This window comes from Carassius gibelio, chromosome B20, assembly GCF_023724105.1.
Source record: "Carassius gibelio isolate Cgi1373 ecotype wild population from Czech Republic chromosome B20, carGib1.2-hapl.c, whole genome shotgun sequence".
Classification (NCBI taxonomy): Eukaryota; Metazoa; Chordata; class Actinopteri; order Cypriniformes; family Cyprinidae; genus Carassius; species Carassius gibelio.
In genome coordinates, this window is record NC_068415.1 from 4,375,876 (window position 1) to 4,520,054 (window position 144,179).

The following is a 144,179-nucleotide window of genomic DNA, read 5'->3' on the forward strand; positions in this document are numbered from 1 at the left end:
AAGAGGGACTTGAATGGGTTGAAGTTGCCATACACAAGTGAACAAGAATGGAAAATATGTTCTTGTTCCGATACCGAGCCCAGATAAAAGCAGGTGTTTCAGGTGTTTTGGATAACTGATTTATTTTAACCGGTGGAACATCCTGTTTGCCAAGTAAATTCTGAAAGGCCAAGCGTTCACCCGGTGTTCCTCTCAAAAATCAAAGTGTCTCATTCTTCTTTATCTTCATCTTTTATGTCAGCCAGCTGTTTATCTGTCTTTTCAGCTTCATTCTTAGGGACTAGTACACTCAAAAATGAATGTTTAGTTATTTTTTTCTGTGAAAGATAAAAAGAGAAAGTTTTAATAATATGATGCCAATTTTTCTATGTAATTATAATGAAGGCATACTGGTTTTTTGAAATATTGATAAAAATTGCCATAAAAGTAGTCCGAAAAAGCTTGTGCCCTGTATTTTGTAGGCACCTCTGGTGATTTGGTAACTATTGTGATCGGACTGAATCACTGAGTTGAACTTGAGAACTGAATCAGTCTGATTTGTGCATCATTCAGATGGTTTCAGATGCGGTGGTGTTGGCGCAGTGGATAAGACACATGCTTTTAGACCTGGGTTCAAATCCACTGTGAGACACCAAAGTGTCCCTGAGCAAGACACTTAACCCCTAGTTGCTCCAGAGGTGTGTGACCTCTGACATATATAGCAATTGTTAGTCGCTTTGGATAAAAGCATCAGGTAAATGTTTCTGTGAACATTTCATTCAATTGGTCAGACTCAAAAGGATGATTTTATGATTCACAGATTTAATTTATTCAGATAAGTTTCTGAGTGATTAATGACAAAATTTTGAACCAAATCATGAACTTTCCAAGAAAATCCAGGGTGATTGTAAAGCTTTTCTTGTTATCATGTTGTCATATTTTAGTCATATTCATTGTAATATTTGATTTAATTTTATTTTAAACTATATATATATATATATATATATATATATATATATATATATATATACATATTTACGTACTTTGGCAATATTGCATGTAAAAAAATCATACTGATGAAGTACTTCAAAATTTAAATGTACTTTTAAAGAATAGTAACTATCATATTAATCCAGTGCACAATTCATATCAACCATTTTTTTTTTTTTTTTTTTTTCGTGTATGGGTCCTCATTCACTTCTAAAAATGGCCAGGATATCCTTTAAGAACTGACATTTATATTCCACAGAAGAAAGTAATACATTTTTGGAATAAATAATGGCAGAATTTTCATTTTGGAGTGAATTATCCCTTTAAGCAGAAAGCATGACGTATTCCTATTCCTAAAATGTCTGCTTTGAAAAACCATAACAAGAACTTGAGATGTTGCTTCACCATCATAATCCTCTTAATTTTTTTCTCAGGCAGCCAACTTTTCCCTTCGTTTCCAGACTAATCTATAGTGCTAATAGTCCAGTTAATCTGTTTCACTTCCACATTTTTAATCACTGAACAGCAAGTCTGCTTCTATTGATCCTTTAACCCCACTAACCCCGCCGATGACCCCCGGAAGGGATAGCATGACACGCAGGTGATGAGTGGAGCGGTAGGAAGAAAAGAAGCCTTACAGTCATGGGGGAATCTCGTACCAGAGAGGTCAAAGTCATGAGGGACCACTATTATCCAGATGAACTCTGTTGTTTGTGACTTCAAAAGCATTTAAATACAACAGTAGACTCTCTCAGAGAACCTTTTGTGACCCGGGCCCTTTGTGCCGAGGTCTGGAGGGTGACTGGTTTCCCTCAGAGCCGTGACAGGTCTGGTGCTCAGAGACGTTTAAGCGTCTAATGTTACCCGAGCAGCTCCGGTATTAGAGCCTGATGACGAGCGAGGAAAACAGCGAGGCCGCTTCATTTACCCCTAACAAAAACACAAATAAGAATGAGCGGAGGGACACAACGGTTAAACAGTCTTCAATCTGGACTCCTGTTATTGGAAAATAATAGCTTTGTGAAAAGGAAGTAATCTAGAGGGCCTTTAATCAATTTCTGCTAGATGAGCGATCGGGATGAAAGCTCTGGGACGGGGTCGCCAGCTCCAGACATTGTGGGCTGGTTGGTGTATAGGAAGGATGGGCTTTAATTTGTCTTTTCAGAGTGTCCAGGCATCTTTAAAGGCTTAATTGTTACCATAGACAGCCTTGATGCCATGTGTTTGCGGAAATGGTTTCAAGGCCCGCTGTGGTAAAATCACAGTCCGAGTGACCACTGACTAAACGCAGAGTGCTTTATAGGTTAAAAACCCATTGCAGCGCCATTACGCAAATAGTTCGCCAGGTTCCGGTTTCTGTGTAACATAACCCAGGCCGAAAGCAGCAGAAGAATAAAGAGTCTGTGAAATCGTGGATCGATGTGTTTAATCGCTAACTTTAAAGTGAACGTAAGCTTTAAACATTAACTTCGAAGGCTGGTGATGCCGCGAAAGCTCGTTTTGCTTTCTTCATTCAACAACGCGACAATAAATGGCACAACAAAAACCGTTCTGACGCGTTGTACCCCGAGGACCATCATTCAATCGCTCAGTCCTCTCTTGTTGCATACACAACTAATGAAAGTATAAGAAGTCACTTTGTGCACGATCCCGCGAGGTCCAGGGTCAGGTAAACATGCATTGTTTGGTGAGACATCATTTCTTTCTTGTGGTTATGATGTAAACTCCCATTGTGGGATTTGGTGCTGAGAGGGGAAACTCGGTCTGGGTTTTGTTCAGCACACAGAAGAGCGGTAATCCCTGCACCTGAGGCTATTTTCAGGGAGGTTCCTGTAAGCCGAGAGCTACCCCAGAACATCTCAGATGAGCTACTACAATAAAGACCTGCCAACTTGAGATCCATTACCTGAGCCGGCTCTGACAGGAATGTCAAGAATTCCAATGCTCTTTCACTTGAAGAAAAAAGGAAAAGCTGATAAGTCCATTGTTGCTTAAGTTTTATTTGCGATTCCAGTGGTGGGAACTGCATACGTCTGCAGGCGTTTCTGATAACCTCCATAATGCTCAAATGTTAGTAAATGCTTTGTACTGAAAATACGTAGTTGCAATTGTCCACAACCATTTCTGACAAAAATCTAACATGCAATAATTTAGCATGGTTGGAAGCAATTTTCATCTAATGATTTATAATGAATTTCCAGGAACTCCAAACTCCATGGTGAAACTTGATCATTCAACATAGTTGAGAAGCAATCATTAGCAAATGTGTTGTGGTGAATATTTCACATTTCAAGTGAAATCCTGATAACTTCTTTGTTTCTTGTGTTTTGTGTGTGTGTGTGTGTGTGTGTGTGTGTTTCCATTGTCAAGAACCCCAAACATCTTCAAACGTTTCTGATGAAGACTGTGGTAAGTCACCATAACCATTAGCTAATGGTTTCCAGTCCAAATTTCTAGTGTAAAGCTGAAATTATGTAAGTTGGTGTTTATAGTCCAGTGGAGGAAACTTGAGAAGCCATTGTTAGAAAATGCTTTCTTCAACATATAATTTAATGAAAATTCTATAATTACTTTCTTCTTGACATCCAAAAATGAAAATTTTAAACATGCGACATCATAATTCAGTCATGAAAACATTAGCAAATGATTTATAGCGATTATTTCCACCTATTTTAAGTGCAAAGCATATGAAACCTGCATTGCTTATATCTTATTTGTGAATCCAGTGGCAGTAACTGCAAAATGTTTCCGACAAACTACGTAATGTGATGCGTAATTGAGAAGCAATCATTAGCCAAAGCTCTTTAGAGAAGATTTCAGCATATAACGAAGGGGGAGGATAAAATAATTTCCTCTCCGCCAGCCAAAGATAACATCCCATCAACGGAATATACCATAGCAATATTTCTTCTTTAGAGGACATAGGAAGGGTACATGAATAATGAAGTGAAATTGCTCCAAGAGGTGCTAAATCGTTTGTGATAGGTTCAACTAGAGGACACCTGTGAGTTTTGTTCCTCACGAGCGCACTTCAAAGTTCTCAAGGCGGGCTTTAGGCAGACTAAATGTGTCTACCTGATGGACGTGCATTCAAGGAACAGATGAAAACAGTAGCTTCTCTGTGTATTTGAGCAGCATGTCATGATGATCCTTAATGCGACAGTAATTGCTCCTTGATGCCTGGCTTGCCAGCAAAGAGAGCAAGACCTTTCTCCAATGAGTCAGAGAGAAAAGATTTCGAAATTGGAATGTCAACGGGATAATCCCCATGTTGCCGCTGATGGATCCTCTTGACCTTTGACATCCAAATATAGGTTGAATATTTTACAAACAGCTTACGTTAATGATGCTTTCCTTAAATGGGGAATGAAACCTTTTAACATGTTTCAGGCGGTGCATAAACACAAAGGAGGTGTTGCCGGAGGCGTTCGGCTCGTTTGAAGATGACCGCAGATGAGTTTGGCATGCCAAGGAGTCTTGCTATAGGGCGGCCCGAAGCATGTGGAGAACACTTGAATACATATATCTGAATATTTAATCTCAAAACAGTGTGGGCCGGGGATCTTTCAATGGTTTGAATTCCTTCTCCATGTGTGAGAAATCTGCCCTCCGCAACCTGCAGTTCAAAACTCGCAACTGTAACAAATCTGTGGATTAGTTGGCTGTAACTATGGCTAAAGAAACAGGAAGGAACCACAGCTCCAAAAGCACTAGAAACGTCTAAACTTGCAGGGCATGGCAGAAATTCAACCGACACTCGATAAAGTGTGCGAGACATTCAAATATTTACTTTTATTCCAAGCTTGGAAACAAATTTAAAATAGAAGAATAAATTACAACCCATAAATCTTATTTCCTGTCACTTCTTGCCTCAAGCATTGCAGCTAACAGTTTACTGTTTTTGTGTTTGTGTGTGTGTGTGTGTGTCTCAGGTGCCCCTATATATGATTCTTTATTTCAATATTAGCTTTTTAAATAATTTTTCTGGTGAATTATGGCTATTTTCATTCCAAAGAACTTCAGTATCCATTGGTTTGCTTAAATGTCTTCCTTTAAGCCATTGCATTCATTAAACCAGTCATTGTGAAGGACATTTTGATTGGCTCTTGTAGTTTTTTCTATTGTATGAATGTTTTAAGTTAATTAGCATCCCTCCCTATTTTCTGTTGTTTATCATAATAAATATAAAAAAGTCAAATATTGACAGTAAGCTAAGCAATTTCAAAATTGCATCTAATAATTTTACCTCAAATATAAACATAGTAGCAAAAAACAAATTTATTTTAACAATAAAAATATTTTTTCAATTAGATTAAATCATTGGACATTCTACCAAAAAAAAAAAAAAAACACTATTTACCACATTTCTTGAGGATCCCTGTGCTGAGAGGAGCCCTCAGAAGTGATCTACATTTCAGCATGCATGGAGGGCTCTGGGAAGCCATGCCAAAATGTCAGGAGCTTGTCAGCAATTCTTCTGATTTGTCATCAGGCTTATCAGATTTTGCTGTGCATCTCCTTTCTGAGTGTGAATGGAAAAATGGAATTCATTCATTCAACATTGGAAACTGTATGGCCGCTTTGAGTATGTGTGTTTTTGCCTCTAGATAAACAAAACTGGATTTTGAAAAATGCCAGATCTCTTCCAGATGGCTTGAACCAACACCTCGCTTTGCCATTTCAGCCCTGCGTCTGAGATCACGACTCAGTGTGGCACTCTGTGCGTGGCATCCCTTGAGACATGTACAACAACAAATCTTTTTTCACAGCGATCTTTTGTTTAGCACAAACTTGACGCTGAGATATATGTGAACTACTACAACAAACAATTAAAAACCATTTGAACATTAACTCATTTGTCAAGATGTTTAAACAAATCCAGTGGCTTATTTACTGGGCTACTCTAATGAGTAGTTAAAGCATTTTGTCACATTGGGTTTGTTTGTGTTTGTCATTCCAAACCCTTTATTTCTTGAGTGGACTGTACTATTAAAGTTTCAGTTGCTTTTTTATGAAATTAATGGAGCTTGCAGACTTCAAAAGGGATATAAATGCACCATAAAATGGTGCTAAAAGTAGTGTTTTATGGCTGTGCTGTTATGACAAAATCTAGTTTTTTAGTCCAGTGTTTTTAATGAATCAGTTGATTAAATAATTCATTCATGAACTTCACTGAACTAATGATCCGTGGCTCTGAAGTTCTCACTGGAAGGAGAGATTGTAGTGAACATATTTTTTGAATAAATTTGCCATATTGACATTCATCCATTTGGCCAATGCTTATGTCCTAAGCAACTTGCTTTAGAAGTATATTTTTTAATAGTTCATGCAAACCATGAGCTTGGCATCGCTGGCAACACTATTTGAGCTTCAGGAATGCTTGCATGCAAGCTGAATGGACCATTTTTTGTAGTGCTTTTAACGGAATAGTTTGCTGACAACTTATTAACCTTCAGGCTATTCAAGTTGTAGGTGAGTTTGTTTCTTTAGTGGCATATTATTTGGAGAACTTGCAATGTGTGGATGGGTGCCGTCATTAAGAGAGTCCAAACAGCTGACAAAAACATCACAGTAATCCACATGACTCCAGTCCATCAATTAACATCTTGTGAAGTGAAAAGTTGCATGTTTGTAAGAACCAAATCCATCAAGACAATTTAAACTTAAAACCTTCTGGTCAAAATGCGGGTCCCCTGTCCATAATATTGCTTTCTTCAGAGAAAAAAGTCATCTTGTTTGAATCAGGAGAGAAATATGCACAGATTATGCACTGTTTACAAGCGAAAATGGTCCAAAATAATTATAAACAAATATGTTGGTCGAATTTGATGTGGCAACAGAATACAGACTTTTTCACTGAAGTGTTATTATGGGTTATGGACTCATTTTCACCAGAATCAATGATTTAAAGTTCAAATTCCTTAAGGATGGATTTGTTTCTTATAAACACGTAGCTTTTAATTTCACAAAATTTGAATTGAGGGATTGCAGTCATGTGGATAATTATGTTTTTATTAACTTTTGGGGACTCTCATTCTGACAGCACCCATTCACTGAACAATGGTGATGTAATGATGTTTTGTAATGAAGTAACAAACTCATGTACATCTTAAATGGCCCGAGGGGTGAGTACATTTTCAGTAATTCATTCATTTTTGGGTGAACCTCTTCTTTAAGTCCTTTCTGAAGCTTCAAAGATTGCGTCCTATTTCTTTGAGATTGCATTGTGATTGCATGACCAAATTATCTCCTTTTGTGCTCCACAGAAGAACATTATCAGGTTTGGAAAGGCATTAGGGTGAGTAAATGATGATAGAATTCATATAAAACTGAGCCAAATTCTAATTTCTTATTAAAAAGTTTGGTGGCCAGAAAGAATCTTGCAAGTAGCTCTAGTGCGTTTTGTCTCTGTATAATGTAGGAAACGTTTGCCGCAGAGCTCTGCTAAAGCTGCGGTTTGAGCCAGACTGCTGTGGGACAGGAAATGTCTGAGCATCACTGGATGAGAGTTCGAACCTGCTGGTCTAAGCAGTCCAGAAGTATGGACTGTCTTCACTGCCTTTCCTCACTTTAAGAACAGGTTAGAAAAGGAAAAAAGGCTGTGGATTTATGATTTAGTACCATAAGTATGTGCACATGTGTAAAAACAGGAATATTTATGTTCAAACAAAGGCGTTAGGTGATGTGTGACTGCTATATAAAGGCTTTGTTCGTTTACATCTGTAGCCATGTCAAGATAACGTCACAAGTCTAGTGTTTTTTTTTTTTTTTTTACTGCTGCTAAAACAATTTGGTGCACGAGCCTGCAGTTAGCTCCAAAAAAACCCTTTTTAGTTAAATTACAAAATATTTAAATGATAAGTCTGAATTATAAGGAGCAGCAGCACTTTTAAATCAATGCAAGCAGTGATGTTTAAAGTCTTATTTGCAGGCATAAGGGGACATGGGAAACGTGTGCCACCAGATCTGCGCTCACGTGCACAGACGGCATTACACAAATTCCTCCCTAATTGTACATTTGACATCTTTCAAAGCCGAAGAAGTGGCAGTCCAGCAACAGGGAATCTGGGGATAAGGCGATATACGGACCACATCCGTCCCGCTTCTCCCGTGGGCTATTTAAAAGTACAGTAGGCTGTATTTTCCGCTGCAAAGCCAAGCACCCACCCTTCCGTCCTTGCACCATATTGGAAACAGATGCCGTTGGATGCAAGGCTCGGCTAATTTAAGTGGACAGGCCAGATGGAGGAGAATGATTGCACACTACCCCCTGTTGGCTTTCATTTCGTAAGGTTCTGCAGAGAGGCAGTGAAGAATTGTTTTACTGTTGAACGTTTCAGCCCCGTATAGCACTGGATCCAGCGTGGGTAGCCGTTTCCTAAATTAGACTGTCACACATACAGGTTTTTATTGCTTTGAGCACTCAGAGACTAGCATGCAGATATGCAGGAGGGAACGTTTTTTTTTTCTTGTTAGAAATAGAATCAAGTAAAACCCACTGGTTAGTGCATTTCTGTAGTGTGTTGCATCCATCAAACTTTTAGTTTGAAGTTTTTTGATAAATAAATGCATCTAACAGTTCTTTTTTTCCAGAAAAAATTTAGCTAGTCATTTCATTTAGCTAGTAAATTTATTTTAAGGAACAGGTAAAAACTCATTCACTGATGCATGTTTGGACATCTTTTTAGAATTTTAGGAAGGCATTAGGTTAAATGCTGCTGTTTACTAGGTTTTTTACTCTGTTATATACTGTAAATTATCTTGTTTTGTTGTTGTTGTTGTTTTTGTCAGTTGTATTTAGTATAAATTTATCACTTCTACCTACACCACGCCCGTTTAAAACACCTTCAAAAGCATATAAATCATTCTTAAGAGGCTGTCCAGCAGAATAGTTTATGTTTAGGAATAACTGTGTCATCATTGCTCAAACCCACATCACGTTTTTTTCTTTTTATCTTCTGTCATTGTTTATCATGTATATAAATAAATGCTGTACTTTTGAAATTTCTATTTATCAACAAATATTGACCACAGTTTCCACACAGATATGAAACACCACGACTGTTTTTTTAACATTGATAATAAGAAGAAATGTTTCTTGAGCAGCAAATCAACATATGAGAACGATTTCTGAAGGATCATGTGACAGAAGCCTGGAGTAATTATACTGAAAATTCAGCTTTGCATCACATTTTAAAATATATTCAGATAGAAAACTGTTATTTTAAATTGAAATAATATTTTGCATAATTTTGGCTGTATTTTTGATCAAATAAATGCAGTCTAGGTGAGACTTCTTTAAAAAAAAAACAATTACAATAATAATATTTTGAACCCTCATATATTTGAAGTGTTATCGTGTGTGAATGTATAGAAATATAAATATTGACTACTTTAATAGTGCTGTTTTGAAATTTTTTTAGTGTGACAGTCCAGATTCCCACTTGCTTTTATGGTGTAAAAAAAGAACAGCTTCTGCAAAATATCTTTGTTTATATTCCACAGATGAAAGAAAGTTTTCCATTTGGGTTGAACTATTGCTTTAAGGGTTCTGTAATCTAAATATTAAGCTCCTCCAGCTGAAATTCAGTCCAGTAACCAAGCATGTATCATCATACGCGTGGTTGTACTATGTAATTTGTGCTTGTGTGTGCGAGATAGAGACAGTTAGCTCACTCAGTGAGGTCTGTGAAATAATTGCACGGTGTGCGCACATGCCAACGTCACTACAGCAAACATTTGCTCGTTTAATTCTATCGTAACCTGAGCCGGGCTTTATTTTCACTACAGGCCAGCAATATTTACTTTACCAAGCCTGATCCGTGCACACAAGTGATCTCAACTGTTTCCTAAGCCATGTTGACATGTTTGACTTGAATTAAATCTGTGGCTGTAAATAAGAAATCTAGAGGGGGTTCTTTGCTAATCGAGAGCAGAGGCACATTGTAAAACTGAAGTTGTACACAAATAATGAGTGTGGGAACGTCGGGACGGCATAAATCAGATTTAACTAGAAAGTACTGCAATGCTTAAGAGTCTGTAGACCGTAATTCTCAGTGTCGGCTCTCGGTACACTACATTTGCACTATGCCATATCACTCTGCAGAGTGAGACTTGTAGCCCACTGAACTAAGCAGGGTTAAGCCTGGTCAGCACCTGGATGGGAGACCTCCTGGGAAAACTAGGTTGACGCTGGAAGAGGTGTTAGTGAAGCCAGCAGGGGGTGCTCCCATTCCTTGAACGCCAAACAAATAACATTTTTGTTTTGAGACCATTATTAAAAACCAGAAACTTTCAGCAAACATTACATTAATTTTCTTGGAAGAATGTTAGTTTGTGATTGTGCGTGTGTTATTATCTACATAGTTTTACTTCAGTTTTAGTTTTGGTTATTTTAATAAATCAAGTAAAACTAAATTAAAAAGAGATAAACAATGTTGAATTTTCGTCTATTTTATTTTTAGTAATGTAATTTACTGTAGTAATTTTAGCTTTAGTAAACTATAATAACCTTGCCAAAACATTAGCCAGTGTTCCAAGAACGTTCCCTAAATAAGACTTCAAACAGGTTCAGAGTTTTTTTCATCTATTTTATGTTAAGTAACACAATTTACTTTAAGAATTTTAGTTTTAGTTTTAGTTAAATATAATAACTCTGCCAGAAGGTTAGCCAAGGTTCTGATAACGTTCCTTATTAGCAGTGTTGGGAATAACTATGTAACGCAATTATGCAATTTAATTAGAAAATAAACATAATTGTAATTAGTTAGTTACTAAGAAAAATGTGTAGTTAAATTACAGTCACTTATGAAAACGTTAACGATTACAAAAGAGGGTTACATCTGAATTTTTCCACTCACATAGAGATTTAATTCACTTCTTTCATAACATGCATTGACTGATCTAAAATGAGACTTCATTGGAGTTGAGTACACAGAATAGGACACATGTTTATTCGATAACTGTTTTATTTCCTATTTGGGTTTATGTATATGCTTTATTTACCCCCAAAAAAAGTCTGATTTTGAGGTGGCTGTGCTGTAAAATAAATGATTATAATCTTAATTCAAGTGATTTCAAAAGTCAGTAATCAGTGTTGAGTCCTACTCTAAGGTAACCCTGACAGGTTTAAATGTTTCAAAATGATTGAACAGTTGAAAACATTAGACATTTAGAAAAGTAATCCAAAAGTAATCAGTAATAAAGTAACAGATATTTTTATTACATTTTAAGTAGGGTAACTTGTAGGCTGATCTGTAACATATTACATTTTCAAAGTAACCTTCTCAACACTGCCTATTAGCTACTAAATAAGACTTCAAACAGTTTCAGAGCTCTTCATGTCCTCTCTCGGTTTCCTGTGGCTCTGCGCTCGTGCTTCATCCCGCTGTGGAAACCCATTTGAGCGTCAAAACTCAAGTTCATACGAAAGGACCTCGGCGAGAGGCCCTCCCGGCGTTCGTAATTATTAAAATAACATTTTCAAAGAATCATCCGCCGGGTTCGCTGGAAGAGACAGCGCCTTTAAAAGGCTAGAAGAGAAAATGAAAGGGCTGATGCGCAGATGGAGTGGCATCCATCACCTCCCTGAACTCTCAGGTTAAGAAGTTGTTTTGTTATCTCCCGCTCGCCCTTCGGGTGTGATTAAGCCTTGTTTTCCCTGTCCGCCTCGTGTACTTGCGCTTAAATGTCAAAACTATGACAGGAATGCTTGAGCGGAGAGGTCAAATGAGGTCATACGGAGGATGTAAACAGCAATGTTTTCTTTTCTTTTTTCTTAATGGACTGATCCACTTAGGGAAAGAGCGCACCGCGAGCGTAGCTTGATCCCACCGGCCTCTGTGTGTGGATTCCGAGCAGGGATTTAGGTTTAGATCGCAATCAGACCCGACCTGAGTTTGAACACTGGATGGATCTAATCATGCACACAATAGACTCTCTATTTGACACACAGATGCCGCTGACTGCCTGATCAAACTATAACAAACCGTGTAATTGCGCTGAAAGGGACATCACCTGTCCTCTTCTTTATGATGAATTATTTTCGCTGTTGTTACAACAGGAATCTGAACACAAGTCTCAACGTTTTCAAAGAGACAACAAAAGATCATAAGCGTTGGACATGGTTTGAATTAGCATAAACGTAAGAGGACGCTTCTCCCGCGGGACACAATTTAGCCTGAGCCTGATACTTGATATTTTGGTCAAGTCTACATTCCGTGTTAGGTTTACCAAACCAATAAATAACGTCCATAGGGAGACAGAAACTATGCGAGTCTTCAGCTGAAACTGTGGCTAAACTCTTGCAGAACACCAGTTGTACAGCGCCACCTGGTGTTGGCCAGCATATAAACATTTTAGCATTGATTCAAATGTCATGGAGAAGTTGTACTTGCTAAAGAACAAATTATAAGAAGGCCCATGTATTAATATGGAAATATTTTTAATAGCCTGTCTGTTTCTTCTGAACTAATAGTTTTCTCCCACTTAGTGACAAAGTGTGTCAGTGTAGCCTAGTCTATGCCTCTCTCTCATTAATAATAAGTAGCTAATATTTACGGTATTGCATGATTACTACATTATTGATTACTGTATAACATGTAGATATAAGATTAACATTTATGATTTGGACTTAACATTTACATTTAGATTTAAAATGAAGATTTAGATTTAGATAAAACGTTTAGATTTACCTTTAATACTTTATAGTAATATAGTCATAGAGTAAAAAAGAAATATATATATATATATATATATATATATATATATATATATATATATATATATATATATATATATATATATATATATTAAATTAAATTATTAAAAATATTTTTAAGTAATAAAAATATTGCATAAAGCTTTTTTTTTGTAAATCTTGCTTTGTATTTAAATCTGACCAAATCTGACCAGTTTTACACATTTTATGTTACAAACGGCGCCCCATACTATGTCTGACCTCTGCTGGACAGATGAACTAACGCACTCTCACAGATTCTAAAAAAAAAAAAAAAAAAAAAAAATGGAACATTAGTCATTTAAATTCAGTTTTCTGTCCATAAACTTGAACACCACCATCAAACATCTTCTTTACCATCACTGTTATATTTATGCTTCTAAGACTAGGACCTGATTCTGATTCATATTAAATAATCCCTAAATATGGGCCAAAATGTCTGTTATCATCTCGATGCTTTATAATATAGATTTAGGCTATTTGATTTCAATGACAAGTGGCCTGTGCCACACACTTCTGTAGTTTTTGTATTAAACCAGCCACTAATCATAACTGTAGTCTGTCTAGTCTTTATTTACTGCTGTATAATACGTTTTAAGTCTAACAGTTCGCTAGAATTGGTGTAAAAAATTTCACAGTCACAACACGATGCACAAGTTAGTCATTATGTGGTCATTATAGCTTAAGCAACAATTACAACTTAGTTAATGTTCAGCTATGTGCGTTTAGTCACTTCCGGTACGTGCTCTTCCTGTCCACACCGGGTGCGAATTAACTGACGGTACTATGGTGAAAACTCTGTTCTTTATCTTTATAACCACTGAGCTATAATAATATTTATGTATAGATTAATGTTTATAACCCAGTAGGCTATTAATAATAATGAAACAAGCCTTGAGCGTTGGAATCATAGACAGTAAAAGAAATCGAATCGCACAACGTCACACGCACGCAGTTAACATGCGCCATCGTCATTGGAGAGTTTGTAAGCTCTGCTGCATTACTTCGTGAATTATTCATGAGCACAGCCTTCGCCGTAGTAGTAGTCTGGGCGGGGTTTCCTCCAGCGCACACCTGGACAGGAGATGTGTTTCACTTTCCAAAGGGAAAATCTTCGGGAACGCATTCAGGTGAGTGAAATCATTTTGCATATAGTTTTATTTCAGTTAAATTCTTATAACCGTTTGCTGTTGCGTTTGCCCTTACTCAATTTTTATTGGACTAACTTGATTAAAATAAGTTTTAAATAGGCTATGTTAAAGTTTGATGTTAGATACCTAAAGTAAATGTTTCATATCATGAAAAACATCGGATTTTATACATTGCAATAGGCCCATATTATGTACTCTTGGCGAAATTAAGACATTTAGATCATTTCTTAGATAAATGAGGTTTGTTGTTGTATAGTAGAGCTATTGAAGACTACTATATATTTATATACGGCTTTATTTGACTGATCTTGAAACTCCTTGATGTTACATAGGTATAGGTCGTTCAAATCAGCGTTTCCCTTTTTGTTTTTTCCCCTCTCTTTCTCTCTAGCTTATTTTCTTGGCCCTCTTAAGTATGCTGCATATAAAAAAATGCTCTGTAGTCCTCATTTATTTGTTGCATATGATCTTCAAATGCAGTCATGACCTGATGAATTCATCTTAAACAAATGTCGTACTTGTTTATATCTGAATTCAGATCTGGCTGTTGCACGAGGAAGGTGTAAATTCTTTTTTCTACCCCTGTGGACATGTTAACCTATTCACGTACAAGGTTTAGCCTTGGGCTGCATTGATAGTTTGTCTTGTTAGTTCAGAGCATGTGTGTTATCTCTAATCTAGTCAAACATCTCGCCCTCCCCCGCACTTCTTAGTGAACATAGACAGACCTGATTTTTAAATAATAAAATTGTTGACTCAAATGCATCTAAAAAAAAAAGACACCCATACTTTCAGATCTCAAGTCACACTAAAAGACTCCTCTTTAGTTTACACAGCAGAACTTGACTGTGTTTTTGTGTGTAAGACGTGGCCTTTGTTGTTTTTTGATGTACAAGCCAGCAGACCACAGGATGACAGGTCTGTGTGAGTCGCTCTGTTCTTTCTGCCCTTTCTATCTCTGGTCTTGTCTCTGCTTGTCAGGAATTTTAAGCTGAAGTCTCCCTTGTTCTGTGATCCCACCCCTCCTCCACCCTGTACCTTTAGTTCCCTGTCTGTCACTCCCTCTTCTTTAAGATGTTGTCATTAGAGATTTTAAAGGAATAGTTTATACAAAAATTAAACTTCTGTCATCAAGTTTGTGCAGTGACTAGAGGTAAAAAAAACAAAAACAAAAGAAGCATATTCAAAGCCGCAGGTGCTCATATTCCAAATCACAGAAGCCATTCAACAAAGTGCTGATTATGATAAAAAAAAATATAGCAGAACACTTTTTTTGTGTCTTTGGAGTCCCCTACAGTTTCTGCTGTAAAGGTATGCTCAGAGTGTTGCCAAATCTGTGGGTTTCCCGCTGAATTAGACTAATTTTATACTTTATTGCCGCAGGTTTTTCACTATGAAGTATATTTTGCCCATTGAAAATGTTCCATGGATGCCAGTAAATAGGTTTTAGTAAGACTGTATGATGCAAGTGCAGCCTGGGCCTGTCGTATAAAATGCTTAGACTAGTCTTACAAGTAAATCGTCTGATTTTTTTTTTCTTTAAGACTGGACATACCTTTTTCCAGTCAGTTACTTAAAAACATAGATATGTGAAGATTTATTTTACACAATGAATAACTGCTAGTGGGTCGGACTAGTGCTTAGGAAACAGTATGTGGCGAGTGGGGCGGGGCCGAGAGGCGTGGGAACGAGGAGTGAGGCCAGGTGTAGTGATTGGAGATGAGCTACACCTGCGCCCCACCGCCGGTCTTGAGTCCCACGTAGGAGATGGAAGGATATAAAACTGGAGTGACGACCGTGAAGGACGAGAGAGGACCAGGCCTGGGACATTAGTTTATGTTTTGGCTTTTATTTGTGCGCGTCAGTCGCCGTGAGGGGCTGATGCGCTGTTTTGTTTATTTTTGAATATTAAAGTCTTTATTTGATTGTGCGCCGGTTCCCGCCTCCTTCTTCCCGATGAATATGGAGATTTGTATATCGTTACACAGTATTATCATAATGACTTTATTCAACTAAAATAACTGTTTGTGTTTGTCTGTGATTTGATTTCAGGCAGGAACATGGCCACTGCTGCTGAGTACGGACACAACTCCTGGGAGCTCAGCATCCAGGTGGACCAGCGTGAGGGAGATGAGGGCATGAAGTTTAAATTGCGGGTTAAGGGGGATCTTCACGTCGGGGGTCTCATGCTCAAATTGGTGGAGAAGATCAGTGAGTATTTACAGAGTTCTGTGTTGAAGAACAAGTACTAACCGTGAATATAAAGATCAGCTCCATTTCATTTCATGTGAATTTGAATTGGCACAAGGGATGTTGAATTGTGAATGGGAATGACAGCAAGTGCAATTTGCTAAATTGTAAGTTAGTCACACGTCAGAGCAGTTTTAGTTACAGTTTTGTGACAGAAAATGCATTTGTTTATGTTCATTTTTATTATTTTGTTATGCATACAAAACATCTTTCTCAACTGATGAATGCACTTATGCAACTTCAGTTCAGTACTATAAAAACAAGTAAGACATTTTCTTTTAATGCATGAAATTTTGCCATACAGTATAAAAAAAAGAAAACAACAAAAAAAAGATTTCACAAATTTGTAAATAAAACAATTATTGGAGTACGTTTTACAAGAAAATACTAAGTTTATCTACTTAAACTCACTTCAAAGTGTTACTTGGCATTTCTTTGTAATTTTTTTCTGAAATTTACTAGCAAATTTGAAGTGAAAATTGTATCAAAGTGATATATTTTCTAGCTTCCATATCATTTTATAGTATAAATATGGTAATAAAAAGGTTATGCATCACATAAAATGATAATTAATTATTTTTTAACAGCAAGAATTGGACATTCAAATAAAGTGTGACCCAAACCTTTATTATTCATATAATTAAATGTTTCTTAAAAAAAATACTTAATATGTTGTGTGTATAAAAACATTAACTGGAAATTTACAACATTCAATTTCTGTACATTTAATTCAATTTTTTAAGGTAATTCTGTTGCAAATTCTTGTTTTCTACTTGGACAACAAATTAAGGAATTTAAATTTAAAGGAGGTCTTAAAAGCACAACATTATTAGGAAGGGACACATCAAAAGCTTTTCAAAGTAAGGTTGGGAAAGGTTGAAATGAGTTGAAAGAAATCAAAACAGCAGTCAGAGTTTATGGCAAACCCATGTTTTAAACAACAAAAACAGCCAAATTAACCCAAATAACAGGAAACATTCTCAGAACTTTAACACAAGTTATGAACAAACTTTTATTCCGTAATGTTAATAGCACATTTAAGAACTTTCTCAAAATGTTAGCAAAAATACATTATTTGCCCATGGAATGTTTTTCTTCTAAAACATTTTAGTTTTTTAAATGTTACTATTTATTCAGAACGTTCGGAGAACAAAATAAGTAGTACCGATGATGTTTGCAAACTGATATAATAAACGTTCCGTTCAATTTAGAAACAGGAAAACATTTGAAAAAAACTAAATATTCTGAATGTTCAGAGACATAACAATTTCAGAACTTAATGAAAACATTAGATTCACATATTTTAGATTGCTGTGTAAAAGCTGAAATCCCAGTGCAGTTCTAGAGTGTAAACACTGGTTGAAACGCTCAGGTACGCCCATGTTTGCCTTGCGTATCTATATATAGTCTCGTGCTCAGAGCTATTGTTCTTTGACTCAGGTGTTGTTTGCCGTCGCGAGGTCTGAAGTTCACCAGAGAGAGACACTAGCAAAACATCCTGCTTTCCTCTACAGACTCATCAGTTGCTAAATATTATGGTTTGCCATGATGGTCATTTATTGGCAGTGGCCATTCATTTATTTGGTTGAACACAATGTGTTTATAGTCAATTTAATAGGTGCATTACAGTACAGACAGCCCAGGAATTTCTTTAGTTGGTAATTACAGGAGTGAGTCAGATGATGAGCACTGTGGAAGGATGAAGGAAATGTGAGTAAAAGAGGAATCATCGAGGTTTATATGGAATTGTGATGTCATCAGACATGTTTGTTTTTACTCAGGGACGACTGGTTTGAACTGATTTATTTAGGTGTAACGTCATGGCTGTTGTTTAACGACACATTAAACCACTTCACAAAAATATATTCCTGTTCACCGCTTTAATATAATAATAAACTTCATCTATAAAGCGGTGAAGTCCTACACTGATTTGAGCAAAATGCAGTGTTTGTGTGTTATTTATTATTTGGAATAGCTTTTATATATATATATATTCAGTGTAAGTAATTTTTTCTCTCAGTACTGTATGTGGTTGTCTGTGTGTCAGAGGCTCCTCAGGACTGGTCCGATCATGCCATCTGGTGGGAGAAGAGGAGCTGCTGGCTGCTGAAGACACACTGGACTCTGGATAAGTATGGAGTCCAGGCGGACGCTGACCTGCGCTACACTCCACAACACAAACCTCTCTGCATCCAGCTGCCCAACATGAAGACCATCCGGCTCCCTGTTAGCTTCTCTTGTGTGGTCTTCAAAGCTGTGGCTGAGATCTGCAAAGCACTCAGTAAGGACGCATACAAATGAAAATATTTATTATATTATAAATTTTAATGAATATAATATTTTTCTAGCATATGAAACAAAATGCTATCAAGAAAACATGATATATATTATATAAAATCAAACGCAAACATTTATAATTTTTGCAATTCCAAATTTTATACATTTCTTATATATTAATTTTGTACTTAATATTATGTGTATATGTCTAAATTTGTATGGGCTGCTGAATATTTATTGGTGATTCTTTACAATTACAAATAATTTGTTTTTACATGTTGAAAAATTGCAATGCAATTTTCCATTATTTCTTTCGGCACATTAGTCTATTCTCTACTAAACTGTGTGTTTTCTGTCTTTATTCACAGATATCAGACGATCAGAAGAACTTTCTCTTCTGAAACTATCAGATGATCAGAAAAAGAAAAAGAAAAAAGACAAGGGCCAAGAATCAGTCTTTGATGAGATAATAAACATGGACATGACAGGAGGTATTCACTGCTGTTTTTGAAGAGTTTTTTATTTCTGTGTAGCAGAAGCAACTGTGTTTAAATAAACACGTCTTGTTTCTAAGTTTGCATTCATACTTTGTACAGGAGCCCTGAGTCTGTACAGTAAAACCATGACTCCGACTTATGACCCGGACAGCGGCTCGCCTGCCTCTTCCACCAGTCTGTGGTTCGGTGAGAATCCTGTGACGGACTGCCAACCCAACCTTCCACCGGAGGAACTGGCCAAACTCTTCAAGCCTCTTACCATGGAAGATAAAGCAGCAATTAATGCTGGGTAAGAAAGGACAGACAAAGTTAGACTAGCATTCAAAAGTTTGGGGTCGGCAAGAGTTTTTCCAACGAAGTCTATTATAATTCACCAATGCTGCATTTATCTGACCAATACAAATAGAGTAAAAATGTGAAATATTATTACAGTTTAAAATAAAAAAAAATTTAACTAAAGGTACAGTTTGTAACATATTTGCAGTAAAATATCCAAAAACCACTAGGTTAGTGTTATGTATTTTTCCAGCTGATTACTAACAATATCTCTAATGTTTTCAACTACTTGTAAATCATGAGAAAATTCCCATTCTAAACAGTGACACGGGGCAGTGCAGTCGCCTGTCAATCATGTTAGTTAACCTTTGTTACCGCCTTTACTAACGTAGAAACCAAATAACAACAGTGTTGTGGACAAATGTGGAAGTAGCTTCGCGACAAACTTCAACTAGAAAGAGATGCCGTTCTCGCTTGTTTTACTCGACAGGTGAGTTGTTTTGATTTGTATCTTTACAGAAAACGTATGCTATTATAACAATCAACAAGATTAGTATTATGAGGCATACACGGCAAACGCGGGGCATCGCGTCTCTAGACCCGTGCGAGGACGTGTCTGATCCATCGTCTGATCGAGTCTTTGCATTGACTTTGTATGTAATTTACTCACACAAATCGTTGAACTCGCGTTAAATCCATGATTTATCTTTCCGTCTGATTGATGGCTGTCAGCGGTTGGGTAGAAGACCACAAATCCCATCATTCCACACTCCTTCTTAGTGTCATCAAACCACGCGATTGTTATTGTTTTGATAGTACGCCCTCTCGTGGCAGGTCCTACAAACTGTACCTTTAAAATATATTTTTTATGTTTATTTATCTCTAATCTTCAGTGTTACATAATCCTTCAGAAACCATTCTAATATGCTGATTTGCTGCTTAAGAAACTTCATTAGATGAATAGAAAGATAAAAACTTAACAACATTAATGTCACTTTTGATTCATTTCGAGCATCTTTGGTGAATTAAACATGAATTTCTTTTAAACTTTTGAATTGTAGTGTATGATGGTTTTAATAGACCTTATATTTATGATTAAGTTTATAACACTGATTTGTTTCAGTAGCCACACACCTGTGACCAGCTGCACCATCTGTAATGTTACACCTCTGATTGTTACATCGTTGACTTAGTTAAGCTAACAGACTGCAACAAGCAGTCACCGGGGGGTAATCCTTTTAAATAGTAGCTAATATGCACTTTTAAGGTACTAAAATGTACCTTTTAGGGATAAATAAGTTACAAAGAGCTTAAGGGCACCACGCCAGTGACAGAGTATTTAATAAAGAAGTTTTTTTAGCATATTGCTATTTCTGCTGTTTTATACTAGCTATATTTTGCCTCATTGCCCAGAACATCCATTTATTATGATAAAATCATTGTAGCATAGCATTTGATGGCTTATTGGTTATGTGTATTTCAGTTTTTATTTCTCAGTTGCATTTCAGTCTCTGCCCTTGTGTATTTTAACTGAGATGTTGCTCTGCAGGTGGCTGGATTCCTCTCGCTCGCTGATGGAGCAAGGAATTCAGGAAAACGACAGACTCCTGCTGCGATTCAAGTACCACTGCTTCTTTGACCTCAACCCAAAGGTGAGAAATGAACTATTCCTACATACCACATTATATGTTTGTAGATGACAATATTAGATGGCCCTGATATGTCTAAATCAGAAAGCATTTGGTGTTTTCTTTTTATAGTATGATGCTGTGAGGATCACACAGCTGTATGAACAAGCCAGATGGACGATACTGCTGGAGGAGATCGACTGCACTGAAGAAGAGATGCTCATGTTTGCATCCCTGCAGGTACAGAATGCCAGTTCACAAAATAAACTGATCGTATTCCATGCTTTTATGCTCATCAGTTGAATTCAGAGCTCCAGAAAGCAAGAAAGGTTCATCATTGGCTCCTGTGTTATTTTGAAATACTACAATAGTTTTATTAATAATTTGCACTGTGTTTAACAATATTTTTGATTTTGATTTTACTTAGTTAATAGTATTTTGTTTGTTTTCTGTATAGTTTTTAATCTTTTTCTCCTCTCAGTTTTGTTTTTACTTGCTTTAGTGCATGTAAGTAAGTAAATGAAAATAAGAAATGTTGCCTTGGCATTTAGCTGAAATTAAATATTTGTAAAAATATTTTCTTTAATTTATAGATGGTTTCATTTTTTGTTAACTGTAACCCCGATTAGCTCATCTGATTGGCATGCTTTAATGTGTTGTAGTATTTAGTTGCAGCACATAGCATAGATGGTGTTGAATTCTTTAGTGCCGTTCTTTCTCACCTGAAGCTATGAGATAAATTACTTTGAGGACAAAGGATGTGACATTCCACAGCTAACACAAGATAGCATTCAATTACACAAGGAGATTATGAATAGGTGAACATGGTGCTAATAATCCAAACCAAACCTAGAGAGGACTTCATGTGAGATTCTGTAGATCTGTAATAAAAAAACAATCCATGAGGGAGCAGATCAGGTATTTCACAAACTGCCTCTCAGATGACAGACTTATGCATTGCACAATTATTTGAGGGATTTTTTCCCCCATCCGTTTTCCACATTATTTGCTGCTTAACATCATTCATTCAAACTCCTGCCTCAAGCAGTGTTAAAGTAACTGCATTGAAAACCACATTAGTTGAAGTTAACACATGATAATGTTTGTTATCTGCTTGATTAGTTATTTAATGAGCACCATGTTAATTCTCCACTTAAACTCAATTTATTATATTACCATAAATTAAACATAAAAGTAAAATGTGTAATTTGTCAATCTCTTAATTACAGTTATTGCCTAATCAAATGAGTTATGGTTGCTGTTTTATTGTAATGCATCTAAATAGGTGTTTCAGAGGTAAATACTTGAATCTTTTCTAGTATCACATCTGTAAATTGACTTTATCAACGGAGCCACTGAACAATTCCAATGAACCAGAGATTGATGAAGTGGAGGCTGCGCTCTCAAACTTAGAATCTACGCTGGAGGGACGGAATGCTGATAAGATCCTGGTATCATGATTTGATGATATTATAGATTTTTTCATATATTGGTACTTACACCCTATTTTTTGGGATGTATCAACAACATATAGAGACTGATTTTAGATGAATTAGTAGCATCTGGTTTATCGTATCTGGAATCAATCTGGCTTAAAATTAAGCTAGTTTAGAAACTAACATTAAAAGGTTTGTAGTAAGTAAGATTTTTTTTAAATAAATTATTACTTTAATTCATCCAAAATGCATTATATTTATCAAAAGTGACAGTAGAGACATTTATAATATAACAAAATATTTCTATTTCAAATAAATGTTTTTTTTTTTGCTTTTAATTCATAAAATAATCAAATACTGATCAGATTTCCATTAAAGTATTAAGCAGCAGAGATTAGAATGTCTAGAATGATTTCTGATGCATCATGTGACACTGAAGACGATGCAAAAAAATTCAGCTTTGATCACAGGAATAAATAATATTTTTAATAAGAGACATAAAAGTCTTGCCAACCAAACTGTTTAATGGTTGTGTATAAGTATTCACATTTTATTTAACTTTTTCAGGAAGATATCACTGACATTCCAAAGCTGGAAGATACACTGAAATTGTTTAGGTGAGTTTAAGCTTATTCAACTTTTTTAATAAGAACTATAATTCCATGTATTCATCTTTTTTCAATGGCATTTGTGTCTATTCTGCAGTAAGACAAACTATAAAGTGCATTGTTCATTTCTTTGCTTCACAGGCCCAAGCGATTGACATTAAAGCCGTATAAGGAGTACTGGTTTGTTTTTAGGGACACCACCATTTCTTACTACAAAAACAAAGATTCGGCAAATAAAGAACCCATTGAGCAACTCCATCTACGAGGTGAGCGGCCAATCAGAGAAAAGATTATTCATTTCAATACAGCTCATGCATCAGTGGTAATAAATCATTGATTGTACAGGATGTGAGGTCATTCCTGATGTCAACGTCACTGAGAAGAAGTTTGGCCTCAAGCTGTTATTGCCAGTGGCTGATGGAATGAACGAGGTTTATATTCGCTGCAACAATGTGAGTTTTAGATTCGTTTTTATGCAGATTGTGGTACACGTGTGCTTTTGCTGTGAAATCTTTCATCTTAAATGTAAGATAATCTGTTATATTGTTTAACATATTTCAAGATGATAAAAGAAACTTGGGTTACTTGATTATCCATACAGTATTTTATTTTAAATAATGGTTAAATATGAGTATCAAATATGATTTTTCAGGTTTATTTGTCAGTGATCTGTCAGTCATTGTTATTGCATTGCATTATATGTTTTGCACCCCACAATTAAAACCGAAGGGTTTTGATAACAAAGCTAGCTTTTAAATGTAATATTATTAAGACATACTATTGGGAGATATAGAGTTACTGATATTTATAATCATTTAATGCAAGTAGTCTGTTATGCTGATATAAAAAAATCCAGATAAATATCAGCATCTGAACCATATTGCATGTTTTTGCAATAAATTTTGTATTATTTTATTTGTTTCTTTTGCTTAAAACAAACCGTCTCATGAAAACAGGAAACGCAGTATGCCAAGTGGAAGGCTGCCTGTATTTTGGCTTCCAAAGGAAAGACGATGGCCTACAGCTCATACCGCACAGAGGTGAAGAACATCCAGTCTTTCCTGCAGATGAAGAGTCTAGCGCCACCTCCTGGCCAGGCAGCGACTGACGTAGAGTCCATGGAGATGAATGCCGAGTGCTTTGTTTCTCCACGATATGCAAAGAAGTACAAGACCAAACAGGTGAAAACACTCACAGAAAGGACAAGATATGGCTTGAACCACTCATTTTCATGATGCCATGACACTACTGGATATCTGAGATCTGTATTGCAAAAAAAAAATCACATTTATTTTTCTCATTTCAGCTGACCACACGAATCTTGGAGGCCCTTCACAATATTTCCCATCTTTCCCTCATGGAGGCCAAAATGCGTTTTATCCAAGCATGGCAGTCTCTGCCTGAGTTTGGCATCAAGTACTACATTGTCAGGTAATTTTACTGATAGATCTATTTACAGATAGATTTCATGCCTAGAGCAGATACTAAAGCCTGAGTGACTTACCATTCATTTTTTTTTTTTTTTTTTTTTGAAGCTGTGAAGCTGTGGTTTACATACGTTTACATTGATGAATTATCAAAATGTCTTGTTGCATTTGGTTTATTTGCTGAAAAATGAAAACTAAGATTAAACTGTGTTCTGGTTGTTTTGACCCAGAGAGGACCCCCCCCCCCCCAATATATGGATAATTTGCATACCATAATCTAGTTTTTGAGTGAACACTGGCAAAATTATCCACAAATAATTCTTTTTTTATTTAAAGGTATGTAAGCTGTGATCGATGAGGCCTACGACCAGTCAGTTCCAAAAAGTATAAAAAAAAAAAACTGTGGTTACTGAAAGAAAACAAATTGACAAAAAGATTGAATCCACGATATGGTAATAATATAGCATCTTAATAAATATTTACATGCAATTTTTTAAAAGCCGGTCATTTCTGACTGGGAAAACCTAGTTAGTTTAAATATTTGAATCACTGCACAAGGGTTAATAGTGCTGCTGTTCCATTTAAAGTTGAAATGTTTTTCTATTTAATGTAATTTAGTTTTTTTTGGGTTATTTTGACTAAAAAATATAAAAATAGACTTTTCATTATGAGTCAAATTTTGGCTTTTTGCCAATTTCATACTCATGCGCTGACAATTGTCTTTTTTTAATTTTTATAAATTAGACACAAAATTGCCATATTGTCACACAGTTTTGCTGAACAACAGATTTGTGCCTTGTATCACTCAGAAACATCTTTCCAAATCTGTATATATATTACTCTGTTTGTCAAATGTTAGATTTGTTTGCATTAAACACATCATTAAAATTTAATAGCATCCCGTTGTTCCATTTGAAGGTTAATTTTCTTTATCAGTCACTTTCTTTATCCTAGCCCAGTTTTGGCTTTTTTGTCAATTTCATGATCAATTGCTGACAGTTTAGCATGCTTGAAATGGAATATGCAGATAATTCACAAATGTTTTTTTACTAAATATGTACATTATTGTTATTACACAATTATTATTACACTATAATTCAAACACTTTGAATATGAGTTTTCATTAATTAGACATAAAACTGTCATTTTCTCAGACAATTTTGCTGAACAACAGACTGATTTTTTCCTGCCTGGTATTGCTCAGAGACATCATTTAAAGGCTTCAACCATGAAATATGATTCAGATCTTTTCACGTTGTCCCACAGATTCAGAGGAAGCAAGAAAGATGAGCTCCTGGGAATTTCCTACAACAGGCTGATCCGCATCGACATGTCAACGGGTTTGCCGGTCACCACCTGGAGGTTCTCCAACATTAAACAATGGAATGTCAACTGGGAGATTAAACAGGTGAATAAAGTACTCCAAACAACCTTCTAACCAATCTGTGTGGCCGGTGTGAATATGATTTATGAGTGTGTCATTGCTTTTACAGGTGGCCATCGAATTTGACCAGAGCGTGTCGATTGCGTTCTCCTGCCAGAGCTGTGACTGCAAAGTGGTCCATGAATATATCGGAGGCTACATTTTCCTCTCGACACGCTCAAAAGACCAAAATGAGACTTTAGATGAAGAACTCTTCCATAAGCTCACGGGAGGACAAGACTGACCTCAAATCAACATCAACCTTTAGAAGAGCAAGAAAGAATTCATAGTGTTTCTTAAATTTGCCAAAGTCATTTTATATTCGTATTAAGACACACAAGCCGTGTGCACAAGAGAGTAAACAAATCAAACAGTTCAATCCATATTCTGGATCTGGACTCTTGACGTCTTTATGAATTGTTTGCATTTGAAAATTTGTCAATTTAAAGCACACATTTCCATACATTAATTTGTGTAATAAATATGGGATACGATGGGGTTTGGATTTAAATGAGTTGCTAGTTTCCCATTTCAAGATTCCTCGAAGTTGCTTTTTACAGTTCAGATTTTTCGAATGTAAATATTTTTACATTAAATGCTTCACTAAAATGTCTAGGTGCTTTTGGCTTGTTTTCTGGAAACAATGTATTTGCAGTTCAATTGTTCATTTTTAAAGACTACATTTTACTTTATTTAATGGAATTTTGCTTTCATTATGTTGACTGGAAAATCAGAAAATAGTCTAAATAAATCCAACCACTTTCATTATGAGGTCCAATTTGACTGAAATTCATAATCAAGTACTGACGATTTATGATACCTGAAATATAATCAACAGCTGTTTCATTTGTTTCTACAAATTATATATCAGTGCAGTGTTGTTTTTATAGTTCGATAAATGTTTTGTGTTTTCTTTAAATCTTAGTTTTATTTATTTTGTTGTGTTTTGTCACTTCTATTACTTTCTAAATATGTCTATATGGTTTTTATACATTTATTTGATATAATTAATGTTTCATTAGACTGTTTAGCTTATTGTAGTAGCCTACTTAAATGAAAATAAGAAATAACGAAAAGTTTTTCTTCATCATTTTAGTTTTAGTAAACTATAATAACCCTGCTACGTCACTATTTTTTTTTTTAAATCAGCCCTTTCGTTTTGAATAATTGTACCGAATAGGATATAACTATATTATACATACATAAACTACATGCAATATATGCACTTTTAAGTTGCCAATATGTTAGTAACGATAATCATAATATATCCAGCACTTTTTATTACACTTTTTACCTTCGTAAATACAGTGGCAATACATAATGACCTCACATGATATAGTCATTGTCTGTACATGTTCAGATAACCATGTTAGTATTTTTTGTTAGTATAAACCTAATGTAAAGTTAATTCATTAACTATTTAAGTGAGACCGACTAAAATCGCTTTGATCTGTGACTTGCTAGACTTCCTGACTGGCTGTGGCTCTGGAAATCAGCGCTCGATTAACTGGCCTTTCGGAACAGGAAGAGACAGAACACACGTGTTGAAAGAAGCATCGTTTGTGTGAAATTAGTCAAATTATTTCCCTATTTATCGTAATAAACATTACCACTTTTGTGTCAGGTTAGTTAAAGTGTCCACTAGTTTCCAAACATCCCTCGGTCGATCTTTATCCACGCTGATCGCAGTAAATGGCGGAGTGTGTAAAGGACAGTGATAAAGAGGACAGAATCAGTTACGGAGACTATGTAGTGCTGAAGAGAGGAGATATCTTCAAATCAGTGCAGATCGAAAATAAAAAGTGAGTTAACCAAATCAAACTTTAATTAAATGTGATCTTTTAAATTCAGTTTAAAGGCCTTGAGGTTTTGCGTAAAATGGTATATAAAATCTGAGACCACATTAACAATCTGGGATTTAAATACTAAACTAAACTTGTACATAAAAGGTTTAATTGCTTTGAAACATTGATATGTAAAAGACATTGCTTTCTGCGGCAGGCGTGACAACTATGTAAATTTGAAAACTCAAAAATTGTTCTGAAAGAAAAAAAAAAAAGTACTTTTGGAGCCAATTGTATATTTTATTAAATGCAAAAAATATATAGAATTACCATTAATGTTTAGGAATAAGCATTTGTAATCTTATCTGTCACATTTCACTCCTGTTAAGTGCTTGTGCTGTCCTCGTTTGCTTTGATTTGACATTTTGTCTCTTAGGAAAGTGATCTTTGAGAAGCAGTGGTTCTTCTTGGACAATGCAGTCGGGCAGCTGTACGGGGCCGTGTTTGAAATCGAAGCCGGCGGCTCACTCAAAATCAAGGCAGCAAAACACTCGGGAGACTCTTTGGGTAATGATGCTGTTATCTGTGGATTCATTGAGTTTCTTGGTGATGAGATGAGAATACATTGATCTTTTCTCCTGTCACAGATTCTAAGGAAGCAGGTCAGGATAATAGACACATAGTGGATGACGGCAGATCTCAGAAACTGAGCAGAGATGATATTGAAACGCTGAAAGAGCAAGGGTTAAAAGGCCAGGTATGTACCGGAGTCAGGTTTTCTAGTGATGCATGTTAACCAGAACATTTCTAAACAAGATTTTGTATTTTCTGGTCTCAGAATTTGACTCAAGTCAGTATAATATGCAAGTCTATGGGATTTTTTCTCTTTGGATTTGAGACTTTAGTCTTTGGAACTTTACAGGTCTTCTTTTTGCACCAAGAAAAATGATGTCCCTTTAAAATAATTGTTTGTATTATATGTAAAGACATCATAAAGTACCGTGTTTTCCGCACTATAAGGCGCACTGGATTATAAGGCGCATAGAATAGAGGATAACTGCAGTCAAACGTTTGACTGCGTTATGCATCCACTAAATGGAGCTGTGCTTAAGGGAATGTCAACATTTTGACAGAGCGCCTTGATCCATATATAAGGCGCTCTGGATTATAAGGCGCACTGTCGTTTTTTTGAGAAAATTAAAGGCTTTTAGGTGCGCTTTATAGTGTGGAAAATACGGTAAAAAAAAGCAACAGCACTCGACAGCAGGCCAAACCATTTGTTTGTATGTAGTTACAAATCCATTTTGCTCACATGTCCAATCGTGTGTGTTTTTAAGGAGATCGTCCAGCAGCTCATAGACAACAGTACAACATTCAAGGACAAAACTGAATTTGCTCAAGAGAAATACATCAAGAAGAAAAAGAAAAAGTGAGTTCTAACCATTTTTCATTCATATTTGTCAGTCACATGGAATATATCAGTCATAAAGTTCTTGGCCTTATGTGTACAGGTACGAGAGTAACATAACAATCCTGAAACCCTCCACTCGACTCCTTGCCATGATGTACCACGGCAGAGAACCAGGGAAAATATGGTTTGTGAACTTCAAGAAATACTTGAACCCCATCCTTACCATTTTTGAACCCATGAGTTACCTGATATAATTAGATAGTTTATCATTTAGCTAAGTATTCTTTTAAGGGTCATATTATAAGGATATCTTTCAATATATACATATAGTAGTAAAGGGATTTCCAGACTTTTTTTGTCATCTGAATCCATTTGACCTAAAAAATTTACTTGCAGATTTTAGGTTAATATTTTACGGAGTTCTAAACATATTTTAATTGTCACCTTTCTCCATTTTTTTCTATTATTATTTATATACATTATTTATTTACACTATATAGTTTTCATTCAGTTGGTTTCATTTTTGCTTGTTTTAGTAAGTTTGTAAGTACTTTTTAAAATATTTATTTGTATCTTTAATTTATTTTTATTTCTATTTTAGTCATTTTAATACTTCAACTTGAAGTCATTTTATTTCAGTCAGTTGCCAAAATAAATGTTTTTTAAATTGATATTTCAGCTTTATTTCACTTAATGAAAACAATTTTTAATCAAGTTTAATTTCATTTTAGTTAGCATTATTAACACCGCACCTCTCTGATGTTGGGTAATGTTGGTCAAATCACATGCAAGTAAATATGTAATCTTTCTTCAAAAAAGGAAAAGTGTTTTATTTTTGTGTTTGTTAAAATGATATATTTTCCAGTTTGGGAAATATACTGTATTGTAAATGTTTTTGCTCTGTTTTAGTCACCTGCGCTACGACACATTGGCTCAGATTTTGACTCTGGGGAACATCCACGCCGGCAGTAAAATCCTTGTTTTTGAGACCTGTGCTGGACTTGTGTTGGGCTCGGTGATGGAGAGAATGGGAGGTGATCACACTTTACTTGATTTTTACAAAATGAGAATTCTGTCATCATTTACTCATCCTAAAGTTACTCCAAACCTGTATGAGTTTCTTTCTCCTGTTTAACATCAGAAGATATTTTGGAGAATATGGGTAATCAAACGATTGGTGACTTTCATAGTATAAAAAAAAAATAACTGTACGTCAGTGTGGACAATCGAATGTTTGGTTACCCACATTTCTAATAAATTGTATTAACCAAACACTATTACACTGTACTGATGATCCAGATGTTTGTCAGGTTATGGCTCAGTGATTCAGATGTATCCCGGTGGAGGCCCAACGAGAGCCGGCATGGAGAGCTTCGGCTTTCCGTCACACTTCCACGAGACGCTGCATGAGTTCCCGTTATGCAAAGTGAACGCTCTGTTGGCTGGAACCCTGGATCTGTCAGAGAAGGATGCAGAGGGGAACGGACGATCCGAGTCCTCTCAGGAAACCTCAGGTGTGTCTGAGGAGAAGAGCTCAGAACCTCAGAGCATGGAGGTCAGCGTCGACCCGCAAGAGGAAATGAGGAGAGTGGAGAGAGAAAGACTGCGAGAACAGAGGGTAAGGTTTCTCACATGATCTTTACATGCATATTTCCCATCATGCTAAAGTTCCCATGCCTTCATCTTTTACCTTTGCTGCTTTTGCTTTTGTTGTCTAAGACCAAACCTTTTTTTAAATTATTTAGAAATAGTTCTAAATACTAATTATTACCATTTAAAAAAATAAAATAAAAACTAATTATTTAATAATTTAAACAAAAATCCAAATAAGCACAAACTATTTAAAAATGCATTATATTTGGTCGAAGACCTAAACTTATCGTTTTAAAATATGAATTTAAGTATAATAATAATAATTGCTTAAAAAATTGTTCATTTAAAAACATAAACACAAACTAAAATAAAAATGTAACTTTTATATGTCAATTTAAAGAAACTATTTATAATTCTGTGTATTTGTATCAAAGCCCGAAACTTTCCTTTTTTAAAGGAACACTCCACCGTTTTTTGAAATAGGGCTTATTCACATTATTTCCTACATTTAGATAGGTGGGCAAATGCATTTTTGTGTCAGTGCATGCATTGTTTTAGTTTGACTGGGTCGGCGTTAGCTTAGCTTAGCACAATGAATGGAATCCTTTGTTGCCAGCTAGCATGGCCTGAGTAAAAGTGATCAAAAAATAAAAAAAACCCCACCTAATTACTTCTTGTGGCCTGCGTATTCACAATGAGTACAAATAGCGATCCAGATTAACACTAGGCGATTTCCTAGGCAGATATTGGCTTGGGACTATATTATGGGGAAGCACAGGCGAAGCACTGCTGCTTAGGCGAAGCACTGCTACTTCGGCGCAGAGATATCACGCAACACATGAAAGCATAAACTCTATGTGAATACAGGTATAATATGGGTCGATCTATACATGCGTCGTGATTAAAATAATCACTTACTCTGTGGACAGCTGTCCATTTGGTCCATTCGGCGTGGGGCATTTTTTCCAGTTCACTTTGTCACACCGGAAAAAAAAATCGAGTACTGCAGAATGGATCAGCGCCGTGAAATCCTCTGTAGATGTGACACAACTTCGGGCACACTCATCTTGATCTGACGTGTTGAGCCTGGTCATCAATGGCAAAAACATGTCCCACTCTCTACAGCACAGACACTCTATTTCCGTCGGCATAGATTGGCATATTCCCCCACATTCACACCACCAGTTCATGTTGGCTCTCATCCTCACGTCCTCAGGCTGTTGAGCGATCGCAACCTCCTCCTCCTGTCGTTCTATTTCCAAAGCACGCAGCTCGTCTTCTGTAAACTCTGGTTCAAATAGGTATGGTTCTGGTTCTTGACTGTCTGAGAAGTCAGCCTCTTCGTCTCTCTCAAAATCAGCCATGTTCATCGCCATTCGTGTACTGTAAGGAAAATAGCCAGGCAGCTACTATTCACGCCGGTATGTTGACGGAAGTCGTGGGATTTCATTTGTTGCGTGATTCTCTGCGCCGAAGTAGCAGTGCTTCGCCTAAGCAGCAGTGCTTCGCCTGTGCTTCCCCATAATATAGTCCCAAGTCAATATCTGCCTAGGAAATCGCCTAGTGTTAATCTGGATCGCTATTTGTACTCGTTGTGAATACGCAGGCCACAAGAAGTAATTAGGTGGGTTTTTTTTTTTTTTTTGATCACTTTTACTCAGGCCATGCTAGCTGGCAACAAAGGATTCCATTCATTGTGCTAAGCTAAGCTAACGCCGACCCAGTCAAACTAAAACAATGCATGCACTGACACAAAAATGCATTTGCCCACCTATCTAAATGTAGGAAATAATGTGAATAAGCCCTATTTCAAAAAACGGTGGAGTGTTCCTTTAAATTATTAATATAATTTAAATAATCTTTTTTTTTTTTTACATTATTTAAACAGTTGAATGAACACAAAAAAAAAGTATGTTTTTTTTTGTTTTTTTACATTTGTTAATCTGTAACCAAATTTTGACTGTCCCTCAGTTTTGGTGTCATTTTCGCAATGATAAAACATTTACCCCTTTTTAGTGTTTTCAAATGACTACTTGATTTCCAAAGAGACAGAAGTTTAAAAGAAGAGCAGCTTGAGGTGAAGTGTGTGTGAAAGGAGATGTGTGAAGAAAACAAAACAAGCAAAACCAGACTTCTTGTTAGATGCCTGTACATACACTTCTGAACATTGTTTGTGGGAAAATTTAACTACTCGGGGTGGAAAAGGTGTCTTTTTAGATTTTTTTTTAAATTTCACATTAATATTTGATTGGTCTTTCTGACCTTAAAGGCTCAAGAGAAGAAGCTGAAAATGGAGGAGAAGAGGAAGAAGTTATCTTCAGCTGCTGCTCTGTTAGAGGGCAGGAATGCAGATGGGTATGTTTTGTGCTTTCTGTTATATAGCAGAAAGATTGTTCAGATTTTGTATATGATTTCATGTGACTGACAGTTCATATAAGTGATGTATGGTTAAATTGATGAGTCTTATGTCATATTTTCTATCGATTTAAGCTGTTTTGTATGTAGTCTTCCAGTGATTTACCTAATTAATATGGGGAGGCTGATTGAACTATTTATTTGTTTCAGGTTGGTGATTGCTAGTCGCTTCCACCCCTGTCCCGTGTTAATGGGTCTGCTGAAGTTTTTAGCACCTTCACGACCGTTCGTAGTGTACTGCCAGTACAGAGAGGTAAACAGATTGGTTTGTTGTTAAAAAGGCAGGCAGTTCATCCAAACACGTTATTTAGCAATATGTCAGAATGAAAGTTGTTGTCAAGTTCCCAGAAAGCCTAAAAATTACCATAAATTATGGAGTGTCATAGCTTTAAAAACGATTTGTGCTTTAAAAACTGCTTTCTGCAATATTTACGGTCTGATATCTTTTGGACAGCCGTTGATTGAGTGCTACACAAAACTCAGGGAACAAGGAGGAGCAATCAGTCTCAGATTAACAGATTCCTGGCTCAGGCATTATCAGGTAATTCTTTACTGCATCACGTACACAAATAGTTTTATGTATTTATTGTTTGTGCTATATCGGTCTTGTTTTTTTGTGTCATAAGGTGTATTTTCTCTAATGCCAGACTTTTATTTGCTGTTATTCTTTTTATTTACACTACTATTCAAGTATTCCTTAGTTTTTTTTGTTGTTGTTTTTGTATATATAATTTGATACTTTTATTCATCAAGGATGCATTAATTTGATGAAAATAGACCGCAAGACTTTTATGCTGTTACAAATAAATCTTAAATGAAATATTGTTCTTGTGAACTTTATATTAATCCTGAATAAAATGTATGACTCTTCACAAAATTACACTGTGATTCCAGAAAATTCACGGGTAAAGTGTCCCGGCAATCATTTCCGGGTCACTAGATTTTGCCCCTTTCACACTGCCACTAATTACCTGGAATATGTGCGTGTGTTCACACACAACCCGTAAAGGTCCCGTAAAGACACGTGACGTCAGGATGTGACATGTAATTTATGAGTTGAAAACGCTAGGCACATTAACTTTCACTTAAGCTGGTGAACGATCTCAGCTTCAGCGCGGAAAGTGAGGAACTAACTGATCTCAGCTTCATTACAGTTTACTCATTTTTTGTTTTTGCGAATGTTGATCTGCCTTAAAAACACCTGGTAAAAGAGTTGCACAATAACGTGCGTCATCAATACGACACCCCCTTTACGGCATTAGTTCTGGCTTTTGTTCACACAGAGCTTGTTCCGGGACTGAACCCAACAATGTTACTAGGTCCCCGACTTGTTTGTGTTCATACAGAAGGCGATCTGACAATGTTCCAGCAATTTTCCGGGACCAAAAGGGGCTTATATCACAAATAAACTACATTTTAAAATATATTATCCTTTTGTGGTCTAGGGGGTTTTGGCGGCCTGGAGAAGTTTTGACATGCCCTGATTTTTGTGCTTTTTTTTTTTTTTTTAGAAAACAGTTATTCTCCATTTTAAATTCTAGTAATATTCCACCATATCACTGTATTTTTGTTCAAATAAATGCAGCCTTGGTGAACATAAAACTTAAAAAAAGAACTAACTAAACATTTGAAAGGTAGTGTACATCAAGTTCAAAATACAACAAATAAAAATGTATTATTTTAATTAGCTTTTTTTTTTTTTTTTTTTATTGGCACAGTTATGTGTTAACTTTTTTTGTTGTGTTTCCTGGAAAAACAGATGCATTGTGATATAATTTCTGTTATATAAGATGACTCATGCTGTGAAATAAGATTTTGGTCATACCACCCACCCCTAGAGGGCTTTGACTCATTCACTTCTGTATCATTGTTTCAGGTGTTGCCCAACCGGACTCATCCAGTGCTGCTCATGAGTGGAGGCGGAGGGTATCTCCTGTCCGGAACCACGGTCGCTGCAGATGCTGCGAAAGCTAGAAATCAGCACAAAGCAGAGGAGCCTGTCGCCAAGAGGCTGAAACTGGATAAGATTAGTTCATCATGTGACAGCTCTGCTTAGGCAATTAGTTTAGTTTAACTTATTTAGGTGAGAAGAAAACCAAATCAGTGTTGGACTCACACATTCAGGCAGTGCTTTATTCTCTGTACGAGTTGCATGACTTTATTATTCAAAGTCTGTTATCGACGTTTATTTCTTTTTGACAATATTTGCATTTAACAGTTACATCAATGTTCTCATCTTTATTTATTACATTTTTTTAGCAAGTTGTGGAGGAAGGAAAACATGCGCTGCTTTTTCAGCATCCTCTGCACCTGGCGAATAACCAAGTTTTGCTCACAAAATGCATCATTGCCCAAGTAAACATTTATCTGTTTTTAATACATTTCAAAAGGTGTCCAGCATCAAAAAACAAATGATAACTGCATTCATCAGCTTTGGTCCCATAATTACATATTTTATTAAATATAAACAATGCAGAGATTCTATGGAAAGCCATAAAGAGGAACAACAATTTTTCACAGTTGTAAAGTAGCATGCATTAAAATTTGCAGTCAATAGTACATGGGCATTTTTTATTTTATTTTTATTTTATGATGTAATAAAGAGAGAAATGATTCACATGGTATTATCATGCTTCTTTCGCCTTTTATAGAAGGTTTTATTTCTCAGACTCTCATGTTAAACACTGACTTACACCAATAACAAAATTCTAATGCAGTTGTTGTAATCAGGTACGACATATAGTAATGCATTCATCTAAAGCAGCAAAAGAACACACAAAGCTCACTGAAATCGGGCAGGGCAAGAAAATGATGTCTCGAATGGTTAAGTTGTCTCTTTCATCTGTTGATCCACAGAGGCCAGTTTCTCAAGTTCTTTTAACTGAAAGAAAACAAGAGTTAAATGCAGTACTTATGTTTCAAAACTATTTTAAGTTATGCTTAAAAACTATTGCTTTAATCAGTCCCTGGAGTTTTGTGTCTGCATGCAATCATTGCAGTCTGCCATAAAGTTGTTTATGAATGAAAGAAATGTTGTTACTCTAGTGAAATATCCTATTTCCACACTCCCAGTAGGAAAGTTATAGGGAAGTGCCTTTTAGTTATTCAAGATCCTTGTCATGTTTAGGAATGATACTCTAAGCATCCTGAGTTTATCCTTGTACACCCTTAAGTTTGTTGTATAGCATGTAGACTTTAGAGCTCAGTGGGGCCAATAGTTACATTTTGGTTTTGAAACCTAGTGCAAAGGTCTTAACCTCTGTTTCTTGATTCCCACTGCCCTGCAGAGTTTAGATCCAGCCCTGATCAAACACACCAGAGAATTGCTTGAAAATCACAGGCAGGTGTGTTGGAGCAGATTAGAAATGAGCTGTCCAGGACAGTGGGTCTCCTGGAGCAGGATTGAAACCCTAGTATATTGCCTTTCCCAGGGGCTCCCCAGCAGTGCACATTTTGGATATCTCTTATTTAACACCCATTCCATGACGTGGCGTCACCAGAAATGGAGACACCAGAAATTGTGCACTGTCAGACAAAATGTGCAAAAAAAAACTTATCTTTAGGGGTACAACAACTTGTCACTGGGGCAGTAATCTTAAAGAGACATATTTATACTACCTTGTAGTAAAATGGGACCTTAAGGTAGTACTATGAACCTTTTAGAGGTACGGAGATGTCCCTTTAAGGGCACTGGTCCAATGAAATGGTGTTGTTCCTCTTAAGATACAATTTTTGCTTGGAGTCTGTTGTTAAGTGGCCTTCAAGAATAGGGTTGGGAATCATTGGCCTAGTGATTACAGGTCTTATGGTTTCAGACCTAACAAGTGGTAATACATTAAATATTAACCTTAAGAAAGACTTTTAACCTCTGGTAACCCTCGGGAGATGTTACTGGTAATAAATGTATGGTCACTTAGACAGATCAGACTATACCTCTGGTGTGAGAAGCTTCTGTTGGGGGACACCCTTTTCCTCCTCGAATGACTCCCCATTAGTAAGCAGGCCTCTTTTGTACCGGAGAGTCTCAGCAAAGTCCTCTAGTTTATGGTAGGGGTGCTGGTCAGTGCTTTCATCCACCTTATGGCCTCTCTTATACCAGGCTGGATGGTAGAATCCTCTGTAAATCCATGGGGAACGCTTCTCATAGACATCACCTTTGCTAAGTAGACGTTCCTTTAACTCATTCTTCTTTTTTGTTAGGTACCGCAACGCAGCCTCCCTGTCCTGCTTCTCCTCTGCAAAACTCGGGTGTCCTTTCTTCAGCTCATCTTCCTCCTCTTGGCTGGTTAAGGGACGCCTCTTTTCATTAAGCTCATGAACATTTTCTTCTTCTTCCTCTTCATTGCCTGTTGAGTCATGGAGACTGTGAGTCTTCTGTGAGATGGGTTCATCTTCATCCTTGAGCTCTGTGGAGTCGCCACGCTTGTGATGAAGCTTCTTATGGTGATATCTGTGTGTTGGCTTCCAGATCCTTTTATCCATTTCCTCACTTTCCTCTGAGTCCTCGTACCTTTTTTCCACGGGTCTTTTGTGGTGCTTCTTATGATGGTATCTATGGGTGGGTTTCCAGTATCGCTTTGCTGTATCCTCGTCTACCTCTTCAGATCTCTCTTCCCGAGAGTTTAAGTCCTCATTAATATGCTTGTTCAGCAGGTCTTCATTTGGTTTGTAGTCCCTGCTATCCCCATGGCTTCTTTTTTGGCTGTAGCTTGGGAAGTCTTCTTGACTTCTGTAATAGTCTGGTTCTTCGAAATCCTCATTCTCACTGCGTTTGTGTTGCTTTTTCTTGTGGTGGTATCGATGTGATGGCTTCCAGATCCGCTTCTCTCTTTCCTCACTCTCCTCATCCTCTTCTTCTCCATCCCCATGGTTTCTTTTGTGGGTGTAACTTGGGAATAATTCTTGGCTTCTATCATAGTCCGACTCTTCACGTTTTTCTTTGCTGGTCAGAAGATGAGTCCTTTTATAATCATACAGAGGGAATTCCTCCTGGCTGCGCTCCTCATCAAGATTATCACGTTTGTAAAGGACAGAAACGTGTCTTTTCTGGGGAAATTCCTCTTGGCTTCTCTCATCGTCGGGATCTGCCCTTTTATGCTTGTTGCTTCTTTTATAGAAACTTGGGAACTCTTCCTGGCTCCGGTCATAATCTAGTTCGTCACGTTTTTCTTTCATTCTTCTTTTCATAAAACTTGGGAACTCTTCTTGGCTTCGCTCGTCATCCAGTTCGTCACGTTTTTCTTTCATTCTTCTTTTCATAAAACTTGGGAACTCTTCCTGGCTTCGCTCGTCATCTAGTTCGTCACGTTTTTCTTTCATTCTTCTTTTCATAAAACTTGGGAACTCTTCTTGGCTTCGCTCGTCATCCAGTTCGTCACGTTTTTCTTTCATTCTTCTTTTCATAAAACTTGGGAACTCTTCCTGGCTTCGCTCGTCATCCAGTTCGTCACGTTTTTCGTTCAATATTCTTTTCATAAAACTTGGGAACTCTTCTTGGCTTCGCTCGTCATCCAGTTCGTCACGTTTTTCTTTCATTCTTCTTTTCAGAAAACTTGGGAACTCTTCTTGGCTTCGCTCGTCATCCAGTTCGTCACGTTTTTCTTTCATTCTTCTTTTCAGAAAACTTGGGAACTCTTCCTGGCTTCGCTCGTCATCCATCTCCTCCCGTTTGTTAGTTTTGAGAAGATCCTCAATGAGTTCCTCCTTGACTTTAGACTCTCCTCTTGGCTTTATTAGTTCTTCTTGAACTGGTTCTAGGGTGTCATCCTCGTCTTTCACAACTGATGAATGACCTGATCCTAAATTCATGGAGAGATTCAAATTGGCACAAAACACTCATGCAAATGATTTGTAAATAATTTTCACTCCATTGCTTATGCATTGCATGAATACATCCAATTATTTCACAGTCTTAGAGTGAAACCACTGACCCGAAACTGTCTCATCCACCAAGCACGATGTACTGCGGTTATAAACTGTGACAATAATGTAGTCTGACTGTTCCCAAGTTATATGCCCAAATTATATATTTAATAGATTTAGATGTAAGATCAAACAGAGTTGTGCAAGAATAACCTGAATAAGAATTCTCCAGTGAAGTTGTTTACTAATAAATGAAACCTTCTCCTCAATAACACAATGAAGCAACAGTGTAAACAGTGCAAAGTAACGTACCTGGTCTAAGGATGTTTTTGCATTCTGGATGCAGTGGAGTATCATCGGTCTCATACAATGCCTTTGAAAGGATGTGAACTAAACACTGGGTAATCTGAAATTAAAGTACATGCTTTAACCAAAAGAAGTAAAACAATAAAGGATTTTTTTTTCTTATAGACATAGAAGCTACAGCATACCAGGTCTTCTCTTTGGCTGTCCTGCTCGACTGGCATGGACTCCCCATCTGAGATAGTAAAAGCCTTTATTTATATTTGTTCAAATCACTATGTAAAAGCTTATTCATTTTGATATCACCAATTATCCATACGTTTTACTCGTGCAAAACCCGCTGAAAGCAATTTCCCGTTGTGATCTACAATTTGTTTTGTCGCTGACCATGGTGCTGAAATGATTTATTCAATGATTCTTTGTGTACATTAAGAATATTTCACTTACCTGCAGCGAAGAAAACAACCAAACAGACTAAAGCCGCAAACTTCATGATGCACACATATGTTTTCTGCTCTTGATGTTATCCGGAACAGCTTTCGTCTTTGCAGTCTCAAGCAGCAGAGAAGAGCTCCGTTTCGCGTGCTGCACCTCAGAGCGCGCGCTGCGTCTGTTTTGAGCTCGCGGTGGGGCGCGCAGGGTTTGTGGGTTGCTAACGTCACGACCAATGTGAAACCTTAATGAGACTTTAATGACATTTTCTGATCGGTGATGTCGCTGCATTTATTTATTTATTTTAATTTATATTCTGCTTATATCCAGCCCAAGAGTTTTAGCCTATTGTGTGTCGAGTTACATTAAACAGGAGTGTGAAAACTAACCCTAGTCTTCCCTTATATTAAAAGACTTATTTTATAAATCTCATGTGACCTTCCAGTCATACGTGATTTTGTGTTTTTAGTTATAAAGAGAAATATAATACCAACAACTCAATAAGAAGTAATTAAATTCCTGCTGGAATCCTGTAGTGCTATATTATTCATTTAATTAATTGTTCGTCCTATCTGAATAATGCTTATTGTAAAATATTGTAGGGTACATAATTGGATAAACAATTATGTGTCCTTTGAAATCGGACAGAATGTTGTGCAACTCTCAGACGCCCACTTCGTTCATGGTGTGTGTCATGAGGGAATTGTGAAACCGCAAACTAATGTTTGGTACAGGTGCTCGGAGTTTCAGCAGAAGGATAGCACCTGGGATGCTGTAGTTGCTGTGGTAACTGGGCCGTCACGGGGCAGTCGGAGTTTTTAAGAGCTGCAAAATGTTAAAGAGGGGTTTTGATTTATTGTCTACACAAACAGAGCAAGGGAAGGGCCACATTTCAGTCTTGTCAAATCCAGACAAGGGCACTAGTGACTATGTTTTCTGGTTCACGTGTGAGAAGATTATGTAATTTGCTGTTAAATTTTCATGTGACAGTTCGATTAAGTAACGGACAGTTGGCGTAATAAACATTTCGGTCTTCTATGACATGCATTTAATATTAAGCAAATTTCTTATTGGGTTTTGGGTGATAGTTTTATTATAAGACTGTTTCTTATGAGTACTAAACATTCTGTTTGGCATTGCACTTGGCATATGAGATATCTGATTGAGCTATGATATCAGTTTTGAGGCTGGGTCTGAGAAGCGTTGATAAATGTCTTTTAATTAAACCCAGCATAATGAGTCTCATGAATAAATGAGTGATTATTGCATGGCCCTATCTCATCATATAGTAATGGATTTCAACGTGTGCTGTTGTTTTTGTTATAAACCAGAACACGAAGCAAGTAATATCTGTAGCATCCCGGTATTCATCACATTTATTGTCATCTTTCTCCCTCCCCGGGGAAATCGGACCTCCGGCACGCTTGGAAAAAGAAAACGCAACGTATCCGTCATGCTTGTGAAGCTCGAATGCAATGAATTATATAGACATCTTTCCTCTAAAGCCGAGATCCCTGTTCATTATTTATTCAGTCAAAAAAGAGTGAAGCTTTTAGTCATCGCTGTGCATATGTAGACACGATAAACAGGGAGAATAAGATGCAGGGTGCAAAGTGTACCAAATACAAACTAGCTGATTTACTAATTGATTTGAGCTCAGATGGGTCCCCAGAATATAGTCAGGTTTGTTTGGCTTTAATCAAAGTCATTTGCATGCAGAAACAACAGACGCTGGCTAGCAGAAGATTCTGCACTTTCAGGGCTTTACTGGCTTTGATCTTCTCCTTTTTGGATCCTCTGAATCATAAAACGAGCTATATTGCTGAATTTTTATTGAATGCTGGAGGTCTGAGGTTGTATAGTGAATATATTGTGTGACCGCTTCCTCGTAAAATTCCAAAGTGCTTTCTCAGCTTGCACACAGCATATATGTCAGATATGTTACAGTCTATATAACAGTATGGCACAGAAATAGCTCCTTTTCTCTTATAGAAATGCAGAGTATTATCTAAAAGAAGTTGCAATTAAGTCTTGCTATATTGCTTATTGGTCCAAATTTGTTAATAATCCTAAGTGGGAACGTATTTGGTTATTACCTCACATGTGTTTTTTTTTTCTTTCAATATAATTCATAAATTATGTCCTGTTAAACATTTTCTCAGTCAGTTTAAAAAGGATATTGATTTTGCTCTTTGTGCCTGGAAACAGTCCCCCACATTTTCTATAATTTTAGTTGTGAAAACGTTATGGTATGGTGTCTCTATGTTTTATCAAAGAAAAGGTACTCTTTCCACATTCATAGTTTTCTAACAAGAAGCATTGTTTTACAATGGTTTATAAAGAATGAGAAAACTATTGTTGTACTATTCAACATAGTACAAACGGAAAGGCACATAAAACTGTCCACTTGTGTTCTATCTTCAAAATCTTTGAGTGATATAAAGGTCCTGCATGATTTCTTTTTTTCTTATCATTTTTATATTTTCTTTCTTCTCTCCATTGCTCCCCTGGCTCCGTAATGTCGTAATGTTTTGTTATTGTGGTTTAAAGCATAATAATGATAACAAAAGCTTACATTGTTCCAAAACAGACATTTGGGAATGAAAACAAAAACCATTGGCCTTATTAGAAGTCATTGTGCTATCATAATGAACTTGCATTTCAAGGTAAAACTTGCATATCCTACATTTCCTTCAATTGAGAATTATATCACAAACTGCTTCAGATATGACACTTGCAAAATATTATAAAACTGTTTTTTTTTTTTTTTTTTGGTTTTAACTCTTTAGGATTTAAGAACAACTAACTGCCACAAGTAAGAGTTATTCATGGATTCACAATGTCAAATAATATATTTCATATGAACATGGCACCCTCTGGCTTTGTTTATATTAAACACACAGATCCTTTTTTATTGTGAGTCTCTGGTCTACATGAGACGTTTTTTGAGGAGTTTAGGTGTTTTGAAGGGTGTATAGTGTAAAAAAGGCCTGTGCAGTCTGTTACAGTACAAGCAGTGCTGCAGGTGTGTAGTGAAAGAGCTGCTCTTTTATGCATTCAATGATGAGAAGCTACTGCAACCTGCTCTTTGTGTTCATCTAGGACTGAATCATCTCTCTTGTCCCATAACACACAGATATAGCATCCTTTTAACACAGACCAGGACGTCATCAGATTTCCCTGCAAGAGCCATAATTGAATTAAGCCTTTATATATTTTGTAAAGTCCATCTAAAGATATAGATGTAAATGGCAATTAATTACTACAACATTCAGAACTTACTTTTTTTACTACAAGAATATAGTACCATTTTCAGTGTTTCAAAGAAGTGTCCAATACCTAATCTGCCTTTAATTGATCAAGAATACAGTAAAACAGTAATATTATTGCAATTTAAAATACCTGAATCTATTTTAAAATGTTTATGTGATGCAAAGCTGAATTTTCAGCATCATTACTCCAATCTCCAGTGTCACATTCTTTTTTTAAAGAACAGCATTCATTTTAAATAAGCTATACTTTTTAATGAAAAAATTGTCAAGTCTTCATGTTTGATAAATTCAAAGCATTCTTGCTGAAAAAATATTTTATTAAACAAAAAATACTTTTAACAGTAGTATTTGAATTAGGCTGATCATGCAGATGCGTTTATTGATGTACCACAGAAACTGGTCTGAGAAATCCATACATTTGTGTGAGAGTTGAAGCATTCAGACAGACTAGATAATGTTGACTACAATAAAGAAACGGAAGTAGACTGTAGAAGTGCTAGAGAGTCTTTCATTCTTGCAAGAAAATAATTATCTCAGAAAACATATATGGAGTTATGGATCCAGACATTTCCAAAGGGCTAAATTAATGCTGCAAATGCATGGTTCATTTGAGGACTAGAACAAAATAATAATAATAATTATTATTATTATTATTATTATTATAATCATCATAATCATAATAATAATAATGTGTAAACTTTTATAAACTAATTAATTAATTCAACTTCAAAAAACAAGATAAAATGCTATAATTAGCAAAGGCAAAAAAAAGCTTTTCTTAAAAAAAAAAAAGTACAAAAGCTAATTATATATGAAATACATATATAAATATAAAATAAAAAAATAGATAAAAAAAACTTTAATGTTGGCTACACTGAACTGTGACAATATCCAGAAAGCTTTCAAAAGTCTTTATAGGTCAGAATCTTATAGTTCAACTTTTTCTGCAGAGATGACTAAGGACCAATCCATCATTAAAATTGAATCCCTGGCATTTTTATTCAGGTACTTATATTATTATTCACAAAAGACTTACAACATGTTATCAGCACACTGACAAGGCAATTTATCACTATAATAAGTGCAATAAACTACTTTATACAGTAAAATGCTCATGTATATAGTCAACACAAATATGTGAATAACATAGGGAAAATTCTTATATTGTTATGAATATGTTTTGAATTAGGTACATATATATATATATATATATATATATATATATATATATATATATATATATATATATATATATATATACACACACAAATATATATATATATATATATGTGTGTGTGTGTGTGTGTGTGTGTAGTGCTTTATCATTTATATTTGTAAATATTTTAAATGTCAGTTCATAATCTCCTCCTTCCATCTTTCAGATAATCTGATGGATTCAGGACTCAAGGGGGAGAGGGTGATGAAATGAGAGAAATGCTGATAAGCACCGTCTGCCTTAAAAGACAATATCAGCCAATTAAGTGACTTAATCCAATCCTTCCAAAAGTTTCCACATCGAAGATGACCTGCTGATCTCCTTTGATTCATCAATTACCCTCAGAGGTCACGCTCGTCAGCTGATCACAGACCTGGTGCCCTATCTGAAATCGATCAGACATCACCGATTACCTCTGCAGTCCTGATCCAGACGAGAACTCGCAGTGGCAGGTGTTTCTAACGGAGATCTGACATTTGAACACTGTGCACCAGACTGATCCCCCGTGTCTCGAGGCTACGGGCATGATCTTCCATTTGGATAATATGATCTGAGGAGGTTTAAACATGGGCCTGGTGTTCCAGCATGACCGGCGGCATTCACTGCTGTGTGAAACTAAATAAAGAGAGAAGTCAATCTTAAACCTCACCTTTCAGTCCTGGACTTATGGGCAAAGATGAATGAATGTTAATGAAGTTGACCGAATGCTGCCCTGTAGCTCTTTTAACATCATCTCTGGTTAAAAAAAAAAAGGGCAAGAAATTCAGACTGACAACAGTAATGTGATTAATTGCTTTCATCAAGTAAACATGATAGCTTAAGTTTACAAAAACAGCAAAATAACTTTTCATTTGTTAGTAAAAAAAATATAGAGGCTACACTACTGTTTTATCATAAATTAATTATTTAATTCAGCAGGAATGCCCTTAATTGAAAGACATTTATAAAATTATTTATTGTTATAAAACAAAGCCATAGAGTCAAGTAGGGATGCGTTAGGGACATGTCCCTAGACTATTATCAACTACTAAATTGTAACTTAAAAATCTCCCTTTATTTATTATGATTATGTTAGCTATCATACTAAAAACACACTTCAGACTGACAAGAAACTTTGGTCAAATCTATCTGTCTATCATAAATGCAAAAATGCTGTAGTTAAATGGGGAGGGGGTTTTGCTGTTACTTTATATTCCCACAAAGGTCCAAAATTAAACCTATTCGCTTTAGCTGTTTTGTGTTCATCTGCTTATTTGCTCTCTTCACATAGGCTATCAATCTATATATACCAATATAATCAGATAAAACCACAATTTCTCAAATATTTATTACAATATATTCTGATAAATTAAACAATATGTTCAATGGTGTATGAGAAGCCTGGATGCTTTCAACTAATTTCCTATTGAACTGTCAGTCACCCAGTGAATTGCAATGGTCATTAAGCTACAAACCCATTTCCATATAATGTGTATTTTGAGGTGCAGCTTGTCATATTAATGGAGTGTTTCACTAGTTAGCACTAAACTGGTTATCTTACCTGTTTGTAGATTTGTGTTGGGATGTTTCAACGGAGAAAGTAGGAATGGAAATATGGATATTTTATTTGTATACATTATACTTGTACTCGCTTATTTCAGTTAAAGGGGTCTACACTCTTAGAAAAAAGGGTTCATTGGGGTTCTATATAGAACCGTAGGGTTCTTTACTCAACTCCAAAGAACCTTTTATGCAAAAAAGGTTCTATAATGACAAGACTATTATTCATTCATATCTGCAAGATATGTGAAAATATTGCATTTATTCTGCAAGATTTTGTATGTGTAATTAAATTATTGTTTGTAGTAACACATTTTTAATCACATTTTTATCATGCTTATTTTTGGAGAAAAACTGAAATGGCACTCTTCATGTGGTAGGCTATTGATTAACTACATAAATGATATAAATATATACATTTTTATAACCCCCATACCTTGAATTTTGTGATCATTCACATGCATTGATAAATGCATTCGAATACACTGAATAATGCAGTGAAAGAACGCACTCAAAATGCACACGCGCCACGTGCACTAGTACGACTTCATCATGTAACTTTACATTACTTTAGCCTTGATGCGTGCACTTTTTAGGCACGATTTGTTTAGTTTTTGAATATACTTGATACTGTTAAAAGGCACATAATTAAAACAAAGTCGATCCCGAACTGACTCAAATGATTCTCGATCCCGCTCCGAACCAGGCTGCAAGGAAGTCGACCGGAAGTTGAAGTCGGGTGGGGGCTGCCATCTTGTAGCAGAACTTCACCTGCGTTAGCATTCCCATTGACTCCCATTCATTTTGGCGTCACTTTGACAGCGAATAACTTTACATCTGAGGCGTTAAGACTCTGTTTGTCCATTATTTATTTCTAAAGATACACGACAATGTACAAAGGGCTCCAATACCTTCTATGTTACATTATGGCCCCGTATAAACAGTTTTTGTAAAAAATAGGCTAACGATTGCGTCATAAAATAATTAATCAGAATACTTACTCCTGCTCACTGACGACAAAGAACTCCCCGCTTAAGCTCGCTGTCTCTGCAAGATTAAAGATGGCAGTTTGCACGCACAGCTACTAGAAGATTTACATCTGTCAGACAGGTTGCTGACGTCGTCAAGTCTGCGCGTCAGAAACGGAAGTGCTAAAAAACGCTAAAAATGGGTTTTACTTGTCTCAATTGAGTTCCAATGGGGTCGCTGTGTCCATTTCTTTTACTGTCTATGCTCCGAACTCCCAAACTGACTCAAATGATTCGCGAACCCGCTCCGAATTCCCGAACTGACTCAAATGATTCACGCTCCGAACTCCCGAACTGACTCAAATGATTCACGCTCCGAACTCCCAAACTGAGTCAAATGATTCGCGAACCCGCTTTGAACTCCCGAACTGACTCAAATGATTCGCGAACCCGCTCCGAACTCCCGAACGGATTCAAATGATTTGCGATCCCCAAACTGACTCAAATGATTCGCGAACCCGCTCCGAACTCCTGAACTGACTCAAATGATTCGCGAACCGCTCCGAACTCCCGAACTGACTCAAATGATTCGCGAACCCGCTCCGAACTCCCGGTTTGGTGCCGCCCAGAGGATCAGCTCCAGTGTTGCCAGACGTACGATTATTTTCGTATTTGTAAGTATTTTTACCTCTGTACCATGGACGATCGATAATGAAAAAAATCCTGTGATGTATGATAATTTCAGAATTTGATGAAAATGTAAATGATGGTTGTTGCAGTCATAGGGCTTCTTCACTCATACACGATATTGGCTATTTACAGACACTCTAAATGCGTTCGTGTGCACTTCAGGGTGTGTTAAAAATGCAGGAGAGTGCCCTGCTTTAACGCCAACGAGCACTATTTGTGATACATGACAGCAAGAACCCCTTCAACATCTGGCAACACGCAGGATTCCGATGACAGCGGGTGGAGTTAACTGCACCACGCAGCAACAGCTGAATTCCGCCTACAATGGACGCGACAAAGCAAGAGTTAAAAATCATTTTAATATGTTTTAATATTCACCACGAAGCAGACAGTCACTGAAAATAATGGGATAGTATTTTTTCGCACTGCTTCCGTCCAACCATATGCCTAGTTCTATTGTGGTAATTTGCAGGTCGTGTCAAAATGTAGTTGGTTTTGAATAGATAGATAAGTGTTTTGACTCGTGTACGATAATTTTGAACTTCTGACACGATACTTGGACATTTCCAATCTGGCAACACCGATCAGCTCCGCCTCCGTGCAGCTCCGTCAAACAGCGGATCCTGAGCGGACCCGTGTCGGATTCTCGGACGCTGACGCGCCTTTACTGCAACGGTTGAGGGCCGACATCAGTCGAGAATTTCTTTGCTGGGATGTTTGCGCTTAACCATCTTATGAGTAAGTATTGATTTATTGATATATTGCGACATTCACAGTAAACATTGGTTTTTAAATCATCATGTTTATTAATGATTGTAATGACGTTGTTTGATATTAGGACAACTTTAATACGTTCACTTGTGGAAAATGGTTTAGCGCTAGCTTCTAGCTAACGTTAGCTGTGCATTATTAAGTTTGCATTTTTGTTATTTTCGTCTCGTGTGTGTTTGTTTATCTGCCATCCTCTTTATAATGAAAATTAAGCTTCGGCATTTTAATCACTGTTTGAGTTGGTTCAGACAATATGCCGCCTGTTTGAATGTCAAAATGTGCGGGCTTAACGTATCTGCTAATGTTAGCTGCCTTCTATTAGCTTGAAACCATCCAGCAAATAGACCGGTTATTTAAGGTCACCGCTCATTTTACACAGTTTAACAACAAAACAAAACGCTAAGTGAACATTACTAGCTAAGTTACTCTTTTCATGTTGGTTTTGAGCGCTATGCAGCCCAGTTAACCTGGAAAACGGTTTAAAAACAGTATGGTTTATACAGCGTGTCGGAGGAATACAGCGTATCCTGCAGCGGGGAGTCATGGGCAGAGGCACCGCAGTGTTCTCTACATTAGCTTCTTGTGTCGTCTGGGGTCTGATTAACAGTAAATTCATCAAATTCAGTGTCCACAATGCTAATTTCCAACAAACTGTATTTGTCATATTTTACGGGGCCCACGTGAGTTTGGATTTCATGTCGCGGCTTTCGTCTCTGTCTGTCACTTTTGAGATCGCCAAGACGCCAACACATTTGACCAACTGGGCGCCGTGGGCGGCAACCTCATCAGAACGCAAAGAATTATTGGTATGTTTGGCCAGTTGACATCTGGCATAGCAGGCTAGTGTTCTGGCATGAAAATAATGAAAAATTAGCGTGAAAAAACAGAATATAATCCTACAAAATGCAGCGGGCTAAAGAAAACATTGTCGGACCATACCGCCTAAAACTAAATCCAAAAGCAAAGATGAGATATGACGAGAACATAAAGAGAATCAAAGGACTCGATCCTTACGAGCAGAGCGACTGGTCAAGGTAACACCCTCCAGCCCAAAAGAAGGGCATGTGAAAAGGCTGTGTTGTGGTGCTTTTGCAGACAGCCTGAAGAGCTTTATGACATGTTTGCTTGCTATAATCAGAGCTGTCCTATACAGTGGTTCCATTTTGGCTGCGTGGGACTCAGCAGTGCACCAGCCAGAAAAGAGTCATGTTGGGTCAATGGCGGCGCCGCAGGGGTGCTTCAAAAAAATATGAAACCCTGCCCCCCTGGGTCTGAGCATAGACAGTAAAAGAAATGGACACAGCGACCCCATTGGAACTCAACTGAGACAATTGAAGCCCATTTTTAGCGTTTTTTAGCACTTCCGTTTCTGACGCGCAGACTCAAACTAAGCTTGACGACGTCAGCAACCTGTCAGACAGATGTAAATGTTCTAGTAGCTGTGCGTGCAAACTGCCATCGTTAATCTTGCAGAGACTGCGAGCTTGAGCGGGGAGTTCTTTGGCGTGAGTGAGCAGGAGTAAGTATTCTGATTAATTATTTTGTATAGTATTTTAAAATCTAACGCCAGTACGCCATATTAAGTTAATCGCCTGCAAGCTTCTCCTCCTGTCTGTACGGTAATGCGACAGAGAGTCGAGTTATGACGCAATCGTTAGGCTATTTTTTTACAAAAACTGTTTATACGCCCCGTATAAACAGTTTTTGTAAAAAAAAATAGGCTAACGATTGCGTCATAACCACTGTAACATAATGTAACATAGAAGGTAATGGAGCCCTTTATACATTGTCGTGTATCTTTAGAAATAAAAATGGACAAACGGAGTGTTTAAATGCCTCAGATGTAAAGTTATTCGCTGTCAAAGTGACGCCAAAATGAATGGGAGTCAATGGGAATGTTAACGCAAGTGAAGTTCTGCTACAAGATGGCAGCACGCAGCCGACTTCAACTTCCGGTCGACTTCCTTGCCGCCTGGGTCTGAGCCGGTCGGCCATGATGGTAGGACACGCTATCGGTCGCCAGGGGCAACGCCTTCAGAACTTCACAGAGGCTCGACTAAACATTTCAGAGTTCTTTACTTTTTGCGCATTTATTATGTCGGGAAACAGCGGTATTTGGAGAAGCTCTCAGGCATCCAAAATATCAACCCATACGAGCTCTCTGCAGCGGCACAGAGACCTGGACCATTTACCTCCATGCACATATATGGACATTGTGAATTATATTGTTTACAATGCAAGTCTCCTTGCGTTCACTCTGTTAATGGCTTTAATCTAACCAGGACATTTACATCTTGCAATCACACATTTAACTACCCTAGCCAACCCAGAACTGGTTTGTCCACTTTACAGCCCCAAACACAAAAACCTGGTACAGTATGTGTCATTGGGCTAAAATCAAATTATAACTAAACATACACAGCTTTAGCCTACATCAAAACATGCTGGAAACGTTTGTGTACACCGAACATCTCGTTACAATCTAGTGTTTATGAAACAGTCGCAGTTATTTAAGTTACTTTGTCATTTTGGTCAAGAAGTGTCTGCTAAATGCAATGTAATTACAACCCTCCAAAACACATGGGAATAAAATTACTTTGGCCAGTACAACGCTGTTTTGTCACCTGGAGGCTTGTAGATGGACCCATCCACAGCAGAAAGCCGCGTAACTTTCCAAAGACTTGTGGCTTTTAAACTCCTGAATTGTGTAGTAACTTACACCAAAAACAAGATAATTCCCAATGTCCATATGTGTGCATGGAGGTATGGTCCAGGTCTCTGTGCTGCTGCAGGGAGCTCGTATGGGTCGACATTTTGGATGCCTGAGAGCTTCTCCAAATACCGCTGTTTTGCGTTTGGTGTAACCTAAAAAAACTGTATTCCATTGTTCCTATGTTTCCATATGTATCGTGTAAGGTACTGGAGCAGTTTTTAATGCAGCAGTGACTTCCAGGCATGGTAAAACAGTGCGAGAACCTCTTCTACGTCAGGATTGTTGTGGGTCATTCTGATTTCAGAACAACAAATACCAAGTTTGTTTCAAAAGTTACAGCTGCTTAATTAAACTAAGACAAGAATGTATTTAAGTACTTCAAATGTAAAACTAACTTAATTGATAGCAAAATATGATTTTAAATAAAGGTCACTGAAGAGATGTTCTTTTTTTTCTTTTAGACAGGACTTTTATTATTTAAATTAAAAGTATTTTTATGCATGTTTAATAAATATGATTACATCATACTAGGCATTTCTTTCTGTATGTATATTTATATACATTTCATTATTTAACGTACACTCATTCATAAATTATATTTATACACATACAAATTCATTATTTCAAGTGTAGCTTAATGGGGTTTTTTGTATTGTCTATGATCTTCATTACTTGATTTATATTTCATAAACCTTTTTAAATCATATAATATAAAATAATTACTAATAGAAGTTTCTCTCTTCTTGTCTAGTGTGTAGCACGAAACAGATAACACCACCATTGAACAATGTATTTATTTAAATACAACATTAGAAACAATTACACATTTTACACACCTGATTGCAACCTGTCTCTCTTGAAATTTCTCTTTTAGAACAAAAATGAATAGAAAGACTGAGCCCGTCTCCTTATCAACCTTAAGGCGAAGGACACGTGTAGACGTTCAAAAAAAGACTTCATCAAATTAGGACAGACATGATTAATATGGACATGACAGGAGTAGGGGCAGAAGACAGAGTTCTTTTTCTGAGAACACTTGCCCACCCTCTTCAGCTTATCCAAAATGATAATGGTGTGTGTACGCTATTTACACTGAATTTTCCCGGCAGTCTCCATTCTATACCTACCCCTTCAACTCTGACAGAATGAACATATTTGTTGTAAATTATGAGATGACATATTATCCCTCAATATGCCAGGGGAAATTATATTTTAAGATGAATTTAACATGCAATTTGACAAATGTCCCACCTTTATCAATACCTGACTGTACATAGTCCACTAAATTATAAGCATTATGCAATTATTTTTTTTTGATTTTGAAACAAAACCACAACACATTCTTCCAAAAAAATTTAATAGTACCCTACTTTAAGGTTGTGCTGAAGTTCTACCCAACTATTATAATCTGTACATTTTCTTTCCTTTTACTTCTTCCCACCCTGGGGCACCATCAGGTTAACTTTCAGCCCATCTTACTTGCTTATTTGTATACACTGTACACTTGTGCATGCTTTAGTTTATGTTATTCCTTTTTGATGATTAATAAATACCTCTTTTCTTTCTTTCTACATTAAGGATGCCTTTTCATCTAATTGAATTTCAAGCGAGCGAGGACATGGCTGTTGTGCCAGTTGACTGGTATGATGACGGGATGGTGTACTGGCCCAGCTTTAAGAGCACTGAAAGTGTGAAAAGGGCAGCTGCTAACGAGGAGAAGCATGAGCCAAACTGGCCAAGATATGATGTAAAGGTCGTAAGAACTTGTGGTATGCCAATTCATAAAATTCTTGTTTAAAAATGATTTAATGGTTGCTTCTCCTTCTGCTTGGAATAACGTATTATTTCTATGTTCTGAAATTGCATATGAAATTGATTGTCTTGGCCTTGCATTGTTTAAAATATTCAATATATATCTATAGTAATAATTATTATTATTGCCATGTTCTGTGCAGCTTTGCAGCTAATTTGAAACTCGTGTTCATTTTAACACATTCAATTTTAGACGACTACAGAGATGCCATTAGGCTTATGACTCAATATCAGAATGGCTGCAACACCTCTGCAGCAGAGCAGGAGGGTAAGCTGCCAGAGAAGAGATTCAGGAAGCCAGTGTAAGTGTGTTCGGTCTTGTTTTTGTTATGTTTCTACAGTAATAGGAAGGTAACTTCCCTCAGCATTCAAAAATAAACCAGAGACGCTTGTTACTATGTATATTTGTCAATTTTAGGATTGCAATAACCATAATGGTTGCTTAACAGCCATCGTTTTGGGGACTCTGATGAGAGTGAAGAAGAGCCAGAAAATGGTGACTTTGCATCTCTGAGGATGCCACGACCTTCCAACTTGCCTGGCGTATTAGTTGAAGCCTCATCCCTAAGACAATTGCACTGGAAGAGTAAGGAATAATCTCTTAACATCGAAATAAAAAAATCATAATATTAATATTAGAGATATGGTTAACATTCTTAGTGCTAAAGATATTCCCCTCTCCTTGTATCCATTCCTTCAGCTTCATCATCTTGCAGAGTGCCAGGCAGCAGAGTAACTACTCCTCAACCTGGAGAAAACGGTCTAGGTAAAAACTGGTCTCCGAAATAATATTGAATACAGTGGCCCCATCTATATTAACACAGCAATGGTCAGTCTGTTTCAAATCAATAGACTGCATCTGCATTACCATCTCAGATTTTCAACTTCAATCCATTCATGGGGTTGAAGTAGGTAGTTTATACCAAATTCATGTTCAGCATGACAAGAGATTTTTTTTTTGTCTGCCTTTGTTTTGCCCGCCTTTGTTTTGCCCTGTAGCTTGCAAGCCTTGCAGCCTACCATGGTTAACAGATCACAACCATTTAATACCAATTTCTCTCCCTTAGCACCAGACTATGGGGCAGGACAGCAACACCCTTCACCACCTCAACTCCCAACACCCGCATTTAACATGCGGAGAGTTACTCAAGGTAGGGAATGATTTCGGAAATATTAGTGAATAGAAAGGGTCCTGTGTGTATTATCTGTCATGGTTAAAAGATTACTACCATTGAATAAAAAATATCCCCCTCTCACACACCGCCCACCTCACTATGGCCCAGCAATGGCAGTCCCTCCACAACTCCCTCCTCCCTCTGCTCCAGCCCTCAACACGCAGACAGCAGAGGAATCCTGTTCAAGCCTGACCTACACACCAACATGGCGAGAGGGAAGAATGGCCGATACCATTCCCTGCTCTGGTGAGCAATAACTGACAAATACTGGAGGGTCATTCTGTGCCAAAGATTTTGGAAAAAATTCCCACAACCATCACATTTTCTTCAAACTTTGACATTAACTTGTCATTAACTAATGTCAGTATTATGAATAATAAGGATAAACACTGAAACACGTGATATATTTTATACACTACATTTGAGTTATATTTCATGTTTGTCAACAGCGGCTGAGTTCCACATCCTTAGCCTGCTGGAAACCATTAAACACCAACAAGACCAGCTTGTGGCAAAGGTGAACTACCTCAGCAGCATGCTGAACAGCACCCTGGGGCCAGATGTTGAGATGCCTGAAAATATCCAGTTTCCCCTGGAACAATTGGAGGCCGTGGAGGCATTTGAAATGTTTCTAAAGGAACCGTCAAACGGCCCAGCTCAACAGAGAGTGGTGAGTTTTCTTACTGGATGGTGCCATAGGGTTAATTGATTGTCCATCATTATTATTGTAAAGGTGGAATAGGTCCATGAGGGTGTGATCCAAGTACCGTATTTTCCGCGCTATACGGCGCATCGGATTGTTAGGCGCACCTTCAATGAATGGCCTACTTTAGAACTGTTTTCATATATAGGGCGCACCGGATTATAAAGCGCATAGAATAGAGGATAACTGCAGTCAAACGTTTGACTGGGTTTGCGTTAGGCATCCACTAGATGGAATGTCAACATTTTGACAGAGCGCCTTGATTCATATGTAAGGCGCTCTGGATTATAAGGCGCACTGTCATTTTTGAGAAAATTAAAGGCTTTTAAGTGTGCCTTATAGTTCGTTACATGTTTCACGAGTTCACACTTGCATACAATTAGAGGGGGTACAGGTTAATGTGTATATGGCATGCTGTCCAGGGGAAAGGCTCGGAGTTCGGCCCAAACCCAGAGTACTTCACCCGTATGTAAGTGGTTAGGACTAGAAGTGTGGAGGAGGGATGCTGCCAAACTCGGTGGTTTGACTTTTTTTTTTTCTTTACAGAAAAAAGTAGAAACATAAAAGTTTTCTATGTTTTTCTACGTTTCTGGATGCTTTCAAAAGGCCAAAAACATTTTAAATGCACCTTTAAATTCAACTTGAGCTTAGAAATGTTTACCTTCCTGACTAAAAAAAAATGTCTTTGCCTTTTAGATTTCTTCTTTGGCCACCATTGGAGGCCAGGATGTGAAGAGGGTGACCTGGAACATTCTGGGCCGGCTCTTCACAGATGAGGTGTCTCATCAGATCAGCTGGAAGGGTGTTAATAACAAAAAGCCCTTCAGTAGGATGGCAACGAAGACCTTGCTTTTCAGTAAGTATATAATTCAAAGTGATATTAAATGCATTCAAAGTCAATAGTTTGTAAATGTTAGGGCAGCCTTAAAAATCACTGCAACCATCTTACCAATATGACCGTGTAGCCTCTTTTTTAGACAATCGATTAATCTTTTACTAAACGTGACTTTGCGTTTCCTAAATTATATGAATTTTTTTTTTTTGTATGTCGTAGATGATGTGTAAATGATTTACAACACTTTCTGCATCCCCTAATCTAAAGTGTAAAAAAAATTACATAATTTACATAATTAAAATAAATTCACATTAATTGCTGTAGTATAAAAATTGGATTAAACAATTGATATTTCACTCTTGTCTAAACATTAGTATCACTGACCCTATCCTCAGCCCTAACCCTTCTGGAGCAGCTCTACATATGTGATGTACTATTAATTGAAAGATAAAATATGATAGAGCAATAGAATGAATAGTGAAAGTAACAGAGGCTCATACAATTAATTAAGCATGCAAATAACTGAAAGAAACATATATTTGATGAACAAATTAAGCCAACTAATATGATTTATATTCTTTTGGTTTATCTACTAATACATTTAAAAATTACAAATGCAGTGAAAATTCAGGGATTGGTTACATTTATATTAAAAAATGTATTTCAGAAAATTATTTCAAAATGTGGTATCGGTGCATGCCTAATTAAAAGTATTAAAAAATATGATTTCAATATCAAAATAATTTTACACAATTAACGCTGCACCCCGTCTGAGATAAAGAGCTTTTTCACATGGTTATGAGCATGATATTAAGTATATAAGTCCTTGAAAGTCCTGGAATTTCATTTGACAGAATCTGTACTAACCCTGATAGTTAATCATGTACAAGCCATTTGCAAATGACTTGTAACAAAATTTACAAAACATACATTAAATGATAGTATATCACTTGCTAATTATTTAGGAATGTTTTGTAAATGATTATTTCATCATTATTTAACCACTGACTTATAAATGACTTACAACTGAACGTTATTAAAAAGTGTTAGCCTCTTTGGCAACTCAAAATCAAACCTAGTATCTCCCTGAGCAGCTGATGGCTACTTTGCATACGCAAATTGTTCAATCAGGTTGGCCTATGCCTGATGTTATGTTTAACACAATGCAATAGTTAGTGAGTCAGTAAAAACGGACGGACACGGTCACTTATTTAGTAGGAAAAAGTAAGCTACTAAAAATATTCCTGTTAACTATCAAGCAGTGCAATAATGATAATAATAAAAAGCCTACCTTTTTGACATGCAGTAAATCTTCAAAACTGCTGTGAGACTCCCTCCGTCTGATTCCTTCAATTTGTCGCTGTCACTGTAAACGGTGTTGACCATAAGTGCACTTCTAGAAAATGGAGATGCCAACTTCCGGCACAGTCTTGTGGTGAAACAGTGGCGTACCTGCACTTGTGCATAAAAATGCAACTACGGTCGAAGTTTAGGGATTGGTATCACAGTGGATTGTCATGTCAAGAGAAATGTACCCCAGGTGTGGGCAACAAGCCCATCATGTTATCAAAGTAAATGCATGCAAACGTATTGGCTGCCTGGTCGTTCTGATAACTTTGCTCGTGTACATTTATCTTGGATCTCTATAATAATAATAATAATAATATTAATAATACACACTGATGGAATGCCGTTTTGTTTGAGTTGTGTGGGTTGTAATTTACCATGTGAATTGTATTTTAATTAAGTGTTGATTTTGGAATGGTTAACCTAACCCTTAAGGTCTGTGCTGCAACATATAGCTTGAATGTTAAGTCGCTTTGAATAAACTAACTAAATGTAATGTAATGTAAACCAGGACTAAATGCAAGTAAATGGAGTTTACCCACTGCTAAAATGTCAAAAATAGAATTTATCCACTGGTTTATGTAATGTAATGTTAAGAGTTAACCTCCAAATAGAATGTTATAGGACCTTAACAAATGTAAAATATTACAAAACCACATTGATTTATCCACATACAATATGTGCTCTGGTCAAGGGACCATTTAATACCACTGATATTGTTTGAACATTTTGGATGTCTTTTTTAATGACCGATAACGAAATGCTCCGCACACCTTACCTGGATCTTGAATTCATAGTTTACCCTCCTCTTATTTTAACCTGCACAACTTTGTAAATTTACGTTTCTTTTTAATTTAATCTCCTTCATACCTATCTCAAATATTGTACTGTGTAAGCATACTTGGCTTTGGACGCTACATACCATAAACATATCTGTCTGTTTGATTACAGGTGCTGTGAGGAAAAACACTGTGACCCAGTCAGCCACGGATGCAGAGGTCACCAAGCATGCAATCAGGTGGTTCAACCTGGCGGCAGATCGGGCAACGAGGAGACGTGTCCCACCTCCATCCACACAAATGGAGTAAAAGAAATGTTTAAACAATAAACCATCTTTTTATTGAACCTCTTGTCGTTCACCAGTTATTCATTTTCTGATGCTGTGCAGTGCAACATTTCATTGAAGTTGTGGTCTAATAGATAAAATATTTTTATGTTTGCACCGACCTAGGCCTACAGTATAAAGCATTAAATTAGGTTTTGACCATAAAATGAATTTAGTTTAGCCTAGCTAACATAGGCTACTTGACAAAAACTGAATAGGCTATAACCTATAACTTAATAAATGCAAATGTCAATTTTATATTTCCATTGAGTAGTGATTATTTTTGTACAGTAAATTCATGTCTTGTATTGAAACTTCTGTTAGGCTTATTTACAATATTGTTCGGTTAAAAATGCAAGGCAATGCAGATTTAAGCTCAGGTTTATATTGCCGCAGTATCTTACAATTTAGTTTATCCTACAGCAAGAACAGAAGGGATTTTGAAAATGAGATAAACGGATCCAAAACGGACCCAGGCCAGATGAGACGGTATTTTTATGAGTCCGTTTTGGGTCTGTGGCAGATATATGTTTCAATTTGCGGGTCCCAAACGGACCCGCCGTGGAGGTAAGGTTTTAATCGCGGATGCAGCGCGGAGCAACGGCAATTCCGCGATGAGCCTTCATTTCGGATCCGTCATTGCTCGCAAGTGGACGCAGATACGGTCCGATACCTCCACGGCCGATCCGCCGCGGAGTCATTTTGCTGTGTGGGTCCGAACTCCCAAACTCACTCAAATGATTCGCAAACCCGTTCTGAAATCTCGAACTGATTCAAATGATCCGCGAACCCGCTTTGAACTCCCGAACTGACTCAAGTGAATCGCGGACCCGCTACGAACTCCCGAACTGATTTAAATTATTCGCGGTCCCGCTCCCCACTCCCGAAATGACTCAAATGATTCGCGAACCCGTTTTTGAACTCCCGAACTGACTCAAATGAATCGCGAACACGCTCCGAACTCCCGAACTGATTCAAATGATTCGCGATCCCCAAACTGACTCAAATGATTTGCGAATACGCTCCGAACTCCCGAACAGACTCAAATGATTCGCGTACCCGCTCCGAACTCCCGAACTGACTCAAATGATTCGCGATCCCCAAACTGACTCAAATGATTCGCGAACACGCTCCGAACTCCCGAACTGATTCAAATGATTTGCGATCCCCAAACTGACTCAAATGATCCGCGAACCCGCTTTGAACCATAGACAGTAAAAGAAATGGACACAGCGACCCCATTGGAATTCAATTGAGACAAATGAAGCCCAGTTTTAGCGTTTTTTAGCACTTCCGTTTCTGACGCGCAGACTCAAACGAAGCTTGACGACGTCAGCAACCTGTCTGCCAGATGTAAATCTTCTAGTAGCTGTGCGTGCAAACTGCCATCGTTAATCTTGCAGAGACGGCAAGCTTGAGCGGGGAGTTCTTTATCGTGAGTGAGCAGGAGTAAGTATTCTGATTAATTATTTTGTATAGTATTTTAAAATGTAACGCCAGTACGCCATATTAAGTTAATTGCCTGCGAGCTTCTCCTCCTGTCTGTACGGTAATGCGACAGAGAGCCGAGTGGTTATGACGCAATCGTTAGCCTATTTTTTTACAAAAACTGTTTATACGGGGCCATAATGTAACATAGAAGGTAATGGAGCCCTTTATAAATTGTCGTGTATCTTTAGAAATAAATAATGGACAACAGAGTCTTTAAACGCCTCAGATGTAAAGTTATTCGCTGTCAAAGTGACGCCAAAATGAATGGGAGTCAATGGGAATGCTAACGCAAGTGAAGTTCTGCTAAAAGATGGCAGCCCCCACCCGACTTCAACTTCCGGTCGAGTTCCTTGCCCCTTGCTTTGAACTCCCGAACTGACTCAAATGATTCTGGACAGTGTTTTCTCTACTTCCTGTTGGCCTTGTGTAGCTAATCGTAGCTCCATGTAGCTGTTTTTATTTTATTTTTATTTTTCTCTAGAATCTTTATCTTGCTATCACTCTGTTTTTTGTTTTTTTTTGTGATAAATATAACTTAATTCACACCATATTTCTGATACTATCGAACAATCTTATCAGATTAATTTTGATCGTTCACTTTTATTTTATTTCCATGAGTGCAGGACACCTGCAAAGCGTTAGCACCCGTTAGATTGTCAATAGCGTTTTCATTCGAACGTATTGCTGTTTTCTTTTCTCCTCTCCTCTCTCTCGCTCCAGTTTTTCACAAGTTCATCAAACAACTGCAGTAAGAATATTTCATCAAGCACGGTGAGTAATGGCTTCTCCTTCTATTGTTATTTCCACCTCTTGCCACATGTACAGTTTATCTATCCCTGTCGCAGATGAGGGATTCACATGTGATAAATGCAGGGAAATAGTTAGGCTGACAGAGAAGATTTCAGAATTAGAGACACGCATCCAAACTATAATTGAGGACAGTAAGAATGTTAGGGCTCTAGATACAGCTTTGGATGCGTCTAGCTTTTATGGGGAAGTCGTGGCCTAATGGTTAGAGAGTCAAACTCGCAATCGAAAGGTGAGTTCGAGTCTCGGGCCGGCAGGAATTGTAGGTGGGGGGAGTGCATATACAGTGCTTTCTCCACCTTCAATACCACGACTTAGGTGCCCTTGAGCACGGCACCGAACCCCCAACTGCTCCCCGGGCGCCGCAGCATAAATGGCTGCCCACTGTTCCTGGTGTGTGTTCACAGTGTGTGTGTGTTCACTGCTCTGTGTGTGTGCACTTCGGATGAGTTAAATGCAGAGCACGGATTCTCTGAATATGGGTCACCATATTTGGCTGAATGTCACTTTAACTAGCTTAGGGATTCCTACATTGTTCTGTTCCGGAAACAGAGCCCCTGCAGCAGGGCAACTGGGTGACAGTGAAGCAGCGTAGTCGTGGGTCAAAACACCGCTCTTCTGTTCCGATCAATACATTAAACAGGTTCTCCCCACTCATGCACCCACTGAGAAACCTGATGAAAGTGCTCTAGTTATTTGTGATTCTATTGTACGGAACGTGAATATAGAATCAAATGTTTACCGGGAGCCAGAGCGCCTGACATCTTAGCAAATTTAAAAGTGCTGGCTAATGCTAAACGTAAATACAGTAAGATTGTTATTCATGCTGGCGCTAATGATGTTCAACTTTGCCAGCCACATCATTAGAAGAATGGCATCTACACTAGAAAGGATCTGTACAGCCCTGAAAGACAGTGGAGATCAGGACAATTACAGCTCCAGATACAGATCCCCTGTAAAGACCTTGTCCCAGACAACTACCGGGACAAGACCACAAAAAAACAGATGATTCTTCTGCACAATCTGACTTTGCTGCAGCCTGGAATTGAACTACTGGTTTCGTCTGGTCAGAGGAGATCTGCCCCCCAACTGAGCCTGGTTTCTCCCAAGGTTTTTTTCTCCATTCTGTCACCGATGGAGTTTTGGTTCCTAGCCGCTGTCGCCTCTGGCTTACTTAGTTGGGGTTACTTCATCTACAGCGATATCGTTGATTGCAAATAAATGCACAGACACTATTTAAACTGAACAGAGATGACATCACTGAATTCAATGATGAACTGTCTTTAACTGTCATTTTGCTTTACTGACACACTGTTTTCCTAATAGTCTAGATGGAAATAGGGGTCCACGCGAACCCCCCGGCTTTTTTTATGCCACCTGATTTTTTTAAATCCTTAAAGTGTCTATTTTCATAATCTGCCAGGTGCCAAGCTGAAATAATGTCCCAAAGGGTTCTTTTTTTAACCCTTTGCTGCACCCGACCGGACCCGAAAAATCTAAAAGTGATATAGAAAGAGGCATAACATTAGAAGTAAACAACATACAGAGACAAATGAACACATTCTCCCATACAATTCTGACCCCAGGAATTTAATGGAATGGTAATTTTTGACATATGACAACATATTGACCTTATTTCTGGACAAAAATAGCAAAAAATGGCCAAAGATGTGTAGAGGATCAACTATTTTTTCGTTCTCTCAAGCGCATAGGGTGATTTTTTTTTTTTTTTTTTCAACATATTATTTCTTTATCATTTAAGTGTCTATTATAAGATTAAATTGGGTACCAAGCTGAAATAATGTCCAAAATGCTTAATTTTTAACCCTTTGCACCAAACCCGAAAAATCTAAATATGATTTAAAGTGGCATAACTTTTGATGTAACCAACTCACAGAGACAAACTCATATTTCAATGGAATCTGTTCACAAATATCCCTCATGTGGTATGGTGAACTGATGTCTTTACAAAGTCTCATATCTCATATACTGTTTAGATATGATAGCTTCTCGCTTGCCCTCCCCACCGGCATGTGTTGAGTGTTGTAAAATTACCATACTCATTAGTATGGTAGTTTATACCATATATATATATATACCATTATAGTTTCAAATACTTACTGAAATTTTTCCAAAAGAGAGAGCAGTGGGAGATGGCGATCTGCAGGTACCAACCGACGACCCACAACTGCAAAGCCCCAAAATTCAAAAACTTGCAGTTTATGCTCAGTCAACTTTTTGGACCATCTTTAGTTTATTTATTTATTTATTTATTTAATTTATTTAAGCTAATTTGCTTTGTTTTGTTAACTTCAAAAGTAAAACTATTTTAAATATCTTCAGGTTCAGGATAGGTGAAGTAAAAGGTTCAAATAAACCCTATTTCAGGCTGTTAAGTATAATAAAATGCTGTCAAATGAACTTTTTTTTGCTCTTTTTGCCAAAGATGGTCAAGATGTTATAAAACATGACAAATAACAATTTCTGGGGTCAGAATTGTATTGAAAAATGTGTCCATTTGTCTCTGCAAGTTGGTTACATCAAAAGTTATGCCACTTTAAATCATATTTATCATATTTAGATTTTTCGGGTTTGGTGCAAAGGGTTAAAAATTAAGCATTTTGGACATTGTTTCAGCTTGGTACCCAATTTAATCTTATAATAGACACTTGAATGATAAAGAAATAATATGTTGTGGAAAAAAAATCACCCCATGCGCTTGAGAAAACGAAAAAATAGTTGATCCTCTACACATCTTTGGCCATTTTTTTGCTATTTTTGTCCAGAAATAAGGTCAATATGTTGTCAAATGTCAGAAATAACCATTCCATTAAATTCCTGGGGTCAGAATTGTATGGGAGAATGTGTTCATTTGTCTCTGTATGTTGTTTACTTCTAATGTTATGCCTCTTTCTATATCACTTTTAGATTTTTCGGGTTCCGGTCGGGTGCAGCAAAGGGTTAAAAAAGAACCCTTTGGGACATTATTTCAGCTTGGCACCTGGCAGATTATGAAAATAGACACTTTAAGGACTTAAAAAAATCAGGTGGCATAAAAAAAGCTGGGGGGTGCGCGTGGACCCCTATTTCCATCTAGACTATAATGAATGTTGTTCAGTTGCTTTGACACAATGTATCGTGTTTAAAGCGCTATATAAATAAAGGTGACTTGACTATAAATATCACACATTTTTATAGACTAACTATTATACCATTTCATAGAATTGACCATAAATGCTTATTATTAAAACTTTGATAAAGCTGGCCGTTCAACTTAAGTCTCTTGAAACAGAACAAAATTAAGATTGAAATAAGCCCTCTGGCTTGTCCTTGTTATTCAATTACACGAATACCAGTCTAATTCTAATTCAGTGAACAGTCTGAATCAATTAGTCTTAAAAATGCCAATGGGAGCATTCAGAGTGAATCACACCACTTGTTCATGTAAATGAATGTGAACTGTATTTAATCAGATCTCTCATTTCTATTTTCTGTTCCTTTTTTATGTTGTGGTTATTCCTTTGTGTGAGACCTACAACAAAAAGTGCATGGGATGAACAAAGTGAACATACTTTTGTTTCTGTTATTCAATGTATGTTTGGACCTCCAGTTGCATTTGAATGTTTGCATGCATAGTTTGAAGCCTCTTCTGCTTGCCCCACTCGGGTAGGTCACACGTAAAGGCTTGTCATCAACATCTAGTGTCTGATGTGCAAATGAAGCAAACCGCATGCAGTCCTGAAGTGCAAATGGCCTCTGAATGATGTCGGATCCATTATAATGACATCTGATCTACATTAAAAAACTTATGATGTGTTCCACCCTGGCAGAGTCTCTGTCTTTGATTGATGATGACATTAAGCATGGTAGCCTATCTGCTGGATATATTCAAATTAAGAGTTTGATTAAGGGTTTTAAAGTAATTACTTTTTTATGGCAAAAAACATTATGAAACAAATCAGTGTGAAAGTCAAACTCTTTTACTTGTTTACCAATACATATATAAAAAAATACTAAAAAATATAAATTATTTGGAGAATTGCTTATATAGGAAGATTCTGTATTGGTTCATCTGTGGAGAAGTGGGATATAAAATGTCACAACATCCAAAAGACTTTAAACTGTGTCAGCTTGTACTTCTATTTTTTGCAGAATTGAAAATCCATCAAAATTTGCTTATTCACAAAATGAAGTTCTGTGCATTTCTCTGCAAAGATACAAAAGAGCAAATCAGCTTTAATAAAATTGCTTAAAATGTTGATGTTCCAACTCTCTCAACATTACAGACCTTGGTGAAGAAACACCCAAAGAGACAACTTTTTAAACTAGTACTCTACTAACAGGATAGGACTTTTGGGGCTGATGTGTTGAAGATCAAACACTTTTTCTGAAAATTCAAGGTGTTTCTCAGCTTTTTACTGGGATGGCATAAGTGAATGCTGATGCCTTGAATTAATCATCACAGCATCTTCTCAACCTACTCTGAAACTCTACTGAACTCTGAATACATTAGATGTACTTTAGTTTAAAGGCCACAAACCACGACTCTTCATCTTTACACTCATCATCTCTAGGAAAAAAAGATGAATGAATGTCGCAAACATATGCATAAATTGATAGACTACAGGCTACACTGCAGTCTATGAATTGAGTGCATTATTACCATCATTCCCCTGGGTGGAGCTCTTCCATCCCCATCTACAATCTGAAATCTTTAGCATGATTATGAGTTTTTCATACTAGAACCACAACAACCTCTTAGAAAAGTTTATGTTCACCAAGACTGCAATAATTTGTGACATTAATACAATTTAAAATGACTTTTGAATATATATATATATATATATATATATATATATATATACTTTCTTGTATATATATAGGTAGGCCTATGTGAAAGTAAAATGCTTATTCAGACAGAAAACCCCCTTAATCACATTTCCCAACATATTTCCTGAACAGGTCTTGACATGTTGAAAAATAAAACTCAGTGTTCTTTATGACATGACCACAGTTGTTGTTGTTCAGAGTTCTCACTTTTTCTCCTTCCTTAAAAATAGAAGCATAAAAATAAGCAAGAAAAACCATACTGGGAAGAGCAATCTAAAAAGCCTCATTATATTTATTTTCTTTTGCATGTTTTGGGGGGTGGAATTAGCACTGTACTAATTCACCATTTAAAACCAGTTATAGACACACACTTTATTCATAATCTGTCTATTATCTTATCCACAGACGAGGGCAAGCAGCGGGAGGGTGAAAACATGATACAAGAGAGAAAGGGTGTACTCACACTAGGCACGGTTGCCATGAACCGGGCCCGAGTACGATTGTCCCCCCTCCCCCTCTGTCCTGCACTCACATATAGCGTTTCAGCATTCGTGCCGCAGCACGCTTACGTCATTATGGTGCGACGGTTTCGGGATAAACAGGAAGAGTGGCGCTCTCTGAACGCAATGGAGTACATCGCTCTGTTTTCTTTGTGGATAATTTTGTGTCGTTTGGTCCACAGCCCTCTCACAGCCTGTTGTTAAACAGATGTGTCGCCTTAGTGGCGCGAAAATTTTCGCGTAATCGCGCTGCTCGTATGAGGATGTTTGCAAGGTACCAGCTGAAGTGCAGCAAGGACTTTGCAGTTTTTAGTTTTTATGCGTTTTGCACCTCTGCCGTAGACCAAAGCGACCCTTTCCCTGCCATGTTGGTTTTGGAGCGTCGCAAAACCGTGACGCAACGCGTCCTTTTCCGTGCTCCTGCACGGTTAGCGCTCACACTGCATGCGAACCGCGCCCGAGTCCAACTGAACCGTGCCCTGGTCCACCTCTTCCAAGCGGGCCAGGGCCGGCCAATCGAGCCGCGCCCGGGCACGATTCGGAGCACTCACACGAGTCAAACGAACCGCGCTTTGGTGGTCAAACGCACCCGGGCACGGTTCAAACTGGCTAGTGTGAGTACACCCAAAGAGCCTGATTCGTTAAATATTTATAATCCTGCAGTCCCATTCATTCAGTTGTGCTAAGCACTGTCGAATACACACCATTCACCATTCTGGGAGCAATAGCCCTAGCTCTTTCCAAAGACCAATTGTACTTACTCTCAATGGCTCACGTGGGAACAGGAAAAGCTACCAGTGCTGGCAAACATAAAGAAATCAAGGACACAGCAAAACTTTATTACTGAAGATATGGTTTATCTTGTTGAACTTTCTCACCCTATTGAGTGAGAAAGTGAGACTGACCTCTGTTACACAATACAGAGTTGCAGAATGTGTTCAGTCCTGCTGAGGCACTACATTACGCAACCAGTTAATTCTGCTGAAAGGCAGGCCAGAGAAATCGATAGTCTCCTGATTTTACAGTAAAGGTTTGTCTGACCTTGCCACCCTTTTTGATTTCACACACATATACTATTAAACATTAATTAAAAATAATGATTGGCTTGTTACTTTGAGTGCACTTAACTTAATCTGTTTGGTTTATTTATTGGTTTATAAGCCATAATATTAATACAGCCTAGTGTAAAGAAGTCCTCTGACCCTGTTCAGACAGCTAAAAGTATCAAAGTTTTCAAATTTAATGGTTATACGCCCAACAGTGAATTTATTTTTCTGCAAGTATGCTCTCAATATAAAAAAGCCCACTAGTAGCTTAACACTCTTCATTAACATACAGTGCCATTAAAATCTCTGATATAGATTATTTATTTATTTTAAAGAATTGTTATTCAGTAAAAAAAAAAAAAACAGTTTAATAATTGATTTAATATTAATTACTAAATTTGATTGCATCGTGATCATATCATCTTACGCCAATGAACTTCATGAACTCCATCCATACAAGTCCCGCCCATCGAGCGTCAAACACTTCTTCCGCCAATCATATGTGACCAGAAAACGCAGAGAGGCGGAGTCGAGTTGATCCATTCGAGCCCTCCCTTCACTTTATTTCCTAAAACAAAGTGATTTGCTCACCGCTCATTTTTATTCTCAATTTAGCACATTTTATAACATAAATGAGAGACGTAAAACTTGAATTAACGTCGATACATTTCTTTTAAGAAATGGTTCACAGCTAACAGTGTTGCATTGACGAGGTTGCGGAGATCCGCGTGCATGTAAACATGGGCACGTCAGCGCGCGGTTAACGTTTCCCGGTACCGCCGTACTAAATTATGGATATTTGTCTTTAAACTCAGGTAAATATCATTTTATCATGTTTTTAATCGCTATATTGGCGGGACTCGACACTGAATGTACGCCATACATTTTGTTTTACGCTACACATATTTACGTTTTTGCTCCGCAAATAATGGTTGCGTCTTAAAACCTAGTGTGCTCCCTTTCTAGGTAGCGTTATCATAACTTTTAGAGCGTAACAGTGTTTTCTATGTAGATATCTTGCTATGTTTTGAGCAATACCCTTGGAAACCGGGTGTTGTTACTGACAGAAACCGGCTGAAGCCGGTTCAGACCGTGTTGTTTTTGCTTCCACTCAAACAGTGGAGTTTCATGAAACGTGGTGAAAGCTAACATTACTTTCTTAAGATCGCATTTAGATTCAAGGATCTGACATAACTTACCATTAATTCCCTTTCTAATATTGTGTCCAGCAGTGGTAAAAAATATCTCGCTTTATGTTTAGGGCGTGTAATTGAAATACATGTATAATGTAACGGATTCTTAGAAGGGGCTTTAAAAGTGCACAGCAGGTATCAGACCACTGGGCGAATCCAGATCAGCTGATGCTGCTAACATGGCTTAGGTTTGTTTTGCACCGGGCATCAGATGTGTTTCTTTTCATTTGTGTTTTAGGTCTCTTCATTCTCTTCTCCTTCTGCCTGAGTGTCAGTCATGGACAGCAGTAAAGTCACTCTGACAGTCAGAGGGACCACAGAACTGGGTAAGAGGAAAGATTAAATACAAGCAGCCTATAATAAGACAGTGTACAACTTTAACTAATAAGTTATTAACAAATATTACAAGAGCCGTGAAATGTATTTGTTTAAAGCTTTTTTTTTAGAAACCTACTTATTGTGCAATTTTAAAAAGTTTTTATTAATAAAAGCAATCAAGACAATCTAATTTAACTAATATAAATGTGCCATTTTGGAATGTTTTCTCATGCTATGACTATCTATTTTTAAAATTTAACCAAACTAATTGTAATTATTAATATTGCTATTGTTATTAATTTAAATATAAATGTATATTTGGGTTATTAAATAAAATGATTGTAAAATATTTAAATGTTAAAAATGGTAATAGTTGATTTTGGCATAGATATTGTAAATAAATAAATGCTATTAATAAAGAAATGTATGACAAAAAAAAAAAACTCACCTTTAAAAGTGTATTTTTGCTATAGTAGTGATATAGAAATGAATAATGCAAGAAATGTTTAGGTAATAATAAGAATTATCAAGTTATTTTAACCATGCATGATTGCATCACAAATTTAGCCTGCATCTATATTTATTATTTGGCAAATGTTGACATGATAAATATGATAGTGTTGAAAGGAATGTCATCTTTGTGCACTCTATGACCTGGAGACACATTCCTTTGCCTACCACAAATAAGAGGGTTATTAAACTATATTTTGTTTCTATAACAGGCGAGGTGATCGCAGTGGTTGGCAGTTGTGAAACCCTGGGTGGCTGGTGTCATCAAAAAGCTGTGACCCTGCAGCCAGAAGAGAAGGATGGGTACATGTGCAATGTCATCTTATGTTTGTCTTCCAGTGCACGCACACTTACCCTTGACCCATATATTTATCTTCTGTGTCTCGTCTCACCCCAGCACCTTGTGGAGAACAACTGTTGAGGTTCCTAGAGGAGATGAAACCAAGTATCGCTATTTCAAGGGATTCATTTTGGAATCCAAGGTGAGATTTACTTTGCCTAGTAAACAAACATGAGAGGAGTGATACCTAAAAGGTTCACAGTTAACCTTTAAAGCCCCAATGTTGAACAGATTACCCAATACCTTTAAAGTGCAGCCTTAGCATGTATATTTATTTATAGGTGTTGTTGTTTACAATTCTGTTGGGGTCCATAAAAACTGTACAGATTCAAAAACGTCAGACGTGGGTAGTGGAATAATGAAAAAGCGAAAGGCCTTGAGACATGTTTTTTAAAACTTAAACTTATTGAACTTGTTCGCTTGCTTTTTTTATAATGGCGGGTCATGCGCAAGTCATTCCCAACTGGTCAAACACGTCTGTCTAGCACATGTTTACACAGAAAAATGATAGAAAAGCAGTACTGTGGAACTGTGTGAATGGCCTCTTGAAGGCACTTCATAATCTATGCACTGTCTGTTGTTTGTGATGTACATTTGTGATTTTTCAGCATTTTTCAACATTTGTTTTATTATACATGTTTGACTGTAGATTTTCACATGTGGGATATGTGTTTTTTTTAACATATTTTTAATGTTCCTCAGAGGCTTTCTTTTTAATTCTTAGGGTGCAAATGATTCAGTGTTATAGAGTTTTAGTTGTTGAAGTCCTTCCGTGTGAGTGTGTGGGGTTTCCAGGTCATTCTCCTCACAGCTGTTAATCTCTTTTGGCTGAACTCCACTCATTTCTTGGTACTTTTCTTTTGTTTGTTTTCCTGGAGAATGACATTTCTGGAACAGAGCCCCTCCTAATGTGCTGTGTCTTTTATAATGTTTACATATTAGTTGTCTCCTAGCCAGAAATAGTCTTTTAGAATTTAGAACAAAAATTATTTTATTTTTTATTTGGAATCAATATTTAGGGAAGTATTATCAGAAAAGTAAGCTTATTTGAGGTGGTAAGTACAAGGATTTCCAAAGCTTTTTTTTTATGTATATAAATAACCTGGAGATCTCTAGTTAAACACTGTGAAAAATGCCAATGTGTTTCTTCTGACTAATCAGTCCACTTTTCAGATGTCAACCACCTGGCTGGCTGGCAGAAAGTGGTGACTATATCTCATTCTTTTTTCGGGAGCGAGACTTTGGTTCGAATGGCCAAAGTAGGCTTTGTTTTTTCCAAAATCTGTCCGTAATCTTAACCCCCATTTGGAATTACAGAATGCAGGTGGGCCATGTCAAGTCATAGTCAATAGATGGGAGACCCATCAGCTGCCACGCTCATTGAGTCCCTCAGGTATCTGATCCCAGAATAGTCCACATGTATAATGCAACCTGTAGACTCCTTCCTTCATTCTTATTACATTCTGATCAGTTTGTCCCCTTTAACTCTAAGCGTGAATTATTAATACATGCTGAATTCAGATTTTTTTAAAGACTACATGAAACTTTCACAACACATTTTACAAATTAAGGACACTATTGGAAAGTAATGTGTGACTTAATCTCTCAGAACATTACTATACTTTAAAGCCATAATTATTGTTGGTTATTTATTTATTTTTTCCTACCCACATTATTTTCTTATTTTCCTCACTGTATTATGCACAATAAGACCAGTAAAATAAAAAATAAAAAGTAAATAACCCTATTTACTCAGTGGCGTACCGCACATCTTAAAGGACCCCTGCAAAGAACGAGATGGGGCCCCTCCCACCAGCAGTGATGTCATGTACGAAAAGTTATTGTGCACCTGCTGCAAGTATACTACTGAGTCTGTCTCACCCATTTACATGGCTAACTGATTTATCAGTCATGAATGTGGTGAATTATCATTGCATTGATGCATTTCATGTAGGCTAATGGCCAACATGTTTCAAACACTCACCTACATAAGACTCGCTTACTGTTTAAAAAAAAAAACTACACTATACTCTACTGAATCCTTCACGCTCTTCAAACATTTTGGTGCACCGAGTCTTTGACTGCAGCTTGTCAATGTTGGGAGCGCGGGGAATTGTAATACTTTATACTAAACTGGAGAGTCTTCTTTCTTGTAACATTGTGCACTGGATAAATGTCTTGATCACTTTTAATTTCAAGAACGAGCGATTAATTGCATGACAAAGTATGTCTTGCTTGTATGATCAACCAGCGTTGGTATATGACTAAATTACGAATAACAGTTGGGAATATGTTGCGAATATGGAAACATTTGGATTTGTTCCGAAAATGAGAGAGGCTTCATTTTCCCTTTAAAATAATTCGTTTTTGGCTTGACATTTATATAGCCTAAATACTGTTAAATACAAAGGATTTGTTGTAGAGGGAAGGGAATAAAATAGCCTGTGTTTATTGACTCTCATATTTTTTGACGCTATAAAGAGATAACGCCAACCATTTTTTCTACTCAAACCGGTTTCAGAACAGTAATAATACAGAGACACATGAACAGAAACCGGTAAAATATTGATTCTGCTCAGAGTGAACCAATTCTCTCTCTCTCTCTCTCTCTCTCTCTCTCTCTCTGTCTCGTTAATTAATTTTGAGCACAAATTTGTTTTCTCGTTTTACTAAATTGTGTACACGATAGGCCTATTACTAAATCTTAGCCAGAATTTTAGTTGAATCAAATCAACGAAAAAGTTATTATATCATGTGCATAATTTACTTAAAAGGAGGCAACAAGTTAGTAAGTTGTGTGCATGATTTAGTGAAACGAGGGAACAAATTATAATGTGCGCATGCTTTACTATTTGTTTTTCCCCTGCATGCCAAATGTGGGGCTCAATAAATGAGCCACTTTAAGCATAAAATATCCACTGCGATTTAAGGTGCAGTTGTTTTAGAAGTTTATGACAGGTGAAATGTAAGAAAAATGAGATTTTCCATGGTTGTTTTAGAACATTAAGCCCGCTGCACTGCACTCACTCATCTTTGCGCTCACGTCTTGCATCTTTTGCAGTGTCTTTAAGCACTGCCTTTTAGAATGTCCTACGACAGGGCCCCCACGCACTAAATAAAGGCTTATGGTCTTATTGTGCATAAATCATTGATGCGTGTTCTAAAGAAGATAATAAAAATGTGATTTCATGTTGTCTTTAATGTCATGGACAGATGTAGTGTCAATAAAAGCCACTTAAGAAAATCTAATGGAACCTAATTATTAGAAACCATAACATTTAGTGGGCTATTATTCCTCTTGGCCAAACAAAGTGAAGCAGTTTTCACTGGCGCATTTTTGGGTTTACAAGCAACCCTTTTTTCTTTTGACTTCCAATATAGCCACTTTACAATTGTTGGGCTTAATTCTTTAAAGAATTGTGTTTTTTTTTAAATTGTGTTAAATTTTAATAGTTGATTTTTACATTAGAAGCTACGTTAAAAAGATTTATTTATTTCTTCATTTAAATGCACAACACACATTTTTCCTTGATTTATTTTCTAATATTTACATGAATTATTTTGAGTAAATTTGAATGGAAAATTGCATTTAACGCTTATTTACATGCACAGCACACTTTTTATTTCTTTGAAATAAGTTTTTTTTAAATAATTTCTTTAATTATCTTGTTTATTTTTACATTAACAACAACAGTAAAATGTATTTTAAAGCATACATGTTTTTAACACTTGTTTTTACATGCACAACACAATTAACACATACATGTCACAAACTATGCAAAACATCTGTATCTATATATATATATATATATATATATATATATATATATATATATTATATACACATATATATATATATATATATATATATATATATATATATATATATATATATATATATATATATATAATTATTTATTCATTTTTTTACTAGACAGGATCCATAGTTTTAATCATGTATCTGTTTGCTCCAGATGTAATGTGTTAAGTGCTTTAAAAGTTTGTCAGAATTTCTTTGTGTAGCCACAAATCAGTTTCCTTGTATGGTAATGCTTGCTGGTGATGCATTTAGATTTTTGTTATTTAACTTTTGCCAACCAAGTATTAATCTGTTATAATTATATTTATTGTCACTCATAAATTCTAACATGCCTGTATGATATAAGGCTACAAACGTGTAGAGCTCCATCCAGTACAGAGGAAACTGAACACTTGTTTTATCTGTATATTTTGATTGTTTAAGAAACAAACCAGAAAATGAATGTGTCATGGTGGTGGTGTCTGTTTACTCTGTACAGGTGGTGACTCGAACCTTTTGTAGATGTGTAGCAGGAGCGGTTGACCTTCCATATTAAATTTTGTTATGTGTTGCAGAATCTGAGCTGCTGATTGACGATGGACATTTTGGAGTCCATAGTAAGTTTGATAATTTAAACTAGATAAATGTTTTAATGCAAAACAAAAAAAAAAACATCATGCTATCTTACTTAAACATGCAAATAAAAATTATTTGATCTACAGATGGCATTGAGTGTGTGGACTCTGGCTGGTTGACGTGCCAGACAGAAATTCGTCTCAGGCTGCATTACTCTGTGAAAACTCCAGTGTCTATTACCAAGAAAAAGTTTAAGACATCACGCTTCAGGTAATATCCTTCAGTACAGAATACATATTTATCTCAAGGTCAGTCAGTCACAGGGTCCTTAGACGTATGTTCTAAAAAAAAATCACTAGTCAAATTGATATGTTAAATAGTGGGATGCAAAATATTGCAATATTCTTTTCAAGTCAAGCACTATACATTATTATAGACCAAGTACAAAATTTTTATTTTTATTTTCAAATTCTTCTTGTACTGTTTTGATGCCTGATTTCCTGAAAGAATATGCTAAAAAAATAATTCATATACTTTAGATTGAAGCTGATGCTGGAAGGTATCGAGGAGGAAGAAGAGGAAAGCCCTTCATCATGGCATAAGATGACCTCTACACTGGAGACCAGTATGATCAGCGACAGTGGATATAGGTCTCGTCATTCCCAGCCAGAATGTGGATATGCCCTTGAACCTTCCCGGTGGACCGAATACAGTATTCACACCATGGACCCCGACAACCTAGAGCTCACCTTTGAGTTCTTTGAGGTACAGAAATCTTTGGTATTGTTTAGTAGGAAGATTTTGTCCATAATTGCATCACAAAGCACTTTGATGTTGTTTTGAAGTATATTTTGCATGAATCCTTTCGGTGACTTATGATTGTTACGTCACGTCTTTGTTGTTTAGGAGGAGCTGAGTGAGGCCGTGGTTCAGGGTGATGTCCATCCTGGTCACGTGGGCACCGCAATCCTCTTGTCCTCCTCTTTTAGGGATAGTGGTAAAGATCAGGGTGTGGTCACCCTACCCATCATGAGTCGGAATGCCAGACAAACTCTTGGAAAAGTCAGAGGTATAATCGGTACCATGATGCACTGTTCAAAGTCTAAACATCTCATTTATTTTACACCATAAAACTAACACACAGTCCTGCCACCCATGATAGTATCTGTTCTTTTACTGCATGCACACAAAATTTGCCTCTGTAAACATGTCACAGACTATGTAAATAGAGGGTGAAGTCACTAATGTTGGAAATATCCGCCCTGCTTGCATTGTTGCTAAGTACCTAGATAATGTGGTTATGATGCCATTCATTTACTGATGAGCTGATTTCATTAAATTAAAGCATTAAGTGTTGGCTTAAACATTGAATAAATGCTTTTATTCTTGATTGGATTTCAGTGGATTACTTGGTGACGCGTCCTATCCAAGACTTTCAGTGTGACATGAGTCAGTCTTTTGCCAAATACTGGAAGAAAAGGAGCCCTCTGGATGTTGGACACAGAGGAGCAGGAAGCACTCATGCTCACAAGTGAGTAGTAACAGTGTGTAGATATATATATACACCAGTTTAATTTTTATATTTATGTATGTGTGTGTGTGTGTGTGAGAGTGTGTGTACAAGTCAAGACATCTGCAAATATGATTCAAAGAAGAATACGAGACAGAATGTCACATTTTATTATTAGCTGTTTCAACACATACATGTTTTGCCAAATAAAAACCCAAGGACAGCACTTTTAGAGTTCATTCCACTATTTGATGTGAGCATAAGTATTGGGACAGCTGAACTTAAGGCATATGGAAAAGATTAAAAGCTTATATTTAGTTGCAGATCCCTTGCATGCAATCAGAGCAGTGAGTCTGCAATCCATAGACATCATCAGACTCTTGGTCTTATGCTTTGAAATGCCTTCCCCGTCCCTTTAATGCACGCAGTACTAACTGTTGCTTGTTTTGGGTAGTTTCTGTCTTTAGTCTCATCTTCAGCTGGTGAAATTAATGTTTGTTCGGATTTTAATCTGGAGATTGATTTAGGTAATCTAAGACTTTCCATTTCTTTTCCCTGATAAACTCCTTGACTGAACTCTCTGAGGAGTCTGGTGGCATTTTCTTGAATATTGGTAACCAAGATGGCTTTGTACCCTTCCAAATTCACTCTACTAATGTAATCATACATTAAGTCATCGTTAAATTTGAGAGGGCCTGTTCCAGAGACAGCCATGCATGCCCATGCCATGACACCACCTCCACCAAGCTTTACAGATGAGCTTGTATGCTTAAGATCATTTACAGTTTGCTTTCCCATCACTTAGATAAAGGTTCATCTTTGTCTCATCGGTCCATAAAACATTTAAATAATAATAATAATAATAAATATAAGACTAATATTACAAACTGAATATAAGACCAAAACTTGTGTTAGTTTTACTTTACAGGTGACAAGTTTTTACAGTTTAACTTTTTATTTTTATTTTTTTTTACTATTATTTGTATTATATTTTTATAATGATTATTATTATTTACATAGTAGTAGTCTACTACAAAATGAGGAGGAATATATGCTTTATTATCATGATGATAATAATGTCAGAATGCAAAAAAGTTTAACGGTCCTACAAATTAATATATTTTTTTTATTTAAATGATGTTTTTATTAACGAGATTCGGGAGGAGCGCATCAGATACTTAGCCTAATCAACACAGGTGGACCATAATCAAGTAATCAATCCTATAGTATAAATATCGCTGACTTACCTCTATCCATTGACTGTTTATCAGCATCCCTCCTCCACCCCATCTCCTCACTTTGAGTTCACTTTATAAATAGACGGGAAGGGAGTTACTCTAAGTTCGTGCCATTCCCGAGCTTTTTTTTTACACATGTTGTTGCCTTTTAAAACAAGGTGTGTATTGGCTTTAATTTTTGCACAGCCTGTGTAACAAGCTCTGTAGAAACTATAAAGCAGGAAAACACAATTAACACACCTTAGTTTATGATTACACAACAAGCATGATTTTTGAAAGAGAAGTGCATGTTTAAAAAAGAAATTTGTTGCTGATGAAAATATGATTCTATTTCAATTCAGGCATCACAAGATCAGGGAAAACACAATTGCCTCATTTCTAAGTGCGGCCAACCACGTGAGTGTAAATAATGCAACTCAACCAAAAAATACATTGTTTTGTTATAGAAAATATAAGGTTAAAGCTTGTTTTTTCCACAGGGAGCTGCTTATGTAGAGTTTGATGTTCATCTCTCTAAAGATTTAGTTCCAGTTGTGTACCATGATCTCACCTGCTGTATTTCTACTAAAAAGGTATCAGTCACTTTTGGCTCCCATTACTTGACATTGAGAAGTCACTGTTTGTACAACTCATTTAGTGTCCTTCAGTATAGTAAACACTTATTAAAATTGCTAAACTAGAGGAAGAAAGATAATCTCTGTACTTATGCTTTACATTTTTTGTATCCTTTCATAGAAAACAGACAAGAACTCAATGTTACTGGTTGAAGTTCCTGTCAAAGATCTTACATTTGATCAACTTCAGCTTTTAAAAGTAAGGCTTATTTCAGACTCTTTTGCTGTGATCGATCGATGAAATGCAATTATCTCCACGCTGATATTGATGAGTGTGAATGTGCTTGGTTTTCTCAGCTGGCCCACACAGCTGCCATGGAAGTGAATGACCACAAAGGTAGAATTTGGTTTGATTTGTCACAAAAGTACAATACAAATGCAGATCATTATATAACTACTTGTCAAACTAGTTGGTAGATTTAAGGACAGATTACTGTGCAGTCTTTTGTCTGTTATCCATAGTCAGGTTCCTGAAGTAAAAGTCTAATTCAAAGTCTCCATAATGACATTTATTTTAGTGCTAAGAAATAAAATAAAAAATTCAAATACTTTTTTTTGCTGTAAATCAGTGTTGTGATTAATCTCAGATCTGATTATTTTTATTTAGGGCTTAGAATCCAAGCCTCTGTTGAACTGTATTGAGCTGAATAAACAGTTAACTGTTAAATAGATAAAGATGATTGTTTTTTATGGTGGTTCTTTATCTAGACTTGCAGGATGAAGAGGAATATGTAGATGAGTACCAGCCTTTCCCTTCCCTTTCACAGGTATGACAACTTTTTTTTTTTTTACTTTTATCTTTTGAGTAATTTAAGAAAGTGACCTTTTTAATGACCAAACATTTAAGAAAATCGTGGTAAATATTTGCTTATATACTGCCAACCTGTACTGCTTGGTTAACCTCTTTTCTCATTTGGTATTATGTTTCAGATATTCCAGGCTGTTCCAGATCATGTGGGATTCAACATTGAACTCAAGTGGATTTGTCAGTTCAAGGTTTGTGTTGCCTCAAGCTGGTTTGATCTCAGTGTTACTGGAGAGAAAAAGACCCTCATGAATCTGTTTCTCCAAACAGGATGGCTCCTGGGATGCAAAACTCTCCACCTACTTCAACATGAATCAGTTCTTGGACATCATTCTCACGTGTGTGCTGCAGAATGCCGGCAATAGGAAAATAGTCTTCTCATGTTTTGATCCTGATATCTGCACTATGTAAGAGGTCTTGTTCATGTGCATATTTTAATATTGCACTGATATTTTAAGGTTGTATATATTTGTACTTTGGCAGGCTATTTAAGCACCGTATAAACCAACCACATGTTTCTTTAAAATGTATTTGCACAATAAGTGCAGGGACATTTATTAAAGAAATAGTTCACATAAACATTTTAAATTGACCAAAAAAAAAAAAAAAAAAAGACTCGCCATTAGACTGTCCAAAATAGAGATTGGTTTAGAGAGATTTGGTTCTTCTCTGGCCGATGCCTGATATTTAATCAGGGCAGAAATTATGCTTATAAATCGGCACAATCGGCCAATGGCGATTAATTAAAAAATGGCAAAAATGGCCCGATTAATCAGATGCATGATTAATTGGTTGGTTGGCCTCTAGTGCAAAATGTAGATGAGTTTGTTTCCTCATCAGAACATTAAGCATTACATCACTTGCCAACAATGGATGCTCTGCAGTGTATGTGTGCCGTGAGTCCAAACAGCTGATAAAAGCATCATGATAATCCTCAAGTAATCCACACTGATCTGGTCTGTCAATTAACGTCTTGTGAATAAACAAATGTAATAAATCCATCATTAAGTTGTTTTTAACTTAAATGTTGCCTCTGGTTAAAATATGAGTGCTCTGTCCATTATTTTGCTTTCTCAGGTGAAAAAGTTGTTTTGTCTGAATCAGGATAGAAATATGCACAGATCAAGCAACGTTTAAAAGCAAAAATAGTTGGAATATGTTTGTAGATTTTGATGTGAGAGGACTTTTTCACTGGTGTAAGCAGTATAATGGATTATGGACTTATATTTTGGATGATGGATTTGCTTTTTACAAAGATGTAGCTTTTCACTTCACAAGGCGGTAATTGATGTACTGTAGTGATGTGGATTATTTGTGGATTAGTGTGATGTTTTTTATCATATGTTTGGACTCTCGTCCTGATGACACCCATTCACTGCAGAGGATCACATTTGTGAGCAAGTGATGCAGTGCTTCATTTCTCCAAAACTGTTCTGATGAAGACACAAACTCATCTACATCTTGGCCCGGAGGTGAGAAAACTTAGGGGAGATTTAAATTTTTGGGTGAACTGTTCCTTGAAAGAATAAATAGTCAATCTAGATTAAGTTTAAATAAATTATGTTGTTCTCTTCAGGGTGAGGCAAAAACAGAACAAATATCCCATCCTGTTTCTGACCCAAGGAGTGACAGACCTCTATCCTGAACTCATGGACATCCGCTGTCAGAGCACTAAGATCGCCATGAGCTTTGCTCAGAGTGAGAACATACTGGTAAGAGAACGCTTCAGAACATAGTTGTGAATTAGCACGGAGAGACGCAGAGTTTGGCAGCATAATAACGCTGTGTTTAAACACAAACTCTCCAAACCTACGAAGTGAAAGAGATCTAATTGTGTTGTTTGGCTTCTGTGAGATTTGTTTACCTGCAGGAGTAATGTGGTTGTATTTTTTCCATGTCAGAGCTCCTGACAAAGATGAAATAAAGACTTTTGAATGTGCTCACAGGGAATCAGCGCCCACACTGATGAGCTCTTGCGAAACATGGAGTTCATCATAGAGGCTCAGTCTAAAGGGCTGGTGGTCTTCTGCTGGGGCGACTACAACAACGACCATGAGAACAGGATGAAGTTGAGGGAACACGGCATTGATGGCCTCATATATGACAGGTGAGCTCTAATTTGTCTTGCTGTGTAAAATAAATAAATGGTACAAACGTGTAGAATGTAGTGAGCTTGTTGAAAGAGTAATCATAAAGCAGAAGCATTATGCATTAGTCCACAGCAGGTGATGTTATCACCTTAATTTGACTCACTATAAATACCAAGACAGCCTTTGCATGCATGTCTGTGTAAATCACTTGTAGTTTATAGCTGTTCCGTGAAGTTCCGGGCATATCAGCACAAGTCTGAGTGAAGCTGTGTATCATTCTGGGTAAAGGTTAAACTAATCAATGATGTTCTGCATTTATGTAATGCACTTCATGCTATGTATGCAATTTTCAATTAGTTACAATCAGACTGAACCTCCGGCTGTATGTACATGTTAAAACTGAGGTCCATCAAACACTGACACGTTTACACAACAATGCAGTGTTTGCAGATTTCTTTTTCTTGCACTTTCTTAAAATTCAGCTAACATTTCTTCCGTATTTTTGTTCCTTCTCCGCTGCAGTAAAACCCTCAAGACCTGCTTAGAGAAACTGTGTTCCTGTTTGAATTTTAAAGGAACAATTTACCCAAAAATGATTGTTTTTAATTTATTTAGTGTTAGTTATTTTCCTTGCAATTTGGAAAATTATTATACTTATATACACACACACACAATACTTAAATATATACTATAATATATACAGTAATAACCTTTTACTACCAAAACCAACCAACTAAACAGTCTGCAAAAGATTTCAAGTTTAACCTTTAATTTGTTTGATGCAACTCTTATTTCCTTGGAAACAAAATATTTATGTGCATTATTGACTCAATCCACATCTTTCCTTTCCATCCTCTTTTCCTTTTTTAAATATTCCTCACATGATTTTGTGGTAATTTGCCTCTTTTTTCAGAATACAGGAATGCTTGGTGCCAAAGCCCAATGCTTCAGCCTCCTCTGACGCCCGTAATGTCTTCTGTTTCTCAGTTGTTTGTATTTTTTATTGGCATTTGGCTGCTGCCTGACTGATTATTCTCCCCGACCAGCACCACAAGAACCGTAGTGTTTTACTAATATGATGTGAGACAGCAATACTGTGGAGTTTTGTTTTTGACTAGCTTTTATTTAAATTATTCAGCACAGGGTTAAAGTTCCTTCGGCTGCCTGTTACATCATTCTGAGATTTCGAGACTTCCTCTTTATGACTGAGTTTCTCTCCCACAACCCATATTGCACAAATTACAGTGCAGTTGTGCATTTGTTTCATTTCCAATGTGAATTTTTCAGTACTAGCCACGTTAACAGTGTTCAAATCCTCTCCGTGGACCTCAATGACTTAATCATTGAAGGATAAATGAATGAATATATGGATGGATGGATGGATGGATGGATGGATTGATTAATGGCTTCTGCTTTCAAACCAGCATGACTGAGGATCTTGATAAAGGCATGGCAGAAAAAGATCTCAATATGAATGATCTCAATGTACCTGTCATGCCAGTCCTTAAACCCAGCTATATTTGAATATTGTCTGTTGGGTGTTATAATATTATGGAAATTATAGATTAAAATAATTATAGACTATTCTAAATCTTGATAAGTGCTTTACCAACACATTTAGAATGGATGACTTCTTTTCCTTAAGGTTACATTTGGGATATATTTTTAATAGCTGCAAATATTTTTTGGCATGTCATTTGTAATGGATGATGCAAAACAGAAGTCTTCCAAGAGCCAATGGAAATGAGCTGACCAGTATTCATAATGATGGTAGAAACATCATGGTAGAAAACAGAAATATATATATATATATATATATATATACAATGAACGTGTGAGTCTGTTGACGTCAGCTGTAACTGGTCACAATATTTATGTGCTTTGCACATATAAAGTAATGAAGTTGTTGCAGTTTCCATTGATATATTTTAAATGCAATCATGTTTTCAGAATTTCTGACACTAGTGACTTAACATTTCATGAATATATTGTGTTCTTCTGAATCTGAATAACATCACGAGCAGTGAGGTTGGATTTTTAGGATTTAGTTGTTTTTGTTTATTCTGAAAGAGAATGTGGCTTTTTTTTTTTTTACCTCAGTGAGAGTAGGCATCATAAAGTCATGAATGTTTTTTTTAACACATCCCTGATCTTAACATATACCAAAGAAGCTATGGGTCATCTCAGAGGGATAGTTCACTAGAAAATAGAAATTCTGTAATTATTTACTCCCCCTCCACTTTTTTCAAACCTGTATGAGTTTCTTTCTTCTGCTAAACACCATAGAAGATATTTTAACAAGGTTGGTAACCAAACAATTGACGGTAGCCATTGACTCCCATAGTATTTTTTCCATACTGTATATAGAAAGAATCCTTTTGTGGAGTATTAAGGCTTTTCTTTTCTTTTTTAAACTTGTAAACTTCATTTACCATTTAGGATCCAGTCAGTTCACAATTGAGAAAATAATGTCCCACCTTATTTGTGTGTGTGTTTTTACTGAATGAAATCGGTTGCAACAGCAATTCATGGTGATTTGATATGGATGAAAATGAGGCTATTGGGCTACAAAATAACAGTCCGTTTTACATGTCTCACTGTCCTGTGTCCATGTCCATGTTTTTGAAGGACATTTTTTATGTTTTGTTGCACAGACTCACAGATGTAATGCTCAAAGCTTCATTTGTCATATTAAATATTCTGTCTACTCTTGCTGTCTATAGCAGAAATGAAAGGCATGATATGGCAAAAATGTGGAGATGCTTACTGTAAAACAGTGAAAACTACAGTGAAATCTTCTCACATTTTTTTTTTTGCTCCGGATGGCTACTTTTATGTTAATGAAACTTCCTTCTAGCTTTTTCCTTGTTAGATGACATTCCTCAGCTAAAATAATGTTTTGTGTCCACAGAATCTGCGACGACAAGCTCGAGCAGCCAGACATTTTCAATGTAGAGGAACAGGGTGGAACGCTAAAGGAGGTCATTCAAACGTGTGCCTGTTCCTCCTACAGCATTCCCTGCTCCTCTGTTCCGTGCGCAGGGAAAGCCCAGGAGGCCAACGGGGAATCCGATTCCGGCCTCAGTTCCTCTTGAGACCCACACAGCCAGTCCAGATTCACTCTATGTCTATAATCTTCCCACAATGCACCAGAACTAACGCACAAATATGCTCCATCCTTAAGCCAAACTTAAGCCTGAGATGTTTCAGAGTGCAATCACGCATAAAGAATGATATTGGGCACAATTACACAATGCTAGCTTACACAAAGGCAATATTTAGACAATTTGCTGTATATCTGGATGCACAAAAAAATGTGTAATGTTTGTTTTATAATTCTTAATATTCTTGGGAACTCTTTTCAGATTTTTTCTTTTTCAAGTATTTATTGATTTCTTTATCTGTGGAATGAGTATTGAACATTAACACCCAATGTAGTATTTAAATTTCACGAACAACAAAAATGCAGGATTATACCACTCAAATATATTAAAATTATTTAAAATAGCGTTTTCATTTCAGTTGCTAAACGAGAGGCCTGCCTCTTTAAAAATCTCTTTAAAAGTTTTGTCTTTAAAAAGACGCTCATAAACATGTTCCTTCACTGTATATTGTAATTATTTCTCCACTACAGATTTACTCTTAAAAGAAACGCTGATGGTTTCAACTGAACAAAATTTCATCTTTTTTTCTTCAGATATGCAATTGACCTAATTGCCCTTTACTGTAAATGGGTGTATATTTGAATGAATGTGCCTGTAAACCTGTATTCTGTGCTGAGCGTCAGTGTGGTTTCATCTCTCAGCATGTATTCATACTGCTTTCTTACTGCAGGGCAGTAAAATCATGCATGTTTGCTCTCCATTTGACTCCAGCAACTTGCTGTATGAATCCACACTCAGGACTGGTTTCACAGACAGGCCTTAGGTTAAACCAGGATCAGGCAAACGTACAATTAGGACAATTAAATAACTTTTTATAAATGTGCCTAAGATAAAAAACACTACTGCTGTGCATCTTGAGACAAGTCAAAGCAAATGACAGATTTTAAGATCAGTCAGTGCAAGTTTCTTTCAGTTATAAAAGCCCAGAAATGTGTTTTAGTCTGGGACTAGGCTTATGCCTTGTCTCTGTGAAACCGAGGGTCAGTGTTGTGGATGTCAAAATGCCAACATAAACCAGAACAATGCTCTGAGAGCCAGAATAAACATGTTTAAAACCAATGAAATCCATATCTTTTCTTTTCTTCAGGCTGATCTCTAAATCATCAAAATGCATCGGTTGTACACTATTTATAAGATCAGGCATTATGGGAAGTAGTGCACTACATAGGAAAGTGTACACTACAGTTCAGACTATAAAATGGCTAATGCAACTTATAGTTCAGTAAAGTGACATATAGTTTTATTTTCATTAATGTTTTTCCATTAATATCGCTCTGGCCGCAGGTGAGCATTTCCTAGGTGTTCTTCCACAATTATACTTCTAAACATTAATGAAAATCACAAGGAAAACTCCCTTTGTCTCTAAAAGCTGTATCAAATCATAATGAGCTGCTCAAACTCTGAAGCCACTTGTGATGCCAATACAAATACAGCCAATACAAGTTAGCTATGTGTGTTTCACATTGCTACAAACAGGAGTGCAGAGGAAAGGAATCAAACCGCCCTTTCCTGAAATGGATTTTATATAAACAGAGGAAAGGTGTGATGCTTTAACTGTGCTTTGAAGATGATTTGAGTTTTGAAAGTATTCTGCCATACAGTTCTACTTCAGCCTGTTTCTTCTGTTACAACTTCCAGATATGCACCGTTAAGATGTTATGTCACACTGATAACTTGGATTTTTACATTTGTGTTTATATATTGGTTATTCTTGTTATTCAGTATCTTTTCATGTCCCAGTATGTCTTACTATATTGGATAAAATAGTAAATTCCCAATTAGCAAAGGAAGAAATAATTTTAGTTCATTTTAATTTCATGCTAAAAGAAAACTAAGAGAACATCTAGTGATTTTTAAATCACTACCATGATTAATACCACTTTGCCATGTCCAAAACATACAGTAAAATAGTTATATTACAGGTGTTTTTTTTTCTAAGTAGGTTTTCTTCGGGATATGAAGTAGTCTGGGGATCTTCAGTACCATCTAGTGCTCAGTTAGGAATGTGCAGTTATTCGTCCTAATAAGCTGCCGTGGCAGTGCAGGATCTTGTTGCTGATGAATCAATATTGTGGTGAAAGCATGCTCTCTATACATGCAAATTGTAGCCTACTTGAGCTGTGCAAACCAATAATGAACCAAGATTAAGCATACAATGTTTTATTTGATAAAGTGTTTAAGTTAATAAAATTGCGGGATAATTTCTTAGTGCGATATTACGTAACGCGCAAAGATGTGTGTACATGGGAGTTGTAGTTTATTTGTGTTTGATTCTTTTCAACGGCCGATTATTTCAGCTTGGTCTCAAAACTCCAAGTCCCATAATGCCTTGCTCGAGCGTCCTGAACGCCAACGCTTAATAAACGCAATGACAGTAATCCCCCGCTGCCATAGTGACAGCGCAAGAGAACCGGGCAGATAAACGAAAATAGGTTTTGGTGTTTATCTGTGCATTTACCCACAGAAATAATGGACAGTTCCGGGAAAGAAAAGGAGGCAATTCAGCTCATGGCTGAAGCCGATAAGAAAGTGAAGTCTTCCGGCTCGTTTTTAGGAGGAATGTTTGGGTGAGATTAAATACATGCTTCCTTCCCTATGTTTCCGATCAGCCCGCTAACGTTAGACTGTTTAAAATATCATATCGTCAGTATGATCATGTTGCTAACCTTTGGTTTTATGTTACCGGTTAATACTCAGTTTTTATTTGCATAAAAGCTAAAAATGTATATGAATCTTATTGTAACGTTACAAGGTCCAGTAACAGGACTGTGACAGGCCGCTTTGCGCATCAATCGATAGAAAAAAGGGCTCGTTCATTACAATGCATAGCTGATTTTTTAAATATATATATATATAACGATTTTTGCATGATCATGACGTAAATAATGATAACAACTGATGTTATTTCATGATCGGGCTGCTAAGTGCAGTGTTTTGTGTTTGGCGCATTAGTGGCGCAGTGGCTGCAGTATTTACATGTTTTTTCTTTTTTATGTCAGTCTAATATTTTTTTTATAAGGTAACACGTACAATGGTACTACCATCTTTATACATATTTATGGTTTATATGGGCTTTTTTCTGTAATGCTTATAAATGTACTTGAAGTTTGAATCTTTTACACATTATGTAATAGTAATGTTTAGTTAATGTGAAATAAAATATGGTACTATTTTATTATTCATATTAAATGAATAATAATAAATTAAGTGTACTGATACATTTTATGACAAATGAAATGAAATATTACATTTGTTAGAATAAATTACAATTTTAACTTATTTTTTTAAATGTATATTCAAATTAAAAAAATAAATAATAATTGTTATAATTTATCATTTTAGACCTTACAAAAATGGCAAATTAAAGCCATTCTTTAGTTTATATCTGTATTTTTTGCAGAGCCTTGTGTTAACTGAAACTGAACGGAGATCCTTTATTGACACCACAAACATATTCAGGACATATTCACTGTTATTTCTAGTAAACAAGTTCTGACCTAGTTTGTTGTGAAATTGATTTATTTCAAATAGTTTTAATTAATATGATATGAGGCACTTAAAAACTGACCCAATTGAATAGTGCCTCGAGGACACAAGTTATCTAGGACCTTTCTGTTATACCAGCTATAATATTCTGATTCCTATCTATCTATCTATCTATCTATCTATAAATAAAAATACAATGTTACTTTTAAATCCTAACCGATATTTAGAAAGTGTTTACCTTCTGGCTTGTAGATTTATTAAGAAAACCTGATAGTTTTCATTAAGATATTAAAGTAGGAAAAGGATATAACTGCTTCTTCCCACGTTTTTCAGAGGAAATCAAAAAGTGGAAGAGGCATGTGAGATGTACGCCAGAGCAGCCAACATGTTCAAAATGGCCAAAAACTGGAGTGGTATGTGCTTTTTAGTGGTGCAGACATGGCATACTTCATCTTTGTTGTATTATATAATACATTGTTTCATCCATTTTAATATATGTTGAACTGCTAAAATATAAATATTTCTAAATGAATATAATCTCATTATTGAAGTTGCCCTAATGTTATCTTGAATAATTGTACAGCTTTGTTTGTAATTAGCAGGATATATTAAGATGTTTACTGTACATGTATATTCTCCTGACGAGGTTCGTGTGTTTGTATCCAGCTGCAGGAAATGCTTTCTGTCAGGCAGCCAGACTTCACATGCAGCTTCAGAATAAACATGATTCGGCCACCAGCTACATCGATGCAGGAAACGCCTTCAAGAAGGCAGATCCACAGGGTGAGGCCACTGACCCCCAGCTTCATGACATTCAGTTGATTTATTCAGAATAAACAGACGTTGATGCATCTCAAGACGAGTATATAATATATTCAATTCAAGTTTATTTGTATAGCGCTTTTTAAGATACAAATCATTACAAAGCAACTTTACAGAAAATTACATTTCTACAATATTTAGATTTATATATGACTTGTTGATCCGTCATATACTTTTAAACAAGTTCATCCTATCACTTTATTGCCGAGTGGATTCATTAAATGAATCTCCTTTTTCTAAAACTATTGTTTCTGTGTGAACTGAATATTATTTCTATATTATAGTAGTAATTATTCATATTTTTAATGAATCTTTATAAACATTTTAGATTTTTTTTTACTATTTTGTTTGTTTTTATTGTTTTTTTTTAATATTTTTAAATAATATCTCTGTATAGCTTTAATGTTTTTTTTTTTTTATATTATTTATAATTATTTACTTAATTATTTTAATACTTTAAACATCTTTTATTTCACATAACATCATTATAACAACAATATTATATAAATCCTTTCTAATTTTCACCCCCACCGCCATATTTCTTTTATTTCAGGTTTATTTTAGTTTATAATAACAATACCAGTTCTGGAAGTTTTAAGAACCTCAGAACAGTGAAGCTCAGATAAAGAATATTGTCCTTTAGACTGTATGATTCTACAGTTGTTGATGATATCAGTTTGTGAAGGTAGAAATGATGACACAGTCCATTCAAAAATGTTGCAAAAATCAAAGAAAGTGTGCATTTGTCCATACAGTTTCTTAGAAATGTAAATAATTTGAACTGTTCTTTAGACACAATAATTCAGCTGCGAATGCAATAAAGAGATAAAGTGCATGTTTATACATTCACACATATGTACTGTCAGTTTATTAAAAAGGTAATCAAATGAATTGCATGTGACTAATTTGTTTAATCTAAAAGCAGGTTGAAGAATAAAACACTCAACAGACATAAAGCAACTTTAGATAAATAGTTTTATTTGTTTATCATTGATCAGAAGTCTGACTGTCTAACTCTTCCTTCTCCTTCTCTTTGATGCTTGCGATTAGAGGCTATCAAGTGCTTAAACGCAGCCATTGATATTTACACAGACATGGTAAGATGATTTTGTAGCGGTCAAAATCATAGTTCATATAATGTTCATCCGGGCTGTTCTACTGCTGTACTGTTTTATCATCAAGGAGATTTTTAAACAGCAGTTCGTGATTTTAGCCATTTAGAAATCCACCAACTATTACAGAAACTCCCAAAGAGCAGTTTAACAGCACACTTTATAACAGACAGTAAGGCTTTCCTTCCCCTTTCTGGAAGAAAAATCATAAATGAGGCCCAGAACCTGTATCAAAGCACATATGGAATTAAGAAAGCATGTTGATGTTCAGATGGAAAAGCTTGATAGATAGTGAATGAGATATTCAACTGACGGTCAGTTTCATCAAGTCTTCTTCTTTCGGTGTTCAGGGAAGATTCACCATCGCAGCCAAGCATCATATCACAATCGCTGAGGTGTACGAATCAGAGCTGGTGGACATTGAGAAGGTACAAAAATCTTAATTTACTGTTTCTTATGCTGAGATTGGAGAGTGCTGTAAGAACACTATATTTTTTAGGACATTGATTTGGAAGTAGTATGCGTGTAAAACGCAAAAACAACTGGATTGGTGCTTCTAATTCAACATATGTCCATAAGCTAAATTTACAAATGTTTTCCTCATCTCAAAATGCATTTTAGGCAATGTGCTGTCTTGCCAATACGAAGGCTTGAAGTGTAAATTAGCCAAATTAATTTACGTGCACAAACTTACACTGATTATGTTTAATTTTTAAGTTCATGCATTAAACATTGTTCTCTTCTCTGCAAAAGCCCAGTCCAGAAATTATGTAATATTATTTAATGTTAACAATAAATTCATTAATAATAATAATAATAAGTTATTGATAATAAATGATTATTATTTATTATAATAATAAATAATAAATATAAATCCATATTTATAAATATAGGTTACGCTCTTAATGGGGTTCTTTTCCAAGCGAGTTCATTAGCAGTCTAGAAGAAAAAAACAGAGAAAATAATATATTTTCAGAGAGAATAACAAAAAATTACAATAAAATATTAATAATGAGAATAATAAATTATTATTATTATTGATAATTATTATTATAATGCATCATTTATTTATTAAGGTCATGGTTTAAATGGGTTTCTTTTTCCAGAATGTTCATAAACATTTAAGTCAATACCTAGATTTTTCCTTCAATAATAATTGCAATAAAAAGTATTCATTAATTATAATAATAATACTTTTTTTTCTTATTTTTAAAGATAACTATTTGGCATTTTTGCTTTTATTACTACAGGACAGTATTTAGACAGGAAGCCAAGTGGGAAAGAGGCAGGGTCTGCGAGCTCGGGACGCCTGAAGCGCAGCAGCTCTATATGTCACGAGGCTGTTGGCGCCAACTCATTATAATATTAATACAAATTATTACTGGCAATTATAACAAATTATTATTATTATTTTTAATAGATCATTAATATTTTATAATAATAATAAAAACTAAATCATTATTGATATTACAGTTATAGAAATTAATGATAAATTAGTATTATTAATAAATAATACATTTGGTTTTGCAAATTTGTATAATATTTCATGAATATTTCTTCTGATAGTTATCAGCTATAGTTGTGTTTTTGTGAATGTAAACACAAAGTGTTTTACAGAATAAAATTCTGTGATAATTTAAGATGAATTCTGTTTTTGGTTGTCCAAAGGCGATTGCACATTATGAACAAGCTGCTGACTATTACAAAGGAGAGGAATCAAACAGGTAAGTCTTCTGGGCAGAAGCCATATAATCAAGGTCTTGTTCTCTCCTGTTTAACCACTTAGTTTCTGAGGAGAGGTTTGTAAGATTAATTACAGCATTTTGAATGTTTCTTTAAGTTTTGATATGCTCTGTTTGCTTAATTTACAGCTCTGCAAACAAGTGTCTGCTGAAGGTGGCTTCATACAGCGCTCAGTTAGAGCAGTACCCGAAAGCAATCGAGATTTATGAGCAGGTAAGCCATCTGTCAGTCTCCTGCAGATTCTTTCCACATTTCTCGCTCACCGGCATTCCCTAAATCACTCGGGAATTCTTGTCCGTGTGTGTAAACAGGTTGGAACCAACACCATGGACAATCCCCTACTGAAATACAGCGCCAAAGAATACTTCTTCAAAGCGTCCTTGTGCCACTTCATCGTGGACGAGCTAAACGCAAAGGTCAGCTCTCCATCAGCTCATCGTGCACACAGATATACGGAGAACTGCTGCAGATAATATGCATGTCTTTTTTTTTGTAGCTTGCTGTTGAAAAGTATGAAGAGATGTTTCCAGCCTTCTCAGATTCAAGAGAATGCAAGCTTCTGAAGGTTTGTAATAATAGACTTTCCAGCATATAAAACACATTTTGTAATTGGGCTGGTTTTGACTAGTAGGTAGAGTCTGGTTATGATGAATTAAAAATATTTAGAACCGCTCGCTCGAAGTATTTAATTGACATCTCAGTGTCAAGTGTTTATCAATTTTAAAAATGCTACTTTCCTGTTTAAGGATTTAAATAACTTTCTTATTGTACAATACTTCAAAAATATTCATTGTTGTATACTTTATAAGAGGTTTTGTTTTTACAGAAACTTCTAGAGGCCCATGAGGAGCAAAATGCAGAGGCTTTCACAGAAGCAGTATGAATTTTACCTTCAGCTCCTTTTTAAAAAATCTTTGTTATCTTTGTTAAAAAAGTACAATTAATTACAATATTTTCAATATTAAAGTACTTAATACTTCAATCTGGAGCGGGACGGTTGATGTGTTCAAGTCATTTCGAAAAGATCATATTTGTGCATTACATTGGTACATTGCCATCTTTCTCTGTATTCATGAATACAAATTTCCCGAGAGGACTTGAACACACCATATCTACTCAGCCAGTTTCTTATTTTTGCAGTTTTGTTTTGGTGGCACTTACGCTACAGAAATTTCGCACTGTGTTCATTCAGGTGAAGGAGTTCGACTCCATCTCACGCTTGGACCAGTGGCACACCACCTTGCTTCTGCGGATCAAGAAGACCATTCAGGGGGACGAGGGCGACCTAAAATGATCTGGACAGTGGGGCGATCACCCACTGCATGGCACCCCCCCCCGCCCCTTCCATTTCACATCAGTTTTGTGCAATGGCCAAGTCCGGGTTTCCCAAAACAGTATGTCAAAATGTATTGCTGCAACATTTCTAGAGAATATACTTCTAAGCCTGTACTGTTACATTGATATCCAGTTATATAATATAGCACATATCAAAAATTTAGCACTCCAGTTCATTACGAGGGTATTTCTGGAAACACGGAGTGAACGGATCCAGGAGAGGGAAATTCAAGGATACAGTGGGGATTTGAGATAGTCCTGGAGTTCTTTTGCAAAGGTCACTGAATTGCGATGTGCTAGAGCTGCATGAACTGTACAGATGTCATTATTCAGTCACTGCAGCAGGACCGTGTATTATTATTATTATTATTATTATTTAGATTTTGTTTTGTCTGCTCACACTAGTTGGCATGCAGGCCTTAAAATGCATTTAATAACATCAGACATTCATGCAGGACCGAGAAAATTTCAGTTTCCCACTCTCCATCATTTTGAATTGGTATTTAAATAATTACAAAAATGTCTTGTCATACCTTTTATCCACTCTTTGAAATGTAACTCTTTATTTAATAAAATTATTATCTGAACTCTTAAAATTAGTCATAATATTATTCGTCTAATAATATAAGTATATATTATTAATCTAATAATATTGCGTTAGTAAAAATTTTAATAATTTTACATTATATTTTTACACTGCCTATCATCTCCATCAGCATTGAATTTGAGGTGTTTGTAAAATCCTTGTATTAACATGCTCTATGTGTGTGTCGTGTTGTGAATGCGTAGCTCATGTACACTCTTCACTCCTGAGGTCTCTAGCAGCGCATGTCATCTGTGTTCTACGTGTCGTGATGTCTGTATTATATCATATTCTAGAGTTTTTAAAGAAGCCATGAAGACAGTACAGTACCAGACGATGTGCTTTCCCACAGAACAACTGATGTCTTTGCTGAATGTCTGTGAGAATGCACAGGAATAAAAATCAATACTAAAATGGCTACTCGATTCAAGCAAGTGAAAGTCTGTTTTATTTATCTAGTGGTGTTCACTAAGCATCTCAATTTTGTAATGCTACATAAGTGTTGCTTTGTTGCTGAGCAATGTTTGTACTGCAACCTAGACGAAGACTCAAAGAATATGGCTAGTTAAGAAAAAGTAAACAAGTTTATGTAAATAACATTTAAAAAATAAAGAATATTATATATATATATAAATTAAATTTAATCACTTTTATTCTCTATATTTCAATCCAAAATCTAAATCACAAGTGTAAAAAAACAAAAGGAAGCTGAATTCAGTAGACACTTTATTGAGTGATTTTAAGGTGCTCTGTCATGACTGCAAATCATAATACACATAATAGGGTACTAAAAATGAAGTATTGTGTTTACTAATATGCAGTTCACTTTGATGTAGAGTTGAACATAATAAATATCGGCAAAAAACATTACTGACAACAAAAAAGCAAATTGGAGTTTTTACAAGAATCACACAAAAAAAATAACTATTTAATGACAAGATGTCATTAAAGGGGAAATAGTTGTGAGCAGAACTGAACATTGTGATTCAAGAATTGTACTAGTTATACATTATAGAAGGTTTTATAAAGCGAAAGAGTATTTACAGCTGACAATTTAAAGCAAAGCTTGATTGCAACATGATTAACGAGTATTTGCAACGGAAGCAGGTAGACTCTACTCTCCTCCTGAGATTTCCATGTTGTTTGAAGCCTCTGCAGACTGTATGTTTTCGCTGACTTCCTGTTGGGTGTCTGCACAGCCCGTCTCTTCCAGCGTAACAGCCTGGACTGACACGCACTCAGCCGAAGCCAGACCGTTCTCTGTTGCTTCAGCTTCTGATGTCGCTGCAGTGGTTGCTGGAGCCAGTATGGTGTCTGAAACGTGACTGGCCACGGTGATGGGCACAGAACTGGATATCGAAGGGGACACGCTGATGGAATGTGTGACCGAAATGGGAATGGAAAAGGGAACGGTCACAGGCATCCCGACTGCAGAAGCATCCAGAGAGATCACACTGGTGCCGTCCGTGGTGACTAAGGGCTGCAGTTGCGTGCCGGCGGGGACTTCGGTCTGGATGACCGTGAGGCCGCCCAGGGCCGTGTGGCTGACCAGTGCGATGGTCCCAGGTCCGGCCCAGTCTCCAGAAATGGTCACGGGCTCTCCGGAAACAGCCACCACTTCTTGGGTCTTCTGTGCATTGCTCTCAGGAGCCTGGGCTTCGGAAACAGTGACAGACACCTTCTCCTTCTTCTGAGAAGAGCCTTTGGGTTTCTTGACTCTGTCTTCAACATTTCCCTCCAGAACAACCAGGTAGTTCTTCCATGGAGTTTGTTTGTCATGGGTCTGCATAGAGAGAGTCTGGTTAAACTAAGTCCCTAAGCAAACTGCTAAATCCCTACTGGGTTAACTTGCTTGATGTCAGTCCAGACTTACTGTGTGAGTTTGAACTGTAAATAACCAATAAAGAGGAACTGGTGCACTACCAGGATGCTCACCTCTGATTTAATGATTCAAAAAAATTAACATTGTATTATAATTAAAAATAATTATTTCTATTTGAATATATTTAAAAAAGTATTTTTTTCCTGTGATGCAAAGCTTATTTTTCAGCATCATTACTCCAGTCTTCAGTGTCACATGATCCTACAGAACTCATTCTAATGTGCTGATTTGCTGATCAAGAAACATTTATTGTTAAATGTTAAAAACACTTTTTTTAGAAAGTTTTTTTTTGTTTTAAATAGAAAGTTCAAAAGAACAGCATTTATTTAAAACCGTAAACCCTCGCTGAATAAAAGCATTAATTTCTTAATAAAGAAATCTTACCCAAACTTTTCAATGGTAGGAAATTCAGTAACAGGTTGAGTTGGGATTTGTTATATGCATACTGGTGGCTATAAAAATATTTACAGCCCTTTCTGCACTTTTTGAACCATTTATAGATCAATGCATTATTATTTAATGTAATGTAATCCTGTGGGCGTAAATATTTTTTTATAGCATCTATGAACCCACTAATAAAAGTGTGCTGTGTAGAGTGACAGGATCTTTACCAGGGTGTGTCGGCGTACGGTGGACTTGTCTGTAAACGTTCTTCCACACATGCTGCACATGTACGGCTTCTCTCCCGTGTGGATTCTCTGATGTCTCTGCAGGGCATTGAGTTGAGTGAACTGCTTATCACAGTCCTTGCAATGATACGGCCTTTCACCTGTGAAGAAGGCAGCAGTGTCAGCTGATAAGTTCTGGTTTTAATGATTGTGCATGTTCTATAATATACACAAACCTGCATACCGTACATCAGTGCTTGATAATTGCCAAATTTCTAATGCAATTATTTATAGCACATTGGTGTCTTTCATTAAATTGCTGCTACAATTGTTTTATATTTCCAATATGCTTTAGTACATGTGGCTGCAAAGACTATTTGTGTTCTTTTTAAGTGAGATGCATATCAATATTGGATGATTTGTGAAGGATACCTGTGTGTATTTTCATATGCTGGTGGAGGGAGTTCCTCTGAGCAAACGCTCTTCCGCAGGTTTCACATTTATAGGGCCTGGATCCTGAATGGATTCTGTTGTGATGTTTCAGGTATTCTTTGGATGCAAAGCTCTTCCCACAGTTCTCACACATGAACGGCTTTTCACCTAGACAGAGAAGAGGAGGGCGTCATCTTTTGGCATCTTACTCTTTCTCTTTATGTAACAGGAATCCATTGGCTCACCTGTGTGGCATCTCTTGTGGTAAGACAGCATGTGGTTCTGGGTAAATCTGGCATCACAGAGGTCACAGGCGAAAGGTTTCTCTCCGGTGTGGATCCTGGATTAAAAATACAAGATGGAATATGTAAATAGAAAATGATGTTCACTTGGGATGCATAACATATCTGTGACATATCTTTTGGTATCTGCAATATTTAGCATTTTTTTAACTTTCAAATAAATATGAATGAACCAATTTTAGTATATAAAAATATTTTTCTGCATTGCTATTCTTAGCTCTTATATTATTTACATTTATGCATTTAGCAGACGCTTTTATGCATAAATGTAAATAATATAATATAACAGACCAATATTATATAATGGTTGGTTGTAAAAAAAAAAAAAGAAATTATATATATATATATATATATATATATATATATATATATATATATATATATATATATATATATATTCTGCATTTAGCAGACACTTTTATTCATAAAATTGAATAATATATCAAGCAGATGCTTTCCTTCATAAACATCAATAATGTAACTTAATATTATCATATCATAAAAACAACTAGATATTATTTATTTCTTATATACTTATTCATAAATGTAAATATAACATTCAATTAATTTATGGATATAAATCAATTGAATTAAATATAAAAACAACTGGATTATTTTATATAAATATAAAATATTTAAAAACATATATTCCCATATATATATATAAAGACTGAATTATTCTACATTTTAATAATATAATGTAATAGATATATATTTATAAATGTAAATAATATTTTGCAAATATTATATTATGATCAGTTACTAAACTTTACATAAAAACAACTATTTTTTATGTTGATATATATTTTGTGATTACTTGTGCAAAACTCACTATAGTTGTTACTATTTAAACTAGAGTTTATGTATTTGGTACCCTAATATTTAGGGTGTAGGGTTTGGGGTTTGTTCGTATTAATTGTATGACCTAAACTAGTGCATCCCTGATGTTGCCCACTACCTCTGATGTGTCTTGAGCGCTGAACTCTGGGAGAATCTGGATCCGCACTCATCACATTTGTAGGGTTTGTGTCCCGAGTGTGTCCTCTCATGCAGTGTGAGGGCAGTTTTGGAGCTCAGAGATTTGCCACAGATGTGGCAGTAGTGTCTGTCCGTGCCGCCCTCGTGCACCTGCCGTCTGTGCCGGGTCACATCCTTCTTGCGCTTGAAGGTTTTGTTGCAGACATCGCAGGGAAAGAGCCTCTCGTCGTTGTGCACGTGGCGCTGGTGGATTTTCAGGTTGCAGCGGTTGGCGAACGTCTGCTGGCAGATGTCACAGCGAAACGTGGTGTCCATCTGGACCCCGTGGCTGACCTTCAAGTGCTTCAGGTAGCTCTTCTCGTAATAGAAGGAACGGCTGCATTTCTCACATACGTGCTTTGCGGTTCCTCTCTTGATTTCCTTCTCGACTTCATCGGCCTCGTCCATTTCCTCATTAGGCTGGAAGTCTGATTCTTGAGAGTCTTCTTCAGGCACATCAAGAGATGACACAGACCCAGTGTCATCACAAGCATCTTTTTCACAAGGATCTTGTGGTGTTTGCTCCTCTTCTCCTGTGTCGGATTCATAAAGGGTTTCTGGTTTCTTCCTCTTTGGCTTTTTCAGAGAAGCGTCCACAGACACTCTGCGACCCGCTAACCTTCTGCTTCTCCTGTCTGGTCCTGTCTCCTTCACATTTTCAGGCACTTTTAAAGACTTTTTTCTCTTCATCGCTCTTTTCACAGGTGCTTGTTTTGTCTTGACTTTAGTATTTGGAGCATTTAAATCCTTGCCGTCTTTCTGCAGAGTTTCATCTAAAACGCTGCTGGGAATTTCTGCCTCGCAAGCATCCACTAAGTCCTGGCACTTCAGGAGTTTAGCCATTTGCAGTATGCTGCTGATGTAACTCCTCTCCACCTCGATTTTTCCTAAATACGCATACTCTAAGAATTTCTCAAATGCATATGGTAAGCTGTCAGACAAGAATATCTTTTTCACTTGGTCATTAGCTAACAGATGGGACTCGAAGTAACCGCTGGATGCGGCGAGGACCACCTTATGGGCTTCAAACTCCTCCAGCTCTCCTTGAAAATCCGCCTGCACTGTGATGTCACACAGGTTTCCCATGGTCCTCAGCTTCCACATGGCATTGAGCACATTTTTATGGTGAGAGCTGGATTGCAGTTTAACCAATCCATAACTCATTGTCTCTGGTTTCTGCAGCTGTCAGAAGGATGTAAAGAAAGCAAGTCATTTATTAGACACACACACAAATATATATATAGGCTTAGACTTAAAGAGACTGGCTGTTAATATAATGATAAAACTGACTTTTAAACACCTTAGAAATTACTTTCTAAGTGAGTTTGTTTTATAGTTAATAAATTATTATAACAAATACATTTCTGTACAAAGGGTTTTTTTATCTAGATAAATATTAAGCTATTTATTGTGCATGCTAAACTTTAGCTTTGTATGTCACGGTAACGGCCCAAAATAAACCAATAGTCCAATCCCATTCAGATACCTTTAATTTGCATAGTTCTTTATACGAGTTCATTTTAAATTAACTGCTTCGTTGCAGAAACCGTCAAGAGAAAATAAAGAGAATAAGGAGACGCTAAAGCAGTTAGCATCATTAGCTTTGTGTTCAGATGAGCGATATCTGTGCTAATTGAACTTAAAAGCGAGGCACACGTCAATAGATCATATGTTTAATGTCCATCTGTGACATGCGGTGAAAGGAGGGTTTGCATAGCAGGCTAGAAATTTCTTACCGTAAGGCCAGTAAAACGGCAGCCCTGTACAAATCAAATCCACAGGCACAACAAGAGTATTTCCGGTAGAACGCGCACCCAGCGACCATTAGAGCCGAAGGCATCATGGGAAATAGAGTTTTTCTTTTATGGATGATTCCCGATAGGTTTAATGGTGTATTTTTTAAATGACTTATTCTATCTGTTAATAGTAATTATATAATAAATCTTTAATTTAATTATTTTGTTGTGCAATTAATGTGCAAATACGTAAAGTATAAAGTTCTCTCTTTTTTTATTTGTATTTTGTATGGTTAGGTGAGATTAGCCTGCATCACATAACACACACACACACACACACACACTTATACTCGCGCGTCTATATCAGATGAAAGCTTTATCAATCCTCTGATCAGTTATTGTTTTATATTTTCAGATTCGATTTTTCTATGTAAAAACTTTTTTTTTGTTGTTGTTGTCAGAGTTAAAGGTAAGTGGGAAAATATTGCTCACGCTGTAAACACAGCCACCCACTTACTCTGTTCCTGTGGCTTGTGACCTTTGCTAAAGATATTGCTCTTAAAATATTAAAGGGCAACTATGTTCACAGGAAACCCACCCTTTCTATTTTCACCTTTGAATGTACAGTAAGGGCTGCAGATACAGTCTGCATGCATGTTTTGGAACAAAATGACCAGTGAGCTCTCAGACCATACCAGTGCAGGCGTATAGAGATTTGTGCAGCCTTCAGTTACAATCTGTAACACCAGCTTCCAGAATCATGTTAACAGATGGACAGAGATAAATATAGATGAAGCCCAACAAGCTTAGTTTTAGGTTTTATTACAGACCTGCTGGCAGTAAATGAATGGGCTCCGAACTGAATCACACAAAATTGCATCACACATATAGCCACGTTTTTAAACACATCTTCTGATGTTATGTAAGGCCTCTAGCTATTTAATATCAAAAATACATATTCTGTAGATTAAAGCTGTTAGGAATAGCATACTATTATTCATAATATTTCTGCAGTATGCAAACTATGTGCAATATGTGTGTTTTCTGTATGAATGGAATAAGCTAAATTATATATTCTGGAGGAATGATGCTGAAAATTCACCTTTGATCACAGGAATACATTACATTTAAAATATATTCAGACAGAAAACAGTTATTTTAAATAGTATAAATATTTCACAATATTACTGCTTTTGCTACTTTGGATCAAATAAAGGCAGGCTTGGTGAGCAGAAGAAATTTCTTTCAAGACATAAAAAATCTTACTGTTAAAAAACTGTTGACTAGTAGGCTATATAGATTACAGAAATGTTATATCGTGATGTAACCCCAATGAACCCTTTTTTCTAAGAGTGTGTTGTCATAACGTTCACCTTGGAGATTGAAAATGTTTCTTTTTTGAGACCCCAGGAGCCCAAATTCAGACCCAGAACAATAAAACCCACAGAAGAGGTGGGAGTTCAATGGAGGCATTTTTATATTACCAAACTGCAGGGAGAGGAAGCGTAGATATAAGTCATGATCTGCAAGATTAACCACAATCTGATGTGATCCGACCACCTCAGAGAAAACCAGTGTTGAGCTGCTGCAAGAGCTTTAGAAGCACAGCAGCTGTGGTCAAAGAGTTCTCGTGTGTTCTGATTGGTGGATGATGATGATGAGTGGATAAAGTCTAGAGCAATCAAGTGATCTGTGATCTGTGAGTGATCTGTGAGTGATCTGCTCACCTGGTTATGTTCGTGGATGTTTCGACGTGGAAAGCAGTTCAGAATGGAAATATTGATATTTTATTTGTTAATAACATACTTTTCGTACCTTAAAATCAGTAAATGTTATGAAACTAGAGAACTAAGCCAATAGTAGAGCTGGCTGTGTCATTTGATTTGGATGGGAACTTCAGTTTGTGAATCATTTGAGTCAGTTCGGGAGTTCAGAGCGTGATTCATTTGAGTCAGTTTGGGAGTTCAGTGCGGGTTCGCAAATCATTTGAGTTATTTTGGGAGTTGGGAGTATGGAGTGTGAATCATTTGAACCAGTTTGGGAGTTCGGAGCGGGATCGCGAATCATCTGAGTCAGTTAGGGAGTTCGGAGCGGGTTCGCGGATAATTTGAGTCAGTTCAGGAGTTCGGAGCGGGATCGCGAACCATTTTAGTCAGTTTGGGGATCGCGAATCATTTGAGTCAGTTTGGGAGTTCGGAGCGGGATCGCGAATCATTTGAGTCAGTTCGTGAGTTCAAAGCGGGTTCGCGAATCATTTGAATCAGTTCGAGAGTTCGGAGTGGGTTCGCGAATCATTTGAGTCAGTTTGGGGATCGCAAATCATTTGAATCAGTTTGGGAGTTCGGAGTGGATTCGCGGATCATTTGAATCAGTTCGAAAGTTCGGAGAGGGTTCGCGAATCATTTGAGTTACTTCGGGAGTTCAGAGCGGGATCGCGAATCATTTGAGTCAATTCGGGAGTTCAAAGCGGTTACCGAATCATTTTAGTCTGTTTGGGGATCGCAAATCATTTGAATCAGTAAGGGAGTTCGTAGCGGGATAGCGAATCATTTGAGTCAGTTTGGGAGTTTGGAGCGGGATCGCGAATCATTTGAGTCAGTTTGGGAGTTCATGCGGGATCGCGAATCATTTGAGTCAGTACGTCCGCTTTATAACGTTCGCTTGCTGACGTTCGGATGACGTCCGGATTAGGTCCGCTTTTTTGCTGTTCGCTGGCGGACGTTGGGAGGACTTTCGTCCCTGTTTTGTCCCTCATCTGTCATTTCCATTCCAACACTTCCATTCCAAAATTCAGTCCTTTATCTTTTATCAACAGACCTGACCAGTGTTGGGCAGCCAGTAACTAGTTACATGTAACTAAATTACATATTTAATTGCAAAATAAATGTAGCTGTAATCTGTTAATGTAATGTAAACTGTAATTAAATTACAGTTAATTATGATATTGTTAATGATTACAAAGGGAGTTACATTTGAATATTTTTACAAATATAGCCTACATATTTAAAATATGAGACACCAATTTTTCTGGAGTTGAAGACACAGAATATGACACATGCTTATTCCATAACTATTTCCTATTTTGGTTTATGTAAATGATTGTTTATTTATTTATTTTATTTTTGGATTAACTGCCTTTTTTCCAAGGCATTGTTAGATGCCAATGTTTCCTGTCATAGCTATGCAAAGATTTGATTTCAAACAGTATCATAGCTATTAAACTATATGTTATGATTTTAAATCTGTATTTAACCTAAAAAATATTGCAAAGTAAAAAGAGCTGCTAAAGTCCTATTTTGAGGTGGTTGTACTTTACAATCTTAATTCACATGAAGAAGGATTTTGAAATCTGAGAGTAATCAGTGTTGAGTATCATTAACCCTGCCTGCTTTAGATGATTCAAAATAATCAAAATTTGAAAACAATAGAAATTTAGAAAAGTAATCAAAGGTAATCAGTTACATTACTTAAAGTCACTTGAAACAGTGACACTACATATTACATTTTAAATATGGCAATTTGTAATCTGTAACCTATAACATTTCCAAAGTAACCTTCCCAACACTTGACCTGACATCTTGCAACTCAGACAAAGATAGTTGACAAAATCAAACTAATAAAAAACTCATATTGGATTTTAAAGGGTATTTTTGCCTAAAAAAAAAAATAACTGTAATAATAACAGATTGCAAAATAAAAAAAATCGTTTTGATTTGCAGATTGCTATCTATATCTTTACTATATACATTTGAATACATTGTAAAATAAAGTTAATGTTAAATTAATAATTTTCATTTCTGGAAAAAGAAAATAGGAGTAACTTCTGTAATGAAAAAATGTCATTAAATCAGGAGTCTGTTTTCAGCATTTAAACATCAAAAGCATGATGCTTTTCAATAATATAATTGAACATAGCAACAATTAGGTTTATGCATGAATTAAGAAAATATGTTTGCATCCCAAGAGCTCTATTAGAATGTTATAGAGTGAATGCCAAGGAAAACATGAAGAAAAGAAAGTGAAAAATAACACAGGTAAGACAAATAAATTAATTATTTTCATTTACGTATTAAACTGTTTATTTGTGCTATATAAATGAGCTTGTATTGTATAAACTGTTGGTAAGCCGACAAGAAAAGTTATTTAGGAAATAAATTATTTTAGTTATTGCATTTAAGACTGCTATACTACATGGAACTCTAATAAAAAAGTAATATAGCCACACTGGAGATAGGATCCAAGCAGCTGTCGATCAAATGAGCACATGACCGAAAGACGTCACTTTAAGGCATGCAGCATGTATCCATGGCAAAAAGGCATACCTTATGTCCGCTAAATTTAGGTCTTTACAAATGTTTTGTCAATGGCTAAACGATAGTCCTAGACATATAAAGTCATAACCCTACTGAATATGTTAATTTTGTTGTTTTAGGTTAGAAGACAGTGGGAAGAAATTCCATCGACTAACCACAGCTGACAACCAACCATCCACCAAAACACACACACACGCATGAAAATAGCCCTGCAACTTTACGATTGTTCAATTAAAATAAACGTATTTTGCTTCATACAGCTTGTCTGTCATTTTATTGTACTAGCTTAAAAGTACAATAAAATGACATTTAGAGGATTTAAAGCGAAAGTCCCCTAAACTTCCTGAATAGCCGCTGCACGTCCTGTGAACCTCCCTGTGAATGTCAGGGGGACGTCTTCGCGACGTCAAGCGTACCCTACACGCTGACGTCTGGGGGAAGTATGCAGTGGCCATTTAGGGGATGTCCTGGGTACCTTTTTTTGTTCAGAGCTAATTCGCGAATCATTTGAATCAATTCGAGAGTTCGGAGCGGGTTCGCGAATCATTTGAGTCAGTTTGGGAGTTCGGAGCGGGATCGCGAATCGTTTGATTCAGTTCGGGAGTTCGTAGCGGGTTCGCGAATCATTTGAGTCAGTTCGGGAGTTCAAAGCGGGTTCGCGAATCATTTGAGTCAGTTTGGGGATCGCAAATAATTTTAATCAGTTAGGGAGTTCCTTGCGGGTTCGCGAATCATTTGAGTCAGTTCGGGAGTTCAAAGCGGGTTCGCGAATCATTTGAATCAGTTCGGGAGTTCAAAGCGGGTTCGCGAATCATTTGAGTCAGTTTGGGAGTTCGGAGCGTGAATCATTTGAGTCAGTTTGGGGACCGCAAATAATTTTAATCAGTTAGGGAGTTCCTTGCGGGTTCGCGAATCATTTGAGTCAGTTCGGGAGTTCAAAGCGGGTTCGCGAATCATTTGAATCAGTTCGGGAGTTCAAAGCGGGTTCGCGAATCATTTGAGTCAGTTTGGGAGTTCGGAGCGTGAATCATTTGAGTCAGTTTGGAAGTTTGGAGCAGGTTCCCAAATTATTTGAGATTTGAGATATTTATATATATATATATATAGTGTGTGTGTGTGTGTGTGTGCATACGTATTCACAGACTTTTAAACATCTCACATTGATTATGTTTTATATTTAATACAACATCTATTTATTTAACAAACATGCATTATTTTGTTACATCCTCTGGTAGTAGTCATAGTAGTTCATATGCACTAGATGGCGCTGTTGCACACAGATGAACTGAGACAGCCAGTGGAATGGGAAACTGGACCCGAGTTTGGTATGCATGTCCGGCCTTTGCACAGTTACATTAGATAGTTTGCATTAATTTGATCTGGACAAAACCCTCATGCTGGACACTGACAACTAAACAGACTTGGAAATACAAGACAGTAATGCAGAATCCCTCCTCGGTTATTGCAAAAGACAAACATGCAGGACATGTCAAGTTTAACCTGACTGAATCTGACACAGGCATATTTCTGGAGCTTCCACTGCCAAGATGCTTTCCCCTCAACGCCGCTCGCGTTTCACGCACACAGCCAGGGTTTATAAAAACGCTTCGTTTTTTATATTAATGATGTGTTGAGAGAGAAATGGACTCTTTAATTTTTCATTCGAGACATGTTCTTTCATGCTAATCAGAAGCAAGTTTAGACGTCTTCTCTGCCGCCGCGTGCGTTAGTCCCGAGGATTAACCGCGGGGTTTGCGTGGCTCTTTATTGACATAGGAAATCCATATGCCTCGCATTTCTCTTAATGACTTCTGCAAGTGCGCGGCTCCTTCCGGTGAGTCATGCAGCACTTGTGTGGACCGGAGACTGTGGTTTTCCATTTACCTCTGGAGCTCCGCCACGGCGTCTGCGCTGCTGTAACCCTGCACGCTTTCAAAAGCAGACAGCTACAGAAAGCCCTCCCTCTCCCCCGGCTCTTAACAATGGAGCCAGAGCCACATCTGCCCCAGTGCATTATGGTACTGTTGGTCTGGAAGTCTTGTTGAGTGTCGGAGAAAGCAGGAAAGAGGGAAAAGGAATGCTAATGTCACACTTTCACTCCGAACTCTATGCTAATAATCCCTGAATGCTTTTAAACATCAAGACAGCAGGAAGTAGTGGAGCAGAGAAACTCTTTAAGTGGTAACTTGCATGACAAACACTATAATGGCATTGAGTGGTTTGTCTTTCTTTTTAGAGGTGAAGTTTTAGCTGTTAATGTACAGAGGCTGTAACGGGAAACCAGGGCTAGTTGTCACACTGATTATATTTTAGCAATAATATAGAGTATTACATTGCACCTATTTCCAAACATGTCACATGTTCATTCTGTTGAAATTTTGTGCAATCCCAATTTTTTAGTATGTTATTACAGTCAAACCAAAATGTATTCAGACACCTTCAACGTTTCTCACATTATCATTTATCGTTTTTTCTTCTTCTATAGTTTAGAAAATGGTAATATAACATGACAAAAGCTCAGAATTAAACCGTGTCAGAACAAATTCATCTTGATATTGTCAGATAACTTTGATAGAAAGGTATGTAATGAATCCAGCTGAAAAGCTGTCAGCTGTTAAATTTAAGCACATAATTAGATCATATCAATTTAGGTCAACCAATTACCAAGCAATGCTTCATTTGGTTCAGTCTGTGGTGTCAAAAGGTCACAATAGCAATCAAAGAAAAAACACTTAAGCAAAACATGGTCAGTAATCATCATTTTTACTGGTAGACCACTATATGAAGGATTTTTGGGTATAATATGTTATAGTTTACTTCATAAATGAAAGTGAGGATGAATGCTATAAATGTAACTATAGTGTCCTGCACTTAGTCAAAAAAATGATATCTGACATATATGCAATTTTATTTTTTAAGAAAGTGGAGTGTTCCTTTAATGATTATATATATATATATATATATATATATATATATATATATATATATATATATATATATATATATATATAAGAAATCTTCATTTTTTTTAGTATTTACATATAATTTTGTATAATAATGTTTATTATGTTTCTTTCTTTTTTTGTTGTCCAAATTTCAGTGTTTATGTTTGCAGAAATTGGCCTTCAGAAGCAAATACGCTGAGATATATTCACTGGAGTAAACAAGTGACAACTATCCCAAGTAAGTAGCAAATATGTTACCATTATGTGTTTTGGGAATTTGTTCTTTTTCTATTGATATACAAGGAAAGCTGAAAATATTGCAGATGCTATAATGAAATGCAAATATGGTGACAGATATTTTCAAATTTCATGGTGGAAAGAAAGAAACCAAACTAACCCAAGCTCTTAAAAATATCTTCTGTATTTATATTGGAGTTTTTAGTAGATGCCACTAAAGTGAGCAAAACATCCACTTAGTGTTTATATGCTCTGGTTATGAGCTGTAGTCGTAGTTTTGCTCCTGTATTGCTGGAATGGGGGATTGTTGTCCTTGTCTGACCCGGCACTGCTCTCAGTTTTACCCGTTCGCTGGAAAGCATCAGCATATTGGACCACAGTGAGCTTTCAATATAAAATAACACGTACATCTCTGCCCGGTTTCAGATTTAACCACATTGTTAATAGTCTTCCAGTCAAACTTCCAGGCCAATGTTCCTCTGTGGTTTGTATTTCTTCCATCTCGATTCAAAATAAATGTTATCACGGACAATACTGTGCTTGAAACTCAACAAGACAACCAACCGTTTTTTAGAAGAAGCTACTTGAGCGTGTAATGATGATGATGAGAGGACAGTCTAAACCTTTTATCTTCCTGACCATGTTTCTGTCCATTTGAAATGACGTGACTGTCATGAAACTTTTAATGTCAATATACTTGAACAAATAAGGCGGTTTGGAAAGTGTTTAACCTTTTTTTTTTTTTTGGACTGTACTTCTAATGATTAGAAATTATTGTATTCCATCAATTCAGATTTTTGTTGTTACCAACATGAAAACTGCAGCTCAACATGTCAGGATAATAAAATGAAGACTATAAGAAACATTTTTGTTACTTGAAAAAAAAAGTTAACTAAATATAAAACAAATAAATAAACATAAAAAAAGATCATTATAGCAAGACAACATTTCTAAAATTTACTTTAAATTAAAATAACGAAAACACATACAATAAACCCTAATTAACTAATAAAATAATACAAATAAAAAAAACACAACAAAATTGCTAAAACTTCAGCTAGAATTAAAGTAAAAGCAGAAAATATGAAAAATGAAATCTCATTATGTATACACTTATTCTGTCGTTCTAACATTTGAGATCAGTAAGGTTTTTAATGTTTTTTAATGGAGTCTTTTGTGCTCATCAAGGCTGTATTTATTTGATAAAAAATATAGAAAAAAATATAATATTGTGATATATTATTTTGATTTCTAATATTGGTTTTCTGTTTTAATATACTTTAAAATATTAATAATTAATAATTGATTGCTGTGATCAAAGCTGAATTTTCAGCACCATTACTTCAGTCTTCAGTGTCACATGATCTTTCAGAAATCTTTCTAATATGCTGATTTATTATCAATGTTGTTAACAGTTGTGCTGCTTTTTTATTTTTTTGGAAACTGATACTTATTTTCTGCATTCTTTTATGAATAAAAAGTTAAAAACAACAGCATTTATTTAAATTTAAAATCTTTTCAAACAATATGAGTCTTAACTATCACTTTATATCCATTTAAGACATCCTTGCTGAATAAAAGTATTCATTACTTTCAAAAAAAGAAAGAAAAACATTTGCTGACTCCAAACTTTTGAAAGGTAGTATATATTGTTACACAAGATTTCTATTTTGAATAAATGCTGTGTTTTTATTTTATATTCATAAAAGAATCCTGAAAAAAATAGTATGTGTGTGTGTGTGTATGTGTGTGTGTGTGTGTGTTATATATAATTAGATTTTATTTTTATCAAACACATACACGTATAAATGTAAAATAATAAAATAAATAAAATATAAAATATACTTATTTAATATGTAATTAATATATAACTATATAATATATAATTATTACCATTATACAATATATATTTATAACCATTTTTTTTTGCCAACAACAACTCACTCTGAACTGACAGCTACATTAAATTTTACTCTGACATTACATTAAAACCTAATTCAAAATATTTGCAAAATTATAATACTATATAAATGATACTAAAATAACATTGTCTGGAGTTCTTATGATAATCGATATGTCATGGCTCCAATGCTTAGTTTTTTTTTTTTTTTCCTTTGTACGAGCCTTAAATTAAATTGAGCATCAAAAATATTCCAAACCAGCACTTCAGTTCACAGTGTGTCTGACTATGAAATCATTTGTAAATGGCATTAATTTTTTTAATTCAGTGATGCTGAAAAATAACGCAGACATCAGACACAAAGAACAGACCTCTGCAAGACAATCTTGCTTTGTTCAAGTCAGATCTGGCTTTTGTGATGCATAAATTGATTTCATTATTCCACCTAGCCCTCATTTTCTGTAACTGGAGCCAAGGCTATTGCATTTTTCTAATCCAAGGAACAGAAATGTTGATCATCTCAGCTCTGTTTTACCTTGCATACTGTCTTTCTTATTGAAAGAAGATATTTCAGATGAACGCTTACCGTTAAACACTTTTTCATTGACAAAGATATCCAGCTTTGAGAGATAGTGGAGTGATTTACTGCCGTCAGCCCGGCTCATGACTCACTGTCTGTTTCCTGAGTTTCTCCTTCAACCGTCCTTCAGTTTTCCAGGGTGTAACAGAATACGCTCTCAACCTGATTCAAGGACAACCACAACTGTTTGTGTGATGATTGGTCATCGATTTCACTCTATTATGGCTGAAATTTGAAAAAAATGTTTGGCTGAGAGCAATTTTGGTTTCTGTAGTGTGTGTGTGTGTGTGTGTGTGTGTGTGTGTGTCACGATACAAGCAGTGTATTCGCAGTTTGTTTTCACACTATGATATGTAAGTGTTTCTTCAGCCACCCTGTGGACTTTTAGAAAGTAAACAGCAGTGTAGATGAATTAATCTGTCATTTTTATTTTTCTAAAACATCTGAAATCTCTAATTACGTATTATGTAATGGCATTTTAATGGAATTTAGCTAGCTTGTTTGTAAACTAAATGCACACAATTAAATCTTATTTTCTTACCTTTTTGCATAATTAAAAAAAAATTGGGTAACACTTTATAATAACTGCACACTATTAATCATTAATTAAGCATTAGTAAACAGATAATTCTTAATTTATAAAGCATTAATAGACAGTAATAATCAGTTTATAAATACAGATATAAATGCTTTATTCTTGATTTAAAAGCATATCTATAATATGTAATTTCATACTTTATTCATGATCAATTTATCATTTCTCAATGAAGTATAGCATTATTTACAAACCAGTTATTTAGGAGTTGCCAGTGATTCATAAGATCACAAGAAATTTAGTAAATTCAGGTAGTTATAAAGCATTTAGTAGTGGTCAGTTAACTACTTACGTGAGCTCATCTAAAGTGAGGACTAGTTATGCCTTGTAGTTATGCCTTGCTCAGTTATCTTCTAAACAAAAAACAGAAACAAACACAACACAGTGATACAGAACATAGAAATATTAACAGCCTTTAAATCTCATTTGTAAAAGCTTTACAAGGCATAAATAGTCCTCACTTTAGATGAGCTCACAAAAATAGATAACTAACAACTACATGAATTAACCCCGAATTACAGTAGAAATACATGTTAATAAACCATTTATTAACACTATAAGTAACTATTACTATATGTCTGAATAAAAAGATGTATGAATGCACATTTAAATAGTTTATTAATCATTTACTTACAATTTCTAAGTGATCTTATGAACCACTGACAACTCATTAATAACTGGTGTGTAAATAATGCTATACTTAATTTAGAAATGATAAATTAGTCATTAATAAAGTATGAAAAAACAATTATTAAATACATTATAGATATGCTTTTAAATCAGGTATAAATCATTTATATCTGTATTTATAAACTGCTTATAAATGTCTATTAATGCTTTATAAATGATGAATTAACTGTTTCCTAATGCTTAACTAATGATTAATAGCATGCAGTTATTATAAAGTGTTACCAGAATTTGATTGGGAATGAAACACAATAATAATTTCTGGTGTTTACCTTGATTTTTGTTAGCTTTCTATTATTTTTTTTTTTTAAGATTGGATGTCTCCTGAATAGTATAAGGATAAAATACCAAAAAGGCAACATAAAAAAAATATGTTAATGTTTTTATGATGGATTTTCATATTTTAAGATTAAAAGTCTGGAAATGGCATGAGGCAAAAAAAAAAAATGCATTTAAAAATAATTGAATATTGTTATTTTTTTTTAGTAATTTCCCTTTATCTTTAGATAATCATAGTTTTTGATTGAAAATCCATCATAAAAGTATTAATTAATATTTTTTAGTATGAATTTGTTGTATATTGTGATTGAAATGATTTGGATGGTATGAGGGTCAAATATAAAATATTTTAAAAGATTGAAAGTCTGGTAATAGTATGGGGTAAATTGCAAAAAAAAAAAAAAAAAAAAAATTGTAGTAGACAGTTGAAAAAAAGTTTCAATGCAGTTTAACCCCTGGTACAAAAAATGTTTCTGTAGTATTTTTTTTTTATTTAATACCTTCTATATTTTGTGTAGTTATATCATTAATATGGATGTGATTGTGGTACGGTTTTGAAGTCACACAGTTCCTCTTGTGTGATTAATCCTAAGGTAGTCACACCAGTGAAAGTAGAGTTTGGATGACCATAGATATGAAAATAACCTTCACCAAACAGGAGTCATACTGCAGTCATGAATGGAGCGAGTGTTATATCAATGAACCTGCGGCACTGGATATGGTCTCATTATCCTGGAATAGATATTGTCAATATTATTAGCTAGACAAGTCTAATATTGTCCGTTTGATCATCCTGAGGGCTCAGGTTTCCCTGTGTTGCCCTTGAATAACTCGTCTTTCTGTTGCGTTATCATTGATTGCTTGATCTTCAGCCAATCAGGAAGACTGATCGCACCATCGATACTTCACAAAAGTGTGGCGATTAATGCATATCGCTCTGTCAGATAACCTTCAGTTAAAGTTCATGCCAGGTGCAACTGCATGAAGTCAGTTGTAGTTGAAAGATATTTGATATGTTCAGAATAATACACCATTATACTAATCTTACTGTTTCTGCAGTTCGTAAGTATACTGTGCACAGTGTGTGAATTTGCTAAAATGTGTATTTACAAATACGTAAATTAATTGACTATATCTATACTGTAACCCACTGCATGCACATTTTAGATATAATATAGGCTTTAAATTGCATTTCAAAACAGTAGTATGCAATATACATACTGTACAGTTCACAGAATGCAAATTGCTTTTCTATATGGAGTACAGAATCCCCAGATGGCTTATTAAAATTGCTGTAAAGTGCTGTATCTAAACTAGAGCACACTGCATCCCACAATGCAATGCATTTAACCTTAATGGCTATTTCTAATGTTCTGTTTTTACAAAAAATGTACAAAATATAAAACACATCTGTGGTTTGTGACTTATGTTTATTCATTATTTCATCATATAGTACTTACACTTTGGTTACATAGTATGTACACATTTAGTTACCACAGGTATTAGGGACACTTAATATGAAGTGGGACCTGTGTATGTTTCAGTCATAATAACCACGCAGCACTCACTGAATAGGCATGCAACGGTGAGGTCATGAGCCGAACACCAGCCATGCTTGTTAATTGGTGTTTTCCAGTGCCAGGTGATTTTATCAGCCATGTGTTTGTGCATGTTCTCCGTTTTGTCTCTTTGTGTTTTAATTTGAGGAGACAAGTTTGTCAGCACATTCCTGACGCATGGAAAAGCCATTAAGTTTCGTCCTGTCCTCCTCTTTACCTCTCTCTCTCTCCCTGCATTCCTGCTTTTATGTTCATTATGTTGCATCATCCCACGTCCTCTCAGCTCGGTCATTATGATTATACGTTGCCCTCCTCTGTGCTTGTTGTGTATGGGGCACCCTCTCTCTCTCTTCCTCTATATTTGTCTGAAAACACACAAACATACACACTCTTTCATTTCGCTCGCTGCCGCAGGAATTTCATGCCTGGTTAGCAAAGGGAGGCGCTGGAGGCTGTCCAGATGCTTTCCCTCAGTGGCTCCTAGACCCTGGCTATTTTGGAATAGCATACTAGCATACTACTTTTAATATGTCTGCTGTATATATTATGTACATTAGTTCTGCTATTTTTCAATAATATTAGGCAGCATTCAGTATGTGCAGTATGCATTAAGCAGTCTTCCTTTCTGTTTGTTTCTCACTGGCATTTGTTTTGTTTGGAACATTATACTACTATTATATTGTACTTTTACCGTTTCTTTGTTTTATAGTGTCCATACAGCACACAGTGCAAAGAAAACTTTAAGCAGTAAGTAATTAAGTCACATAACATTGCAAATAAATTGGAAATAATTTAATGCAAATTTTGAGATAAAAGGTTGTAATTATGGCCCTTAAACATTATCACTCAAAATTCTAAACAGAAAAAAAAAATTGTGGCATTTAATTTTTTTTATTTATAATCTTAAAAACAACTTTGTCATTAGAAAAGCCAAACTTGTGGCAAAATATAAGATTAAGACACCAAAAGAAATTATATTATTAAATAAAAAGTTATAATTATGACTTGTGTTAAAAAAAAGTAGGAAGCAGTCGGTGTAAAGTGCACATGTATGCAGTAAGCAGCATGCTAGTATCCACTAGGACTCTTATATTCTCCAACTCTCTCTCTCTCTCTCTCTCTATCCCTCCTCCTACCTCAAGCTCAAAAATACCCCGTGGTTGAGGTCTGATCTCTCCGGATATGCCTTCATATAAAACACATGCCGGGCTCTGTATTCTCCATAGATTGCTCTCAGCCACACAATTCAGCCAGACACTCGCTCTCTCTGAAGGGGTCCAAGGCCTCAGCCAAACAGCTGCCTCATGGGAGATGACTGTGTTCCCATGAGAAGGGTTTACACATCTAAAATAAGTGCTCTGGCATGGACAGGTTAGCCCTTTCCGTGGGGCATTGCGTAACGTGGTCAGATTCTGCCTACTTGTGTAAGCAGCTGGGTGAAACGCTGCCTCTGTAGTCATGTGCTCATCCCGTTCTGTGTGTTTGAATAGAGCTTTCATGAAAATAATCCTGAAACAAGGTAATAGATAGACTCGTCAGTGATATTTGTTGACACAATAACGTCCACAGCACCAAATGCCTACATGACACAGGCAAAATACACTCTCAGAAAAAAGGTACAAAGTTGTCAGGGGGACAATACCTTTTTACCCCTAAAGGTTGCACATAAGTAGTTTAAAATTATATATTTGTACCTAAATGGTAAATACCTTTTGAAGCCTTTGTACCTTTTTCTAAGAGCATAGTCTAAAAACATGTTTTAATAATATTAATCATACATGCAATAATAAAATGCTAATATCATTAGCAATATTATAAACCAATATTTTTATAAAATGTCCATTCAGGTAATGGGTAAAACCGTAGATTTAATTAAATTAAATTAAATTAAATTTAATTTAATTTAATTTAATTTAATTTAATTTAATTTAATTTAATTTAATTTAATTTGTATTCTTTCTTTATTTCAATAAAATACAGATATATTCATTTTATAATTTTTATTTTTTTATTTTTTTATATATAGTAGAAAGATGGATAATTCTTTAGTATTTCTGAAACAAAAAAAATTTGAACTGGGTTATTCACCTGAAGCAGATTTAAAATGTAAATTGCCAATTTCCGGGCTTTTTATCCATTTTATGTAAAAAAATATGTGGCAGAAAATATAACACCAATTTTATATGAAATTACCTGTCCGTATGAAAAAATTTTAAATAAATAAAAATCTCAGCATCTTTTGCTTGGCTCTTTTTAATAGCATTTCACCTGTATTGTATTGTAATTGTACAAGTGTGTTAAAACTGTTGTTGTCCACTACACAAAAGATTCCTTTAGTTTTACATTAGCTTACAGGCTTTTTGTTGATCTATGCTGCACTAACGTTTGAAATTAAGACAGAACAGTCCTTTGAATTAATTATTGTGGCCAGATATTCAGAATCCTTTACAGTGATTGGATATTGAATCTAAAAGAACTATGACACCTAATTGACCTAATTTGCAAATCTTTAGAATAAACACATCTCTTTTAAACTTAAATAGATTTGATCAAGAAACCATGTGCCGTGACTCTATATTGCATGCTCTAAATGCACAGTTTTTCTTCTATGGTGATGTGAACTTTGCTCAAGCAGGAATAAATAGACAGCATCTGAGGACTGAGTACATCAGAAGGTCAACAGCTGAGGTTTGCCTTCTAACTTATTCATAAAGTCGCACTTTTTTCAAGTTCACTGTCACTCCCCACTGTTTTACACCTTGGCCTGTGTATAAACCCAGACAGATTGGATGTTTGCCTCATTTGTTTGCCAACCATGTTGTTATACTGCATTGTTGCAGAATAAATGATTCGCTGTCACTTGTGACAGTTCTGTACTCGAATACAAAAAAAGAAAAGAAAAATCAATTAAATAATTTTCTAAATAGCCAAGCCAAGAGTATATACAATGCAACAAAACCATTTTGATGTCTTGCTCTCTTTTATGTCTCCAAAATTTCATGCCTGCATGTTCTGCTTTAGCAGCATTTGTCTCGCAGGTGATATCCAGCAGAAGATGCGGTTTTCTTTCTGGTGTTAATGCCAAACATGTTTGCTGCTTGTTATCCTTTCCCTCTTTTGACTGCCAAGTCATAACCGCCTGGGGTGGTTTTAGTGGAAAGATTTAGATATCACAGATTACCCCAATTTTGAAGGATTTCCTTGACATTCCATTAACTTTGAAATTGTGATGATCTAGCAAAGTCAAAACCATTGCACCGTTTGCACAGATTCGGGCGTTTCATTAATGATTTCAAAAGGCCAATTCGACGGTCATTTACAGTAACTGTAGAGGAATACATCAAAATATTAATAATATCTACTGTGATAAACAAAATAATCACAACCCCTGCTTTCTGCCTGCGATGACATCATCTGTGCATGCGGGGGAGGAAAGCATGATTACGGTCATGCACGGTTAAAAAAAGACTAAGAGACGTAAATGCTATTGTTGCATTGTGACCGTATTATTTTCTAAGTTGTTTATGGTGGTTGAATTATCAGTAATGCCTTCCAGTAGAGAAACAGTAAATCAGTTTTTGATCTTTCCAACAGCAGGCATAAATGTTTGACTAATACTTGTAATGAGGCTTGACTTCATGCCACGTCTTGTGCCGGGCAGAAAACCACTCAAATTACTGCAGATATCAATCTCTCGCTACTTCAGGTAGCGTTCGCTCATATAAGCTTGAAAAGCTTGAAAATCTGCACCCATCCTCTTGAGATTTCTCAAAAACCTATACTGAGAAAAATCACAGTTGTGTCACCAAAACCGTTAGAATAAATAGAGAAATCTGCTTACATTTAAGTTTCAAAAGTCCCTAGTAATCTCAGAAATGTCTCCTCTGGAATGTCAGAAAAGGTCTTGATAATGGCTCAAACTGTTCTCAGATTTACCAAAGCATGTAATCAGTGGGCTCCATATAAACACAAATATCATTTTTATAGCTCCATCTTTTGAATTTCTCTTGGGTTCGAATCTATGGATGCCATTTCTATTACATAAGAAATAAATAATGTGTTGGTAAATCTAATTATGGCATAAAAAGTAGAAATTATGACTAAAAGTCAGAATTATGGAATAAGTCAAAATTATGAAATAAAAGTTGAAATGATGAGGTATTATAATGGAATTAAAAAGTGAGTTGTTATATTTATGACTTTTTCTCTCATTTTGATTTGTTTGAAGTTCATAATTAGATTTACTAAAGCATAATTTTTGCAATTATTGTATGAACATCAAAAAGTATGACAGTCATAACTAAATATCAAATTATGAGATGCCAAGGCAGAAATTGACAATTTTTGTCATATTTGACATTTTATATCATAATTTTGATTTGTCATAATGTGGACTTTGTCATTATTAGATTTACCAAATAATTTTTTGACCCAATTATTACATCACAGTCAAAAGTATGACTTAAAAGTATGAAGTTATTAAAATAACTTGTTGTTTTATAATTGTAACTTAGTCTGTAATACATTTGACTTTTTATGTCATTATCATTTTTTATCTCATAATTCTGTCCTTTGCAAATATCAATTATGACTTAGTATGTCATAATTTAGATTTCATATATAAATGTAACTTAAGTATATTAGCCATATGAGTTTATGTAACATTGAATTTATTTAATTATTATTAGTTTTTATCTCCTAATTTTGCCTTTTTGTCTACAGTATGCCATAATTTGGACTTTATATAGAATTGCAACTTAGTATACTACAAATTTTACTTTTTATTTCATAATTATAATTTTTTTCTCTTAATTTGCATTTTATCTCATAATTTTGTCATTTCATCTCATATTTTTAACAGTGTATCTAATAAGTTTGACTTTCTATGTCATAATTATGACTATTGAATCTACTAAATGCAAAGTGCTTTGGATAAAAGCATCTGCCAAATGTAAGAAGCTCATTTTTGTGTGTTTATTAAGAAAATGTAGACGCATCGGAGACAAAGCTGATGCATATTGTAATTCAGGACTCCATGAAGTCTCCTGAGCTATGAAAGAGCAATCTCTACAGTTTTCCTCTGGGTCTCCCTGCCATCCTAGATTAAACGATGCACTGAAACGCAATGACAAACGCTGAGAGAACAAAGAAAAGATTGAAATAGATGCTGTACTGTGGATGCAGTCAGTCTAGTGCATGTGTGAATTAATTGAGATGTGAGCTGTCTGCTGTCATGTCTGTCTAAATCAACAGGTGCGGTGTGAATCGTACTATGTGCGGCAGCCACGAGCAGAGAGGGAACACTATGTATCCCTCATTAAGCGAACTTGCTCTCTGCAGCTCAATGAGTCGGGTTGCCGTGGCAATGAGCATGTTGTCATGGTTTTTTTTATTTGAAGTCTGTATCCCTGATGATGTGAGAGCACAGGTAATTTTGTTAGACAGCAGAGATGCATGCATCTACTTTAAATAGAAACAATGATGCAACATTTGTATATATATATATATATATATATATATATATGATAAAACCTTAATATGAACCTATCCCTCAAACAAATTTTTATGCATTTTTATATTTTCATTAAGTTATCTAGCATGTTTGCAGGCGTGACATTAATCTTAATGCAGTGCTCTTCCCAGGAAATTGGCAGCATTTGGTGGCATATGGTTTGGCCTGAACAGCTAATGAAATATGTCATGCCAATACAAATTTGTCTTCTTATTCAAAACCTTTAAGATGTGTTAACATTAGAGGCTGGGGAAGCATAAACCAGGACAAACCCAATGTCAGTGATGTCAAGGAGCTGCAGCAGAATAATAGCTTTGTGAAAACCAGCCCATCTATATGCCTCCAGGGCTCTTATCGACTTCTCTGATATATGTGCTGGTAATGTGTAAAGAAATGACAGCTACTACTGCAGATGTGGCAAGGATGCGGTATGTTCCGTGAATAAAAGTATGCATCGCATTAACCTTTGATTGAATGTTCTAATTATTGCACAGTTCATCTCTGCCATGCAATAGCGATTGAGTATGTGTGCATGACCAGCCCATACGGTCGATGACTCATCGCGCAGATGAACTACCTGAAACAACAGCGTTGTGGACTTCATCCGCTGCACTGCATGGCTGCTAGGCTTCTGGTAGGCATGCAGAGAGGGGAATCCCGCCTAAGACGGATCGTGCATGAGCGTTTCTGCGGCTGCGTGGATGTTCCCAAACAGCCAAACCATTAATGAGGATGACTCATCCCTAGAAATCCCACTGGATGGGTGCTTCACCATGTGTCTGTGTGCTATCCAAGGATGCCCTTGAGTCCAAACCCCAGAAAAGTGTCACGCTGTGCATAGTCTGTGTTTCCATTGAGAGTTTGTAACAACGGAGGAGGTTTGAGGTCACAATCTGCTTGGGGTCCTTTTTGCCTTCATGTTTCATTAATTAGTAAGGCTCTCTGATTACAGCCTTAGCATTCATTTACAGCTATTTTGAGAATGACATATAGTTTATGCACCACCCACCTTATGCCTTCAAACTGTGGAGACTGTGCAGCTTTGGGCACAAGAAAAACTTCATTTATTCTTTGTTAAATAGGTTTTATGGTGGCTTTTTTATGCACTTTTTTTTTCTTGTAGCTGGTAGAACATGCTGCTAGCAATGTCGAGGTCACTGATTCATTTCACAGCAATTGATCAAATGCACTGCTTGAATGCAGTATTGAGAGAGTTGCTTTAATTAAAATGCAGGTAAAAGATGTTGATGTTCTTTGTAGACATACTTTATCATTCCAGTCCATTCAATTAAGCGAAATGCTAGAGACTGAAATATGCAGAATTCACAAATAATATAGTTCATAGTTCACAGGGGAACAGACTAATAGACATGTGACAACATACATTCACAAATAAATAAAGACAGCAGATTTATATATTTACCCTTAAATTAATTTAGCTTTTTAGCAGGAATTGTATAACTGAATATATGAATTGTATTTTTTTTACTATCAATACTTTAAAAGAGACTCAGAAAGCATAAGAAATTCAACTAAATGCCCTAAAATGTAATTTAGCATTACTGGTTTTGTGTTTGTGTGTTTAAAACTCTATAATGTATCATATACTTTTTGGTTTCTGTTCAACATACATAAATATTCCCAGAATTGTTTGCAATGACTACAGTAAAATAAAAACAAAAAATAAATAAATAGCAACTGTTTATGGTGCAAAAAAACAAACAAAATTCACACAAAATACACTTGAGAAAGACGATGATTAAAGAACAAAGATGAAACCGTCATATCAAAATGTTTTATTCTTCTTTCTCTTGTGTTTTTGCTGCTGGTTGCACTTTGCAGTCCAATCCTTCTGCAAGTTCTGCTTAGTAAGACTTCACTGGCCTTCTTCTAATGAGCTGCAGTGGAACCAGCTCCAGCAAACCCAACGGTCCACACTATCAGGAAGTAATCACCACTCTAATCAGCCATAAAGATGATGTCTCAGCATAGACAACAGGTGCAATGTAGCTGATCGGTATTCCGGTGGGACGAGACTTCCTTCCCAGAGAGAATGCATGGTAAGCAGTTCACCATCAGACCTGGAGTGATTACATTCAAATGTATTCAGAAAATCCACATGAGAAGGATGAACAGTGACTCAAAGTCAATATACGCTGAAATCCATAAAGAGTACATGGAGATTAAACCAGAACACATGGCTTGTTTGCTTTATGCTTTTTAATAAGCTGAGACATTGATTAAAGTGCTCCATATCCGTTGATATGCAGTGAAAACACAACGCAAATGCAAACAAATGTTCTCCATTCCTAATATATACAGTAAATCCACACACATACAGCTATTAAAAATAAATTAAAGAATGTTTTTGTGGCATTTTACTTTTTTTTAAGTCACTTTGAATAGATGCATGGATTATGCATGATTTGCAATGCTCGGGTATAATTCTATAGTAATACTACAAATCTGCAGAAGCATTTGACCATGCATAAAGGCTCCATTTCCACAACGAATGAATGAATTGTGGAGGGTGCGACGCACTGTATTGTTTACTACACACTTACTAAAGCGCGGACAATGCTCACAGAGTTTTCAGCCTCTGTTGTCTCACTATGATGATATCATCTCCATATTCCCTGATAGTCACTTCATTAGCATTTTATGATTTAATTTGACAAAACTACCATCATATCACATACACAGGAGCTGCAAGTTCCTCACGGCAACCCTTCAAAATAAAAGTTTAGTTTAACGTGTGGAAACTGTGTCAGAAATATCTAACTATTTAGTAGTCTTAAGACTCAATGTAACAACAATGCTACTACTACTACTAATAAATATTAAATAAATCTTTATTTTTAAAGAAATAATCGCATTTGTTTTCTTTTTAATTTTAACAGTAAACCTCTGTTGTGCAGCACTTTGTCAAATAAATAAAAGAGTTTAATTTTCATTTGATTAGGTTAAATTGTTTAATGTTTTATGCCTTCATCTGATTTCCAGAAGTAATAAGAACATTTTATAAGGCCCTATTATTGTTTAAAAAAGGAAGCTATACAAAAAAAAGAATAGGTTTATAATACAGGCCTGTGGTTTTTAATTTCTTTTTATTAATTCACCATTTGTTTACTGATGTTTACTGTACTTTTTTTTTTAAAAGAAATATCAATATCATTTGTATTTAAACTATAGTCACTGAATGTAATCAAAAGATCAAGAATCAAACCAAAAATCGATTGGAATTGAGAGCTTGCGAATCAAAATCGAATCGAATCGATACCTAGCCTTAATGAATACATCCTCAATTTTCTCTTTTAGATGTACTACATAATAGAAGCTATCAGAATTGTTATTCATGAACCACAAATGCCTGGTGTATCAAATATGATATTGAACAAAAACACATGCTATTTTTTTAATATATATTGTCTGTAGGTTTAGTAATCCATTTCAGTACACACACACACACACACACAAAATGTTATTTCATATGTCAGACTTTACAGGGTTAAGCACTCCTCTGATGTTCTGGAGCTTGGATCTTGGTCCTAACTGCTCTGCCCCATTCAAATGAGTGGAAAAGCCTTAATTTATATGTGTGGCTGCTTTTACTTCTCTACACTGGCAGAAAAGTCTCTTTTGGTTGAAGCACTAATTGGCATGTACGACTGTGGTTTTCCCTTTTTTTATGAATGGGAGTTCTGGATTCCCCTCTTGGGATTTCATAAATCTACTCCCATGCAGATGTATTGATCTCTGTGTGTTCGTGGTCTCTATTCCTCTGTCACTCTCCTCATGCACACATCCCTGCCTGGCAGCATACATGATGTCCACAGCCTGCGTCTCTCTCCTGCCGTGTTACCATAGCAACTGGAGCGATAGGGGAACACTGTGTTCCTTCGATCTGCAAGTGGGTCATGGACAAAACGACACGTACCGAACCATATTGAGTGGCTAGTGCTCCACACGGCTTTGCCAGTGACCTATATCACACGTCCAAACAGGAATCCCCATCGGCTGCAATGTCGACTGAGAGGTTTAGTTCTCAGATGCAAGCGCACAGCATGACAGCAATCCTGTTGTGTAAGCACAAATGCCTCTAATTGTTATTTACAGCAATGAAACAAGCTATCTACAGTCGATATCTCGCTGAAAAGAGGCTATTTGGAGCATGTGAGTCAAGTTTGAACATGTGGAGATTATTTAAGTGGTGAACCCAAGATGCCTTTAGGGTGCAGCTGGGATAATTAAAAAAATCTAGATAGTCAGATGATTCAAAAACAAACCTTTTAAAGAAATACGAGAGGTCTTCAGAATGTTTCCACAGAAACTAATAATACTACATAGAGGGTCTGTACATGATCACAAAATTACATTTTTGGGTGCATTATTCCTTAAGAAGAGTCAATGTAAATATGTAGACCTGCTGACAGTAACTCATCAACTAAAATAAAAAAATAAAATAAAAAAAATAGCATTTTGTCTTGTATGCAGTGGATTAAAGAGAGACACACCCCATAGAGAGCAGTGTGATCGGACCAGTGCAGACTAAAATACTAAATCCTACTTGGATGTTGACTTCATGTTTTACAACTTCAACAAAAACCATGGAAACTATCCCAATTCAAGAAAATGTAAGGGTTATTATTTTTAACTTAATGGCTGTATGCAACATGTGTGGCCTGCTGTCAATTACAGCAGACAAATACAGGCACTTTTATGTCCCTGAGGTTTTTATTTTTTTTAAATGAACAGATTTAAAGTTTTTTTCTTTTTGTTATATAATATTTTTTCCATGCCTTCAAGTTTTATGCAGCTTTAATGGTTTCATTTATCTTAAAATATGAAAATACTAATATATATATATATATACACACACATTTTTTATTATAATCTAAAGTTCAGCTATGTCAAGCCAACATAGAAAGCTTGCCAAAATAAGCTGTTTTTCTAGTTTAAAAAAATTGTTAAATAAAATTAATCATATTCATTATATAATTCTAATTCCTTTGAATAAGTCATTAAATAAAATTATATAAATAATAATCAAATAACAATTGAATTTTAAAAAGTATATAAATGTATGTGTTTAGGATGCATAAAATGCATTTTATACAAAAAAAAAAATTATATCTAAATGAATAGTAATAATAAAAATGAATAAAATGTCCACCACCATCATTTTCATCACAGGGTGAATGGTAAGTTATAGCTGAGGAAACGTCTATGAATGAACCTAACCTAGCTGGTTGGCAGGTCAGAGGTTTTAAAAACATTAATGTAAAGCTAAAGTTTTAGTTTTAGTTTTAGTTTTTAGTTTCCTAAAGCACTTTTCTAGGCAGATGAACTTCCTGTGGGCGGAGTCTGCTTCACATTAGGCCTACTTCACTGTTGAATCTACTTTTATTGTCCCTTCCAGTAGTAAAGTTACTTAGCTAAAAGACTGGATTTAACTTTGCATGTAAGTGATTCTATCATCAGTTTCATGAGAACATGTTTAATGGGGTTTTTTTGTGCTTTCAAAAGTTGCATATTTTAATTTGTTGATTTTCTGTGCTGCAAACTTAAAACATGTTTCCTGCTTATTTATGCACTCTGTTACTGTGTGTTGCAATTGATAGCAGAGGCCCATATGTTTTATGCTCAAAATATCTTACAGTGTTGCTTTAAAATCAATGAGACTGCTGAAAGATGGAGGTTGGAGGAGATCTTTTTGGTACATTTATGCTCATGCATGTTTGGAGAGACCAGACGTGCACAAGCTCATGCAGTATGACATGGTTTCTCCAAATGTCTCCTGCAGTGTCTTTGTTGCTCTGCTAGGCGTTTCATGCTGCGGCCTGGCACTTGTTTCCCCATAATCTGTAGTCAAGGACAAAATGAGAAAGCCATCTCTGTGTCCAGAGGCCAGTGCCATACAGGAAACACATCAGCAGCATGCCACAGCGGGTTCCTGGCACAGCCATGCCTGTCATCTGCAGCAGTGCTTGAGTGAGGCTGGAAGACTGTGACATACAGTCTGAGCATTTTGTAGACTGGGTTTTGCATAATTCAGAATTTAAGAATTGGTTTGCAGTTCATGAGTGTTCATTTTTACATCAAACTGGCCACACCCCTAATAGGAAGTTGAACTCATAAAACGTTTGTTGAGATGAGCTGTTTTACTAGTTCAAATGTACAGTCATAGAAGATTAATTTTACTGTAACCATACTTCTATAAAAATTTACTTTTTAGTTTTGCATTTGTTCAATTTCCGTAATTCAATTCCGTAAATGTATAAAAGAATTCTCAGTTCAGTTCGAAGTAGTGCATGACTTTGTATTTAAAGCATTATATCTGGACTACTGAGAACATTTTGACAAAAACAAAACCATCTCAAAATGCAGAGAATATTAAAAGCCATTGTCAGTGTTTTTGGTGCATTTACTGTTGAAATGACTGTTCTGGTTTTACAAGGTAATGACAGCATGGAATTAATGTTGACTCTATTTATTTTCTCTTTTTTACAGCTTGTGTTTTAAATCTTCTCTTTTGTGTACAGATCATAACATCACTGTTTGCCAAAGTCTGTAAATTTTATTAACTTCCCCCAGTCTTTAGAGATGATTTAATGCACAACCTAATTATGGTAAAACAATGGCGTCCTTTATAAACAGGTAAGAGTGCCGGCACATCAGGCAACCTAGATAGATATTTAGGGGAGCTTTTTTTCTTGGCTTGCAGCCATATCTTGATGACATTGTAGCGCTGTCCTCCAAACAGTATGATGCAATGAAAGACAATCTTCCACAAAGCATTGAGCGGCCCTGCTTTACCTTGCTACTTCCACTATTCTCAGAGCGTCCTATGCAATTGCAGTGTTGTGCAGTTGTTCTTTAAATCCATAGCACCAGAAGAATGCAATAAAATACAAGCGTGTTCACCTGGTGGAACATGCAGGCTCTTCGGGGTGTATAGCGAGTGCTGACACTGCCAGGGCTGACCACAGTAAAGATTGGCATCCATCATGCTTGAGTGAACGGATACTCAGATTACAGGAAATGCAAACACTGGCACTTTCAGTCTGCTTGTCTTACATAACCACAAATTGCTGGACATTTACGAGCTTGAGGCTCCATTGTTTCGGCTCTATGTTCATATTTTAGGGTTGTAAACAGAAACTGATTGGGGTGAGATTTCGTAACGTCAGGCTTTTTTTTACGCGCTGGTATTTCCTCATGAAGGGGAAATACCTGAAATGTGCATTTTTTTTTGTTTTGCATGTTTTTTTGTTGTTGCATGGTTGCTGTTAACAGGACAAGCCTAAAACTGTGAACTATATTTTACTTTATTGTTAGATAATTCTATCTAATAACTTTATTGTTCATTATCATGATATGAAAAATAAAGTTTGTTAAGGAACAGTGTACTTTTTGCCTCAACTTGTAATGTGGCCAGGTGTTTCTTTGCTGTTTTACGATGCATTTTTTGGCACACACAGTTTTATTGCCAAGATTTACTGCCAAGTTCCTCATTTTAGCATAGATCAAAATAAAATAAAAAAACATAACATAACATCTAAATATAATATAACATTTTTATTATTAGTATCATTTTATACTTTATGTGGTATTTTTATTAATTTATTGTTTTTCGTTTTTAGTATTTACAGAAAGGATTTGCTGTTTAGCTTGATATATTTAGGCCCTGTTGGTGAATTGTAACTGCACCAAAAACATCTTTAATGGGTTTTTAAAAAGCCATTTTTAGTTCCCCAATCATTCTGAAAATGTTGGTTTCTGGTCATAAAATAAGCCCTAAAATAGCCCAAAACATATTATGTATAAAACCCCTTTTTGCAACCTTCAAGTTTAGTTTTTGTTTACTAAACTTAATTGTTGTCATTCGCATCTTTCATTATATAATATTAGATGTTGCATCAAGAAGAAATTTTTTAAATATTATTTTTTGCAGGCTCTTAAAAGCATGAAATTGGCTTTTATGTTTCTCCTGTCTTTGACATCATATCTCAGTTAGTCACTAGTGATGAATTGGGTCCTGTATGTGTTGTTGTGCTGCCCTCAGTCAATCACCATTGCATTGACGTCATCTTGAGAATCTCTATGCATGCATACATTTCTCTGTTCCCAGGAGCAATGATAGCAGATTTGAATATGCTTACTTCCAGGGGTCCTGCGCTTCCCGAGAGTATGCTAATCAATAGCTTTGAACGGATTTGTCATATTATACACTGCGATAAAGATCCTTATTATTTCTGTAGCAGGTAAATAATGATAAATATTGATATAAGTAATCTCATGATAAAAAATCTATTTTTTGTCATTGGCTACAGCCTTCGTCTGAGATGCCTGCATTAGCAGGTACAGTCGTGGTCAGAATTATATGTAAAAATTATCAAAGAAGGCTGGGAAAATAAATCTGCATTGTTAATGATTTTGATCTTTTATTTAAAATAATGATTTTTTTTAACTAAAACTATTTAAAATCAAGGGAAATATCATTATGATATAAACCTTTTTCTCTAATACATGTTGGACACAATTATTGATACCCCTAAAAATTCTTATGAGTAAAATATCTGTGAAGTATATTCCCATTCACATTTACAATTTTGAGCACTCCAGGTTGATTATGAACATGAAATTATCAAGTCATGGCTTCCTGTTACACATTAATATAAATAGGAGGGAAAACAAAGGCCAAACTCCCTTAATCATCCATCACAATGAAAAAATATATATATATATATATATATATATATATTTCTGCCACAAATGATAATTGAACTTCACAAATTAGACTTTGAGAAAAGAGCAAGAGCTGTGAAAATTCCCATTTCCACCACCAGGGCAATAATTAAAGAGATACTCCAATGCAAAATGAAGGTTTTGTCATTAATCACTTACCCCCATGTCTTTCCAAACCCGTAAAACCTTTGTTCGTATTGGGAACACAATGTTAGATATTTTGGATGAAAACTGGGAGGCAATAATTAGAACATTCAATCAAAGGTTAATGCGATGCATATTTTTATTCATGGAACATACCGCATCCTTGCCACATCTGCAGTAGTAGCTGTCATTTCTTTACACATTACCAGCACATATATCAGAGAAGTCGATAAGAGCCCTGGAGGCCTTGTGACTGTTCCATGGACTGCCAAGTAAGTTACACTGTCAAAGTCCAGAAAAGTATGAAAGACATCGTCAGAATAGTCCATCTGCCTTCAGTAGTTCAACCATAATGTTATGAAGCAACGACAATACTGTTTGTAAGCAAAGATATAAAGAAGAACGACTTTATTCAATAATTCCTTTGTCAACAGTCTCCTCTGTCTCTCTACATCACTCAAACTGCCTACGCTCTTCTTTGACAGTTGCGCCAGTGGATGCACTGTTTCTACGTGTATAATGCTTTGATTTGAAAGAAAACAGCGCATCCTTGTGGCGCGGCTGACACAGAAGAGCTTAGGCAATTGAATTAAAACAAAGGAATTGTTGAATTGTTTTGTTTTCTTCGCTAACAAACAGTATTTTCATCGCTTCATAACGTTACTGATGGTAGTTCAATAGTAAAAAAGATTTACAATTCTTATGAAGCTTACCATACTTTTCTGGACCTTGACAGTGTAACTTACTTGGCAGTCAATGGGACAGTCTCAAACCAGCCATCCAAAATATCTTAAATGTTGTCAGACATGACTGGAACTTCAAATGCGACTTGCTTCTATGGCCAAATTAGCTTTTTAGCAACAAACACTCAAGATGGGTTTGGTGCACACAGGGATAAAAATTACCCCATGTGTACAATGAAATATACTGCTGTAGGACCTGGACAACTTGTTTAGATTCATGGCATCTTTGATTTGATCAAATAACAACAGATAAAAAAAAACAGACTCTGTTAGAAATCTTATAATGAGCCATTGGGACAATAATCCAAAATATACGGTGGCCGAGAAAGCTCAACATGCGGCAAATTCGGAAAACACATGTAAATAGAAAAAGCACCAGCAAATCAAGAAAACATCTTCATCAGTTTGACAGCAGGGGCTGCAAATTCTCACAATGCAAACAAATAAAGATGTTTATTTGAAGTGTGTTTTTTTTTTTTTTTTTGGTTGTGTTTGCAGCACGTTTAACTGATGAATTATTTTATTCGTTTTTTCTATTTGCAATGTGTTGAGCTCCCTCGGCCACCGTAAAAAGAAAACCTTAAAAACAACACAAAAATGGGTCACTGGGCACAAAACCAAGCTTCTGCTATAGCCATTCCAGTTCTCTGACCTAAACCCTAAAGAAAATGAGTGTGGTGAACTGAAGAGAAGCACCAACATGGAGCTTGGAATCTGAAGGGTCTGGAGAGATTTTGGATGAAGGAATGATCTCTGATCTCTTGTCAGGTGCTCTCTAACCTCATCAGGCATTATAGGACAAAACTCAGAGCTGTTATTATGCCAAATGGAGGTTTCAGAAAGCATTGAATAAAAGGGTACCGTTAATTGTGTCCAATGTGTATTAGAGAAAAAACATTTATGTCATAATGATATTTTCCCCCATGGTGATAAAAAAAAAAAAAAAAAAGATCAAAATGGTTAACAATGCAGATTTATTTTCACGGCCTTCTTAGATCATATTTACCAGGGGTGCCAATAATTCTGACCATGACTGTAAAAAAAATCAAAGTTATTTATAAACAAGGATTAGGATAATCTCATCATCCACCTCATTTCATATTTGTTTATATTTCTGTTGCAACAGATGCGCCCCTTTTTTTGCATAAAGAACAGTCGAACATCCCTCAACGTTGGTGAACTTCACTAATGCCTTCAAACTGCTTATGAACGCTTAGCCAAGCAAGTGGAACTGCAGATGTACTGAAGTCAATTAGGCATCAGTAACCCCATCTGAGACTGTTTACCTCGTCTGTGTTGCTGTGGAAAGAGCATTTTCTAGTCCGTTTGAAGTCTACTCTCGACCACATCTGCAGCATACTGGCTGAGTCATACTGATACCTGTAGTTGTGTCAACAGCTCTGAAACCTACAGATTTTACGATTTCCTTTACATTTCTGAGTAAGTCAGCGCAGTCATATCAATCGTACAGATAGGTGCGAATACAAGACACTAAGAAGGCCATCTTTGTGTGTGAGCATGAGAACAGACACCCAGATGGCTCTTGCATTGCTCATGAGACTTAATTGAGTTCTCATGTTATGCTGCACTTAAGTGTGTTTCAATGTTTCTCTTAAGATCATTAGTAGAATTCATTGGTAACACTCAGGTCATGGCTTTGTTACTCATAGAATGTATGAATTGTGATTACTATGCATATAAACTGTATGTTAAAAAGTTTAAGTTCGGTAAGACTTAGAGATTTAGTCTATTATATGCTTACAAACACTTTATTTGATCAAAAACATAGTCAATTAGTAATATTATCACAATGTTTTCTATTTAAATGTTTTCAAATGTAATTTATTCTAGTGATGCAAAGCTGAATTTTTTTTGAAGCATCATTACTCCAGTCTTCAGTGTCACATGATCCTTCAGAAATCATTCTGATTTGATGATTAAAAAATATTTATGATTATTATTATTAGTGCTTAAAACAGTTAAAACATATTTTTGTGAAAACATGACCTTGATTGTTTTATAATTTTGCTTTAATTGTAATAATTGTCTTTATAAATGTCTTTACTCTCACTTTTGATAAATGTAACATTCCCTAGCTGAATAAAAAGATGATTAATAAGGATGCATTTGTTTTCAGAGGGAAAACAAAAATGTACAATAAAATGGATAAAATGCCTTTGGCCAAATGTAAATATAGAACAAATCAGTAGATACAGAGGAAGATTATAGAGTTATACTTGAAATGTTCATGCTGAGATCTACATGGCTTGGTGTCTAGGGTAGCAGATCTGAGCAGAGGTCGAGATCTCTGAAGCTCTGGGGTCTTGACTTCATTTAAAAGTCTCTCAGTTTTCTTTGAATTGAACATTTTCGCAGTCTAGCAGAAACAATTGAGATTTCAACCAAACTGAAAATGTTGGTACAAACCCTTATACTACAGTGAATAATGACTTAAATTCCATCCTGTCTCTCTATCACATGACTGTAGAAGTCTTGTAGTGCCTAAAAGCCGTATGGACTATGATACTTTTATGGTGCTTTATTGTCCTTCTTAAGCTTCACTATAAATGGTCATGGTTTAGATAAGAACAACATCATGTTTTAGGAATAAAAAACAACTACACAGGCTTGGAATGACACGAGGGTGAGTAAATAATTCTAGACATTTCATTTTCAGGTCAGTTGTTCCTTTAAAGAGACCTCATTGTGTTTCGTCTTCCCTGCGGGGACATCCATGATGTGAAAGCGAGTTAAACGATACCTGGATGCGCTCTTCAGAAGCGTCGCTTGTACATTAATGAGCACAGCTGGGTGCTGTCAGCCGAGGGCTCTGCCTGCTTTTACTACCTCTTCCTCTCCCGTCTGTTTTTGACTGAGAGGCTGAAAATGATCTAAGGGGCAGTGATGCTTCCATGGCAACAATCTGTCATGGCATATGTGTGTGTGAGTGTCTTTCCGCTGTGATGTCCATTCCCTCATGTGACGGCTCACACACACACACACACACACATAAACACACATATGCACGTACTTCAACCATGTTGGCATGTCCCTAGAGACTGTGTTATTTTAATATCTTTTTTTTTTTATTAATATTCTGAATTATTTTTGTTGTTGTTTTTATTTTTCCACTTTTAATTCTTTTAAGTTTCTTTTTTTTTTACTACATCAAGCTAAACAAAATTAAAATGAGAAATGTTGCCATGTCATCTCATTTAAAAAAAACACTTAAAATTATTTTAGACTAGTTAGCATTTGTTTTTTAAGTCATGAAAAGTATTCTTTAATGGTTTAAGTTTGAATTTTAGCTTTTCCTAAAGAAAAAAAAATCACGTCTAGTAAAATCCTAGGTTGCGCATGGCATGGAGTCATTTTTAAATGTTAAAGGAATAGTTCACCCAGAAATGAAAATATGCTGAGAATATACCCACCCTCACCCTCCATTCAAGAAGTATAAGAGTTTGAGTCTTCTTTGGTAAGGATTTTGGCAAACTATCATTTTATCACTTGCTCACCAATGGATCCTCTGTAGTGAATGGGTGCCGTCAGAAATAAAAGTCCAAATAGCTGATAAAAACATCACAATAACACTCAAGAAATCCACACCACTTCAGTACATAATTTAATGAATTGTAAAGCAAAAAGCAGCATCACAATGTTTTAACTTTAGCCAAAATATAGTCTATAATCTATAATAACTCTTTCTCCAGTGAAAAAGTCCACCCTCTACTTTGTACTGTTTTCGCTTGATCTGTGCATATCTCTCTCCTGATTCAGACAAGATGACGTTTTCAATGGACAAAACACAATATTATGGATGCAGGATGTGTATTTTGTCTGGAAGCAATGGTTTGAAGGTGAAATGCCTTATTGATGGATATATTTCTTATAGTTATGTTTTTATCAGCTGTTTGTACTCTCATTCTGATGGAACCCATTTACTGCAGAGGATTCATTGCTGAGCAAGTCATGTGGTGATAAATTTCTCCAAATCTGTTCAGATAAAAAACAAACTCATTTACATCTGGATGGCCTGAGGTGGAATCAACTTTTAGCAAATTTTCTTTTTTGGATTAACTATTCCTTTTACCATAATAACCCTGCCACGCACTAACAGTTTTTCACCCATTACTAAACGTGTGACATTGCTCATACTAATATCTGATACAGGCACACGTAGATAAAGAGAAATGATAACCATGAACTCCAGCTCGGCGTGCGGGTCACCCTTTTGTTCGCCTACCTCACGGTCAATCACGATAATACCATTCAGTACGGCGACAGTAATGCAGCCAATATGCAAAACCTGCCACCAGGTATGCTAAACAGGATTTAGAAGCCTGATATTGATGCAGCCTAATTTCTGAAGCGGAGCACAGGAAGTGTTATCGGTAGTACAGATTTAGCCCTGTTACCCGAGGATATTCAACAACTTCTCTAAAACAGTATATCATAATGACTTTATGTTCTAGTTGCTGCACTTTGGTACGCGTCTGCTCCGCTGGCGTTGTAGCAATTACTCTCCAAACGGCTCGGATATCAGCCGCCATCCATCATTGGGTTAACGTTTTTCGCCGTGTTGGTAATGATCGTTCTCTGCAGGATTATGCCGTTTCTGCACCTATCTAATTAGGTCCTCTCTCTGATAGCAGTGTGTCTCGTTGAAAATGGGGCTGTTTTGTATTAAAATATGATTGATTGTCTGGTTTGCTTGCTGTGCATCCTCGGGAGCGATGTAGCGGAGGCATCAACCTCGATGAGTCATGAGTAAATGACAGACTGCTTGTTCTGTTCCCTTCAGTTCCACGAACACAGCAACACAATGGTGCACGAGACACACGCAGACCAGAGCTGAGATCCATTTAGAGCCGAGAGGGAGAGAGAAAGATTTGACACAACAGTAATGGAACGTTGTGAATCAGCGTGCATGGAGATGGAGGTTTATTTTTTCTTCTTTGTTTCCCAGGCACTTTCCACATAAAGGGTACAAAATAGTGTCTGAAGTGCTCTTTTTCAGCCAAGGATCAGTGAATGGAGGTGCTTAACCTTCAGAAAATGCTGATTGTCTATCTTGGGAGGTCAAGTTAAATATTATATGAGCTGTTTGTTGCATCTATATTATACGGGGCTTGCAAACTTTTGCAACACTGTAATTTGTCAGAATATAGTTTAAAACCCTGATTTTTCAAAATTTTGGTTTAAAATATAACTTTTTTTTATATAATAGGTAGGCCCTAATAGGGTTGCAGGTTTAGCGGAGGCTAGTAGTACCAGGCCAAGTGCTGGATTGTAGTTATTGCAATAACATTTTTACATATTAATTATATTTTCTTTTGCAGTTTATATCTTAAAATTGTGCAATCAATCAATCAGTCAATACATAAATAACAACACTGAATGGTTAAGCTCATTTAATTTTCTCAATCCTTACATGCATTAATTGTACCTTTTTGCCATTTTAAATCATGCAATAAGTAAATACATAAGATTGAATGGTTAGATTAATTTAAAACATATAATGAATATATTTAATTGTGTAAGAAAAAAATAGGCTAAGCTCAATTCATTTTCTAAACATGTCTGCTACATTTGTGTACAAAGTTAGAAAATTAAATGTGATATTTTTTCTTTCAGCATGAATTGCTGCCATGCTGTAAGGAAAACACAACACGGAACTTTAATTTAAAGGGATAATTCACCCAAAAATTAATATTCTGTAATCATTTACTCAACCTCATGTTGTTCCAAACCTGTATGTGTTGCTTTCTTAAGTTGAACATAAAATAAGCTATTTTGAAGAATGCTGGTAATCAAATGAAATGCGTAATTATAAAAACTTTGTCTACATGTCCTTTGTCTACATGACAGAATTGTAGACAGTTACTTATTCACTTTGATTCACTTTAATGTCATTAATTGACTACAGAGGTTAAAAACAAAACACACATACTAAAGGTATGGCTAGTTTTATGATGGTGCCATGTCCGGTGCAGTTTGTTGTTTTCAATGTCAATGTATACAAATGTATGTTAATAATATTCAGATATTAGCATATGGCCTCTTCAAGACTACAACTACACAAGAGGGCCAGCGACTCTAGCATCCCAAATGACCCGTGCACTATAAACAAAAAAAGTGACGGAAGTTTGCAGCAATTTATAATTAAAATGTCTCTCAGAGCTTTCCATTAGCTGGTCTGGATGATGATTCACTGACTCTTCATGTTCAGGAGAAACATGTCTATGCAATCCCATCGACTGTGATGGGATGGGAATATAAACTCCATCTTAATCTAATTCTCTTTGAAATTTCATCTAAATTACATTTTGAGTGGATCATTTGAGTTTTGAGTTGTGAACTCGGCTAAACCACTGAAAACAGGAAGTTACACCTGTCTGCTTTTCCATACCTCTCTTTCTCTCTCGTGCATATGAACCCAATGTTTTTAGTTTCAAGATGCTGCAGTGAATCATACCAGTCCTCTAGAACAAGACCTTAATTAGCTGCACTTCTATAATGCAGTTTAGGCCGGCTCTGTCTGGCATGCATCCTTGTATGATTTGCAAGTGCTGTAGGGAATAAAATGTGAGCGTGTGTTGTCAAACAGTGAGTAAATCTAATAAAGCCATGTGAGCAGATGTATTCATGCTCTCAGATCAAATTCCATGAAATTCACAAGGCCTCCTTTGAAAGCATCATAAACAGAATCTGTTGACCCAGAAAGGTTTGAAGGAAGTTGATGATAAATGAGGGAGAATGTTTGTCTGTGTTTGTGTGCAGATATGCAAACAAGGCTTTGAAAGACAGGAATATGAGGTACGTGCTCACAGCTTTACATATAAAACATGCTTTACGGGGGTTTTATGTTTTCTGAATAAAGTGTGAGGGGTGTTTGCGTGTGCTAGGGTCTATGCAGCATTTTTGTGTTGTTGCCTTTCTAGTGTTCACTTGGTCATCAGCATTACTTAAAAGCGTCATATTATGTGATTTCAAGTTTTCATCTCTCTTTGGAGCTTTTTAAGCTCTTGGTGTATAAAAAAGATCTGTAAAGTTGCAAAGTTTCAAATCAAAAGAGATATTCCATATCAAACGTAAGACTCTGCCATGCCCCCCCTAAAACGGTACATTCAAACACACCCCCACAAGTCTACGTCATTATGTGAAAATATTTGCGTATTGCCGCCCAAATGTTCACGCAAAGAAAGAAGTTATGGTTGTGTGTGAGAGAGACAGTGTCACACAGTGCAGTCAGCTGTCTTAACCGTCCATGGGTTGTGTACTGCAAACACATAAGAGCTTCATCACTGTGTCTGTCACACGACTCTGTTCCCCCTTTGGCCTTGAACTTATGGTAAAACACAGGACATTATTAACTGTCTTTACATTTATTTTGAAATATGAAGCTTGCGATTATGCAAAGGGTGTTACATTTCTGATGAGTGCTTGCTTTGTTCGGCCAATCACAATGCACTGGCCAATCAGAGCAGACTGCACTTTTCAGAAGGAGGGACTTTGTAGAAAACTAAGCATGTCAACATAATATGTCACACCAAACACACAAAATAATGATCTTTAATAAAGCATCATATGACCTTTTTAATAGCTAACTTTTATTTTGTAAACAAAAGCAAATAAAAGCTAATACTAATACTTTTTAAACAGCTTTTTTAATACTAAAAAGTAGTTTGATGCATTTTTAAATGAATGAATGTGTATATATGAATTTTTTGTTTTTTTTTGTTTTTTTACATGGCATTTTAGTAATTAGAAAATGACTAAATTTGAAAGAATAGTTCAACCAAAAATTACAATTAGCTAAAAAAGTCTCACATTTAATTCATCAAAGATGTAGATGAGTTTGTTTCTGCATCAGAACAGATTTTGAGAAATTTTGCATCACATCACTTGCTTAAAAGTGGATACACTGTAGTGAATGGGTGCCATCAGAGTGAGAGTTCAGACAGCTGATAAAAACATCACAATAATTCCACAATTACTGAATGACTTCCCGTCAGTATGCACAGATCAAGCACCATTTACAAACCAAAACAGTTCTAAACAAATATGTCATATTCTGGATTATGGACAAGGCATTAATTGATGGACTTGAGTGGTGTGGATTACTGTGATGTTTTTATCAGCTGTTTTGACTCTCATTCTGACGGTACCCATTCACTGCAGAGGAACCATTGGTGAGCAAGTGACGTACGCTGAATTTCTTCAAATCTGTTCCCAAGAAGAAACAAACTCATCTACATCTTGGATGGCCTGAGGAGGAGTACATTTTTAGTAAATGTTCAATTTTGGATTAATTACTCTTTTAATGAATATGACATGATAATCACTGATTAACGGAAATCTTCATCAAAACTATGACTAAATTATGCTTTTGGCCATGCATTCTTGTCATACCATCGTTTTTAACTATTTTTATTATCCAGCTAGAAAAGTACACACTGGACAATTTAGGAAACGGGTTGCACACAAACTTTAATGCAAGAGTTCAGGGGTTTGTTCGGGTCCCTAAGCCTTTGTTCTAAACAATAATAATAATAATAGTGAGGCTTGCTTAAGCAAACACCATTAATTACTTATGATGTCTTGAAAGCTCATATGAACACCAGCTATTGGGGGCAAACCTTGCATACTCTGCTATTACAGTAGAACAATCTGCAGATTTAGATATCAGTGATTTTCTGCTTGCTGCCTTTTATTTTGCAGAGTGTACACAATGAAGCGAGGGTGTTAGCGTCCAGCAGAGGGTCAGCCAAACCACGACACCCCACAATGATCAGCCATCCATTAACAGCACATAAATGATAAAGTCTTTCTCTGTGGATTCCATTTCTTTGTGATGTATCTGCGCTCTGTCCATTGCTCATCTGTCTAGATAATGAGTCTTGTGCTGCTCCGCAGGGGCTTTATGTTCTATCGGCTCTGGTACGAGGAAGCTCCCGTCTGACCCGCAGTGGTTAAGGGGGGTCATATTCTGCTCTTTAACAGTATTTTGATACTCCCCCCCCCCCCTGAAGTCCATTTACGAAGTGAGTTTTACCTCCTGAAATTTAGTATTTTGTTACACTTTCAGTCTGAGCCTTAGAAAAGAGAAAAAGCATTTTTGCTTTCTAACACAACCCCTTAAGAGTAAAACTTCCGACTTCATTTAGCCTGTCAGGTCTGACTGTCACCTTACATAATACATATTCATAAGCCGAAATTATGTGTTCCTCATACATTTCAGATTGTTCCTACACTGCTGTTGATGTGCAAACAGTTATTTTATTACTATATTTAAAGATTACAATGTTTTTTTTTTTTTTTGTTTAGTTTTTTTTTGAGTAATGCCATCGAAGAAGCATTTTGGTTTCCTTGAACCTTTCGGTGGACAGTTCTGTAAAATAACCACTTTTTTCTTCTGTGAAAAGAACATTGTGATAATCTTTTCCCCAAAAAAAGCACTTTTTATACTTTAAACCTGCTGAATACACAAAGGCAAGCAGGATTAGAATGTTTTTTATTTTATCAGAAAGCTATGTCTACGTGAAGAATATTGGTTTATGAAAACAGCACAATAATAAATGCAATTGCTTCTAAAGGTGTAGAGCTTTTGTTGGACATCGAATGAAATATACGAGCATTAATTGATGAGGTCAAGAATTCAGACTTGGAATGTGACCTCTGACCTCTCTTTGAGCATGAATGCATCGACGCAGCAGGCGTGGAGATGAGGTTAATCGGCCCTCGGTTCTTCAGCTGACACGTGCACGGACGTTACCCACCACAATCCCTTCATTGTGCCTGAATTAAGCCAAAGGTATTTGATTCGACTCGTCTTTCTTCTGAAAACTGGCATGGAAGGTCACTCCCCCCGCTGTGTAAGATGGAGAAATCAACCTGATGCGGCCTGAAAGAGCGGATCAGTTCCCATTCACGCGTTAAGCTGCCCGCAGTGAGAGGGCTGGAACTCAAGCCCAAATGTAATTTAGCATACGGCAGTCAAGGGTGAGTAATATGACAGGAAGGATGGTGATTTAAACGGCTTTTACATGACTGGAGCACACCCAAAGAAAGACTCCTGATTTATTGCCACCAGTTGAAGTGATGCATTGCTACTTTTCCCCCCTCCATCCCTTAAGGCTGTTGCGCAGCGGCCAATCGGTGGGTTTCTAACTCTGAGCTCAGTGTTGCATCATGTCTAGATAAATGAGACAAATACAGCAGGCATCAGGGTGGTCGTGGCAACCCGTTCCAGCACAAGAGGAAGTCTCAGAGATTCATTTTTCAATGCATTTCCTTCTTTCTGTCTCTCGGCTAGACGGACGTGTCGAAACTTTCAGCGCGTGCTGAAAAAGTTGGAGAGCTTTTTCCATTCTCACATACTCAGACGTGACTGTTGCATGGGTATTGCATTATGAAAAGTTCAGCACATTTAGTGTTATTAAGTCAGTAGTCATGTATTTGCATAAAAGACATCAAATGGAAAGTTTTTGTTAAAGGTTCACTTAACTTACTAAAATTAAAAACAGTTTAATATGTGCCTTTTTTGTGTGGAACATAAAAGCCGATGTTTTGCAGAATGTCCCAGCTGCTCTTTTTCTTAATGAAAGTGGTGATTTAAGCTGTCTGTTTTAAAAAAAAAAAAACACCAAAAACTATCACAACTGCATTACATTCAGAGTCTTCTCAAGTCTTCTGATAGATTTGTGCGCAGACAAGCTCTTAAATCTAATTTATGCTCACAGTTAATTCAAAACAGTCAAGCACATTACATCATGATCAGTAAGAAAATATATAGGAAACAATGATGTTTCATATCACTGATGTGCCACAGTGTGTCTAGAGGCGCTATGCTTAAATGCGAACATTATGAAAATGACTCATATTATGTTCCTCAGAAAAAAAGAAAGTCTTGGAACAGCATGAGTTTGAATACATTTTTAGGTGAAATAACTGCATCATTTCTGATTAAAGCAGTAATACATGCTCAATACAGGTTCAAACGACAGAAAAAACATTTTCCATTGAGTCTTTAATTTGTAGGTAAATATTTTTTTTGCATTTTTTTTTAAATAAAAAAAATATTTGAATAATAAAACATTGACAGCCAATCAGAATCCATCCTGCTTTAAGAAGCTTGAGCATTTCAAGTGGTGGACAACAAAACTGCAGTGTGCACTTGTAATAAACAATATTTTTGTTCATCAGTTTAGATGATAATATAGTTATTTTCATCTTTACAGTTATTGTTCTTGGCCTTTTTTATTTTATTTTATTTTATTTTATTTTATTTTTTTCTCATTCAAGGCTGCATTTATTTAATCAAAATTACAGTAAAATGTGCAATATTATGAAATATTATTATAATTTAAAATATCTGCTTTCTATTTAAACATATTTTTTTAAATGTAATTTATTTCTGTGATGACAAAGCTGAATTTCCAGCATCTATTCCAGTCTTCATTGTCACATGATCCTTCAGAGATCATTCTAATGTGCTGATTTGCTACTCGAGAAACATTTCTGATTATTATCAATGTTGAACACTTTTGTGATGATGCAATTCTGGAAACGGTGATTCTTTGATGAATAGAAAAGTATATATATTACATTATAAATGTCCTTATGGATACTTTTGATCAACTGAAAGTGTCCTTGCTGAATAAAAGTATACATTCTTTAAGAAATTGACTCTTCATAAAGACAGCTGTTCTGATATCCATCATGAATAAATCACAAGGTGCTCTGTAGCACAGTAAACAGAGTGTTGACATCTTCAAGGAAATGTCAACCTAAGTGCTAAACCACAAAATCGCACACCCTCATTAAACGCTGTTCTGCTTTCTGGTTCAGGTCACCAGCAACAATAACAGTCTGCATTAAATTGGATTCCAGCTGAGACATGTGAGAAGAGCTTTCAGGTTGCATGCAACTTTAAAATGCTTCCCTCCGCCTGTCTCTGTCTCTCTTTGAGTCCAGAGAATATAAGTTGTCTCATGTGATTTATGGGAGCGTGAGTAACAGGCTAATCTGTTGGGCTGGTCAGTGGTTGGAGGTCTTTGTGTGTTGGCCTCGGGCTCTGTGGTCTTTAATGGCTGAGGCTCCATGCCATCATCTGCTTCGCATTGGCGAGCGGTGCATTGCATTATGGGGTCACTGAGGTTCTCCTCTTCATATTCTCCTGTGGTTTGGAGGGTCTTCACGAGATCGTTTGAGAAACCGTTGTGGAGTTCGTGCATGTTTAAGACACGCTGTGCATGCAGAATGAAGTGTGCATGGATTTGCATGTGCTGTCTGCCTTGTTTAAATACCTGACTGATTAAAGGAAGTATGCAAAAAAAGGTAACGGAACAAACATGCTCGAAAAATAGCGATGAGCACAATTTGCATGAGACAGTGTTGCAGGCTGTTTCTGCGGGTTAGTTCCTAGAGGATGCAGCAGACTAATTTTATCTAAAATTTACTGCTACTGTACAGCATTTCACTATTACTGTGATCTAAACACCTAAACTGGCTCTTTAAAAAGCCAGAAAGTATGTAGACTGCACTAAAGTGTTATTTTAGTATCATTTATATACTATTGCAATTAGATTTTTTTTTCTATGTATATTTTTCACTTTCATGTAGGTTTAGTCATTTGTGTGTTTTTGTCATTTTTATTAGTCTTTATAGATTTTATCAGTTTTTATTTATTTATCCTTTATGTAATTTAGTGTTGCCTTTTAAAAATGACCTTCCTTTTAAAAACTTCTTGTAAATCTCTCTTTATGCAATATTATCACCAATTCTTGAATTCAGTAATTAGAACAGGTTTTTGTATTTCCTTTTGGAACTGATTGATCATAGGCCTCATAGATCTGAGCTTATGCACTGCAGTTTTTGAGTGAAAGGTATTTTATTTGTGAATATTTTAGTTTTTTATTTTCACAGCAAAACAAGTTGATAAAAAGTCTGAATCCAGTATTTGTAAATAGTAGCATAATGAGATTTTTTGTAGACTAGTAGTGTAACAAGGTGGGTAGAAGGATGTATAAGTTGTTAAAAAAGGAGAAAACTATATATAACTAAATAATTATATACACCGAGACGTATTACTGCTGCTGTGAGCAATAGAAAATGTACACAAAAATGTATTATATTATATTTATTTATAATAATATTAATTAAATTAATTAAACATTAAAAAATATGGTTTGTTCATGAATATTGCATGCAAAAGTGAATCAACTGCTCTTAAATTCAGTCCTCATGGTTTTAAGTCTTTTGCATGTAAAGATTCTGTATTATCAGGACTTTCTCTTTGTAATCTCATTCATATACAATGGTTTTATCGGGGAGTCTTGCTGCATCCAGCATGTGCTCAGAGAAGCGAAAGCAGTTTCTGTCGTCTGTCTCATTGAGGGGAACTGTTTTTGTGCAACTGAATGCTATAACCTGCTGGTGCTGCCATAATTACTCAAGCAGCTATGATGCATTTGGACTGCGTAAAAATGTGCCCTGGAGCACACAGAAAAACATAGCTGTAACCTCAAAGCATGTTCAGTTGACAACAGAAAGAGAAGAGTGAGAAAGAACCCAAATGAGAGAGGGAGAGAGGAAGTCCTGTGATGACTCAATGGTAAATTGATTTGGGCTCCGAGTGGCAGGAGCAGATGAGTCAGAGTTTCCACTGTGACCAGCTCTACCTCTCTTTCTCTCTCTTTTACTATCTCTCCTTCCCTCTTTCTTTGTTTGCATATGACTGTATGTAAAGGTGCGTTTATTTGTACAGTGTGTGTGTGTGTGTGTTTCATTGTGCTAAAAACTCATTATGTACATCTACAGTATGTATTGTTACTTCATATGTTAAAATGCTCATGCACACAGTGCATTTGCTAATTTATGCTATAAATCATTTACTTGGCAAAACTGTTTTGCCAAATATTTTTTTTCTATATTTGCTGTTTATTCAAAAATGAAAGACCATTTCTGCCAAAAATGGTCATTGCAACTTTTTATCTCATTATTCTGACTTTTTCTCGCAATTTGAAAATAGTTTCCTGGAATTCTTTAAATAAATAAACAAATAAATCTAAATTCCAAGATATAAACAGAATTATGGGATATAAACTCACAATTCAGACTTTTTTTCATTAATTCTTATTTGCATCTGGATGTTTCTTGTTTTTCATTTTCTTTCATAAAATAAAAAAGGCAATTTCTATATGTATTTTTTTGCAATAAAATTACGATTTTATATAATAAAATTCCGAATTGTGAAATAAAAAGTCTGAATGACCTTATTTATTTATTTATTCCATGGTGTAAACAAGCTTCTGTATTTCATTATTTTTTCTGTTGCTTCAAACCTGTTTATTGTCATTTTTTAAATGTATTTATTTTTTTTTTTTTTTTAATGTGTAAGATAAAAATGAGTATTTGAATTTTCCTTACACATACAATGAAATTTCATAGTAACAAAATTGGTAAAACTTTAAAAAAAAAACACCATAAAACCACACTTTTTCTAAATTATATGAGCACTATAGTCTTTTAAAACCATTTTGTATGCAAAATCTAAGCCATTATTTACTAAGTCACTTCCGCTAAAGCTTTTAAATGGACTTCAGTAATGTGAGGCTAAACACCATTAATTCTTGCATGCCATGTGACCAAACATCCATTTAACATTAAATCTTAACATGACATGAGTGAAAGTCAGATGGATCAGAATTTGAAACTACAGTATAGGCTTACCATATGCTTTGCATGTTAAATTCATATCACATTTATCTGCATGGTGAGGAAACTGCATGTGTGACCTCATTTGGGACTCTAATATTCTAGTTTCATAACTAGTTGACCTTGGAAACATCATGTCAGAGATGGTTTATAGCCGTAAGGTTGCTTTTAGAGTGGCCTATGACTGACTGATCACGAACACTCTCTCTCAGAATGAGAAAGCTCTGGGAGAGTGAGTGGGCACAGCAGCTCTGAATCTGTGGGCTGAGGCCACAAACGCTACAAATAAACATGGGGGGATTTTCACTGAAACAGCACGACCGTGCATGCATTAGCTAAAAAACTGGACACCTTTGATCATATAAGATTAAAGCTGAAGCATATTTGGACCATTACCTTGGCATGTTATAGCAGCATCATAGGCTACTCCATCTGATATTATTCTGAAACTATTCTCTCTTCTTTTTTTTTTTTATGCATGTCATTTTTGGCATAGTATAGTAACTGTGTGCATAATAATATGCATTTATCATATGTGTAATATGTAATTGTGTGTGTGTGTGTGAGTATATATTTAATCTATAATTGAATATAATGTATTAATACAATAATTACAATAATATAATAATAATAATGAAATAAAAAATTTAATAATATTATTATAATATTATATTATTAATGATAATAATAATGTATCATTAAATGTTTAACAAGATTTAAGCATATTCACATTTATATTTAGTAAAAAAAAATTGTTTGTTTTATCTCCCTGTATACCATATTGACTAGGCTATATGTGAATAAGAAAACTGCATGAATAACAACCTAAATTTCTCACAGTTTCTCACAATGTTATCATATGGCTTATAATGCATATGCATTATTATGTTTTCTTTTTTTTTCTGTGTGTGGGTAATTTTTACCTTATGAAATGTGGATTTCATGCAAAAAAATTAACATACAGGCCCTGAGTAAATAATGACATTTTATTCATTCAAGTAATTATTCACTTCACCTGAAGCTTTCATGCAACGTCAGCTACACTTTGACTTATCTGGCAGTCTCAGATGGCCATTCCAAACACACACAAGCAGCTGATTGTCCGGTCCTCCAGCGGTCATCCTGACCTGCGTCTGCTGTTGCAATGGCAGTAATGGCAGCGCTCTGATAAGACGTGCCCTACATAGCACATGTGTGAGTTCTGGGCGAGATAAGCCCTGTCTACATTAGACTCTTTGATACGGTGGCTCCTGTGATAGCATCTTGATACATGTGGCAAGCTGCTAACTGCGCCGGCGACACTTGCTCTAACAGATGCAGAGATAACTGCGACAAAGCATCACCAGCAGGAAGAGCTCCACTTTATTTGGCTGTGAAGGTGATAAGGGATGCTCTATTATTCTTCCCCCTTTGTTGCCACGGATACAGCAAATGAAATTAGTGAGGCATGGATCAAAACATGACATGTCAAACGCACAGTGTGTTTATCTTTAATGCTGGTCTGCTCTCATCTAATGTTAGATACAGGGAAAACTGGGCAGGACTAGACACATACAGTGTGTAGAATGTACAGTCTCATCCATTAAATATTGTTATTTTTAGCATAGATATAAACAGTTATTCTGGAGTCATTTTATAATCTAATTAACATTCAAAAAGGAACTGATGTACAAAAATGATTGCAAAATAATTTAGCAAAAAAAGTGTTATGCCTATATGTATACCTGAACAATTTCACAAAAAAAGTTCACATTTTGTATGGTAATGGTAACCTAAAAACAGTTTCCCCTTCAGTGGTTCTGTTCAATAATATCAGGAGTCTTCAATAACTCTGTTCTGGGGGCCTGAAAACACAAGCGTTTGAACACGCACCAGGATCAGGATTAATGTAATGCTACATTTCTGCAAATCTGATGAAGAAACAAACTCATCTTAATTGGCAGAAGGTGAGTAAATTTTAAGCAAATTCAGATTTTTGGCTGAACTTATTGCTTTAACCGCTTAACTAAACACTCCTGCTGTATGCTATAATCAGTTGCAGTTATACATACAAATGTAACATCAGTATTAGTCACGATGTAATTTCAGATAACTGTGGGAGAAAGAAACGAACAACCGCCTGACTGTTTTTAAGAGCTCTACAGATACCAAATTACATTTGCAGGAAAGATAGACAATACCAGGCTATTTTAAATGCAACTAAATGTGACCATGATATGCTGATGACTTTTAAGATATTGATTTCGGTCCTGCTTCGCTGCTACAGATGTATTAGCACAGAGAAACCAAATCTGTAGTTTTATAAAAGTTATCAGTGTGGTTTCACTCAGTCGTACTGTAGACGTCATCGCACTACTTTCATCTAGTCATATTGTGAAGGTCTTTTAGTGTTATTTAGTCAAGTACGTGACATTACCGTTTGACAGCTCTGAAATGCAACATGTCAAATTATGTATTCCTGATACAGTTTGATGCTCAGCACTGAATTAAATTGAGATTTTGTAGCTTGAAGTTATTGGGCCTTGTTTTTGAGTAAGTGCTGCAGTTTATGGGAACTGGTCCAAGAACACACAATCACATTGTGTTCTAGAAGGCATCAATGCAGTCTTTACTTAGTCATACTGCAATCACTCACCAGTGAACAACCCTAAAGAAATGAGTCCCTACTACAGTGATGAAAAATGGTATAACATGCCTCTGTTGAAAAGAAAAGAAAATCTTTTGGGATTTTGTGACTGTCCAACCACAAAATGTTATTTATTTATTTTATTTTTTATAAGATTTCTCAACACGTGATAGGCTGTTAAATAACATTGCATTAGATGAACTTCAATTCTAAGTTACAAATCTAAAAAAGATTTCTTGTGCAGGGCTGTAATTTCACCCAGTCATGCTGCAGAAACAATCAGTGTAGTTCCATCCAGTCATACGGCACGCCAGGGTCTCCGGGGAGTCATACTTCAGAATGGGCTTCTTGGCATCCGGAGCTGTTCTGTTTGAGAATGGAGGCAGGCCATGGGCTGGATGAGTCATGGTCATTGATGAAGAGCTCAGCATTCACTTCCTGTGCAGGAAGTCTCCATCCTAACACACCTCTCACTTTTACATGAACAGAGCTTTTAGAACAATTGTACATTAATAAATGTATACATATTTTTTATTTGTTTTCATTTTTGTATGTACAGTCTTGTTCAAAATAATAGCAGTACAATGTGACTAACCAGAATAATCAAGGTTTTTAGTATATTTTTTATTGCTACGTGGCAAACAAGTTACCAGTAGGTTCAGTAGATTGTCAGAAAACAAACAAGACCCAGCATTCATGATATGCACGCTCTTAAGGCTGTGCAATTGGGCAATTAGTTGAAAGGGGTGTGTTCAAAAAAATAGCAGTGTCTACCTTTGACTGTACAAACTCAAAACTATTTTGTACAAACATTTTTTTTCTCTGGGATTTAGCAATCCTGTGAATCACTAAACTAATATTTAGTTGTATGACCACAGTTTTTTAAAACTGCTTGACATCTGTGTGGCATGGAGTCAACCAACTTGTGGCACCTCTCAGCTGTTATTCCACTCCTTGATTCTTTAACAACATTCCACAATTCATTCACATTTCTTGGTTTTGCTTCAGAAACAGCATTTTTGATATCACCCCACAAGTTCTCAATTGGATTAAGGTCTGGAGATTGGGCTGGCCACTCC

At 36.1% G+C, this 144,179-nt stretch overlaps 7 protein-coding genes and 1 long non-coding RNA gene across 15 annotated transcripts; 6 read left to right on the top strand and 2 right to left on the bottom strand.

Moving 5' to 3' along the window:
* Nucleotides 1–11,370: 11,370 nt before the first annotated feature.
* Nucleotides 11,371–26,447, top strand: fermt1 (FERM domain containing kindlin 1). 2 transcript variants are annotated; one of them, XM_052585553.1, is made up of 16 exons: nt 11,371–11,568; nt 13,750–13,836; nt 15,910–16,068; nt 18,155–18,388; nt 18,753–18,875; nt 18,981–19,170; nt 20,707–20,809; nt 20,918–21,025; nt 22,105–22,236; nt 22,789–22,838; nt 22,971–23,095; nt 23,175–23,281; nt 23,786–24,010; nt 24,136–24,260; nt 25,523–25,664; nt 25,750–26,447. In XM_052585553.1, the coding sequence occupies exons 1-16, from the start codon at nt 11,514–11,516 to the stop codon at nt 25,921–25,923; spliced, it is 2,139 nt and encodes a 712-aa protein (XP_052441513.1). In that variant the 5' UTR covers nt 11,371–11,513; the 3' UTR covers nt 25,924–26,447. The 2 variants fall into 2 exon arrangements, with proteins under 2 accessions (XP_052441513.1, XP_052441514.1); XM_052585554.1 differs by lacking the exon at nt 11,371–11,568 and having other exon boundaries at nt 13,691–13,836.
* Nucleotides 26,448–27,146: 699 nt separating this feature from the next.
* On the top strand, nt 27,147–35,504 carry trmt6 (tRNA methyltransferase 6 non-catalytic subunit). 2 transcript variants are annotated; one of them, XM_052587124.1, is made up of 12 exons: nt 27,147–27,481; nt 27,900–28,030; nt 28,111–28,220; nt 28,801–28,892; nt 28,975–29,058; nt 29,784–29,908; nt 30,185–30,492; nt 32,737–32,822; nt 33,033–33,135; nt 33,337–33,423; nt 34,759–34,965; nt 35,142–35,504. In XM_052587124.1, exons 1-11 carry the CDS (start codon nt 27,372–27,374, stop codon nt 34,936–34,938), a joined length of 1,416 nt encoding a protein of 471 aa, XP_052443084.1. In that variant the 5' UTR covers nt 27,147–27,371; the 3' UTR covers nt 34,939–34,965; nt 35,142–35,504. The 2 variants fall into 2 exon arrangements, with proteins under 2 accessions (XP_052443084.1, XP_052443083.1); XM_052587123.1 differs by having other exon boundaries at nt 34,759–35,504.
* Nucleotides 35,505–35,614: 110 nt separating this feature from the next.
* chgb (chromogranin B) lies at nt 35,615–39,660 on the bottom strand. Its single transcript, XM_052587122.1, has 5 exons — nt 39,495–39,660; nt 39,236–39,282; nt 39,057–39,150; nt 36,816–38,680; nt 35,615–35,763 (listed from the first exon to the last, which is right to left on the bottom strand). Exons 1-5 carry the CDS (start codon nt 39,538–39,540, stop codon nt 35,707–35,709), a joined length of 2,109 nt encoding a protein of 702 aa, XP_052443082.1. The 5' UTR covers nt 39,541–39,660; the 3' UTR covers nt 35,615–35,706.
* Nucleotides 39,661–49,832: 10,172 nt separating this feature from the next.
* On the top strand, nt 49,833–57,645 carry LOC127983640 (uncharacterized). Of its 3 annotated transcripts, none has more exons than XM_052585839.1 (10): nt 49,836–49,934; nt 52,227–52,417; nt 52,654–52,762; nt 52,910–53,046; nt 53,161–53,226; nt 53,528–53,611; nt 53,744–53,881; nt 54,085–54,305; nt 55,035–55,194; nt 57,472–57,645. In XM_052585839.1, the coding sequence occupies exons 2-10, from the start codon at nt 52,228–52,230 to the stop codon at nt 57,606–57,608; spliced, it is 1,242 nt and encodes a 413-aa protein (XP_052441799.1). In that variant the 5' UTR covers nt 49,836–49,934; nt 52,227; the 3' UTR covers nt 57,609–57,645. The 3 variants fall into 3 exon arrangements, with proteins under 3 accessions (XP_052441801.1, XP_052441799.1, XP_052441800.1); XM_052585840.1 differs by lacking the exon at nt 49,836–49,934 and adding an exon at nt 51,516–51,720; XM_052585841.1 differs by lacking the exon at nt 53,744–53,881 and having other exon boundaries at nt 49,833–49,934.
* A 9,184-nt stretch (nt 57,646–66,829) lies between these two features.
* Nucleotides 66,830–83,520, top strand: gpcpd1 (glycerophosphocholine phosphodiesterase 1). 2 transcript variants are annotated; one of them, XM_052586268.1, is made up of 20 exons: nt 66,830–67,114; nt 67,731–67,818; nt 68,533–68,623; nt 68,718–68,802; nt 69,978–70,053; nt 73,035–73,076; nt 73,182–73,305; nt 73,575–73,800; nt 73,942–74,104; nt 74,437–74,566; nt 76,125–76,179; nt 76,263–76,355; nt 76,519–76,596; nt 76,695–76,734; nt 77,106–77,164; nt 77,328–77,393; nt 77,473–77,609; nt 78,779–78,914; nt 79,149–79,309; nt 82,204–83,520. In XM_052586268.1, the coding sequence occupies exons 2-20, from the start codon at nt 67,770–67,772 to the stop codon at nt 82,385–82,387; spliced, it is 1,995 nt and encodes a 664-aa protein (XP_052442228.1). In that variant the 5' UTR covers nt 66,830–67,114; nt 67,731–67,769; the 3' UTR covers nt 82,388–83,520. The 2 variants fall into 2 exon arrangements, with proteins under 2 accessions (XP_052442228.1, XP_052442229.1); XM_052586269.1 differs by lacking the exon at nt 66,830–67,114 and adding an exon at nt 67,428–67,627.
* Nucleotides 83,521–84,826: 1,306 nt separating this feature from the next.
* napbb (N-ethylmaleimide-sensitive factor attachment protein, beta b) lies at nt 84,827–91,962 on the top strand. Of its 2 annotated transcripts, XM_052586880.1 has the most exons (11): nt 84,827–85,023; nt 86,276–86,355; nt 86,609–86,725; nt 87,815–87,861; nt 88,227–88,304; nt 89,545–89,600; nt 89,748–89,832; nt 89,931–90,035; nt 90,116–90,184; nt 90,446–90,496; nt 90,812–91,962. In XM_052586880.1, exons 1-11 carry the CDS (start codon nt 84,926–84,928, stop codon nt 90,911–90,913), a joined length of 888 nt encoding a protein of 295 aa, XP_052442840.1. In that variant the 5' UTR covers nt 84,827–84,925; the 3' UTR covers nt 90,914–91,962. The 2 variants fall into 2 exon arrangements, with proteins under 2 accessions (XP_052442840.1, XP_052442841.1); XM_052586881.1 differs by lacking the exon at nt 87,815–87,861 and having other exon boundaries at nt 84,954–85,023.
* A 285-nt stretch (nt 91,963–92,247) lies between these two features.
* On the bottom strand, nt 92,248–97,605 carry gzf1 (GDNF-inducible zinc finger protein 1). 2 transcript variants are annotated; one of them, XM_052586879.1, is made up of 6 exons: nt 97,515–97,605; nt 95,720–96,960; nt 94,705–94,799; nt 94,460–94,627; nt 94,031–94,188; nt 92,248–93,320 (listed from the first exon to the last, which is right to left on the bottom strand). In XM_052586879.1, the coding sequence occupies exons 2-6, from the start codon at nt 96,940–96,942 to the stop codon at nt 92,652–92,654; spliced, it is 2,313 nt and encodes a 770-aa protein (XP_052442839.1). In that variant the 5' UTR covers nt 96,943–96,960; nt 97,515–97,605; the 3' UTR covers nt 92,248–92,651. The 2 variants fall into 2 exon arrangements, with proteins under 2 accessions (XP_052442839.1, XP_052442838.1); XM_052586878.1 differs by lacking the exon at nt 97,515–97,605 and adding an exon at nt 97,265–97,460.
* A 6,082-nt stretch (nt 97,606–103,687) lies between these two features.
* Nucleotides 103,688–116,554, top strand: LOC127984282 (uncharacterized). Its single transcript, XR_008160565.1, has 3 exons — nt 103,688–104,008; nt 104,943–105,010; nt 116,350–116,554. It is a non-coding gene; the product is annotated as an uncharacterized LOC127984282 (long non-coding RNA).
* The last annotated feature ends 27,625 nt before the right edge of the window (nt 116,555–144,179 follow it).

Bases quoted from the DNA above. Each gene is read 5' to 3' on its own strand.
- fermt1 (XM_052585553.1), top strand. From the start codon at position 11,514: ATGAAAGGGCTGATGCGCAGATGGAGTGGCATCCATCACCTCCCTGAA. The intron at 18,389-18,752 runs GTAAGGACGCAT...CTTTATTCACAG, and splicing joins TGAGATCTGCAAAGCACTCA to ATATCAGACGATCAGAAGAA. The intron at 23,096-23,174 runs GTGAGCGGCCAA...TTGATTGTACAG, and splicing joins TGAGCAACTCCATCTACGAG to GATGTGAGGTCATTCCTGAT.
- trmt6 (XM_052587123.1), top strand. From the start codon at position 27,372: ATGGCGGAGTGTGTAAAGGACAGTGATAAAGAGGACAGAATCAGTTAC. The intron at 30,493-32,736 runs GTAAGGTTTCTC...CTGACCTTAAAG, and splicing joins AAAGACTGCGAGAACAGAGG to GCTCAAGAGAAGAAGCTGAA. The intron at 32,823-33,032 runs GTATGTTTTGTG...TATTTGTTTCAG, and splicing joins GAGGGCAGGAATGCAGATGG to GTTGGTGATTGCTAGTCGCT.
- chgb (XM_052587122.1), bottom strand. From the start codon at position 39,540: ATGAAGTTTGCGGCTTTAGTCTGTTTGGTTGTTTTCTTCGCTGCAG. The intron at 39,151-39,235 runs GTATGCTGTAGC...CTTTAATTTCAG, and splicing joins ACAGCCAAAGAGAAGACCTG to ATTACCCAGTGTTTAGTTCA. The intron at 38,681-39,056 runs GTACGTTACTTT...CCATGAATTTAG, and splicing joins CAAAAACATCCTTAGACCAG to GATCAGGTCATTCATCAGTT.
- LOC127983640 (XM_052585839.1), top strand. From the start codon at position 52,228: ATGCCTTTTCATCTAATTGAATTTCAAGCGAGCGAGGACATGGCTGTT. The intron at 53,227-53,527 runs GTAAAAACTGGT...TCTCTCCCTTAG, and splicing joins ACCTGGAGAAAACGGTCTAG to CACCAGACTATGGGGCAGGA. The intron at 53,612-53,743 runs GTAGGGAATGAT...ACTATGGCCCAG, and splicing joins CATGCGGAGAGTTACTCAAG to CAATGGCAGTCCCTCCACAA.
- gpcpd1 (XM_052586268.1), top strand. From the start codon at position 67,770: ATGGACAGCAGTAAAGTCACTCTGACAGTCAGAGGGACCACAGAACTG. The intron at 76,356-76,518 runs GTATCAGTCACT...ATCCTTTCATAG, and splicing joins GCTGTATTTCTACTAAAAAG to AAAACAGACAAGAACTCAAT. The intron at 79,310-82,203 runs GTGAGCTCTAAT...TTGTGTCCACAG, and splicing joins GATGGCCTCATATATGACAG to AATCTGCGACGACAAGCTCG.
- napbb (XM_052586880.1), top strand. From the start codon at position 84,926: ATGGACAGTTCCGGGAAAGAAAAGGAGGCAATTCAGCTCATGGCTGAA. The intron at 86,726-87,814 runs GTGAGGCCACTG...GCTTGCGATTAG, and splicing joins CAAGAAGGCAGATCCACAGG to AGGCTATCAAGTGCTTAAAC. The intron at 87,862-88,226 runs GTAAGATGATTT...TTCGGTGTTCAG, and splicing joins TTGATATTTACACAGACATG to GGAAGATTCACCATCGCAGC.
- gzf1 (XM_052586878.1), bottom strand. From the start codon at position 97,297: ATGAACTCGTATAAAGAACTATGCAAATTAAAG. The intron at 94,800-95,719 runs GTAGTGGGCAAC...TTTTTAATCCAG, and splicing joins GCGCTCAAGACACATCAGAG to GATCCACACCGGAGAGAAAC. The intron at 93,321-94,030 runs GTAAAGATCCTG...CTCTCTATGCAG, and splicing joins CCGTACGCCGACACACCCTG to ACCCATGACAAACAAACTCC.